At 44.6% G+C, this 121,896-nt stretch overlaps 5 protein-coding genes, 1 non-coding gene and 1 pseudogene across 7 annotated transcripts in view; 3 read left to right on the top strand and 4 right to left on the bottom strand.

Moving 5' to 3' along the window:
- The window catches only part of SARS1 (seryl-tRNA synthetase 1), a 21,031-nt gene extending 16,698 nt beyond the window's left edge, over window positions 1–4,333 (bottom strand). The window contains exon 1 of the mRNA XM_046021595.1: window positions 4,153–4,333. Coding sequence (XP_045877551.1) covers window positions 4,153–4,288 — 136 coding nt within the window. The 5' untranslated portion in view covers window positions 4,289–4,333. The remainder of the gene's footprint in view (window positions 1–4,152) is intronic.
- Window positions 4,334–10,408: 6,075 nt separating this feature from the next.
- On the bottom strand, window positions 10,409–80,011 carry ELAPOR1 (endosome-lysosome associated apoptosis and autophagy regulator 1). Of its 2 annotated transcripts, XM_046027102.1 has the most exons (24): window positions 79,947–80,011; window positions 79,523–79,728; window positions 47,456–47,576; window positions 45,192–45,384; window positions 39,114–39,261; window positions 38,552–38,632; window positions 37,876–37,981; window positions 37,589–37,738; window positions 30,824–30,912; window positions 27,202–27,379; window positions 26,887–27,015; window positions 26,396–26,486; window positions 24,342–24,447; window positions 23,894–24,031; window positions 23,115–23,378; window positions 20,986–21,159; window positions 17,667–17,847; window positions 17,278–17,374; window positions 16,703–16,804; window positions 15,289–15,415; window positions 15,033–15,211; window positions 14,342–14,507; window positions 14,038–14,093; window positions 10,409–13,251 (listed from the first exon to the last, which is right to left on the bottom strand). In XM_046027102.1, exons 2-24 carry the CDS (start codon window positions 79,673–79,675, stop codon window positions 13,152–13,154), a joined length of 3,129 nt encoding a protein of 1,042 aa, XP_045883058.1. In that variant the 5' UTR covers window positions 79,676–79,728; window positions 79,947–80,011; the 3' UTR covers window positions 10,409–13,151. The 2 variants fall into 2 exon arrangements, with proteins under 2 accessions (XP_045883058.1, XP_045883067.1); XM_046027111.1 differs by lacking the exon at window positions 14,038–14,093 and having other exon boundaries at window positions 10,409–13,220; window positions 79,947–80,007.
- An 803-nt stretch (window positions 80,012–80,814) lies between these two features.
- On the top strand, window positions 80,815–91,561 carry CFAP276 (cilia and flagella associated protein 276). Its single transcript, XM_046021673.1, has 5 exons — window positions 80,815–80,933; window positions 89,553–89,669; window positions 90,187–90,302; window positions 90,662–90,792; window positions 91,231–91,561. Exons 1-5 carry the CDS (start codon window positions 80,853–80,855, stop codon window positions 91,299–91,301), a joined length of 516 nt encoding a protein of 171 aa, XP_045877629.1. The 5' UTR covers window positions 80,815–80,852; the 3' UTR covers window positions 91,302–91,561.
- On the top strand, window positions 88,294–88,443 carry LOC123927682 (annotated as a pseudogene).
- Window positions 91,562–93,070: 1,509 nt separating the features above from the next.
- LOC123928909 lies at window positions 93,071–93,481 on the bottom strand. Its single transcript, XR_006815849.1, has one exon. It is a non-coding gene; the product is annotated as a small Cajal body-specific RNA 2 (non-coding RNA).
- A 1,241-nt stretch (window positions 93,482–94,722) lies between these two features.
- On the bottom strand, window positions 94,723–100,088 carry TMEM167B (transmembrane protein 167B). Its single transcript, XM_046021675.1, has 3 exons — window positions 99,956–100,088; window positions 97,870–98,001; window positions 94,723–97,177 (listed from the first exon to the last, which is right to left on the bottom strand). Exons 1-3 carry the CDS (start codon window positions 99,963–99,965, stop codon window positions 97,095–97,097), a joined length of 225 nt encoding a protein of 74 aa, XP_045877631.1. The 5' UTR covers window positions 99,966–100,088; the 3' UTR covers window positions 94,723–97,094.
- A 13,010-nt stretch (window positions 100,089–113,098) lies between these two features.
- TAF13 (TATA-box binding protein associated factor 13) lies at window positions 113,099–121,669 on the top strand. Its single transcript, XM_046021674.1, has 4 exons — window positions 113,099–113,161; window positions 114,021–114,099; window positions 117,281–117,378; window positions 120,413–121,669. Exons 1-4 carry the CDS (start codon window positions 113,135–113,137, stop codon window positions 120,581–120,583), a joined length of 375 nt encoding a protein of 124 aa, XP_045877630.1. The 5' UTR covers window positions 113,099–113,134; the 3' UTR covers window positions 120,584–121,669.
- Window positions 121,670–121,896: the final 227 nt, after the last annotated feature.

Genomic DNA, 121,896 nt, shown 5'->3' on the forward strand with positions numbered 1-121,896 from the left:
ATAACTGGTATATTGACATAATGCAATACTGTGCAGCAATGAAAAAGAACAAGCCACCGCTTCACATGAAAAGATGGAATAATCTTACAGACATAATTTTGAGAGAAGCCCAAATCAGGCAAATTAATTTTGCCTGATTTTGAACTCAATGTTAATGGGAAAATATATGCTTTATAAGTCCATTTACATTAATTTCAAAATCAGGCAAAATTAACTGATGGTGACAGAGGGCAGATAAGGGCATGAGGGAGCCTCTATTTGGGTGCTACAAATGTCTTTGATCTTGACCTGGGTGGTGGTTAGATAGGTATACAGCTTTGTAAAATCCATCAAGCTACACATTAAAATCTGTATACTTCGCTGAATACATCTCAGTAAAAAAATAAGTTTAAAAACTTTGTATATAGGGGCGCCTGGGTGGCTCAGTGGATTAAGCCGCTGCCTTCGGCTCGGGTCATGATCTCAGGGTCCTGGGATCGAGCCCCGCATCGGGCTCTCTGCTCCGCAGGGAGCCTGCTTCCTCCTCTCCCTCTGCCTGCCTCTCTGCCTACTTGTGATCCCTCTGTCTGTCAAATAAATAAATAAAATCTTTAAAAAAAAAAAACTTTGTATATAAAAATACTATAAGTGTCACAATTAGACATACAAGATAATATATGGAGAACACACAAATAAGGGAGTGCTATGGGAGCAGAGTTGGTCTGGCAAGGAAGGCTGATGGGAGCAGGGGAAGCAGACTGATAAGGAATATTCCAAGAAGCAGCAACAATCATGGATGTGTGAAAGACCGTACAGGTAGGGTAACACGGCTAGAACAAAGACTGGAGGGGATATGTGGGAGAGTGACAGGAGAAGAGGCTAGGAAGACATGTGGGGCTTTGTAAATTGTGTTAAGTAATTTGTATTTTCATGCTTTAGCGCACACTGTCTGATATGGTAGCCAATAGCTATGTGAGCCTATTGAGCATTTGAAACACGGCAAGCCCAAACTGAGATACACTGTACGTGTAAAATATACACCAAATTTTGAAGACTTGTAAAAAAGAAAAAGAATGTAGGGGTGCCTGGGTGGCTCAGTCAGGTAAGGGTCTGCCTTTGGCTCAGGTCACCATCCTGTGGCCCTGGGATCGAGCCCCATGTTGGGCTTTCTGCTCCATGGGGAGTCTGCTTCTGCCTATTCCCCTTCTTCCTGTTCACTCTCTGGCCCACTCTCTCTCTCTAGCTCTGTCTCTGTCAAAAAACAAAAAACAAACAAACAAAAAAACCCAATGTAAAATATCTCCATTTTTATACTGATCATATGTTGAACATACAATTTTTGATATACTGAGGTAGTTATAGTATCTTACTAAATGAACTTCTTGTTTTCCTTTCCCTAATTGGCCACCAGAAAGTTTACAAATTTATTTATTTGAGAAAGAGAGAGAGAGAGCATAGGTGCACGCATGAGCAGGGGGAAGGGGAAGGGGATAGGGAGAAGCAGACTCCCTGCTCAGTGTGATGCAGGGCTCCACACAACTCAGGGCTCGATCCAAGGACCCTGAAATCATGACCTGACCTGAAGTCAGAAGTCAGACACTTAACCAACTGAGCCAGGCAGGTGCCCTCAGACGGCACTGCTTTAAGGTAAGAATGTCACAGCAAGACTTAAATCCAGATATAAAATGATTCGATTTCCATTTGAAACAGATCACATGTCCTGGATGTGGCTCTGCACTAGGTGAGAATGAGGTAAAACTGAAAGCTGTTAGAAAATTCTCCCAAAGAGAAGGACCTGGCTTAAGGCATGTGCAGTAAGACGGTAAAGAGAAATTTCATTCAGTATAGCACAGGCTAGATAGAATTCCTGTAATTACCACAGATTTCAAGATACACTAGCAGTTTTGGAAACAGTTGAGAAATCTAGCAGCTTTGGAAATAGTTGAGACAAATCCTTATTGTATGTTCAAATGCACTATATCACTCTAAATTTAAAAAGAAGAAATCACAGTTTGAATCCTTGGAGTTAGAAGAGTTGTGGTAAACACTGATGTGATACTACAATCCCACGTTCTATCAGATACCTGTGTTCTGCACAGAGCCTTAGTGGCACCTTGAATGTTCATAGGCAGACAAATAGGTGTACATGTGGAGCCTACTAGGTCCTCAGTCAGGGAACATGATGTGAGTTGTTTTTTTTTTTAAAGATTTTATTTATTTATTTGACAGAGAGAGATCACAAGTAGATAGAGAGGCAGGCAGAGAGAGAGAGAGGGAAGCAGGCTCCCTGCGGAGCAGAGAGCCCGATGCGGGACTCGATCCCAGGACCCTGAGATCATGACCTGAGCCGAAGGCAGCGGCTTAACCCACTGAGCCATCCAGGCGCCCATGATGTGAGTTTTTAATGTGGCTCTGGGTTACACATCCTTGTTGCAGTCAATGACAGAAGAACGTTGATATAAAATATAAGATCGGTCAATGTCCAACTTGGGCTGCCAGTGACCTGGGAAAAATCATTAATTCCTTTTATCTGGCAAGAGAATATTGGGAAGGGATGTTAGGTAGAATAGAATCAAATCAACAGATGTGTTAAAAATGAACTACACATAAACGGTTTTTCATACAGAAGGGCAAAGTGCCCTGAACACAGAAGATATTCACGAATTCAGTAAACCTTTGTCAAGTCCTTACCAAGAACCAGGTGCAGGGATTATATGTAGGTAACCTGATAGATACTGGGATTATATGTATACATGTGTATATGCATATCCTGTGTGTGTATGTATACCCCAGCTACTGGGACATACACGTAAATAAAATACAAACTTGTCCCGGAAGAACTTATCCCCTCACCACATATCCACTCATCAAGTAAGGAACAGAACTTTCTGCGGAAGTGTACATTATACACAAAAGACTACCTAACACAGTCAAAGTCACTTAACAGTTGTACAATAACCAGACTGACACAAAATCTGATACTTCTGACTTCTAATTCAGTAAAGCAGCGTCTAGGCTAGTTTTTTTTCTTCCACTTAATTTAATTCCACTGCAACTCAAAAATTCAGATTTAGATTCACGAGGTGGGATCTCACAGTCAAGCAAATACCACATCCGAATGAATGAGAACGCAGAATCAGCAGACAACAGAAGTTAAACCAATACTCTTTTCCTATCCAATGCACTGATAAATTTAGGAAAATCAATTTTTCTAACAGAAATCCACCACACTTTTGGACAGAGAGGGCCTTTGCAGTGTGCTGTCATAAAACCTGCCTCTCAGCTGGTTACAGACCTATTGCATCAGACAAAAAAAAAAAAAAAAAAAAAAAAATCACGTGTGCTTGACAGCTTCCGGCCAATCAGTGACTACCCCAGTTAATCCAGGCACAAGTTGATAGGCAGACGGTCCTCTGGTTTTATTCAGCTTCATGAAAGATGTCCGGATCAGATCCTAGACCAACTCTGCTAATGTCTTTTCTCGGAAATTTGCACAAATCACAAACAGGCTCAATAATTACAAGCTTGTTCTTGCCTCACGGCACTCCTCTTCCCATGTTTGTTCTACTACGGTAAAGTCTTTCCTCGATTTTTAAAGATATGCCTGCAAGTCATGGGGATGACCTCTTCCAAAGCTTCGGGATCATTGCTTTTTAGTCATGAGCGGCTTCCGAAGTCCCCAAACACTTGCAATATGGGTGGACTGAACTATTACGCTGCAGATGTGACTCAGTCTCAGGCTGGAGCCTTTGGTCCTACCAAATTAGAGGGAGACCACTCGGGCCTTGCTGAAGATGAAAAGGGACCGAAGGAGACCAAAGATGAGTGTTCGGAAACTCCCGAACCTCCCGCCCTAGCTTTCTTTTGGCTACCCTTGCTGCAGGAAGACTTGACAGCTCTCGCTGCGCACGCGCCATTGCTCCTTCCCAGACAGCCCAGGGATCCGCACCGAGCACGCGTGGAAGGGAGCACCCAGGGCCCGGGCAGAGGGAAAAGGTAGGATGGTCCCGGTTCGCACAGTGCGTTTTAGGGGACAGTGAGAGCCTCGGAGTCACCGCAACCAGGGAGGGGACTGACGAGGGATGGAAGCTGTGGCCTCAGGAGCAGTAACGAGATCGGAGAGATGAAGTTGGGATTAGGACCCGGGGATACCCGGCGCGTCCCGGTACTTACATCGTCGCCACTCTCCGTCTGCCTTCACCAGCTGATCTACTAGTCCCGGGTCTTTGAAGCGCTTCTCCTGAGTCTCTCGGATGAGAGCTGGGTCCCCTCCTTTATCTACCCGAAACAAATCCAGATCCAGCACCATCTTCCCTTCTCCCCGACCAACGCTAAGGGACGTAAGGAACGTAGCACAGCGTCCAGTGACTACCGCACTGCGCCGGCGCGCTGACCCGCCCTCCCCGCGCAGGCGCAGCCAGAGTGCGCAGGCACCCCCGCTCGGCTGGAAGGAGTTGCGTCGGAGGCAGGGTTGCGGGGAGGAGGCACTTGGAGTGGTGGGGCGTGGGTTGTGTGCAGGTCTGGCCAGGCTAGTGGGTTGTCCCGGTCTTGTGCATCCTCCCCAGCCCTGGCCTCTCTGTAGCATCTCTGATTATCCTATAGAAGCGAGTGCCTCAGTTTTCTCCAGTTTTCTCCTTATGTTAAAGGGCATCTCTCGGGTTAGGCAGAGGCCTGCCGGTATGATCTCTGGCTTGGAAGCTAGGGCTTCCAATAGTTGCCAGGTGTTTTGTTTTGTTTTTTTTAAAGATTTTATTTATTTATTTGACAGAGAGAGAGATCACAAGCAGGCAGAGAGGCAGGCAGAGAGAGAGGAGGAAGCAGGCTCCCTGCCGAGCGGAGATGCGGATGCGGGGCTCGTTCCCAGGACCCTGAGATCATGATCTGAGCCGAAGGCAGAGGCTTTAACCCACTGAGCCACCCAGGCGCCCCAGTTGCCAGGTTTTGTCTTACAAGCATGGTTCCTAAGCCTGGACCCTCTCCCTGGACCTCTGTTCTCTCCATCATCTTGAGACGAGAATATATGGCTACATGTTTTAGTCCCTGCGTTACCTCAACTCAAGATTCCTGCTCTCCTGCCTCAGAGCTAGGATACCTTTCTTTTCTTTTCCTTTTTTTTTTTTTTTTTTAAGATTCTAATTATATATCTGACAGATCACAAGTAGGCAGAGAGGCAGGCAGAGAGAGAGGAGGAAGCGGGCTCCTGCTGAGCAGAGACCCCCCCCCCCCCCAGGACCCCGGGATCATGACCAGGGTGGAAGGCAGAGGCTTTAACCCACTGAGCCACCCAGGTGCCCCTAGGATACCGTTCTTATCTTTTTTTTTTTTTAAATATTTTATTTATTTGACAGAGAGAAATCACAACTAGGCAGAGAGGCAGGCAGAGAGAGAGGAGGAAGCAGGCTCCCTGCGGAGCAGAGAGCCTGATGGATCCCAGGACCCTGAGATCATGACCTGAGCTGAAGGCAGAGGCTTTAACCCTCTGAGCCACCCAGGCGCCCCTAGGATACCGTTCTTAACGTGATTACTGAGTAAATCAGGTTGTCCTATTACCAGCCTTTTGGATCACAGGATTGGAAAAGTGAGATTGAAATATTTTAGAGAGAGGCATGAGGAGACTTTCCCACGGGGTAAGTATTCAGCGGATTTGAAGGCAGTACAAGGTATTGAAGTCACTTCTTGGGTCTGTTTAAAACTCCTAGAAGGAAGACTTCACCATATTTTCATTTTATAATGTTCAGGCCCTTACAGTGAAATATTTTTATATGTAATTAAAAAAAAAGATTTTATTTATTTGACAGAGGTGACGAGTAGGCAGGGAGGCAGGCAGAGAGAGAGGAGGAAGCAGGCTCCCTGCTGAGCCTGATATGGCGCTCAATCCCAGGACCCTGGGATCATGACCTGAGCAGAAGGCAGAGCCTTAAACCCACTGAGCCACCCAGGCGCCCCTTACTGTGAAATATTATGGCTGTTGACTGGAGCCAAAGTTATCAAAAAGTACTGATGATAATGAGATTATTTAGAACCCCACCCTCAATGCCCCCTGCTAGCTGTGCTAAATCTGTCTTGGCTTACAGCTCTTGCATGGGCTCCTGTGATGAGGATATGGCATTGCTATCCCTGCTTTCCAACAATGTCTGCCAAGCCAACTTAGATGTAGTGTAGGGCAAAAGACAGTGGTGAAGCTGACAAGTAGAGATCCGGAGGGGGGCTTTGGTAAGGGAGTTGTCTGGGTTTGCCTCCATAGGTTCATTTTGCCTAGGATGCTAGACTTAAAACCAGTGGAAAGGACATGTAGGCAGCTGCAGTCTCCCGAGAAAACATGTAAGAAAACTGTCTTCATAATGTTAGGTTCCCTGAAACCTTCTGAGGGCGAGGTCTGATAGGAGATGACTCTTCCGTGTCAGTGAAGGAACAGCCAGAGTGTGTTCTTTGCTAAGTTTCAAGACAGTGATGGGTGTTCTTGAGGCTGCACTGGGGCCCAGGCCCAGTGGAGGAGGTCCACAGAGCTAATCCTATAAGGAGGTCATCAGTATAATTGGATGGATGGCCTTAAAATTCCAGCCTCTACAAATTTCCTTAGGGATTTTCACCATTAGTCTTATCATTATATTATAGTCATTTTCCTTTAAAATGCTCATGTTAGGGGGCGCCTGGGTGGCTCAGTGGATTGAGCCACTGCCTTCGGCTCAGGTCATGATCTCAGGGTCCTGGGATCGAGCCCCGCATCGGGCTCTCTGCTCCGCAGGGAGCCTGCTTCCTCCTCTCTCTCTGCCTGCCTCCCTGCCTACTTGTGATCTCTCTCTCTCTCAAATAAATAAATAAAATCTTAAAATAAAATAAAATGCTCATGTTAGGGGCGCCTGGATGGTTCAGTGGGTTAAAGCCTCTGCCTTCGGCTCAGGTCATGATCCCAGGGTCGATCCAGCCCCACATCGGGCTCTCTGCTCCGCGGGGAGCCTGCTTCCCCCTCTCTCTCTGCCTGCCTCTTGGCCTACTTGTGATCTCTGTCAAACAAATAAATAAAAATATTTTAAAAATACAATAAAATGCTCATGTTACCTGATAAATATAACAATTACCATAATGGCATACTTCATCAACTTAGGAATCATAGAATTTTTAGAGCTGGAGGTGAATCTTAGCTAATTGCTAGCCTAATAATTCCTAATCTTTTCATCACCTTGTCCCCCATGTTTTAAAATGTTTAACAAACGTGATTTTAAAAAATTCATTTTCCCTTCTTATTCATCAGATATATACAGCCACCAATTAGAATTTCCAATCAGCAGAAAATAAAGTGTTATTACACTGCCAGAAACTAACACAAAAACAAATCCACAATAATACTTCAGTTAGGGAGTGATACCACTTTTGGATGTGTGCTTTCCATTGGCGCTTAATACTGAGAACAGCTATTGGGTGCTGCATCTGAGGACCCAGGGATTCGAGGGTTCAAGGAAAACAGCTACGTCAACCCCTTCCTCTTCTATACAAGAACACTGAGGCCCAGGGAAATTAAGCAATAGAGCCAAACCTGAATACTGGTAAGTCTCTTAGTCTCATTTGAGCTTGTTTCTCTGTTAGCATTCCATAGCAGAAAACAGAGCCGTCAGGAACTTGGCTAGAAGATGTGGCTTTTTCTTATAGGGCCAGACCCTTTATTGCATCTTTATCCCCACAGGACCTAGCATAGTGGCCTTACACGTGGCCAGTGCTTATTATATCCTTACTGGGGATGTGAGTTGCAGGGAGTAGGCTGGGAGGTTAGAAGCTTTTTGCAGGTTCAGGGCCTTAGGGGTCCTGGGCAGCTGGTGGGCAGCCTACAGAGAATGACTACCTACAGGGAGAGAGCAAGAAAAGAGGGAGGATCATGCAGCCCCAGATGCCATTCTCAGTTTTTAACAGTTCAGTGCTGGCTAATGTAGGAGGGCTCTCCTGGGCCTTGTTTCAGTACCTCTTTGCATTCCTCTTTTTGTCTTGGATCTGAAGGAGGATTTCTCAGTGTTGGACAAGCAGGCTCTACCCTCTCACTCCCCTGCTAGAAACCCTCAGTGGCTACCTGTTACCCTTAGAATGTCCAGATATGCCTTGCAAAGCCCTTCATGATCCGTCTCTACCAAATTCTCTCAAATGTTCCCCTTATCTCTTGACATTCCTCCTCACATTCCCCATGCTGCACTACCTGTAGCACACCTTTTTGTCTCTGAACCTTTATACAAACCCTTTCTACCTGGAAACCCCCTTCCCTCCCCTGTTCCTCCAAACTGGCCAATTCCTTCATTCAGGAAGCTCTCTGTGCTACACTATTCACCCTTCCCCCCAGATCAATGCAGCACCCACCCTTCTAGGTCCCCAGAGTACAGTAACATTATCATACTGTTTCAGGAGAAACTGACAACCCAACTTCCAGCTGGAGGCTGCCCACTCCCTTCTATCAGAGAGAGACAGTAACAAAGGAAGTTAATGTTGCTATCCTTGGATGATGTAGGAGGAACCATCTAAAAATAACATGGGTCAGAGAAAGTTGCCAGGATTGGGGGGTGGGGAGGACTCTGATCCTGCCTCTCCCTGTTAGAGTTGGAAGGAGGTGTCCATTCTCCTACCACACTGTATGGTTTGGGCTATTACGTTTTATGTGGGATTGTTAGCTTCAGTGCTAATATGGAGTTAATATGCCAAATTCCCCTTGAAGAGCTCCTAAATTATCGATGAATTTTGTATATGCAACCTACATCAATTTCTTTGTCTCTTCAATAAGGCTTGTTGCTCTGTGGTTTTCAACTAATTGTCTTCTTTAAGATTTAGATCAGTATCTTCTTGCCTGGTCACCTGACAGTGTATTTCACTTCTTTGTCATTGATTGGGAAACCCTTAAAATCGTTCACATATCCATCCCACACACACATACCAGTTTCTTTTTTCTTTTTCTAAGATTTTATTTTTAAGTAATCTCTGCATCCAACCTGTTACCCTTAGATATAATAAATAAATATAAATAAATAAATATAAAACTCACAGCCCTAACTAAGATCAAGAGCTGCATGCTCCATTGTCTGACCCGACCAGGTGCCCCTCCCACAGTTTCAAGCTTGGTCATGTCTGCTGCTTGTTTGATGCACTGGGACACTGCACAGTGTATGATTGAATTCATGTAAATTAACTGTAGTACTCCCATGTCAGTGTTTCTTCACTATTGTGTCCCCTGTGGGTGAGCCAGGGAAAGATTTACAGTGGGGTGATTTTTTTTTTTAAAGATGTTTTTATTTGTCAGAGAGAGAGAATGTGCACACACAAGCAGGGGAGCAGCAGGCAGAGGGAGGACCAAACTCCCTGCTGATCAAGAAGCCGGATGTTGGACTGGATCCCAGGATCCTGAGATCATGACCTGAGCCGAAGGCAGATGCTTAACCAACTGAGCCACGAAGGCATCCCCATAGTGGGGTGATTTTGAAGGCTGGGTGGGGGTCAATCAGGTGAAAAGGAAGGGGAGGGGCAAAGGCAGAGGCATAGGCCAATGCTGGGAGGTGCAAAAGAGCTTGTGAGGGAGAGTCCAAAGTTGTGTGAATAGTGAGGTGTCTGGCTGGCTCAGTAGAACGTGTGACTCGATCTCAATCTTGTGAGTTCAAGCCCTACATTTAATGTGGAGATGACTTAAAAATAAAATCTTTTTTTTTTTTTAAAGTGTAGCTGGAGTAGAACCAATGTGGGCAGAGAGGGGGCACGTAGGCTGTTAGGGACCTTACACGCCACAACACTAACTGTGTTGCAGATGCACTTTCTTCATCCATTACAGTGGAGATAGTCCTTGCCTCTAGTTTAGATTTTATACCATAAACTGGACTGATATTTAGTTAACCATCAGTACAACCAGGTACAATTCAGTCTGAGGAAGACAACCAGCTGAGGAAGATCTTTCTGGGGGGTTAAATGCCTCAACCAGAGTGAAGGAAAGTACTGAGGCAGGAAAATCCAGCTAACCCTGGAAATGGTAGGTCCTGATGTCCTCTGTGATTTTCTCCGCATATAGTCTGTAAGAATCCACTTCGTATCCAAAGCAGCAAATTTTACTTGTCTTTGTAGATACTTTGTTCTGTGGCTGGCCTCAGTGACACACGAGAGAAAACTAAACTGGAAAGGAAGGGAGGGAAGATGCGAAGTGTTTTATGTATTCTCTCTCTGATCCTCACCTGATCTGGAGAAGTAAGGCATCATTAGATGCATTTTATTACCGTGGAAACAGGCTTTGGTTGTTGGCTGATTCAACAGGTGGTGAGAGGCTTTCCATCCTAGGTCCCTATTGCTCTGAAGCATGCTCTTTTCTCTGTCACTCTGGGGTTCCAATGCTCTTTGCCTTCAGCTTAAGCTTCAAGAACACTTCCATTTCTCACTCCCCCATCCAGCCACCCAACCCATGTTCAAGAAAAACAACTTGAAACATATGTTTTATTTCACAAAAAAAAAGAAAAGGGGAAAAATGTGATAAGCCATAGCCATCCCCTAATAAACTACAAACTCTTGGAATACAAAATAAAAAGGAAATCCAAGCAGTCTTGATGGGACAAAAATTTGGTTTCACAAAGCTGAAAAATCTGTCACACTCTGTTGTATAAATATAGTCAATCCTAGCTTTAATGCAGAGTCAGACCAAAAAAAAAAAAAAAAGCCTTGGCATAAGAAATTGCCTGGCCCTTGAATATACCACAATGTTTGTTTGTCTTCCCAGCCAAATCAGGTGATGCTTACATGATGAGAATTACTTGTGTCTTCCAGCACTCTAGGTGACCAAATGGGGTTTAAGTATTCTGTCCTCTGAGCCCACACTACCTCCTCCAGTAGCCAGTAGCACTATAGCCTCAATTTAAGAGTTAAAGGCTTTTCCCATATACAAGTCTAACATGTGTCTGTCCTAAAATTGAGCATGGTGATGACTGCACAGTTCTGTGAATATATTCAAATCCATTGACTTGTACATTTTCAATGAGCCAATTGTATGGTATGTGAATTATATCTCAATGCTGTTAAAAAAAATACTGAATATGTCTGAGCAACAGGTGACCCCAATACCACAACTCAGGAGCTCCTGGCAAGACGCAGGGAAGATCCGTAGAAGTTGATACACCAAGGGATAGATAAGGGAGATGCTTAAAACGTTGTGACTCAATCAGTGGAGTTTGAGGTTGCTCTGGGGGCACTGAGGTTCAAAATGTCAGAATAAAGAAGTCAACAGGGTAGATATTTTTTCCTACTGCTTCCAGGGTAGTAAGGACCATGTATGGCTCTTGCCACAAAGAAAGTTATTCAGTGGGAAAGCAGATGCTTTCTGGGTGTTGCTGAGGCCACAGAAAACTTTCCGCTGGAGTTCTGGAGCGAGGTATCTGCATCCGTCGGGAGAAATTCCAACATTGCTACAGGGTCTGAGAGCCTGACTCCCCCGAGAGGAGCATGTCCCCCACCCAGCAAAGCTCCTAGATTTATTGAACTAAAGGGATTACCTGCCTTCAGTGATCCTGCTGATGACCAGAAGTTCACAGTGGGGCCCAGTTCTCACTGACCCTTTTATAAGGGCACTTCTGGGGGAGCAGTGCCTAATCAGAACAGCAGACCATCTTGGTGGCAGACAAACCACTCTGAAAGACCATTCTCATTCTATACCTACCCTCTGGGGACCAGGTGGCCACTCAGAAAAAAAAAAAAATAGGCACAACCAAGGTTGAGTGGGCCCTCACCCAGGGATGGTCATGCCAGCCTGATAGCCAGGGAGGGAGAACCATCAGGACTAAGAGAACAAGAATTTAAACTCTTGCGCTGATTTTGCCATTGCAGTTACTTGAAGTCCATCAGTTACACGAGGTGCCAAAGTGGGGAGAAGGGGCACAGAGGACACTCACTTTACTCACCTTTCAGAAGGGGATCCACCAGAAATTGGGACCAGAAGTCTTTTTTGTTTTTAGCACATAGAAGAAATGAGAACAGGAAAAAGAGAAAGCTAGGGGCTTGGGAGGGTGAAGGGTGACAGTTTGCTAAATATCTTTTTCGATTCCCCTAGTCTTTCCTCCAAGAAGACTGATCTGGTCCTCTGGCTGGATTATGGGCTAGGAGTCAATTCCATTTTTGGCCAGCCCAGAAAATGTTTATTCTGGAGCTGAGCAGATGAGTTAAGCTTAGAAGCAGATATTCTGGCCACCTTGGGTCCATCCCATTGTGGGCCAGATCCCCCAGTACAGCCCCACTAAAACCTTGGCCTCCTTGTGTTCTTTCAAAATAAGATAGCCCTGGTCCATGATATGCTCAAGCCTGTACAAATGGGGACCTCAAGTGCAGGACATTCTCCTTGCTGGTAAGGTTTGTTGTGTCTGTGGGTAGAAGCAAGCAGAGAAGAAAGCAAGAACACCTGTGTTTGGGGCTTACCTGGTTCTCTTTAACATCATAGGGAGATGGTGGGACATTAAAAAACAAGCGGGGAGAATAGGTTCACTGGGGCTTTGGGCATTTTCTTGGTGCACTTTTTCCTTTGGCTCTTGTGAGAATATTCATCGCTTACTGAGAAAAAGGAAGTGAAGTACCTAGTTTCAAAAACAAAATGAAACTTTCCTTATTGCTTCTCTTTGTGCTTATCAAGACTTTTCTTCCCCAGACCTTACTCACCTTGCCCTCAGCCTAGCCATGAAACTCAGTCTGAGCTGGTTATCCAGGAGAGAAGAATCTAGACTACCATGACAGACCAGGAGAGAATACCAACACTCTCCTTACCCAGCCTTTCTCCTTAAGAGATCATAAGCTGAGGGCAGATCACCAGAAAAACTCCCATCTGCTTCTGCCCTTAGGACAGAGGAAGTTGTTTCTATACTTCAGAAGAGAAAAATATTTCCATTCCGAAGCTCTATGAATTAAGAGCAGACGAAGCTATGGCTCTGGCAGCTAGACCATTTTGGGAAACAAGATGCGAGCAAGGGAGTAATATACAAACAAAGTGTGGGTATATTTGACAGGTTTGAGGCAAGCAGAAAGGAGGTTTTGGGTACTCTATAAAAAAACCAGATATCCGAAATCCAAACTTCTTCTGATAAGGCCACAATGAAGAGATTCCCAGCAGGAAGCTGGCAGCCAAATCGCCACAGGCTTGCAAGGTGATGTGCCCAGGTGAGGAGGCAGGGGAGGCAGGGCAGTGCCTCTTACAGGTCCATGTCTGGGCCTCCTGATGATGTCTTCAGTGGCACGGAGTCAAATCCATCAGGAGTCCTCTGAAAGAGAGATGGTGACAGGAGCTGGCTGCTGCACGGCGGCAAGATCGGGGAACAAAGGAGAGAAACGGAAAAGAGGTGACAGAAGGAACCCTTATGGAATTCCTGCTTCCAGTGGCTTTGTGGAAACAGACAGAAGATACCCTCTATTCTTCTCGGTCCTTCCAGTCAGTCAGAGGGTAAGAAAAATCTTTAAAACCCCCTGCTTTGCATCTTTGCTGAATTCTAAAAACCCAGAAAGACTCAGGGGGCCCAGGGTGAATGGTTCTCCCATTAATCTTGCTCACACACACACACACACACACACACACACACATCACCCTGACGGGTTAGCACAAAGGGAATGAGATTCAGCAGTCTAAACTCTTCCCCGCCCTCCCCTGCCCATCCCGCCAGTCCTCTCCTCTCTGGTTACCACCCTCCCACCCACACCTGTTGGATGAACTGGTTCAGGACAGGAGGGAGGTGTGGGCTCTGGCAGGCTGGGGCTGCACAGGGCTGTGGCCCCGGAGGCGTTGCTCGGATGCTGTCTGCTGGACCCACACCTGGCGACAGTGCTGTCAGCATAGCATTTATGAGCTTCAGATCTGCTCACCCACCCACACACACACGGAGCCAACTCTCCCAGCTCCACAGTGCTCAGTGGTGAGCAGCGTGGCCTTAGCTATGACTCAGCCCCCACAGGACAGGGCCCAGACATCAGGGGACAGCACCCTCCACTGGTCAAAGGAGAGCCTCACTTCTATCAGAAGTTGATCCTAGGGATCGCCTCTTCCCCACCCTCCGGAAAAAAAAAAAAAAGGGAAATGATTCTTACAACGTGGATGGTTCAATACTCCTTCTGGAAGTTAAAAGGCCCAAACAGTCCATCAACTGGAGTGCATGTTGGGAGAGAAGGAGCCTGGTCAAGAGCAGCCTTGGGCCCCATGGGAGACAGTAATGGTGTGGAAATACAGAAGGCAGAAGCCAGGATTTTGAGGGTGGGGGGCTGGAACAGTAGGGAGGGTGGGGAGTAGAGTAGTGAAGTGGTCCCTGAACAATGTGGGACCATTCAATGTCCTAGGACTGGTGTCTTCTCCAGCCCTCCAGGCTGACCTCAGTGTGTTGGCCAGCCTCCCTACCTTGGAGGTAAATGATTTGATCTTCCCAAAGAGTGACTTCTTGCTGGTAAAGATGAGGTCATCCTCCACGTCCTCGCCTTCCATGATGGCACAGCTGTCAGCGGCTGGCAGGTCGCAGTCCTTGAGGGTAGCGTTCATCACCAGCTTGGAGTACTTGTATTCCAGTCTGTGAGGCAGGGCAATGCACAAGGTTAGACAAGGAAATGTGTAATAAGGGAGGGGAGAGGGAGAGAGGCTGGGCCCTAAACAGGGAACCGCAGATAAGGAAACTGAAGCCTAGCAAAATGGTGTGAGGCCTGGGCTTACAGCTAAGGAATCTTGACTTCCAGTTCAGTGATCTCCTTCCCTTAAGGCTAGCTGTGTCTGTGTTCTCAAAGCTTAATAGAAATACTGGAATCATGAAGTCACTATTTTAATTAGTAATAATAACAACAACAAACTAAGGATACTCTGCTTTTTCTTTGAGCATCTAACGGTCATTTATAGACCGCTACATGGTACTGTCCCTGTTCAGGAGACAGGACAGCCAAGGCAGCCGCTGGATAAGTGGCTCAACAAGTCTCTGGCTGGAGTCACAGGGTCCATGGCCAACTCCAGAGAAAAGCATCATGGATTGAATTCTCAGATGTTCTCCTCCCGGTACAGTGACCCAACCCTGCCCATCCCCAGACTCCAATACCCCATCGCATACTTTTGATTCTTTTTCCAAAAGTAACAGGTCAGGACGGTGAGCAGGATGGCGGTACAGGTGCCTGCAGAGATGCCCACTTTCAGCCAGAAGTCGATCGTTTTGCAGATGGTGACTCTCTGCTCAGGCAGGGAGATGCCACCCGCACACAGCTTTGGCTCGCGCCACACATAAGTGGTCTTCTGTTGGGGACAAAGACAAGGAACTCAGAGATCGCATTCCCTTCTCTCCCAGGCCGTCCCTGAGCAGAGAGACCCACCTGGATCCCGGCCACGCAGCTGCTGACGATAGCGTGGTAGTCGGCAGGGGAGCAGAGCGGACAAGCAGCCAGGCTCTCCCACAGGAAGTGGAAGTTACAGCCATCACAGGTCCCATCGGAACATGTGCTAGCAAAGCAGAAAGGAGACGTGAGGGCTTATTCGCTGGACAGTGGCAAGAGCTGGTGGGAGTCCCATCATCTCATAACTCTCCTCGCCGGACTGTTAGCCCCACCAGGATCCTTCCAACTAGTCCTTAATACAGGTTTTGCTCTCCAATGTCCCTGATGACAAGAGGCCTTCCAGTCTCCACCAGGTTCTCTACCCTCTGCCCGTTTGTTTCTGCTACATCAGATGAGAGCTAATGTCAGGTGTCTGAGCTGTACCATGGCTGCCCCAGCCAACCCCCTCAGAGGCTTCTGTTCTCCCCCATGGACCTGTGACATTTTGTAAAAGCCTCTTCGATGCAGCTTCCTGGGTACTGGGTTTCAGGAACAGACTTAGGTCATGGATATCTGTTAGTTACCTTACTGCAATTTTTACACCAGCAAGAACAATGGTCTTACATTTTGACACCACAGAGTCAAAATATCTTGCATTGGTCCCCATCTCCCCAAGCAGCTGCTATTTAGAAACAGCATTCCTCTGGGTGCCTGGGTGGCTCAGTCGGCTGGGCATGTGACTTCAGCTCAGGTCATGGTCCCAGGGTCCTGGGATCGAGCCCTGAGTTGGGCTCCCCACTGAGTAGGGAGCCTGCTTCTCCTTCTACCCTTCCCCCCTGTTTGTGCTCTCTCTCTTTAATAAATAAATCTTAAAAAAGAAAGAAAACAGCATTCTTCAAACAATCTTCCTCAAGACATTAGCACCCCTCAACGTGTTAGTTGGGAGAAAGAAGGAGGTGGGGGAAGGATACTGCAATCAAATTGGTTCCAGAATTCTCGATTCATTGCACTCAGCTATTAAACTCGTAATTGGGTCTTTTGATTGTGCAGAGATTGCTAAAAATGTTACTCCTCCTAATAATAGCAAGTACACACCAGACACCACAAGAAGTCCACAAGTCTCCTGGTCTCATTGAAGCCTCAAGATCACCCCCCGAGGGAAGTTCTTGTTATCCTCATTTTACAGATAAGGAACAAGAGGCCCAGAGGAGATAAGAAACGTATCCATGATAACATAGCTAGTAAGTGGAGGACAGGAATCCAATAGCTGTGCCTAGCTGTCCCCATAATGATATGGGATTGTGAGAATAGCTTGGACTCTTCCTTCTGCCCCAATCTTGACACCTGAAGATTGAGAATTTGAAGTCATGACTGTGTCCCCAATAGCCCACTAATGCCTCTCAAGCTGTTTTCTCTTTGACTCTTGGGATGAGACGAGTCCAAAGAAGGGAGACCTTGTTACACACCCCTTTACCTCGGCAGCGACAGACTTCCAGGGGCGGGTTTCAGTGGACTGCATCGGACACGGATGGTGGTCGATCTCCCAGAACTGCAGGACTGGGTCACGTCATTGGACCTGCAGAGCAAGCCAGCCCCCGGTGGGGGTAGAAGTCACTCACCTGTTTCATTGGAGAGTCACTAAGTGAGGTCAACACCGAACAGTTCCCTTGCTAGGGAAGTCAGGACTTGGGGGTGCACAGGCGTTAGTTTATACACTGAGAGAGTGGGGATCGGGGAGATCTGGTCAAGGGGAAAGGCACTGGTCCAAGAGAGGTTAGCATAGACATTACACCGGAGTCTCCTAAGGCAGGAAGGGAAGTCAGCCACAGATAAGTCCATATTTCTCCCTGCCTCCGGGGCAGACCTGCCCCAATAATACCCCAGAAGCTGGGACCAGTGAACTCCCAGCCTGTAGCTGTCATAGCTGGGTCAATCTGCTAGACATCGGACATGTTCTGGCTTGATAAGTAGGTGGCTGAAGAGAGGGATGCACCAGAAACGGTGGAGGGGCTAGGTTTCCCTTGCATTGGCCTGGTCTCTCATCTTCACCTATAAAAGAAGATCACGTCCGGTATTCCCAAGGACTCCGGGTGGAAAAGTTCAGCTGGGGAGGTGATTCCATCCAGAGTCATATCTGTTGTCACCCCTGCCAAATTAGAGCTCCTAATTAGTTGTCACTAGTAGCATGAGCCAGCAATCACTTCAATTCTTTCAGTACCTGTCAACATCCAACCTTCCTCCATCTCCTCACATTCCCGACTGGCTCATGAAAGGGTAAACCAAGGTTTGTCCGAGGCCCCAGGGTGGAATACAAAACAGAGATCAAGAGGGTGGGCCCCTCCTCTGGGGCCTTTTTACCTCAGAGCCCGGTAGCCTCACTCTCTCTTATACACACACACACACACACTCACAGAGGCTGGAGCTGCTGGGTCACTCACCGATAAGACGGTCGGCGAGGCTGACAGGCTGCGAGGACACTCCAGCCTTGTAGCCTGTCACCTCCGGGGGGATGATGACCGCCTGGCAGACGTAGGCTGTGATGGATTTGGAGAAACCCGACTCACCCTCAGGAATCCGGAGGTCAGTGACATTGTCGGCACACACGGACATTTTCTTACCCTGAGTAGGGGGACGTAGGGAAGAAGGAGTGGGAAGGAGTGAATGGTCACACAATTCCCAAAGGGGAAGAGGGCACATTGCTTTCACATCTGAAATTTCAGCCTTCCAGTGGTATGTTGCAGTGGAATGATTTCATCCTAGATCTAATTACAAGACACATTTTTTTTTAAAAAGCTAAAAATAAGGCCTCGGTGTCCTAGTTTCTGGAACTCTGGCCCAGAGGTCGCCAAGCCTTTTTGTTTCCTCAGAGTCACGTGGGAGCCTCATATAAGCAGGACTGTGATGGTGGCAAAGGACCTGGAGCTCTAATCTACCAGCCCACCAGTTTATAACAGTCTTCCTTCTCCTGGCCGGATTTCTAGATAGATACTGAAATATGTAACTGATTCTCTGAAGTTTTTGAACATCTGGCTTGGCTCACATTCCCTCTCTGTGTCTCCCTTAGTGCTTGTCGTGAAAGCACTTTCCAGACAGATTCCCAGCAGTTAAAACAGACCGCACAGGGGCGCCTGGGTGGCTCAGTGGATTAAGCCGCTGCCTTCGGCTCAGGTCATGATCTCAGGGTCCTGGGATCGAGCCCCGCATCGGGCTCTCTGCTCCGCAGGGAGCCTGCTTCCTCCTCTCTCTCTGCCTGCCTCTCTGCCTACTTGTGATCTCTCTCTCTGTCAAATAAATAAATAAATTAAATAAAATCTTAAAAAAAAAAAAAAAAAAAAAAAAAAACAGACCGCACAACTAGCCCCCTCCCTGCCTTGAGATAGGACATCTTAGAGATAATTAGAACCTAATCCACTTAAAAAAAAAAAAAAAAAAAAGTACCAAGTGAAGAAAGTCTGTGTTTACGTAGAGAACATGACAAGAAATAAAATGTTCTCTAACAACCCTCACTATAGAGAACTCTGGAAGATGGTAAGAATAAGACTCCTTCTTCCTGGAGATTTTGTAATAGAGGAAATACTGAGGTATTATTCCTTCAACAACATTACATTTATGGAACATCAGTATATAACGTGTTTGTCCGCATAAAATCATTTGTTCACTACTTTAAATTTGAGTGTACTAAACCCAAAGAATAAATACAAAAACACTTATCAAAAGGATATGTGCACCCCTAAGTTTATTGCAGCGTTATTTACAAAAGCCAAATTGTAGAAGCAGCCCAAGTACCCACTGATAAATTAATGGATAAAGAAGATGTGGCGTGTGTACACAATGGAGTATTATTCAGCCATAAAAAGGAATGAAATTCTGCCTTTTGCAACAACATGGCTGGAGCTAGAGTGTATTATGCTAAGTGAAATAAACCAGTCAGAGAAAGACAAATACTATATGATTTCACTCATATGTGGAATTTAAGAAACAAAATAAATGAACAAAGGAAAAAAGAGGGAGAGAGAGGGAGGCAAACCAGGAAAGAGACTCTAAACTATAGAGAACAAGCTGATGGCTACCAGAGGGGAGGCGGGTCGGGGGGTGGGTGAAACAGGTGATGGGGACTAAGGAATGTACTTGTGATGAGCACCAGGTGGTGTATGGAAGTGTCGAATCACTATATTGTACTCCTGATACTAAGGTAATACTATGTTACATTCTAGTAATGTATGTTAATTAACTACACTGGAATTAAAATTCAAAGCTTAATAAAATGTTTAAGAATGGAAGTGTCCTAAGCACTTACCCTGTCAGATTTCCAATATTCTAAATTTTATTACAAATGAAGTTATGTCAATTGCTAAATCTGGCTATTCTTAGTTTATTTTTTAGATTGTAAGAAATAAGGGACATGAGAACAGAAAGAAACCTTTGCATTACGGTAAAACAAAGACCCATTTTGTCTTTGAACCAACAGTAGTGTGACGGCACACAGGAGACATGTCTGAAAAGAATAAGGGGGAGAAAACCAAAAAGTCGATCTCTCCAAATTCCCTGTCTTCATCTCTCTCCCCACTCACTGAATGAAACTTTTGCTACATGGATCTTGCTCTCATCAGCCTCAGTTTCTGAGTTATCGCTAACTCCTTGGAAGCTTCATTTGAACTTCTTCAAAGGCTTGTACAAACAAGATAGAGACATGCATCTCTAATCTTCCATAAATTATTTCTTTTTTAAAATTAAGATATAATTGCCATAGAACATTGATTGGTTTATTTCTTGGCGTGGTCTCTATATAAACACAAATCAACTTTTTTCACATGTTCCAGAAGGTGGTAGAAGATGGACTGGGTGTGTGTTAAGTGAGGTCTCACTGCCACACAGGGTCACAGACTAAAGGCTCAAGATGCCCTTTATTTTGCAACATTTGAAACTATCTTTCCGATTGCTAATCCCGGCTTGTTTGTAATTTAGTTAAGTGCTGTAATGCTGGGATTACTCTTTACATTTCTGTCTTTGACTTGTGCATCCAACACATTTACAGCCCCGTGAAACGGCTAAAGGTAACATTCTTCTCATATCCTAGAAAGCCTTTCACATCCCTTTTAAAAAACTGCCCACAAAGGTTCTTAGAGATGAACTACATACAGTTTATCTTATCCAGTCTATAGAAAACAAATGTCAAATGCCTTGATTAGTGAAGACTGCTCAGACTGCTCTTTAAAGGGAAAAAACAATCTTCCTCTGGCATTGTTCTTTTATAATCATTTTGAAAGAATTAAAGTCAGGTAGGGGGGCACCTGAGTGGCTCAGTGGGTTAAACCCTCTGCCTTCAGCTCAGGTCATGATCCTGGAGTCCTGGGATCGAGCCCCACATCGGGCTCCCTGCTCGGAAGTGAGCCTGCTTCCCTGCCTCTCTCTCTGCCTGCCTCTCTGCCTACTTGTGATCTCTATCTGTCAAATAAATAATAAATAAAATCTAAAAAAAAATAAAATAAAATAAAATAAAATAAAATAAAAGATAAAGTCAGGTAGGAGTAAATGAGTATCTTAACTCAAACACCTTTATTTTCCTAAATGCTTATAATCCAAATGATTTAATTTTAGAGGAAAATGTCCTCCGGGAGAATTACCATCACTTAGAAACGCTGGCGTTTTCTCAGTCGCCCGCTGCCTGGTTTTTTGGCTTTGCGCCTGTGTCCATCTCTGGCTCTGACCCCCTGGTGTCCCGTTTCGATATGACGCCCCAGCACTCACACAGCTTACCTCGTTTCCACACAGACTGAGGGTAAAGTGGTGGAAATATTTCAGCCCTTTGGAAGTGAAGCTTGGCCCTCCAGCCAGAGAGACGGTGTTTGCCAAAGCCAAGAAGTTGTAGTCCAACACCCTGGTCGGAGTGCTGGTGGAGAAGGTGCAGTCATTGTAGCACAAAGAGTGGATCTGAGGGGAAAGGCTCGGTCAGGTGGGCTGTTCAGGTGGGCCTTAAGGGGACTGTGTGGAGAATGGCAGCTATTGTCCCCAGTCTGGTCCAGTCCAGGAGTGAGAGAAGCAGATGTAAGGACCGGGTGGGCATTAAAATAAAGGAAATGGGCCAGTGAGGGTTATGTACATCCCACAGTGCACTTGTTAGCATGTATATGGTATACAAACCCGAGTCTACTATTTTTCAGTAAGGAATTAGGTCAGATTTTATAGCCTTGTCCCTCTGAATAGATGGCTGAACTCTCTCAGGACACAAGGTAGCCCCTTCTTGCTTTTCAGCAGAAGACAAGGAGGTGCGAACCTGAAGAAGGGTTTCGGAATGGTGGAAGAGAAGCTACAAGTCTTGCCCATGCCCCATTTAAAAGTCACTGAAGCCTGCCTCCTCTCTCCCAGGTTCTCTGCAGGATGCTGAGCTTCAGAGGGGATTTAGGGGGTCTGGTTGGTTTTGGCTCAGGTCATGATCTTATGGGTCCTGATCACGTGGGTCATGAAATGGAGCCCCACAAGGGGCTCTGTGCCCAGCAGGAAGTCAGCTTCTCTCCTTCTCTCTCTGTCCTCTCCCTCTCTGGCATAAATAAATAATAATAATAATAATAAGTAATAAATAGATATTTAAAAGAGGGGATTACATCCCATAAACCCCATAAACACCTTACTCCTTTCTAGAATCTCCGTTCAGCAGCAGCCTTATGCAACTGTCATTCCCTCCCTCAGCGGCAGAGGGAGCCCCAGGGGAAGAAGTTTGAGGCAAAGGCCTGGGGTGCCTGGAAGAGGTTGCCCCAGGGTCTGCAGAACTGTGGCATTTACTGCACAGCTAAACGAAGCAGCATTGCAGAAGTATAAATAATGCCTCACAGATGTTTGTGTATCCATGTGGTTGTGATAAGTGAAATGTAAGTTCATTTAAAAAGGATTAATGATTCGTCTCCCTCCCGGTCCACAAGAGACTCTTAATCTCAGGAAACAAACTGAGGGTTGCTGGAGGGGAGGGGGGTGGGAAGGATGGAGTGGCTGCGTGATAGACACTGCAGAGGGTATGTGCTCTGGTGAGTGCTGTGAATTGTGAATGACTGATGATTCACAGACCTGTATCTCTGGGGCAAATAATACATTACATGTTAATAATAAATAAATAAATAAAGCGTTAATGAATACTTAAGAGCTTTCATCACAGTACTTTCTTAGCTTCAGAAAGTGCATGGGGGCAACAGCACTGTTATTTTACTTTAGAAAAAACCTCTAGGATAAAAGACAGCAATGCCAGTTAACTGTATGTCCCAGCGATGGTGGGTTGCCTTCCCAAAGGAGAGGGGGGCCAACTCCCATGACAATAGGCTGCATTGAAGTAGGCTGAATGTGAGCCCGAGCTCTCATTCCTTCCCTTTAGGTCTCTGCAGAGATGCCAAATAACCCTCTGGACCGGATGGTCACAGATCTCCCTAACCTACCCCATGAAGATGAGACTTGTCCATGGCTGACGCCTAGACCCTGAAAACCAACCTCTCTGCAGCTAAGAACTTGCTCTCCAGGGGCGCCTGGGTGGCTCAGTGGGTTAAAGCCTCTGCCTTCGGCTCAGGTCATGATCCCAGGGCCCTGGGATCGAGCCCCGCATCGGGCTCTCTGCTCCGTGGGGAGCCTGCTTCCTCCTCTCTCTCTGCCTGCCTCTCTGCCTAGTCGTGATTTCTCTCTGTCAAATAATTAAAATATTTAAAAAAAAAAAAAAAAAAAGAACTTGCTCTCCACACTCAAAGCCTGGGCAGATATCCTCAAGGACTCTAACCTGGGAGTCAGCTACAGAGAATGCTTGGCTGTCGACCTCTCAAGAGCCACCCCCCACTGCCCCAGGTCCTGGCACCCTCTGAGGGAGTCCATTCAGAGATCCAAGGTTAGGATGCATGATATACGGTTGGCACCTTGTTGCTCTTGGTCCCTGGACCGCAGGGCACACAGGCCTGGATGCCGTAAGGCTGGTGGGCCTTCAGGATTGTGTTCGGGGGGCAGGAGTGGCAGGTTCCTGAGTCCCGATCGATGTAGTAGCCAGGAGGACAAGAGGTGCAGGAGGAGCCCAGGTCAGAGGCTTCCAGGGCACAGGGACGGCAGTAGGAGGCCACCCCATCCATGACGTTGGTGATATTGATGGAGTAGATTTTGGCGACATCATTGGTGTACTTTCTGCCCTAGAAATGGGAGGAGAGAGGGCAGAGGCCTGAGATGTCAGCAGCAATTGGGTTCTCTAGAAATAGCAAATGACTACTTAACCCTCTTTACCCTACAGTACTTGAGAGAAAAATCTGAGAAGCATACTATTCTTCTTCACTAAAGAGTAGCCCTTTGTGAACATTTTGTGCCACATTAAACCAAGACGAGCCCATTCTAAATGTTGTATAAAAATATTAAGTGCCACAGGAGAAATATGCAGTAGATACCATTACATGAAAAAAGCAAGTCTCTTCCTTGTGAAAGGGGACAAAAAATGTATTTGAACTTTTAGTGCCATCTTCCTGGGAAGTCGTTTGGACAAGGCCGGATGCTTCTCAGGGGCGGGAATAGGCCGTTCCGTGCTTGACTCTTTCAGATCCTTCGAACCCTTGGGTTCTGAACCTCACACTCACACTTAAGCTACTGCCAGGAATTATCCTGGCTCAGAGGTCTCTTCTGGAAGCCAGGGGTCTGGAGAAGGGCAGCAGCTTACCATCTCATGAAAAGTGGTCCTCTGGAAGGCCCAGGTGAAGCTCATGGTAGCATTCTCCTCAATGATATAGGTGTAAGACTGTTTGCCTTTGGAACCTTTCCATGTCTCCACGGGAGTATTGGTCCTAGAATTCACACCCTGAATCCAAGATAGACAAGTGAAGAAGGCACAGTGGCTGGGTGGCTGGCTGGTGTGTGTGTGTGGGCGAGGGGCAGTGTTCCCATACTGCTGCCATCCCAGGGGCCAGGACAGTTGGTCAGACCCATGTTAAACTGTGAAGTCCCTGAAGGACAGTCTAGGCCCTTCTGTGAAGTTACTATAAACGGGGCCGTCAGTTACACTGGCACACCAGAGGAGGCCAGCGGTGAGTAATGTTGATGGCCAAAGGGGGCCAGCCCTCACAATAGTTCCCAGAAGCCCCACAGCAGACAAAGAAAGGGAAACGTACCACCATGAAGTAGAGCTCACAGTTCACAGAACAGATGGTCTCAAAGACAAATGTGATCCTGGCCACCTCTTTATTCTCTGTGTCTGCCGTCACTGACTGTGGAGGTCTGTGGGGCAGAAATGAAAAGTCAGCTCCCGAGACCAGGCAGTGCTTCCCAAAGAGCCCAGACAGCAGCAAAAGGTCTGCTGGGGGTTGGGATTAAGTTCTGAGGACTTTGGAAAGAGCATGAATTAAGTCCAATTCTGCCACCTGGCTATGTGATCAAATTGTAGTTTCCTCATCTGTAAAATGAAGGTGATTAATACCTTTCTTATTTACCTTCCATCACTGTGGTGAGATCCAAGGGCATAACAGAGGGAGGAGTGCTTTGTAACATGCTCTAGAATCTCACATGCTCTAGAATCTCACTAGAATCTGGGGGTCCTCAGACGAGCAGCATCGCCCTCACCCGAGCTTATCAGAGGCCCGGAACCTCAGGCCCCCCACCCAGACCCACTGAATCAGAATCCGCACGTTAACGTGATTCCCAGATGACGCAGAAGCACATCAATGTTCAAGAGTACCTATATGCACTTAGCAGCTCACTCTCTGGGGTGGTGGGAGATTTTCTCGGGTTGAATGAGCAGATATTTCAATTTGTCATCCCTTCAGCCAAGTTCTCAGGCTTGTCCTTCTTTTGGGAAGACAGAGCCAAGCCCCAGGGGGCAGGTGGGGAGGGATGGTGAGTGGAGGAGGTGAGGAACCACTTTACTGGAGCAGTCAGCTTTGCAAATTGAAATGTCCTTTTGGGAATGTTATCCCATCCCTCTGAAGCCTAAAAACCGAGCTCACCCTGCAAATGGGTTATAAATTAATTTACACTACTCAGCTCATCGCTGAGTAGTGTAAATTAAGAGAAGAGACATTATTCCTTTTGAGCAACTACCATGGGCTGAGCACTATGCCAGTGATGGAAAGGAGGGAGCTTGAAGAAGGTAATGGAGAAGCCAGACCGGCAGTAGGGAAACACACATTCAGCGGTCCTCCCTCATCTTGAAAGCTCATATGGGCAGAAGAATTCACTTTGGCTTTGGAAATCCATTTATGGCTTTTCTTTTGTCCTTGGCCATTTGCCTGTGTCCTAAGGACCACCAGCCCCAACTCCTATCTACACAGTTATGCTAACCACTGGGCTGGAAAAATCATCTCAACCTGAGTTAGTCCAAAGTCACAGACTATAAATCCCCCTGTTTTACCAACGAGGAGCCTGAAGCCTACAGGAGCATGGTGACTTCCCCAAGTTCACAAAGCCAGTAACTGGCGAAGTTCAAGTGCCTGTTTTCAGTAGAGTGTTCTTTTCACCACACCACATTGCCTGCAGTCTTTATTTTAATGGCAAACACATTGCTTAATGTCCTAGGTCTTCTTGGGATGTGGGGATCATTATGACAGCAAGAGCCATCCATTTCAGTCTTCTTGTCCCAAATGAAGACAAACTGTCTGTGGATACTTCTGGCCCTCTTTTTAAATTTTTAAAAATTTAATTATTTCTTTATTTATTTTGGGTTTATTTACTTATTTTATAGAGAGAGAAAGTACACAGTGGGGAGACGCAGAGGGAGAGAGAGGATCTCAAGCAGACTCCCTCCTGAGCTCAGAGCACAATGCGGGGCTCCATCCCACAACCATGCGATCAGGATGTGAGCCGAAATCCAGAATCGGATGCTTAACTGACTGAGCCACGCAGGCACCACTGGCCCTCTTTTTAAAAGTTGTGTGTTTGTTTGTAACATTTTATCTGATGGCGTGAAGAGGAAGAATTCAAGTAGCGTGTGGCCAATCCATGAGAGAAGCCAGGTGTGAGAGAGTGCCAGCGGGAGGTCCACCAGTGTGGGCAGCAACTAGGAAACCAAGTTAACATTCAGGTTAATGCTCTCATACCACTACCCTGCTCCCCTCTGTTCTGAACTCATGCTTCCACACGCCAGAACCCTCTCCTCTACAACATTCCAATCTATGTGGGACTTGGATGTGGTCAAGGTGGCGTGGGCTTCCCTTAGCTCTGTATCCCTCACCTGAATCCTGGCACAACCAGAGTGAGAATCATGAAGTCATTGTCTGAGGCTCCAACAGCCGTATATATGTGATCACCGGCCACCTCCCAGCCTGGAAAATGAGAGGGGAGAGTCAGTGCCCCAGGGGTCCCAGGTGCAGGGAAACGTGCACCCAGCTGACACTCTGAGATAGAGAGAGAAGACCGTCCTTTGAGGCATCCAGACCCACCACCAAAGCAAAACCATGTTATCTATCCTGCTACTTCGGTCAAAGACTCTGAAGATCTCAGAGCAAGCCCTTTGGAGTCTGTGCACATGGTTGCTAACTCTGGTTCTATCTATAAAACTAAGGTCTGGCAGAACGAACATCCGTAGGGAGTGAAACATTCCAGAGGATACATGGCGTGATTAGCTCATTTTTCTGCGGATATCACTGTTATGAAGAAATGTGAAGCAGGAGAGCTCCCGGTCAGCAGGGAGCTGACAGCTCACTGCAGTGAGGAGGTACTCACCAGTCATGCCCTTGTACTCAAAGTTGATCCCACTGAGGACGGTGGTTTCCATGTTCGAGGGCAGCGTGTTCCACCATTTGTATTCGAATCCCACGGCTGGCTCAGTCCCGGCTGGACAGTGGCTGCAATCTGGGGGAACCACAATACCCGTGCCTTCAGCAACGAGGCCGCAGCCACCCCGATGGGACCTGCTGTCCCTCAGACAAGGGACAACAGTGGTGGGCAGTGTGCACGTTCCGCTGACCGCTCTGAGTGTCACGCCGCCCACCCAGGTGGGGGACGTGGGGATGGACAGGACACAGACAAAGAGGTTACCAGAGCCGTTAGAGTAAGAGCCATAAGGGCAGGGCTCGCAGCTGCTGTTGTTGGTTTTGAAGAAGCCCGGGTTGCAGGGCGGGCAGCGGGTCTTCACCCCGGAGGCAGGCAGCTTCACGGCCCCCTCGAGATCCTCACCGCAGATCTTCGGCTGGGCCCATTTGTACATGAGCTGGGTCTGCAGAAACGGGTGAAGAATGGCTCAGCCTGTGTGGGATTTAGCACATCTTTAGAGTGGTGGTTGGGGTGGGGGGACTCTGGGCTATGATGAAAGTTTCATGAGGGCAGGGGACCCCCTTCTGGTCACCAATGTATTCCATGCTCCTGGCCCAGAGCCCGGCACATGGCCGTGCTCAGTAAATATCCGCTGAATGTTGCCTGGATGAAGAAGGGTATACTCAGCGAGGACATGTGTGACAGGGAGAAGGGAAGGACCATTTGTCTCCAGAGAAAGCTCTGGTTCCAAAGTAGCATCTATGACTACCAAGGTCACAGGAAAAGTAGCTAATGAAAATCCCAAAGCATAAAAAGGGATGTACCCATGTGTCTTCCAAGTTTTTTCCTTGCTTTTGCATTTATTCAGTAGACATGTATAGAAGCCTACTATACTTGTGTGCCATAACTGGGGGTTCAGCAATGAAAGAGACATGGCTCCTTCCCTTAAGGGGCTCACCATCTAGCAAGGACAACAATCGCGTAAGAACGATCTGTGTGGGTGGATGGATACTGTCTTGATGGGACATCAAGACAAAAGGGACAATGTTGGCCAAGGGCTACAAACTTCCAGTTATAAGACCAGTAAGTTCTGGGGCACTAAACTGCATCAAGGTGATTACAGTTAATAGTACTATACTACTGTATATACCCGGGAGCTGCTTAGAGAGTAGATCCTATCCACAAAAAGGATAATTATGTGGTATCGTGGAGGTGTTAATTAATGCTGTGGTGGTCAGCATTTCGCAATATATAAGTATATCAAATGAATACAGTGGACACCTTAAACTTACAAAAAGTTATGCATCAGTTACATCTCGATGAAGCTGGGGGTAATGGGAAGAGGAACGGCCAGCGACCAGATCAGTGGACAAGGAAAACATTGTATCTTTCACTCACTAGGGTCATCCCTACTCTTTTGATGGAGGTATGGGATACAGAAGAGGGGATGACTTGCGGGAGGCTCCGGGTTCGGCAGGGGAAAGCCACCTGTGTGACCCTTGGGCCAAGTCAGAGATAAAAGTGTAATCTACAAGAGCGGATTGCACTGAAGGGACGATGCTCTGGGCAGCACGGCAATGCATGTGAAAAGGTGGACCAAAAAGGCATCCGTCCACTTTACTCAGCCTAAGAAAGGACAAGTCTTAAGAGAAGCCTGTGCTGCCTTGCGTCCTGGGGCTCCTCTCCCGTCCTGACCCTTTCCGTTCCACCATGAAGAGACTCCTCCCTGTGAAGAGCAGCCAATGGCCAGAGCCCCAAACTTGGGCTCTAACCTGGGTGCTCTCTCCCGGCTTGTCCCCCGAGTCTGATGGAGAGAAGGGTCTGGGCAGCAGGAACACTGACTGGGGTCGTCTCCTGGAGCAGCACAGGCAGCAGACCTGGTGGACTGGTCAACCTGGTCCCTGGGGGAACCACCAAGGCACCGCAAAGACCATAAGGGCGATCGTGGGAGTAGACTCGAGTTATGGCCCTTGATTTAAAAATACAGTTTAGAAGACAAAATGGAAGCATGAGACTGAGCAGAGCCAGTGCAGGCGCGAGAGCTCTGCGAGGCAATCCTGATGACTGCATATTCATGTGCACTCATGCTGCAGGGCTCCTCCCCTGAGCCTTGGCTGGGCTGCCAGGCAGTGCACTGGCTCTGGCCCCACTGAGCATCCAGAGGCCCCAGGCTGTTCAGGCCAAGGCTGGCACCCCGGCTGGCACCCCGGCTGGCAGACAGCAGAGCTTGCTACAGCTCCAGAGGGCCTTGGCTGGAGGCCAGGAGGGAAGAGACTGGAGAAGAAGGAAGCAAAGACCACTACATTCAGCCACATGTTATGTCGAGGGGGGAGAAGAGCAGCAGGATTAAACGTCCCCATTTAATTCGTGAGTCAACTGATGCCAAGAAGATGAAAATGATTTTTACAAAGTCATACAGAATCCCAGACACTGCACAACGCAGGTAAAACTGATGAGATGTGCAGCCATTCTCCCTCGGCTGCTGGGGGAGAGAATGATGCTTGAAACACGAGGGCAGGTGTGGGGAGGGGTGGGGAGTAAGAGAGGATGATGAAAAGCAATCACTGCTAAGGACCAGACTTTATCCCATGCTTATCTGGCAAGAGGAGAATTCATCCAGCTGCCCAACCAGCAAACACTTAGGCACCCTAATAATAGCCAAGCCTATGCTTAACGCTGAATGCAAATTTCCCAACTTCTATCTTTCTGAGAGGCTGTGGTTTAGGGATACAGACAATTCATGTGGAACCTCTGATCTAAGACTAATCCTTGCACTTGTGCCCCTGAGCCATCCCAGCTCACTTTCTGCTGTTCCTCAAATTTGCTGGACACAAGTCGGCCTCCTCCACACCTGCTGTGTGCTCTGCTCGGAAACCACCGTGGCCACCCCTTGTCTCACTCAGGTCTCTGTTCAAATGTTACATCCTCAAACGCCATCCCAACCCTCTCTAAAACAGCATTGCCACCCTTTGTCATTCTCTGTCTCTTCATCTTTTCTTAATTTTTTGCTTCCACTCACTACCATCTGATATACTCTCACTTATGGTTTACCTGTTGTCTCTCTTTCCACTTGCTCCCCAGCAAGAATGAAGCCCCGTAAAAGTAGATGTTCTCCCACCCTGTTTGGTTAACTGCTGTATGGGAGGTACCAGGCATGGTAACTGACTTTTGAACACGTGACCTCTTCTGAAAGGTCTTCTCTGGTTCCCCAGTCCTGGTCACGGCTCTCCCAGCTGCCCCCAGGCCCTTGCACATCCTCCTCCTGTTCTCATCTCTCACCTTCCCTCCCAGAACAGTGAGCTCTGGGAGGGCAGGAGCCTTCCTCACGTCAGGGACCCCTAGCTGGGGCACAAGGCCTGGCAGACATTTGTACTCAAATCACGCCTGCTGACTCAGAGGTGACACAGACTACAAAGGAAAGTCTCTCTGAGGCAGAAAGCCTGGGGGAAAGAAGGAACCAGCAGAGACAGAACAGGCAGCCCATTCTCCAGTGAGACAGGAAATGGGAATGAATTCCCTTTGCCAGCCGACAAAAGCAGCAGTGCTGAGGGGACAGGTCTGATGACTTCCATGAGGAAATAAGAGCACGTGGCAGGCATGGCCCAGAGGCGCCAAGGGAATGGAAGAAACCAAGCAAAAGAAAATGCAATGGCTTTTTGCAACAGAGCATGTGTGAATAAACAGTGGAACAAATGGGGCAAAACCAGTTTCTGACCTGAAGATGAAAGGGGCCATCTCGCTTTGCCTCCCCACTCCCTCTCCCAGGCCCTGGGGTCCCCACAGAGGTCTGTGGGATTTTCTCCCATGCCAGCTCCACTGACTTCTGGAACCCCAAATGTAGTAAAGCCCAAGGAGCGGGCAAAGGAGCTATCTGAGGGCCAAGGGGCTCCAAGACCATGCTACCCACCTCTCCGTTGGCATCACAGGCTGTGTGAGTATAGAAGTAATCTTTGTCCGTGCAGGCCGGGCGCACTTTGCAGGAGGAGGATCCCTTCTCTAAATTGTAAAAGCAAGGACAAATAGGCGAAGTCACATAAGAAAGCAGAGCTCTTCATCACTCGCTCATGACCCTAGGACCTCCAAGCCCCTGGGGTACAGCACAACACAGGTATTGCAGGAAGCAGAAAATCCGGCCCACCCACCTTTCCTTCTGCTTCGCTTCCAGAACCTAAAGCCCTGCTCAGATACCCCCTTTGCACCTGTCCCTGGTGCTATGAGAAGGCACTGGTGGGCAGGACATCAGGAAGGGGACGCGCCAGCGGGCCAGTGAGGGGGGTGGGGAGCCGGACACAGCATCTTCCAGGCTAACCACAACTAACGTGGTTTTTTGAGACCTGCCATGTTCCACGTGCTTCATAATCCTGTGCAGGTGGTTTTTCTACTCCTGAAGGATTAAAGCAAAACTTAGGAAAGCTTAGGACAGTGCCTTCATACTCTTATTCCAATTCCTTCCTTGCATTTTCTCTGAATATCTCCCTCCAATGAATAGCTCCCTCCCTCCTTCCACATTCGGCATTTCCCTTTCTCCAGGCACCCACCCTCCACAAATAAGGTGGTAATTTCCTCCGACTCCACTGAAGACAGAGTTCTTTCCACTTTCCCCTCCCCCAAACATCCTGCCACTGTCTCTAACCCTTGACCTGTTCCTAATAAAAAAAGGTATCAACTATCACTTTATTTATTCTACTCTCTGTATGTTAGCTCTGCTTTAACCCTGTGAATGCTTGGATGGCAAGAACTATTTCAGCATATCCCTCTTTAAAGCAGTGGACTTCACCTTTTTGGAATTACAAACATTTTGAGAAATTGAAAAAAAAGACCTGTTTCGTTTTTCCAGATAAATATATGTAACTTATGCAAATGAATTTTTAAAACTTTCCAGGGAATTTATTTTCTCCAGAATGAAAACTACTGCTTGGGACACCTGGGTGGCTCAGTTATTGAGTGTCTGCTTTCCGCTTCAGGTCGTGATCCCAGAGTCTCTGACACGTAGAGCTCTCATCCGTAGAGCATGAATAATAATAGCTACCTTACATGAGCCAGTACGTTCTTGTGCATTGGAAGAAGGGGCTCACTAAATGCTGGTAACTATTACTCCCTGTGTTTGTGGGAATTATTTTTATTTGCTAACTGTCATGAGATTAAAAAAAAAAAAAAGATGTGTTTATTTGTTTGAGAGAGAGAGAGAGCCCAGGGGAAGGGGGCAGAGGGAGAGAGAGAATCTCAGGTAGACTGCTCGCTGAGCGCGGAGCCCAGCCTCATGACCCGGAGATCATGACCTGAGCCAAAGCCAAGAGTCTGATGCTCAGTCCTCTGAGCCACCCAGGCACTCCTTGTCATGGGATTTTATCTATCTGTCTATCTATCTATCTATCTGTCTATCTATCTATCTATCATCTAACTATTTGACAGAGAGAGATGGCGAGAGAGGGAACAAAGCAGGGGAAGTGGGAGAGGGAGAGTTGGCTTCCCACTGAGCAGGGAGCCCGATGCGGGGCTGGATCCCAGGATCCTGGGGTCATGGCCTGAGCTGAGGGCAGACGCCTAATGACTGAGCCACCCAGGGGTCTCTTGTCATGAGATTTTTAAATAAGGATTGAAAGTTTCTTTCTCTCCCTTCCAGTTAAGTCTTATTTCTCAACTGATCCTTTCTTCTTTCTGAGGCACCAAATGAGTTCCTAGATCAGAGAATCTCCTAGTTACACCCTTGTTGGCCTGCCCTGGGGAGCTCCCTCCACCGTGTGTTCCCACACCTCTTCTGTTCCTGTCTGATTAGCCTGGGCAAGAGGGAGCTACTGCTTGAGGAACAGCTGGAGTCTTCTCAGCTCATTGACTTGGTTAACAAGCAGAAGGCCCCATTCAGCACAGAGGGATCCAGGGATTCCTGCTTTTGATAAGCTGGGCCAGGAGGAATTCGGAAGGAGATGCTGAAAACACACCATTTCCCAGGATCCAGCATAGACGGTCTAGCAGGTTGCAAGTTGCACGTTAAAAAGTACATTTTACACAAGAACTTTTCCCTGCTTGTTCAAATATTTGCTCAACTTGATACCCTAGCTCCAGGTTTCAGCAAAAGTGGTCCAGCTGTTTATACACTTGACGACTGCTAACCTAGTTTTAATAAATGATTAACCCAAATGCTGAGCTGGACCTCACTTCCCTAGCTCAGGTTTCATCAAGGTGTTGAAGTTGGGTACTGGTCAAGTTTGAAAGATCTGCCTAGATGTTCGGACAAGGGAGCGAGAAGTGATTCTTCTAACGTTGGCCCAGGGAGCAAGACTGCGAGAAGATAAAGTTTATCATGGGGGCTTGGGTTTCTCTCTCCGAGCTTTCCTCTTCCTTTCAGGACTTCTCCCTACCCCCAGGAGTATAATGTCCTCTCATTCAGATCCATTTCATCAAAGGAAAACATTCCCCTTGATGACTGAATCATCTAATGAAGGCTTGGGCCAGCTCAGATACCCCCTCAGACTCAGCAAATCCCTCAACCTCTCTGAGCTGCCCTTTATTCTTTTATACACAGGGAGATCACTCCTGCACTCTGGTAAATTGTGAAGTACTATCCAAGTGACTTGTTATCGCTGTTACCTATGCTAAGAATACTTTCATGGAAAGAGAGGACAGCTGGAATAAGCCTTAATGGAAATGAACACAGTTGACCCTTGAACAACAAATGTTTGAACCGGGAGGGTCCATTTATATGTGGAACACACACACACACAGAGTACAGTATTGTAAATGTATTTTCTCTTCCTTATGATTTTCTTTTCTTTTTAAAGATTTTATTTATTTCACAGAGATCACAAGGAGGCAGAGAGGCAGGCAGAGAGAGAGAGGAGGAGGAAGCAGACTCCCTGTTGAGCAGAGAGCCCAATGTGGAGCTCGATCCCAGGACCCTGAGATCATGACCCGAGCTGAAGGCAGAGGCTTAACCCACTGAGCCACCCAGGCACCCCTCCTTATGATTTTCTTTTTTTTTTTTTAAGATTTTATTTATTTATTTGACAGAGAGAGATCATAAATAGGCAGAGAAGCAGACAGAGAGAATGAGAGGGAAGCAGGCTCCCCGCCAAGCAGAGAGCCCGATGTGGGACTCGATCCCAGGACCCTGAGATCATGACCCGAGCCGAAGGCAGAGGCTTAACCCACTGAGCCACCCAGGCGCCCCTCCTTATGATTTTCTTAATGACATTTTCTTCTCTCCGACTTCTTTTATTGTAAGAATACAGTATGTAATACATAAAACATACAAAATGTATATTGACGAATTGTTTATCAGTAAGGCTTCTGGTCATTAGTAGTTAAGTTTCTGGAGAGTCAGAAGTTACTGTCCCTGTACTGTTCAAGGTTAAGCTGTGATAAAATTAGTGCTTACTACAATGCCAGGCCCTGCTCTAAATCTTTTATCTGTAATAGTCAATTGATCCACACAATAACACTATGAGATAGAAGTGATTATTGCCATTCCCATTTTACGGATGAGGAAACTGCGGCACAGACAAGTGACTTGGCCAAGGTGGCAGAGCTAGTAGGTGACAGAGCAGAGATCTGAACCTTAGTAATTCAGTTCTGGAGTCCATGCTCTTAAACCCATGCTATTCTACTAGGAAATGAATCCCTAATATTGAACGTAACACAAAGGAATTCCTCTTAACGATCACATTTTGGGTATCAATAAGAAAGATGCTTTTAGTCATGCCTTTGTCCTTAACTTCTGCATTCCCATTAGCTCCATCTCAGTCTAGGTCCTAGATACCAGCAATGGCGCCTGCTGCAAAATCTCTGGACTGTGGCCTCTGCTTCAAACTCTTTCCTTCATCATCCATTTTCCCAATGGCAACTAGAGTGGTCCTTCAAAATCAAGAGCCAAATCACATCACTCCCTAGCTTAAAATTCTTGAACGGCCCCCACTGCTCGCAGAATCAAATCCCAAATGTTCAGCAATGGCACAGAAGGGCTGGTCTGTAGTCTGTTCCCTGCCCACCCCTTAGCCTTGGATGCTAGTTCTCTCCAAGTCAGCGCCTGCCCTGCTGAGTTTCTCCAAGACCCCCAAGCCTTCTGGCTTTGGCTACACTCCCCCCAGAACATCCGTCAAATCACTGACTCCTCGTTCAAGACCACTGCCACTGAAGCCTTTCCTTCCTTCCCACAGAGGACTGACCACGTCCCTTCTTTGCCTCTACTGTGCGTTACACGCAGAGCTCCTATCTGAGCAGCCGCTGCACAATGCACTTACCACGCTTAGGTGCTCCTATAACCACATTCCCATTTTTCAACCTAAGCTGGAAGGCAGGCACCAGCTCCAACCAAGCCCAGGCTTTGGCACCCGCAGGCCCTCGGGACTTATTCGTAAAGGGATGACTAAATGCTCTCAGGATCTCCTGTCCCTCCCTTTATGCACATTCCATCACAGGCTCTGATCAGATCTCTCTGCATTTCCCCCGCCTCCCACGGCCCCTATATTCTGGAAGAGTCAAGTCATGATAAAAACTCACTTTCCCTTCAAAGAGGTGGATTGAGAAATGGGTAGCAGAAGGAGAACAGACTCCAAAGGACTCAGACTCCCAACCCAACACTTTCATAACAGCTCTCTGGATAACAATTAATTTACATAGAGAGTTGATCAAAACATCCCCAGATGGGTTTTCTAGAGCCACCTTGCCATTCAAACCCTTGAACAACTGCTGGCCTGGCAAGACAGCTGGAGACGAAGACAAACAAGGGCACCATTGATAGAGCACGGAAGGAGAATAAGAAATTCAAGTGGAAAAACAGGAATGTAGACTTACAGATTAAAAACTTCCCTCAAGATCTAAACATTCCTGTTCTTGCTGAAAACTACACTCATTTGGCAAGATCTGTGTCGATAAATAGGACTTTTGTTTTAGAAGTAGCGTAGAAATAAGCAGTTCACAGGGTCAGTGGCTGGTCTCGGCTGGGCAAACACGTCATGCAATGCCTGTGTGAAGGACGGGTGTGTCTGTGGACAGATTTGAGGGTCTGCTTGAGGGAGAGCCTTGAGCTGGGGGTGTGTGTGTGGCTCCATGTAAGAAAGGAAAAATGGAATAGTTATGGGCTGCCTGGGAAGAGGGTCCTCTGGGGGGACTGCCCACCTTACACCAGAGCCCTGTGGCCCTGGGACTCCCTCACATGCTCAGGTTCTCTTTCTTAAATTGGGATACTTCAGGAAGCTATTCAGAGACTGTAGCCACAGGCTGCTACACCTGTCCCCATATTTGCCCTCAGAACGCTGGTTTGTTTGTTTTGTTTGTTTGTTTGTTTAGAGAAAGAGAGGGAGAGCATAAGAGCATGCAAGCGGGTCCTGAGTTGGGGTGGGAGTGTGGGGGAGGGGCAGGGGGAGAGGGAGAGAGAATCCCAAGCAGACTATGCTGAGTGCCAAGCCAGTGGCATTGTGGGGCTCAATCCCACGACCTGAGGTCATGACCTGAGCTGAAACCAAGAGTCAGATGCTCAGTGGACCGTGCTACCAGGAGCCCCCAAACACTGGTTTTTAAACTATGTTCTAAGGAAGCCTTGATTTCCTGAGAAGGCCTTTGAACTCAGTGGATCATCACGCTGACAAAAGATTGTAACTTCCAGCTTTAATCTTTGCTATCAAAACATTTTGCTCATCGGGGCACCTGGTGGTCCAGTCGGTTAAACGTCTGCCTTTTGGTTTCGGCTCGGGTCATTATCTCAGGGTGGTGGGATCGAGCCTGGCTTCTGGCTCTGCACTGCAGAGGAGTGTTCTTGTCTTCCTCCTCTGCTCTCCCACCCACCCACCCTAGCACCAACTTGCTCTCAAATAATAAATAAATAAAATCTTTTAAAAAAATATTTTTCTTGGGGCGCCCGGGTGGCTCAGTCGTTAAGCATCTGCCTTTGGCTCAGGTCATGATCCCAGGATTCTGGGATCGAGTTCCGCATTGTGCTCCCTGCTCAGTGGGAAGACTGCTTCTCCCTCTCCCACTCCCCTGCTTGTGTTTCCCCTCTTGCTGTGTCTCTCTCTGTCAAATAAATGAAACCTTTAAAAGAAAAATTTTGCTCATCAATGCAGCCTCATGGCTCTTCTAACCTAACTTTGATAATAGCTGTTATGAATTAAAATATATAAATATATAACTTTACTTACTGTATCTATTATTTATAATTATAATCTTATATAAGATTTCATTTATACAAATTTCACTGCTTAGGGGGAAAAAAAAAAAAAGATTGCAACCCCTTTCCCTAACTTTCCTAATCCCTCTAGCCCTGACCTGCTTTTCCTTTTTGCCACAGCACCCTGCACAGTTTACTGTCTACCATACTATAATTTATTATATATTTATTATCATTCTTGTTTATTGTCTGTCTCCCCCTCCCCCCAACAGAATGTAAATTCCATGAAGATAGGGAACTTTGTCTATTTTGTTTGCTGATGTAGTCCAGGCACCTAGAATAGGACCTGGCAGATAGTAGAGGCTCACCAAATACTTGCTGAATGATTTCACTTTTGCTTCCGGAGTGATCAGTGGAGTATGGATCAGCATGGTTCTTTAGGGTCCAGAAAGCAGGGGCTCACGAAAAGTCATCTTCAGCATGGCCAGAGGATGGTTCTCTTTCCTGTTTCTCCCCTTGGTCGTTGGTACCCGCCCCTCCCCCAACTCTACCCACCCTCGGGAACCTCACCTGAGTATTTGTCGGGGTCACACTGGTGGCAGGAAGTTTCCCCCTTATTTGAATAGGAGTTGGCTGGGCAAAGTTCGCAAAAAGAAGAGCCCTGCTTGTTTGCATATGTGCCAGGTTTGCAGGGAAAACACTCTGAAGTGTAGGCCACCCCTAGGGAGGAAGAACAGCAAGGAGAAGCAAGGCTTGAGCCCCGAGACTGAGCCCTCTGGGGGTTGACACCCAGCGCCCCCACCCACCCCCAGAGTCAAGAAGTTCACAGACCCCAGGCTCTGCTCCCCTCTCGGTACCTGTTATGGCGATGTTTCTCACCAGCACGGGCTTGGAGATTTTGGACCACACTGAGAAGGCTGTGGTTCTCCAATAGAGGACATTATTGCCTCGATTTAGCTCGACCTAAGCCACAAACAGGAAGACAGATATCCCTAATCCATCGGATTAGCCTCTGGCAAGGACCTGATTGCTGTCTTCGGGGTGGCACCGTTTCTGATCCCCTCCCTGAACTTCTTCAGCTTTGCCTTTCCACCCAGCTTAGCTTAGCTCCCCTTCGCTTTGAAGCCTCCTCTTACTACCCTCTCGTAGCCTCTCCCTCACCCACATATACCGTGACTATCTCCAAGGTGAGACCTATGAAGGGGCCTAAAAGAACTGACAGGAGTGGTGAGTGGAGTTCCTGCATTCTTCTCTGGTTCTGTGTCCACACCCCATCCCCAGAAGACCTGGCCCTTAGAGCTGACAAGCTGCTGATCCTTGGGATCAGGCCACGAGTGCAAGTCATCTTCCACCCATACTCTGTCAACTCAAGAGGACAGAAACTACAACGTCCTCATCGGGTCAGACTCCTGTCCTCTAGGGACGGAGAGGTAGGAGCCCAGACTGGGAAGAACTACCCCTTGGAGGAAAAGCCCACAGCCCCTTTGCTGGTATCCCCAGGGAAGGCTCCAGGGAGGCTGGCAGGATACTCACACTGTGGAACTCCCATCCTTTCTCTGTGGTTTTCATCCACCTGGAGTCATCTACATTGGGCTGGCATTGGTCATTCTGAACCTGAGAAGGCAGGAGTTTGGGAAGAGAGTCTCAGCTTTCCAAGAAAATGTGTTCCTTACCCTCCCTGCTATCATAGCCTTCCAGAGGGACCTTCTTATGGGAGAAGAACTGCCAGTTTCCTTTAGGGACTGAGGTCGGAACACATGAGCCTTGAAGCAAGGTGGGAGCTAGCTACACACACAAAACATCAGGGCATCAATGCCAAAGAAGTAACTTGGAACTCAGAAGCCTTTACACACTGTTTTCATGTCTGCATGGGCAGAATGCCTAGAGTCTCCAGGCCCCTACTCTTTCCCTTCAGAGGCCCCCAGCTTCTTTCTCCTCGCCTCTCGAAGTCTCAGCTCATTTTGTCCACAGTTCTCTCCAGAGGGAAGACCACTGTGGAAAATCCCCAACCAGAAATATGCTTGCGATTCCTGTCAGTGAATCTGAGCCCTGGACAGTCTTTACCTCCCATCCTCTCCCGGGGATGGGAGCTTACAAAAAACTCAAAGATGATGCTGGAGTCTGGGTAGTAGTACTCAAAGTTGACCGTGCCAGACTGCTTTAGGTTGACGGCATACATCAGCGTGGCTGTGCATTCGTCCGTGTTGGAGGAGATGTAGTCACCGAGGGGAACCCACTTGGACCTGTGAGGAAACAGAAGCCATGTTCATCGGCGGGGGCACAGCCCTCCGTGCTTTGTGTGAAGTGCAGGTCTCACGTCCTGCTGGGTCTCTGAGGAACTCCAGACTTGTGATTCACAGATGGGAATTTAGACATGAACAAGAATGACCTCCAGATCAAGGAGCTTGGGCATACAGCGGACACATGGAAGACAGGTGGGTGTGCCCCCACAGTCTACAGAACTATCCAGAAGATAGATGGCAGGTGTTGTGAGGGGAAGAGGGGGAACATTTATTGGTTGCTTCTTATCTCCTGGGTACTGAACTACAGTGTTTTGTATTCATGACTTCTTTTCTTTCCCATTTAATGGATGCTGAAACTAAAGCTCAGTGGAGGCCTTGCCCGATGTCATGCAGCCAGCAAGTGGCAGCGCTCAGATTCAAACCCAGGTTTGCCCAACTCCAAAATCAGGGAAAGTCAGCAGACACATCCAGTCTAGCTGTTTTTCTGGAAATGCCCACTTTTAAAGGTTTGGGTTTTTTTAAGATTTTATTTATTTATTCAACACAGAGAGAGAGAGATTACAAGTAGGCAGAGAGGCAGGCAGAGAAGGCGGGGAGCAGGCTCTCTGCTGTGCAGAATGCCTGATGTGGGGCTCAATCCCAGGACCCCGAGATCATGACCTGAGCTGAAGGTAGAGGCTTAACCCCCTGAGCCACCCAGGCACCCCTGGAAATGCCCACTTTTAGATGCTGCATATAACTGGTAACTGGGAAGAAGGAAGGCCAGAGAACATCAGAGACAATCAATCTAGTCTTGCAATTTCATTTTCTACATATCTCTCAACTTGGCCCAACCCTACCCCAGGGCTCTCCCTCTTCCTTGCACCCCCCACCCCCAGCTCTGAACCAGCTCCTATCTCACCTCCCTGTATCCAGTCCTGCCTCCTCCAATCCCTTCTCCACACTGTGGCGGCAGAGGTCCTCCAGAACAAAAATCTAACCATGCCACTTCCCTGCTGCCCTTAGAATGGGCACAAATCCATACCTACTCTCTAGACTCCAGCTTGCCAGCATTTGTTTGTTTGTTTAGAGGAGGGGGAGAGGGAGAGAGAAAATCTTAAGCAGTTTCCATGGCCAGGAACCCCTCATGGAGCTCCATCTCACTACCCTGAGATCATGACCTGAGCTGAAAACAAGAGTCTGACACTTAACCGACTGAGCCACCCAGGAAGCCCCTCCCTCCCTCTGTTTAATTCCTGTGTAATCCCGAGTCCCTCGTGTGTACCAGGCATCTTAGAATAAATGTCACCTCATTTGAGAAGTCCTCCTTGACTCTACTGGCATCCGCTATGTGCACTCTGAGCTCTCACCGATTCTCTTCCCGTAGCCACAGCTCTCTTCCACTTCACTTACACATATTATGAAAGATTTAAGGCCACCACTGTGCTTGAGAAATACAATACAGAGGCTCCCTCGGTGGCTCAGCCAGTTAAGCAACTGCCTTTGGCTCAGGTCATGATCTCAGGGGCCTGGGTTTGAGCTCTGGGTTGGGCTCCCTGATCAGCGGGGAGCCTACTTCTCCCCTCCCTCTCCTTCTGCTCCTCCCCCCTGCTTATGCTCTCCCTTTCTGTCAAATAAATAAATAAAATCTTTGAAGGAAAAAAAAGAAAAGAAATACAATACAGCAAAAGCCTTGGTGTATACCCAGCAAATCTCCAGCCCTTGACTACCACCTACTCCTTTCAGCCAAGTAACCCCTTTCTGGAATACGGTGCTTATCATCTTATCATATGGTTCTTTACCCTTTACTAATTATACAGTTATTTCTTCTTTTTTTTTAAAGATTTTATTTATTTATTTGACAGAGAGAGAGATCACAAGTAGGCAGAGAGGCAGGCAGAGAGAGAGGAAGAAGCAGGCTCCCTGCAGAGCAGAGAACGCGATGCGGGGCTCGATCCCAGGACCCTGAGATCATGACCCGAGCCGAAGGCAGCGGTTTAATCCACTGAGCCATCCAGGCGCCCCTATACAGTTATTTCTAAACAATATGTCCTATGATCATGCTTTTTCTTGTTTTTAAACCTCACATAAATGGCATCATACGTCTGTGTTCTGAAACTTGCTTTTTTTGTTAGTTTCAATATGATTGTGGGATTCATCCATACCCACACACAAAGCTCCTTCTTCATTTTTGCTACTATCTAATTGTGCCTTGCATGGCTCTGACATATTTACTTACCTATTACTTGCTAATGGACTTTGTTTCCTTTTTTTTTTTTTTTTTTGCTATTGTACATACTCTGTTTGAGACATTCTTATACCTCTCCTTGTGTGCATGTCTGAGGGGGACGCTGGGTGAGAAGGCATGTGAACCTCCAGCTTTACCAGCTCCTGCCACAGTGTTCTCCAAAGTGGTTCCTACGAATGTACCCCTCTTGGCATGCGAGAATGTTCCTGTTGCTCCACAGGCTCCCCAAGTTTGGAATGGTCAGACTATAAAGTTGTTGCCAATGTGATATGGTAGGAGATAACGGTTTCTTGAGCTTTAAACCTCTTTTCCTTGATTATTATCGAAGTTCACCATCTCTTCTTTGGTTTATTTGCCATTTGGCTTTCTCCTCTGGCCATATTCTAATTCCTCTTTAATTTATTTAAGTCTTCTTTAATTGTCTGTCCTCCTGGCTGACTGACAGATTCGGTGAGGGCAGAGGTCACCCTTGTTTTGCTCACATTGTTGCTCGGGCACCAAGCCTGGGCCTGGCAAACAGGAGGGACTCGGGATTACACAGGTGGGTGTGGAAAAGGGTGACCAAAGATAAGTCCATTATATCATTGTTTGGCCTGAGACCAGCGGAGGCAATTATTAACAGTGGCCAGTGAAGTGGACCTCCAATAGTCCACTGGATTCCCCCTGAGTTTGTTAGAATAATAACAGTTCTTTGACGATGTTATTCTCAAATGGAAGCTTATCCAAAATACCTAAGCTGAGCTCATCCCAGACATACCTAATAGTATTGATTTCTCCTGTTAAGAGACAACCCTTAGTGCTGATGGGCTCCATGGCGTTATCTATAAATAACTCCCGAAGTGAGATGAATAATTAAAAGGATGCCATCAGTGGGCTACATTTGCACGAGGCACCACGATTCTGGGTTTTGTCAGAGCTGTCTCTGGTGAAGATCATTTCCTGTTCAATAACAACACGTGTTGATTGATTTCTAGTGCCAGGCATTGCTCTAAATTCTTCACACGGATCATTCCATTTAATCCTCACCACAGCCTATTAGAAGAAGACCATGTTCATCACTGGTTTTTTTGTTTTGTTTTGTTTTGTTTTGTTTTAGGATGAGGAAATTGAGGCACTGAAGTGATTAGGACACTTACCTAATCACACAACTAATCACATAGTAATCAGTCTGATAAGTGCCGTAAAGAGAAATAGAAGATGAACAGTGTGTATGTAATGGGAATCTATGGGGCCAGGGATGGCAGCTCCCAGGAAGTGACTTTTAGGAAGAGACCTGAGGGTAAAGCAGGAATCAGCCGAAAGAGCTGGAGGAGAGTGTGTCCAAAGACCTGGGTGGGGAACACCTGGGTGGCTCAGTTGGTTGAGCGTCTGACTCTTGATTTTGGCTCAGGTCATGATCTCAGGATTGTGAGATGGAGCCCCGGGTCAGGCTCCTCGCTGGGTGTGGAGTCGGCTTGAGATTCTCTCCGCCCCTCCCCTTACTCATGCATGCTGCAAGCTTTCTCTCTCTCTCAAATAAATAAATAAATAAATAACATCTTAAAACAAAACAAAACAAAACCCACACACAAAATAAAGACCCATGAGGGAAGGAGCATGGTTGCCAGCGTGGCTGGATCCCGGCGAAATGGGCTGAAGGCAGAGGCTACATCAAGGCAGGGCCATGCAGGATGTGGCAAGGTATGGATTTTATTCCCAGAAAACAGGAATCTGTGGAATATGGAGTTTTGAGCAGGGAAGTACTGCGGTTGGCTCTATGTTTTAAGTAGATGGGTCTGGCCACTGATGGTGAGGGGCCCCGCAGAGGCTGGAGTGGAAGCCAAGACCAGCTGGGGGCGCCCAGAACAGGCAGGAGGTGGGCTCTGGTCAGGGTGGAGGCAGTGGGCATGGATTCAGGTAAATACACAGGTGAGCAGGAAAGCCAGGCACTCGGTTTCTTGGTACTAGTTCCATGACTGCCGTTCTGAGGGCAGTGTGGAAATCACAAAGCCTCTCTAGGTGCCCATTTCCTCTCTGTTTCTACAGAGGAGAAACATCCTCCCCCGCCCCCTTCCCGGGGATGTCTCGGGCTCCCTGAAGATCCAGGCCCTGAAGCCTTCTGTGCTATGGAAACACAAGTTGTTATTAACCGGCCCACATCCTGTCTTGCTGAGCGGTAATGATTTCTGGACTCTCAGTGAGGTCCCCAGAGAGAGAGAAACCCTTTCTTCGTGCGGGTAAGAATTGATTGAGTGAGCGAGGCCTGCACCTTGTTTGGGGTCAATCACATTCTCTATTAAGGCACAAATGGGTCTCCTTTCAGCTTTAACCCTCTCTGGCTCTATCTCTGCTGCCAACCTTGTCATGCAATGATTTTGACACAAATATTAAATTCTAATGACATTAAAATTGGACCATAAAATGCCTGCTGCCTGGCTCTGATAATGGTGCTTCCGTATATATTTCTTACTGAGAGAATAGGAGACATTGGTCCCAGTTTTAGAAATGGGAGGGGTTTTGGTCCCAGTTTTAGGAATGGGAGACATTGGTCCCAGTTTTAGAAATCCAAGTATAACACAAGTGTAAGCAATTATTAACTTCTTTTTATCCTTTTGATTGCTTGGGTATAAGAGAAACTTTCATGTACTTTTCTCCCATCTTCTTTTATTTTTCCGGTGCGGGGCGGGGGGGGGGGAGGGCGAGAGAGAATCTTAAGCAGGCTCCATGCTGAGTGCAGAGCCTGAAGAAGACTTGGGCTCCTCTCACAACCCTGGGATCATGACCTGAGCCAAAATCAAGAGTCAGACGCTTAACTGACTCAGCCACCCAGGTGGCCTTTCTCCCATCTTCTTTGTCAATATTGAACAAGGAGCAGTGGGTGACTGTCTTTCACATCTGTATATCCCTCCACAATTCTCCCGTAAGAACCCAACATTGCCCGGCGTACACTACATCTTCCTTGAGAATGTCTGCATGGGGCAGTAGAAAGCTTGGGACTGGGTCTGAATTCTAATGTCACAGGTTTGAAGCTGGGTAAAAAAGCACAAGTCACTTAACCTCTCTGAGCCTCCTGTTCCTCATGTGTGTGAAGGGAACAATAATACCAATTTCAGAGGGTTCTTGCGAGGATTATAGAAAGTAATAAAGGGAAAGCATTCAGAACAGTACCTGGCACGTAAAAGCCACATCATTTAATTCTTGTTCCTGGGATTAAATATCCACAGCTATGAGAAGGATAGCTCACCAGTTCCCGAGGAACCTGGGGCTGGTCCCCGGGATCTTAAGGGGTTTGGACCGCCACTGACCAAAGCTCTGGTCCTATCCTATCCCCCCCCAACCCATAAACCCCAGTTGGGATGGCACACTTTAGGAGTTAGCACTAAAGCCAGGGAGATACCTAAGGCTTTGCACATTGTGTTGCACTCCAGTTGAGGAAGTTTACTCCCGATCCAAAATCCCATGAAGGAACTCCAATTAGGTTTTGTTTTAAGTGGACTGGCCACTTAACCTTTGCCCACCTTATCCCCTTATTGCCTCCAGTTCTCCACCTTTCACAAGTGCCTGTCAGTCACCAGTAAGTTTGGATCGGTAAGAGTGTGCTGAGATGGGCGTCATGTCCAACAGTCCTGTGAGAAGCGGCTCTGGCCTCCCCTTGGCTACATGGATCCCTCATTTCCAACCTCCCCAGCCCAGCACAGAGGAAGGGAGAGGAGGAGGCACTCACGCAGTGCAGTTCTCCATGGACTCAGTAGTGCTGTCCTCTATCTCCATGTTGGTTGAGAGGCTGGCAAAGCCATGGGGCAGCTCATCCCACTCGTCGAACCGGATGCCCGTGCCGAGGGAGTAGCGGCCCTCGGCGCACGGCTTACAGGACTGGTCCTTCATATCCAGAAACTCCCCTGCTTTGCAGGAGAAGGCTGGAACACAGAGCAGGGATAAGGGCAGGGTGGTGAGACTCCTGCCGCCCCAGGAGAACTGGGCAGCTTGTGGGCACCTGAAAAGGGGGAACAGAAGATCGAGATCTAGGAGTTTGCCCCACGAAGATTTAGAACCATGGCACATCTTGTATGATTCCATGTATATGGAATGTCCAAAATAGGCAAATCCACAGAGACAGAAAGCAGATTTGTGATGCCTGGGACTTTGTGGGGACAGCATGGGGAGAGATTGCTTGTGGATGTGATGTTTCTTTTGAAGAAGAACTGGACAAAAACTACTGGACTTTACACGTCCGAGGGGTGAATTTTATGACATACAAATTATATCTCAATAAAGCTGTAACTAAAAAAAAAAGAAAAAAAGATTTAGGGCTGTGGGAACTCTGCCTTGCTGAGGGAAGTTGGGCATGTCCATGACATTTCCTAAGGGAAAGCCTCAGCTATTCTAAGAACTCTCCAGTAGAAGATACCATGGCCTCTCGTGCTGATCCCTCTGAATGGTGCCCAGGCCTGTAGCCATGAATTTCCCCCTTGAGTCTTTGGCCTCTGTCTCCTTTCTGGTTCCACTGCCGCCATGTTGGTTGGGATTCTCATGCCTATTACCTCAACTACTGCAGTGTCCTCCTACCTGGTTCCCTATTTCCTGTTTTTTGCTCATTCTGTGGTCAGAGGTATCTTTCTAACACACTGATATGTACTATTATTCCTGTTATTTAAAAAAATCATCAGGCACTCCCCCTTTGGTTATAGAATTAAGCTCTCAGCCAAGCATTCCAAGTCTTCCATAATTTTCCCTCAACTTAACTTTCCAGCTTGATCTCCCCCTATAGGATTTTCTCCACCTCAGCCTCCTCCATTACCCTCCCTGTGTTGCCTCTGCCCCAGACCACGTGTTCTTCCCTGGATGTGTCTGGTGTTTTTCCACCTGCAAACTTTTTGCCCAGGTGGTCCCCCCAGCTCTTCCTGATCCCCAAGCATCCATGAGTAACTCCTGTTCTTCTTCACCCCACATTAACACATTGTATTGGTGTGGGCCTTCCACAAGACTTTGGGCTCCAGGGACAGTGGCTCAGTGACAGGCATAGGCATGGCAGGGGCTCCGCTAAGTTTTGCTGAAAAAAATGAACGGAGAAGTGAATGTCTGCTTCTTCTACCAGACTATAGGCATCCAAAGGCAGAGACTGGGCCGTAGGTCTCTTCGTGGTTTATAGCGTGTGCCCATAGGAGGAACTCAACCTGAGTTACCTGAAGATGGCTCATTTGTTAGCATTAGTCACACCTTGGTCCTGCTCAGACCTTAGCAATATCCACTCATTAGTTTAACAGGTACTTGCTTGCCAACTGAACCAGGCATGAGGCAAGCTTTTTCTTTTTTTAGAATTTAAATGTCCCCAGTCTCCTTTACAAATCTTCAAGTGTTCCTTGACTGTAGTCCCTATTGTTACCCCCTTACACTTCTAGAAAGAACAGTGGAGGGGAAAGAGCTGCCAGCTGTGGAAAAGTTGGGACAACAGAGTCACATAGGTGGGGACAGAGCTGCAGACAAGTCACCACCTTCCCCACTGCACAGGAAGCTCCACGGCTGGGGAAGATTCTCTTCCCTGAAACCATGCCCAGTGCATTTTAAAGATCTGTCTCTGCAGAAATTCATCTTCTCTGGTTTCCTTTCAAGAACAAAAGCAAATCACAGTCTTTCCTAGGGGCTGATTGTGGCTGGTGAGTGTAGATTGGAGAGACCCGCCAGGCACAAAAGCAAATGGATGCGAACCCAAAAAAAAAAAAAAAAAAAAAGATCTGCGTGTCACACAGCTGGAGTTGCTCATTCTTTATCCCCTGATGGGATTTCAATGAAAATAAAGGCAAATTTAGATGCCCAGTTTGTAGCCATGAAATAACATTTCTGCGCCAAATCTCAAAGGGGTGGGGAGTTAACCAAGGGAAAAATCTGATTCCTTAAGTCAGCGGCACTGTCGGCACTGTCGGGAAGGTCCTAGCTCGGATGCCCGGAGGTTTGGGGCAAAAGCCAAGGGCGAGAAGCAGGGCTGCTTACAGCACTCGGTGCCCTTGACTGGGTCAGGGAGGCTGGTGCACAGGCCCGGGGTGTGCGGCACGGCGACCCTCCACCTGGATCCTGTGCTGTCACACGCGGTGTACTCGTAGTGGTACTCGGACTGCAGGGGAGACAACAAAGGGCAAGATGTGCATTAGCAGGGATCAAACATTAATAGCTTTCCACCCACTGCTCACCCAGCGTGACGGCTACTGACACTCGCCAACGTGGTACCACACCAGCCAAACACCCCCGTACCCCCACCTCTTCCCAGGCAGCGAGCAGGGATCGTGCCCAAATGTTTGCTAGGAAGCCTACAGGAGCTACAATGACTTGGATTCTTCCTCTCTACCTGGCCACTGTCTAGTCCTTAGAATTCCTTTCTGTGTGGTGACTCTCTTGGCTGTTGTATATATGGAATGATCTGATAGGCAAGAGTAAGGTGAGAAGGGAAGTTCAGGATGGGCTAGAAACAGGTGCAGTTTTTCTTGTCCCCAACGATAGAATTATGAGCAAGTTCTGGTCCCTGGAACATGTGCAAAGGATTGTCACAGAGCTGTATTTACTTGTTCTTCATACTCTCTTCTGCCCAGAAAGACTCTAAATCCCTCCTTGCATTTTATGAAAATGTCATTATTTTCACTCAGGCAGCTCTCATCACTGGAACCTGTTCATACCTAATTTCTCTGTATACTGGGAAACTCAACAGTTCAGTCGCTTTCCTGAACTAAGACTAACCTAAATAACAGCCACTACAGACTAATCAGGCATTTCACAGAATAATAGTAACAACAAAAATAATAAAAAGCACTATGTGGGAGGGAAAAAAGGCCACCATAGATGCATCCCACGCCCTTAAACGTTTCTTCCTCTTTTAAATCTTATAATAAGTGACAGACCACAGGATTAATGTAATTTTGGCTCTGACAAGTATTTTATAAGCCGCCTTTACCTAACTCTATATTCAAGTGCCAAAGTACTTGGTACTATAGTATCCATAAGAAAAATAGGTTTACTGTCCCCCATCTAAAAGAATGACAGCATACACGTGTAAATGCAAGGAGCAGAGACTAAAAAGGAAACAGTTTTTAAGTTTGCTAATCTAAGAATGCATCAGAACCAAAAGGAGAAAACTTAACCTTTTGGAAGAGGTAAACACACTGCATTTCATCTGTTCTAAGATGCATATTTCACATTTTAACATCTGTGAAATCACAGCTGACATAATGAGAAAGCACTGTGTCATTTTTTTTTAAAGATTTTATTCATTTATTTGATACAGAGAGAGATCACAAGTAGACAGATAGGCCGGCAGAGAGAGGGGGAAGCAGGCTCCCTGCCAAGCAGAGAGCCCGATGTGGGGCTCGATCCCAGGACCCTGAGATCATGACCTGAGCCGAAGGCAGAGGCTTAACCCACAGAGCCACCCAGGCGCCCCCACATATTTTAACTGATAAAACTCTCCTCTCTGCGATACATAAAAATAGTGGATCTTAGAAGCAATGGCATCTCAGATTTGTGGAAACACGGTGAACGTGTTTTCTTTTTTTTTTTTTTTTTTTTTAAAGATTTTATTTATTTATTTGACAGAGAGAGATCACAAGTAGACAGAGAGGCAGGCAGAGAGAGAGAGAGGAAAGCAGGCCCCCTGTTGAGCAGAGAGCCTGATGTGGGACTCGATCCCAGGACCCTGAGATCATGACCTGAGCCGAAGGCAGCGGCTTAACCCACTGAGCCACCCAGGCGCCCCGGTGAACGTGTTTTCTTGAGCTGTCATTTCAGAAACTTAAGATGTAAGAGAACAACTTTATTTCTCTCTATTATACATATTTACCACATACATATTTTATGTCCAGCCATTAGAGTTACTAAGTGTTGTGTCCAGTAGGGCTCAAGATAGCAACACAAACTCAGAAGATGTAGAGAAGGGGGAAACTGTGAGCGTAACTTTTTTTTTTAAGATTTTATTTATTTATTTGACAGAGAGAAATCACAAGAGAGGCAGGCAGAGAGAGAGGAAGGGAAGCAGGCTCTCCGCTGAGCGGAGAGTCCGATGTGGGACTCGATCCCAGGACCCTGAGATCATGACCTAAGCTGAAGGCAGCGGCTTAACCCACTGAGCCACGCAGGCGCCCTGTGAGCGTAACTTTTGATGAGAATCTTTGGCTTTGGGCTTAGATGTCAGTGTCATCCAGGAAAGAAAGAACAGCAGGGTGGCAAATCCTTTGTGCCCTTGGGTATTGTCTCTCTGGGTCTATTTTTCCCCATAATTCCAGTCTTTTCCTTATCTCAGAGGGTGCTGAGATTAGCAATTCCAGGTCTAAAAACGATACTCCCTGAAGGGTTTTCCTGCAAGAATGAGAGTTAAAATCCACAGCATGTAAATTAAATGCAGAATTGAGTGAACTGGGCAGAAAAGGATTCGATGTTCTGCCTGTAAGCATAATTACGCTGGTCATCTGCATAGTAATTTTAGAGTTCCCAAACATGGTATCATTTGATCTTCAAATTCCCCGTAAGGCAAGCAGAGCAGGAATGTTTCCCTCATTGTACAGATGAGAAAAAACTCTCAACGAGGTGAAAGGGCCAGTCCCAGCTCACACAGCAGGTCAGTCACTGAGCTAGAACCCAGGCCTTCCCACCCGAAATCCACCACCTTCATACGTCCAATCAAACACAATTTCCCACTGGGCCAAATTTAAAGCCAAATCTAAAAATTAAATAAGGCAGTGTTGGCTGTCTGCCAGCAGCCAGACTTACTTCTGAGGCCTGAGAATTGGTGTTAAAATACCTAATCTGTTCGGGCCAATTGTTTCAGTTCACTCGGACTGCATTTGGCTTTCGGAGACACATGGGCCAAGTCTGTTTCTCTTCGCTGCCTTTCATTTGGTGTCCCCTGGGTCTCACTTGGGTGGGAGGTTTGCTGGGAAAATGGTTGATTCCAAGCCTTAGAAAACTCCCTTTTCAATATGTGCTAATTGACTTTGTGTCACTTGGAGATATTTTCACCATCCAAGGTGGGTCTGCTGTAGCTGTTTCAAATCTGAACTAGGAGGCTTCACCATTCAGGACACAAGCTTAGACAGGCAGTTGAACACAGCACTCCTCGACTGCAGTCAGCGTTCCGTAAACAAATCAAGTTTACCCAGCGATCTGTCCTTGGAAGTGTACAGTCTGTGTAACATACAAATGGACAAAGGAGACATACAAATATATTTGGTATGTGTGTCCAGCACACAATTCCTTGCTCTCCATGCACAGTGATATGACACATATCCAAATTACAGGTTGTTTTTTTTTTTTTAAGATTTATGTTTATTTATTTGAGGGTGGAGGGGCAGAAAGAGAGAGAGAGAATCTCCAGCACATTCTTCACAGAGCATGGAGCCAGACACAGGGCTTGATCCCACAGCCCTGAGATCATGACTTGAGCCAAACCAAGGGTTGGATGTTTAACCAACTGAGCCAGCAAGGTGCCAACTCCCCCGCCCCCAGGGCAAGTCACAATTTTAAATGGGCCACGGTACGCAGTGGCTTCAGGAGAAGGGTAGGGTTTGGAAATGAGGGGTGGGCACCTTAGTTTATCTGCCCTCTCCTAAGTCATCCAGCCACATGGCGTACTCCTGGGGAATATGAGAAAGAAGAAGAAAAGAATCCCAAAGCTGGAATTTCCTTGCTCAAATACTGAGCTATCTTTTGGTAAATGAAAATGATGCCAAGTCATTTAGGCTAGTCACGAAAGGACAAACACTATGTGATTCCACTTGGATGAGGTACCCATACCGGTCAGATTCACAGAGAGAAAAAGTAGAATAGTGGTTGCTGGGGGTTGGGCCCCTGAGTAGAATTTTGGTTTTGCAGGATGAAAAGAATTCTGTCATGGATGGTGGCGACGGCTGCCCGTGGGAATGGACTTAATGCCTGACCTGTACACTAACATTGGTCAAGATAATTTTATTTCAAAGATTTTATTTATTTATTTGAGAGAGAGAATGGGAGGGAGAGGGAGAAAGAATCTGAGGCAGACTCCATGCTGAGCACAGAGCCTCACACGGGGCTCAATCCTACGGCCCTGAGATCATGACCTGAGCCGAAACCAAGAGTAAGATGCTTAACCGACTGAGCCACCCAGGTGCCCCCAAAGTGGTCAAGATGATTTTATGCTATGTGTATTTCAAGAAAATTTTTCTAGTTTAAAAAAAAAAGATTATGCTAAAAGATTAGTTTAAAAAAAATAAATAAAGTCTCTGACTTAACCTTTTAAGTACACCACAGAGTAGAAGCCTATGATCTGGTAGTCTGTGTTTAAGAAATATCCCTAAAAGAGAAGCGTATATATTGGCCAAGTTAAAAAGACACCAAGGAGGAGGAGGGACGGAAGGGGCGGAAGACAACAGACAGAGTGGCCATGATGACCGTCTCACTGGATACGCCCCCCCACCATGGCGGTCCCCTGGTGCTTATGTGCTTCCTACCGACATCTGTTTGAAAGCAGCGTGCTGCAATTCTGAAAATAAAGAATAAGTGCCAAAAAATATTGTTTTTCGAACATTCTGCTCTTTTGGAATCAAAATGTTTAAACTCTGGAAATACTATTCACTTGGAACACGTTAGGTCGTCCCCATTCTAGGAATGTGGTGTTCACTCATTGCTCATTCAACATGTAGTTCCTGAGGGCCTCTTCTGTGCTAAGTTCTGAGGAAGCAGTGATGTCCAAGACAGTCTCAGCTCTCAAGGAGTGTAGATGCATCCGTGGTGGGGAGTGAGCTGGCAGGGATGGGGCAGGGAGGAGACAGGTCATAAACACGTACATTGGTAGGCCAACTTCTGCCCTTCCACCACTCTCTACAATTGATTATCCTTGCACGTTGTTGCTTGCCCCCACTTTCTCCAGAGAAGGTTTTTATATCTGTTATGAACTGCTTATTTGTATCCCCTGGTGAAGCCCTGGTATGATAGTATTTGGAGGTGAGGCCTTTGGGAGGTAATTAGGACATGAGGTTGGAGCCCCCACGAAGGGATCAGTGTCCTTATACGAAGGGGAACAGATTCTCGTGTAAGAGAGCATACAGTGAGAAGAAGGTTATCTTCTCAGGCAGAGTGTTCTCCCCTGAACACTACTCCCCTACACTTTGATCTTGGACTTCCTAGTCTCCAGAACCATGAGTAAGAAATGTTTGCCTTTGAAGCTACCCAGTCTACAGTATTCTGTTAGCGCCGCCCAAATGGACTAAGACTGTGTCTAAGGACTCTGGCAAAGGCTGTAACACATCTCTGACTCCAACTTGACACTAACCATGCAACCACACTGTTTCTTTTTCAACTCACAGTGGTTCGAAAGCCATGACAAGGCCAGACACCACAAACGTGAACCTCACTCCTTACTTAGAAGTAACTAACCTCTGTGACAGCAGAGCCGAGACAGAGAGAGAGGTTCGGGCAGGACTGTCAGAGGGACAGGCGCTGGGTGATAGGGTGGCTGTGAGGCCCATTGCTCCTCCAACCTTCTTCCTGCCAGGGCATTTCCCCAGGCCAGCTGGCCACACACGCCGGCAGCAGGCGACCCAGACTGGCTAGAAAGTCAAATGGCTGGTCCCTGAGCGGGGCCTGCTAGGATTAACACCATGTGTCCAGGAGTCCCCAGGATCCGGAGTTGCAGAGGTCCCTGGAGAGAAGTGAGGGCTCAGGGCGGTGCTAAGCAAGAGGTCCGAGCGAGGGACTGACTCGTCTGGGCCTCCGTCTTTGCATTTCTCAACTGAGAAAAATGAGTTTAGGCCTTTTCTAAGGTTCCGGTACCCTATTCTTCTATGGCTGGAACCCGCATGGTAATCAGTTCTCTCTTCCACTGTTGCCCCCTACTTCCTTCAAAATGGCTCTGCTCAGTTTTTAATTATCAAAGTAATCCGTGTTCATTGCAGAAGAGATGAAAATACAGGCTACCATTAAAATGATGGTAAAAAAAAATTTTATTTTAAATAATAAAATAAAATGATCGTAAAAATCGACCACAAGCCCAAGCAAGTAGAGATCACTACTTTAAACGTGCGATTACATTTCTTTCCAGAGCCTTTTCCTATATGTGCGCGTGCATTTCTAAAAACAAAATGAAGATAGTACAGTTTGGAGTTTCGTGCTGTGGCTATTTTGTTTTGTTTTTTGTTTTTTTGGTGGTATTGTTTTTTATAATTTTGGTCGCAAGCACTTTCCCCTGTCTTTAATGGCTGCACCACAGTTCCTTTAACACTGAGTTTTATCCAGCTTTTTGCTTATTTTAAATAGCACTACTATGAAGCCTTCTGTGTATCTCTCATTATTTGATTTGGATACATTCCCAGAAGTGGAATTTACTAGGGTAAAGCCTATGAGTTTCTTTAAGGTTTTTGATCAGGGAAGGAGATTTCTAAGCGAAAACAGACATCTCTAAGTCCTTTTTATTTATTTTTTTCTTTTTATTGTCAAAATGTCACCTATTTACTTTTTAAAAACGGAATATAATGACCCCATCCCCCAGTTTCAATACTTAATTTCTGCCATTCTCGTTCATCTACTTGGACCCACTCCACATTTTTTTCCACCTACTCCACCCTTTTGAAACTTGTTGCTATTTTTTTACTTTTAGGTAAAACTTATACACATTGGACTGCACAAATCGTCACTGTTTGATTTGGATAAAGGGCTACACCCAAGTAAAACACTGTCAGGCGGAAGAACCACAGCAACCATGGTGGGTGGGGGGTGGATACCTCCCCTCCCCAGGCAGGATAAGACAGAGCCCAGCAGGGGATCTCACCCCTAAATCTGAGTATCACCAAGTCACTGGTGCATAAAGCCACAACCACCCAAAGAAGCAGGAGAGAAACACGACTTGCATTTGTCTTGGCTGGGATAGGACCTGCGTCAAGAAACAGGTTCTTAAGTAAACCCGGATTTTGACTATAGGCCCTGGGTTCTGGAGGAGGTCGCCTCCTGCTCTTCCCTTCCCTGCAGGCTCATCCCCTTCTCTCACCATCCTTGAAAAAGCAGATCCTCTGGAGAGAGTCTCAGGACGGGAGCAGAATAGGCCAGGCAAACACCCTAAGCTTGATACAGTGGGATCTATAGTTATTTGTTGACTCAGTAGCAAATGCTTCTTTGCTTGGAAAGCACCTGACTCCTATGGGAACAGATCCCATTAAACAATCCTGACTAGCAAGAGGACACTAACCTTTTCTGGTAGGGACAGCATACAGAACATGGGAAACCACAGAGAAATATCAGAATTTGAGGCGCCTGGGTGGCTCAGTGGGTTAAAGCCTCTGCCTTCCGCTCAGGTCATGATCTCTGGGTCCTGGGATGGAGCCCCACATCGGGCTCTCTGCTCTGTGGGGAGCCTGCTTCCCCCCCCCTCTCTCTGCCTGCCTCTCTGCCTACTTGGGATCTCTGTCAAATAAATAAACAAAATCTTAAAAAAAAAAAAGAAAGAAAGAAAGAAAGAAATATCAGAATTTGAACATCAGTGTCCCAAATGAGACTTTCTCTTAGGCCCAGGCTTAGTAGGATGAACTCCTGCTCTTTGTTCTTTTTGCTTTGGGTGAATGGTCTGGCTGAGGCTTAGGGGCACAGTGACCTCAGTTTCCCATTGTGAACACAGGCTCTTTCTTATTGTTCTCCAGCCTGTCAGACTGGGGAGGGCAGCAGGACTTCTCCCTCTCTCCTCCTCACCCTCAGGAGGACTGTTAACTCAGTAGCAATGTCTCCTCGGCCCCAGGACCCCAGACTGACCACCTCCAGGCCTCTGGTGCTCACATCTGTTTGATCTTCACAACTACCTGGAGATCGTGTTAAAAATACAGATTCCTGGGCTCCATCCCTAAGATTCTGATTTTTGTCTAGATCTGTTTCCCACTTGCTCCCTCCCTCCTTCAAAACTCACTCTTCGATACCTCGAGACTGAAGTATTTGTCTCATTTGGAAGCAAATCAGGTAAACAAATGTCCCACAGGACAGAGATCCTTAACCTACAGCCCATGGACCACTTCCCCAATACAACGAGTTGCAGAATTGTACGTATGTGCATTTCCTGGGCAGAGGGTCTACGGACTTCATCAGATCCTCAAAGGAGTCTGTGATCCACCACCCCTCCCCCAGCAGAAAACCGGTCATAAAATTAGTAATTTTAAAATAACTATTTCGTGGAGTAAAGGCTGTTCACTTTTTAACAGGGGGCTAAAATACTTTAAAGTCAAGGATTTTCAAATTATGGTCCAGAGTCTAGGGGTTTAGAAATCTCCTTTGGAGGGGAGTGAGGATTCCCCCCGCTTGAATGAAGCAACCCTGTGTTGTTGACTTTTCCTAAAATCTTACAGATCTGTTCTCCTCAGTGAAGATTTTGTTTTAACCAAAGTTTCACACCCCAGACTCGGCTTGAAGGAGCAAATGGCTCAAGGTAGAACTGCAGGCACCGAAGCAGACTCAGAGTCAAGGATGTCTTTGTGGTCTTCTTTTAATCATGCTTCTAGTCAGGTGGTTCCTCTCCTTGCAAGTGACACAGGCTCTCCCCAGAACAGACACCAGACCCAGCAGCAGCCAAAGCAAACAGACCCCAGGCAGGCTGGCCCCCGATGGCTGTCCTCAATCTGTGTGCTGTTGCCTAGCAACATGGTGTCAGGAGCCCTGGGGTTCCCAGTCTGAAGGAGTATGGGGGAGCCCTGGACTTAACGCTGCCCCTTCTTTCAGCATTTTCTATTCTACTTTGGATTTTCAGCTTCCATGTTGGTCAAAAACAACAGGGATGTTGCTCGTTCACCTTGCAGGACCTGCCCTACTGGTCTGCCCATGGACACATTGGATCCTGGATCTTTACAGGATCCTGGGTCTTTACACCTGCCTAGCAGGGAGCCCAATGCGGGACTCGAACCCAGGACCCTGAGATCATGACCTAAGCTGAAGGCAGAGGTTTAACCCACTGAGCTACCCAGGCGCCCCTATTATCTATTTTTTAAGTAGGCTCCACACTGGGCCCAAACCCACAACCCTGTGATCAAGACCTGAGCTGAGATCAACAGTCAGTCGTTCAGCTGACTGAGCCCCCTGGGGGACCCACATTTTATTTTATTTATTTGTTTCTTTATAAGATGATTAAGTAGCTCTCACCCACCCACCCAAACTGAATAACAGCAAATTCTCAGGACAGTTAGGAGATGATGTTCAGGAAAGCTCTTTGTAAACTGGCTAACAAAAGTGAGAAGAAAACAAAGCCAGCGGCTGCCATGACCCTGCCTGGAAAGAGCTCATGGAGGGGTTGCCCTGGCTCGTCCCTCCTCTTCCTGGCAATAGGGCTGTGAGGAGGAGACATTTGTGGCCTAACAGCAATGATGACAGCAGGAGGTAGACCCCCCTCCTTGGTTCCCCTTGCTGTTTACTGCCTGTCCCGACTCACCCTCTGATCCCAGTCTGCTCATACATATGAAATAACATCTGTCCTTTTCCCACTTTTTCTTCCCCAGCAACAACCCTCCCCACCCAAAGCTAATCTCTCCAGGAGAAAGGCTGGTCGTTGACATTTAGACACTTGGTACCTCCAACCAGCCTGTCAGGTGCAGAGAGCTTTTCCGTATTGCTTATAAACATCCCTAGGATTGAAATGGCTTTGTCGCCAGGAAACAAAATGTCCCTTTATAAATTCCAATCCCTCTCTGATAGCGGAGAGCTCTGTACACACATCTGTCTACAAGGTACGGCTTGATGAGATTATGTTTCAAAGATGCGCTTTTCTTGGTTTTTCTAATGAGATCAAAATGTTCCGTTAAATTAATCCACCTGAGCTTCTAATCACGCATGAAAAAAACAGGCAGCGAGGTACTGGCCTGTGCAAAACTCTCCAAGGACACCGTAGCATTCAAATGTGTTAGCTGTTGATGACAGAGAATTCGAACCCGGAGGACAGACTTCCAGCCTGGAGAGCCAGGTCAACAGACAGGGCTTCTGGAACGCCAATGGAGCAAACATATCTGAATGGCTGTGACACCGCAGTCTTCTAGAACACCGTTTCTCAATCTGGGGCTTAAGAGTCCTCAAACTCTTACCCAGCAGCAGTCACTCTGCGTCTTCCCCTCCCCAAGCCCCTGGGACCCACCAGCCTACTTTGTATGTGTGTGTTGATTTACCTGTTCCTGACATTTCATATAAATGTAATTATACACCTGGTGGCCCTCTGTGGTTTTGAGTTTTGTTTTGTTTTAATTTTATCTAAGCAATCTCTATATCCAATGTGGGGCTTGAAGTCATGACCCCGAGATCAAGAGTCTCACACTCTACCAACTGAGCCAGCCAGACAACCCTAATAGGCAGTTCTGCATCTGGCTTCTCTTAATCAGCCTAGTGTTTTCGAGGTTCTTCCGTGTGGTAGCACGTATCAGTACGTAATTCCTTTCTATGGCCCAATAACATTCCATTGTATGGATATACCACATTTTATTTACGCATTCCTCGCTGGGACATTTGGGATGTTTCCACTTTTCGGGTATGGTGAATAATGCTGCTATGACCATCCGTGTCCAAGTTCTGGTGTGAATGTCTGTTTTCAGTTCTCTTGGAAATATACTTGGGAGTGGAATTGCTCAGTCCTACGGTACCTCTGTGTTTGACTTCTCGAGAACGGCCCAACCACCTCCCATAGTGGCTGCACCGTTTTTTATTCCCAGAAGCATGAAGGTTTCGGTGACTCTGCACCCTCGTCAACACTTGCTTGTTCTCTGTCTTCTAGCCACCCTAGCCGTCCATGTTACCTCTTAACCGTATCCAGCACTACTCCCAGCAGAACTCTCCCTCCACATTAGGACTGTGTCTAGATTTGGGCTACGTTCACTTTCTCCCAGCAGGAGCTCCCCACAGCTGACTGCACTCATCTGTCCCCGACTCCACGCTCAGGGACACTGATAGCTGGACACCGACTTGGATGGGAGCATTTATACCCTGGAAATCAGCAAGCACGATAAACCAGGGTTTCCCTTCACCTCTGAAGAGCAGGTTGTTAGACCTTGACCAACACACCGCCAACAGTATCTGTGTATCCCTAATGCCACAGCGTTCTTGGCTTTGCTCTTTCTCTCCACTTGTAAATCCTTCCCTCTGTGTTTACATTTTCTAGTTCAAATAAAATCCTAGCCTTTCCTAAAGCTCAGTTCAAATCTCTTACACAAAGCTATTTCTGAAGTTTCAATTGTCTTCATGGACTGATGATTCAAAGTTTACACCTTGAGCTCAGCCTTTACCCTGGAGCTCCTAATCCGTATCTTTAACGGCCTCTGAGGGTGTTCTCAAGCACGTCAGTTCCAACATTTAAAAACAGTTTTCAACTCCTCGCACCCACTGGTGCTCCTCACCGTCCTCCACCTGTGGTGGCAATACTGGTCTTCAGGGTTTATAGGATTTCTTTTCCTTAATTTTATCTGCTAACAATTTATACTAGAATGATAATAATGTTTATATTTTTATAAATGTATATTTTACTTGATGTGCATTTGAAATGTTTAAATATTTAGCTTTACTTATTTCTTTAAAATATTTACTAAATTCCAAACACTTGGGGATGCCTAGATGCCTCGGTTGGTTAAGCAGCTGCCTTTGGCTCAGGTCATGGTCTCAAGGTCCTGGGATCGAGTCCTGCATCAGGCTCCTTGCTTCTCTCTCTGCCTCTGTCTGCTGCTCTCCTTGCTTGTGCTCTCTCTCTGACAGATAAATAAAATCTTTTTAAAAACAAACAAACAAAGAAAAATTCCGAACACTTGAAAAAATAAAATAACCAGCTTTGGCATTGCCTTTTTGCTCTCATATTGGTTAAACTATATTCAGCACCTGTTCAAGTCAGGAAGGGTGTTTTCTACCTTCACAATATCTCTCGAATCAGTCCACCTCTCTCCATCCACACTACTACCACTGAAGTAAAAACACAGTCATTTCTCACCTAGAGGAGCCTCCTCACCTGTCTCCCAGGCTTTGCTCCCTTCTTGCCTTCAAGCCACTCTCCAGGCCACAGCCAGCATGACCCATCGAACAGCAGAACAGAATGTACCACTGCCCCACTGTTGCCCTCAGAGCAAGCACCAGACACCTCGCAAGGTTCACTCTGCTCCATGGCCCCTACTTACTTCTACACACACTCTCTCTCTCTATTCCGACCCTATGCCCTCACCATAACACTTTGAAATGTTTTCCTGCTTCACCTCAGAGTAACTCAGCTAAAAATACTCAAGACAGATAAGGGAAGGATATATAAATATGATCAAGGCTGTTGTAGCATATACAGGCACTGGTACAGTTTTCATTTTATGGGACAAGAAGGGAAGAATCTGTTCCATGCTTCTCTCTTAGCTTCTGGTGATGGCCAACAATCCTGGGATTTCCTTGGTTTGTGGCAGCATAACCCCATTCTTCACATGACACTTCCCGTGTGCATGTGTGCGTTTGTGTCTGTGTCCAAATTTCCTCTTTAGATAAGGACATCAGTCATATAGGGGTAGGGCCCATCCTAACGACCTCATCTTAACTTGACTACAATCTGCAAAGACCCTATTTCCAAATATGGTCATATTCAGAGGTGCTGGAGGACATAGGATGTACACTAATGTACATACCTCAATTTTTTCTTTTTCTTTCTTTCTTTTTTTTTGGACTTTTGAAGTTTTGGGTTTTTTGTTTGTTTGTTTGTTTGGGGGATTTTTTTTGAGAGAGAGTGTGAGTGGGGGAAGGGGCAGAGGGAGAGGCAGAGAGAGGATCTTAAGCAACCTCCATACTCAGTGCAAACCCCAATGAGGGGCTTGTTCATATTCACCTCAGACCATGACATGAGCTGAAATCAAGAGTTGGATGCTTAACCAATTAAGCTACCCAGGGGCCCCTTTACCTCAAATTTTCTATCTTATCAAAGAGAATTATTGCTCTAGGTCTCATGCTATAAAATTTGAAAATGACTTATTGGATCCCCCACCCTCCTCTAAAAAAGAACAAAAACCAAACAAACCCAAAAAGTAGAATCACGTTCTCTCCTATGAAGGAAATGAAGTGAATATTTATTAGGCATCTCTCAGGGTCCTCGACCTTTGCAAGTTTTATCTTTTTAATCTTCACAACCACCCCAAGTCCTTCACATCAAAGACCGTCTCGTCCATTGTCATGTCCCCACCACCCAGCTGAGAACACGGAATTGAAATACTCATACACAAATACGTGTTCAGATCAATGACCTGTGGGGTAGATATTATTTACCCCATTTTAAGAATGAAGACGTTAGTTCGGAGATGCGCAGGCACATGCCCCAAAGTCACACGGCTGGTGAGTAAGCAGCAGGTTTGGGGCTCAAGGCCGGACCCACCTGTCTTCAAAGCTCTTATCCTTCCCATTACATTTAAACCAGTGGTTCTCAAAGTGTGGTCCCAAGACCCAAAAGGCCCAATCAGTTTGTATTAGAAATGCAAATTCTTAGGGCTCTTCACTGACCGGCTGAATCAGAACCGCTAGGGTGGGGCCATCAATCTGGGCTCTAGGAAGTCCTCCCCATCAGTGAACACCAGCTACAGCCGGGAGCCCCCGCCCCACACTAAACCAGGAAGCTGGCCAGGAGCGATGGGGAGGTCACCTATGTAGTTGCAGGATTTCCAGAAACCTGGCCTTCCAGGTCCAATCACTGTTACTATTTTTGATGTTAAGAAATTACATTACCCCAGTAATTCTAAAAAGGAGGGAGGAGAGAGAGTGCCTGGAGGTTATTACTTAAATCTGAACCCTTTCTTCCTGTTTCTTTCCTCTGCTGGAAATGTTGGGACATCCCTGGGAGAAGCTCTGACAACACACCCCCAAGGACCTTCCACCTGGAAAGGCAAACAGACAGTCCTCTCTGGGATGAGGTGGGCAAGATGCTTTGAAAGTTGCCAGAGGGCTTCCAAGTTGCATGAAGTAAGGATAAAGATGGAATCGACTAGCTCTGCAGAACTTCGTCTACACGCTCATGAAGAAAAGACCAGAGCAGGAGATGCAGCAGCTGAACAGATAGCTGTTTCTTATCCAGAAACCGAGGAGGCCGTCATAGAGGCCACCCGTTCACAGGCCAGAGGGCCAGGTCTCAGCAACCCTTTCCTGGATGACCTGGTTCTCAAAGGAAGTCACTTTTCTTTCTGAGGATCTTGGTGGTAGATGAGGGTGGCAGCCAGATGATGCCAGCCCCCAGGGGAGAGGCCTGGAGCCCTGGGAGGTGGTGAAGGCCTGCGTGGGGCCCAAACCAACTTTCTACCACCAGGCTTTGGTGCTCGCTTCGGCAGCACATATACTACCACCAGGCTTTGCCTGGAGGAGGTGTGAGACTTTGTAGCAGAAAATCAGCAAACACCTGAAGCTAAAGCAAGAGGAGGGAACAGTGCCACTGACCCGCCTGCAATGTTTTCCTTTGGGAAACTGCAATACTGTCCATTGTGAGAAAGAGAGGTGGGGCTGGAGGGTGGGTGGGAAGGGGAACTGGAAGAAAGAACAGGGCCCAAGGCAGAATGCTCAACTCCAAGCCATTTGCCTGAATTCACTTTTGCAGATGGCTTCTGCTACAAAGTAGAAAATGAAAGCCTTCTTTATGTGGTACTAAAATTGGTATCAGGGTTCCTCTGCCCCCTCCCACATCCCCCCACCCACGGCCAGGCACCTGACAGTGCCTAGGGCTCTGGCAGCCACTGCATACAGCAATCTCAAAAGGTTCCCTGGGGACCAGCCTGGGGCTCCATCACTGGGAACTCGGTTCACATCAGCACCTCTTGCTTTGCCAAAGCAGAAGTGGCCTGGGTCCAAGAGTGAAATTTGGTGGAAGAAATTAAAGCAGGATGCTGTTCTCTCTAATTTCCAGGAAGGCCTTAGATGATCCTCCTGCTTTTTAGCAGTCACAGGAGGAATCAGTACAGATCTCCTACTTCTTTATTTTTATACTCACTGATCAAAAAGCCATCTTGTTTTTTTCCTCCCACTCCGATACTACCAACCTCAATAATGGTTAACAGATAGGAATTAAACATCAATTTGACACCAAAGGAAATTATCCTGGCTTAAAAAGAAGCTACACTCCATATCTACTTCATATACACATACATATATGAGACAACTCGTAATCAGTGGTCCCTTAATAGTCTCCACAGATACTATAGAGTTTCAGCAATTAACTAATCAATGAATCTCTCTGCAATGTCTTACTCTGATGTTCCTAATCCTTTATTCTCATGCCATCATGCCACAGTTTGCCGATCCGTACATTGTTCTGTTGCATCTGCCTGCTAAATAATCTTCTCATGTGTTTTCTTAATGGGCTCGGAGCACTACATGTCCTATAATGTTTTCATTTTTTACCTTGGCCACCAGGGAGCTCAGGGTCAATTTTCCAGTTCATTTGCTTCCTATAGTATTTATATATTCATTCAATTATTCTTTCTGTATTTGTCATTCTAAATTGTATTTTTTCCTGCCATAATATTCATCTTATGTTTGGATTCTATTATTTTTATGGACTATTTCCTGAAAAGTGAAGTCCTTATAGGTGGAGGCACTATTAATTACTTAATTAAAATAAGACCATTCACGGTTTGATTACCTTCCTCTCCTACCTCATTACTCATCATGTTCTCCTTCCCTCCTTTTCAGCTCCTCACAATACACTGGCCTTCTTTCAGCCCTTTGTATTCACTTCAGGGCCTTTGCTTGTGCTCATTCTTGCCCCTCATGGCTGCCTATTCCTGGACATCCTTCAGACCCCAGCTGGGTTATGGCTACCCTAAGAGTTCCCTGAACATTCTGCTCAAGTCAAATCCCCTAATATGTGTACTTTCCTTTTGTAGCACTTGTCACAGTTGTAATTTTATCTCTGTGATGATTTCATTCATATATATATATATAGCCCACTAGACTACAAACAATGTCTGGCACGTAATGGGTCTATGATAAAGTTTATTGAATGAATGAATGAGTGAATGAATGAGTTCATACATACAGATACATTCGCTTCTCTGGTCCAGCTTTTTTCCTATTCTCCAAAACATCTATCTAAGCATTCACTACTCTCTAGAAAAAACTTCTGTAATGTATTCATAATCAGGTTCAATCTTTCTCCCTAACACTATCTATTCTATAAGGCTTGCCTCAATCCACCTTCCCATTCCCTTTTTTACCCCTTCCATGAAAGCCATCCTGGACAACCTGAAATTCTCCCATACGTAGCCCTGCACATTCCCATCTCCTGGTCTAGAATGTCCCACCCCAGTGACCTGTCCAGCATCTACTGGGAGGAGGCTAAACTTAGGATGGTACCCTAGGTGCTCAGATGCCACCTACCCCTACAGCTGTCTCTGATTTCTGCAGTTTCCCTCTTATAGTACAAACCCAAAGCCTTTTGTTTATGTTAAATTTATCTCTTATGTGAGTGCATTATACTTATAACACATTCCCCTTCCCACTGTAAACTCCTTTAAGGCAAGCATCAGGCCAATCCATCCCAAACTCCCAGCTGCAAGCACAGTGTCAGGCACACTGTGAGAGGCCAAAGTGATTACTGTATTAATACATAGGAATAATAACAACATGGAGATATAGGAACATCAAATTTAGGAAACTAGTCCAACAGTAAAAAGAATGGATGATTTCATGATATGCTGTGATGTGGTGGTTTTAAAATATGCCCACATATTCTTGGATGTTCCTCCCTCCAAGAGGAAGAGAGAGTTTAATCCTCTCCCCCTCCACCCGCCGGAGTGTGGGCTGGATTCACCCAGCAACTTGCTCCTAACGAACAGAAAGAACATGGCGAAAGTGATGGTGTGTGACTTTTGAGAGTAGGTCATAAAGGGGGCTGAGGCTTCCTCCTCGCTCTCTGTCTCTGACTACGCTCTCTGGAGGAAGCTGGTTGGCATGTCATGAGGGCACTCAGGCAGCTCCAGAGAGAGACCCAGAAGGCGAGGAACTCATTCCTGCTAACAGCCACGTGAGTGGATCATCTTGGAAGCAGATCTAAACAAGCTTCTGAGGACTGCGACCCTGACTGACCTCTTGACCGAACCCTCATGAGAGACTCTGAGCCAGACTCGGCCAGCTTAGCCAGGCCTGAATTCCTGACCCACAGAAACTGAGATCATGAATGTTTGGTTTTTTTAAACCACTAAGTTTTAGGGCAATTTGTTATAAAGAAGTAGATAATAGATAAAAATAGATAACATATGGGCTTATCAACTCAGAAAAAGATTATAGTTTTTAATTCCTATTGGACCAGAGGACATCTCTGTCTCATTAAGAGCTTATTTTACAAGGTTAGTAACCTTGGTGTTAAAATATTCATACTCCGTTCTCCCTGCCCGATAGACCCTCCTTCACCTTCAGTTCTTATCTAAATATTACCACTTCTCTAGCAGCACCTGGGTGGCTCAGTCGGTTAAGTATCTAACTCTAGATTTTGGCAGGTCATGATCTCAGAGTGGTGGGATGGGGCTCCCCACTGAGTGGGGAGTGTGCTTGAGATTCTCTCTCCCTCTCACTTGGGCTCTTCCCCACCCGACCCCCCACCACTCATGTGTGTGCTCTCTCTAAAATAAATGAATCTTCAAATCAATCAATCAATCAGTCAACGTTACCTTTTCCCTAAGGCCCTGCTTGACTTTCTCACGTCTTTTGAGAAGCTCTCTTAACCATTCCAGCCCATACTGAAATAACTTTTCTCTGTTCATTTGCACTTTGGCTTCTGATAACCATAATCATTTTGACTTACTGAGAACTTACTACGTCATGTTGTCATGGTTGAATAGTGTCTCTCCAAAATTCATGTCCACTCAGAACCTCAGAAGGTATAACCTTACTTGGAAATTGGGTCTTTGCTGATATAATCAGTTAAGACAAGGTCACCCTGGAGTAGGGATGGACCCTAACTTCAGTAACCGATGTCCTTAATAAGAAGGCCATGTGGAGACATGGAGACACAGGAGAAGAAGGCCATGGGACAACAGAGCAGAGATTGAAGTGATGTAGCCACAAAGCCAGGACTGCCAAGGATTACCAGAAACCACCAGAAGCTAAGAAGAGAAAAGAAGATTCCTCCCTAGAACCATCAGACAGAGCATGGCACCACGACACCTGGAACTTGAACTTCTTGCCTCCAGAACTGTGAGAGAATAGATTTCTATTGCTTTAGGACCTCCAGCCCTAGCAAACAAATACAAAGAGTCATACTGTGCACATCTTATTTCTCATTTCTACATTCACAAAAATGCTTCAAATTAAATATGACTAGCTCCTTTGATAAATGAGTCTGACAGCCGGTGAAGCTGCACCCAGGGTACAAAGCCAGTCTCCAGAGACTGTGCTCAGCCTGCTGCTCCTCCCTCTCTGGCCTCATTCTATCCTGCACTGATCTCTGTTTGTAACTGCTTGTTCCTTGAAATGCTGTAAGTGCCCTCAGTGTCGGTTTCATGTCCTACAATTCTCCTGTGTCTCTTTTTCAGTCCATGCTGTTCAAAAAATACCTGGTGGATGAATTATTTCAAATTTCAGAGGATTAAAAATATAAGAGAAAAAAATAAGTACAGAGAAAACTTGACAATGGCCCATGATCTCTAGAGGAAATCTGTCATTAATGTTTTCAAACTGGGAGTACTCTGATGATCACTGTTCTCTGGGACCAGGTACTAATATGAACAGTATCTGTCACCAGAGGAAATGAGTATTGGAGACAATGGGGCCGTCAGGTTGCTTCACAGTTACAAAGTTTAAAAAAGAATACTTTTTACCCCAATTGTAGGGGTCTGCTCCATAAATAGTGAGCCTCTCATTCTCTGGGGTAAAAGTATTTTTTAAAACATTGGTAATTATGGGGCACCTGGGTGGCTCAGTGGGTTGAGCTGCTGCCTTCAGTTCAGCTCATGATCTCAGGGTCCTGGGATCAAGCCCCGCATCAGGCTCTCTGCTCAGCGGGGAAGCCTGCTCCCCCCCACCCCCACCTGCCTCTCTGCCTACTTGTGACCTCTGTCTGTCAAATAAATAAATAAATAAATAAATCTTTAAAACGTTGGTAATTGTTAAGCAATAAAACCCACTTGAGGGTAAGCGCTCACCGGGCTGTCTAAGGTGGCCAGTGAGGTTGCCTTTGTCTGGGTGGCCACTGAAATCTACCCTGACACCAGCTTTTGGTGAGGTCACAGTTTTATATCTAAACGACACTCCCCAGAGTGAACCAACCTGTTGATCTCCTTGGTCCTCAGTTTCTGCAAGTATAAAATAGGGATTTTAATGGCGTATCAATCATAATTGGAAACAAAAACCTGAGATTTCTAAGTTATCTAAAAATCAAGAGAATGTCTCATCTTTCAGAGAAGCTCCTGACAATTTGTGGCATATTCCCAGCGACATCACCTTTATCTGCTCATCTTCATTCATGCCCACCCCCATTGTTTGCTCATCATCTGACTAAAATGATAATTACATCAAAGACAATAAAGCACACTGGCCATGATCACCCATTCTTCTGAAATGTTACCCGAATCTATCTCCATCCGAGAAAAACGAGCTGGTGAATATAAAAATCAGGACTCATCTTTTGGATAATCCAGGACTAAAAACTCTATGTATTCTTTTAAAAATATGCCTTCTCCCCCTCCCCATAGTTCTTTGTTTCCTTCTGACTTCCTGCTACCTTGTTTCTTACTCTGTGCTTGGTCATAGCCCTTTCCTTTCTTGTATGGATGATTTATATAGCTCTATATTTGCAAAGGGAAGCTCTAGCCCTCATCTTTAAAAAAAATGTTTTACAAGAAAAATAAATTGAGCCATTAATTCAAGATTTATAGAGCATCTAGCCTGTGTTTAGCACAGGGCTGGGTGCACCTGACTTCTCTGACGTGCTGTCCTGAGCCAGCACCACCCTTAGGAGAATCTGAACCAAGTCAAACGAATGGATACACTTGATGCTTCCTTTTATCTCTTCTCTTGGTGGCTTACTTGCCACTCTTTTATCTTCATGTGATTGAGGTTGGAGGGCAAAGTAATCAATTTCAAGCAGAAAATTAGCCAATTTCAGTTTCCTTTCTAATTGAGAAACAGCTTTCCTTGACTGTTGTGCATGGGGTAAGAAGAGGGGCGTTCCAATAAGGACGCAGGCTTATTACATTAAAATCCAATTATTATTACTGGTTTTTGCATTTTATTGTATCATCAGCACAATTCCGATTTAGAAAATCATGTCCTAGGCCTGTGAAAACCACTTTATTTATTTTTTTCACCCTGCAGAGTTCTGTGGGTCTTTTTAAAAATGCTTTTAATAACACGTGTCAAATCAAAGGAGAAGAATGGGTGATAACCTCACATTAGGGTTCTCAGACTTAAAAAGATTTTGAAAGCACAGAGCTAGGAAGTATGAAAAATACATTTTCTTTCGGCAGCTGTCAAGCACTAACTATAATTATCTGTTCTGTGCTTTATCTGGTATGACATAGAAGGAGAGCTTAGGAAGAAATGTGACAAACGGCACAGTTTTTATCACTTTACTAGAGGAATGATACAGACTGAGGAAGAGCTCTGAGTTGAACCAAATTATTTTCTGAAAATCTGGCAAAATTAGCCATCAGGCCCATCTGTGCTGACTGGGAAAACCTGGCAGCCTGATAGAGCCGACAGGCTCTGCAGCCCGGCCCTCCGGGTCTCCGTGATTCCTGGGAGTGAAGAGAGTGGCGGCGGCCCTCCCAGACAAGGCCTCCCTCCTCCATCTGACTGCAGATGGAGAAGGCTGATGCGGTCTTTAAAAAACCATGCTCCCAACCTGGCACACCTCTATCAAAATGCTAAACACTTGGACTCTTTGACAGACTCAGACAAGTTGCCTCAGTACACATAGGAGGACAGTCACTGCAGCTCTGTTTCCATACAAATGACTGGAATTGACCTAGTCATCAAATTTGCTTTAGCAAATCACGGCACATGTTTATCACGAACCGCCATGGGAGCTGTTAAAAATAAAGATGTGGATCTGTAGTAAGGAAAACAATAAAATGCAGAACAGGACACATATTCTGATCTGATTTGTATAAAAGGCAAAAAAATAGATGGGCTTGTAGAGGTATAAGATATTTCAAGAAGAATATCGAAGCAGGAGCTGACAGAGGTTAGCCTTTGGGGACTTGTGAGGGGTAGGGAGGGGAAACTTTTACTTCTAAGCTTCTACCCTTTGCACAATTGGGGCTGACGAAAACAGCATGGTGGGGAAGAGCCCAGCTGCTTGAGTTCAAGCTCTCTTTCCAGCCAAGTAAACTCTGGCAGGCTAATCTCTCTGTGGCAGGCACTGGGAAATTAGAAATGATTAAAATGTACAAGAATACCAGCCCTCACAGAGTTTACATTCTAGTCAGAAAATATAGACAAGTATAAAAAAATGTTGTGTGTGTGTGCGCACACAGATGTATGTACATAAACTACATGCCAGAGGGCCGAGAGGGCTGTGGGAGAGAGTGGAGCAAGCAAGAGGAGAGGGATGGGGTGGAATGGAGGTGGGGTGCCTACTTCACAGAGTTCTTATAAGGACCAAATGGGTTCCTGCCTGTAGGTCACTTGGGGAACTCAATAAATGTGAGCTATTACTATGGGCATATATTACCTTATGATGGAAAAATAAATAACAATTTTTAAACAAACAATGCCCTCCAGGACTTTTGCTTAAGATATCTTCTTTTCATAGCTTTGAAACTCCAAAATGGGGATATACATTTCTCATTTTGCAAGTGTAAATTGATGTTGCCCAGCCACACTGGCCTTCTCTCTGTCTCCTAGGCACAGACTCTTTCTTGCTTGCAAGCTTGTCCACCCCTTTTCACCTGCTAAACTTCTCCACAGCCTTCATTCAGCTCGCTGCTTAAACCCACTCCTCAGAGAGGCCAGCTGTCACTTTCCCCATCCATCAACTAGGGTAGATCCATGATCTACAGTTAGGTCTCCTTGTCATATCTTCTGCTTTTCCTTCATATCATTTAACCGAATTTGCAAGTCAATTGCAAAGTCAATTGTTATTTGGGTGTATCAAGTCTGCTTTCCAAGCCCAGTTCCTCCCCAGGGCCATTTACACGGGGAAACGGGAAAGGGGGGAGAAGGGAGTTGGGGGCAACATGGCCAACAGCACTGCCCACTGGTGGAGGGAGAAGAAGCTGAGAAGCAATTTAGAACAAGACTGATGTATAGGGATTTGTTTGTATTGCTTGCTATAGAATGAGTAAGAGTCTGTCCCTCAGTTGCAGTAATAGCTTTGAGAAACACTCTGAAGTCTCTTAGGAGCTCTAGGTTGAGTCCTTCTTGAAACAGGAGGGGTCCTTCAGCTATGGGCCAAGCAAAAACAAAGGGGTGTGTGTGTTGCCTACCGCCCCATTTGTCAAGTTTGAAAGGACTGACAATATTGCCAGAGATATGAGAAAATGTGAGGATAGGCAGAGTTCATGGAAAATAAAATTGGTGCAATTTCCCAAAAGAGAAATTGGATAATAGGGAGCAGTATAAAATATATGTGCTCTTTGTGGGGAGCCTGGATGGCTCAGTGGGTTAAAGCCTCTGCCTTCGGCTCAGGTCATGATCCCAGGATCCTGGGATTGAGCCCCGCATTGGGTTCTCTGTGCAGCGGGGAGTCTGCTTCCTCCTCTCTCTCTCTGTCTCTCTCCACCTGCCTCTCTGCCTACTTGTGATCTCTGTCTGTCAAATAAATAAATAAAATCTTTAAAAAAAAATATGTGCTCTTTGATCAAAGAATCTTCATGTATGGAATGAACCTAAGGAGTTAACAGGATAACAACTGAGCAAATGTTTACAAATGTATATGTAAAAGCATTCATTTCAGTATTGTTGACAGCAATAGGATTTAGAAGCTATCTGAATTCGTTGGTTAAATAGATTATATGCTATACATGCTACAGAACTCTATGTAGCCTTTAAAATGATGAAGTTAAACCTATATTTATGATAGAGATGTCTTTTGCAAATTCTTGCATGAAAAAAAGGGTCATGACACAGCATGTATGATATGATCCCATTTATGGAAAATCATATATTTATATCTCTACATTTAAGTGTAGAAGTATAGAAAGTCTACAAGTAAAGAAGGAAGTCTGGAAATATGCAACAAAGTGTTTATAGTGATGTTAGCCAGTTATGAAATTTTGGGTAAGTTTTGCATCCCTGTTCACATTCTATACTTCCTGATATTTTAGAATAAGAATGTACCATTGTTACAAAAATAATAAAGCTATTTAAAAATAGTATTTAATAGGCCAAAAGGGAAAAAGGCAATCTGGAACTCAGTCCCATTCCTCAGTTTTCAAAAAGCAGATCATAAAACAGTAACAAGAACAACATTAAGCCCTGACTCTACGCTATGCATTTTGCAAAACACTGTAAGCATTATTTTGCTTAATCCTCCCACCAATCCATAAAAGATATAAATTATCCCCATTTTCCAAATGAAAAAATTGAGAAGACAGGTGAGTATCTTGCCCAAGACAATGCAGTTGAAATGGTCAGCTGTCACCGCCAAGTCAACACTGACCACAGAAACATCATGCGAGCCACATACAAGGTTTTAAAATTACCAGTAAGCACATTTGAAAAGTATAGAGACACAGGCAAAATTAAATTTTTCGGGTGAAATTAATTTTAACACTATATTTCAACATGTCATCAGCATGCAATATTACTGAGATGTTTTGCATTCATTTTTTCTGCACCAAGTTCCGTTAGAAACTTAGGGAGCAATATAAAGTTCCGTTAGAAAATTGGTTTCTTTTTTTTTAAGATCTTATTTATTTATTTGACAGAGATCACAAGTAGGCAGAGAGGCAGGCACAGAGAGAGGAGGAAGCAGGCTTCCCGCCGAACAGAGAGCCCGCTGCTCGATCCCAGGATTCCGGGATCATGACCTGAGCAGAAGGCAGACACTAAACTGACTGAGTCACTCAGGCACTCCAATGAAATGGATTTTTCATTTTATTTAATTTTAATTAAAAGTTAAAGTTAGGGGCGCCTGGGTGGCTCAGTAGGTTAAAGTCTCTGCCTTCGGCTCAGGTCATGATCCTAGGGTCCTGGGATCGAGCCCTGCATCGGGCTCTCTGCTTGGTGGGGAGCCTGCTTCCTCCTCTCTCTCTCTCTCTGCCTACTTGTGATCTCTATCAAATAAATAAATAAAATCTTAAAAAAAAAAAGTTAAAGTTAAAATGCACACTCAACTCAGTCATTTAAAATTTGTCAGCTGTGCTTGGAACTACTTGGGTATGTGCATCTACTTTCTTTCTTTCTTTTTTTAGATTTATTTATTTTAGAGACAGAGGGTGCAAGTAGGGGGAGGGGAAGAGAGAGAGAGGGAGAGATGAAGATTCCCTGTTGAGAGCAGAGCTCTCCGGGCTTATTCTCACCACCCTGAGATCACAGCCTAAGCAGAAATCCAGAGTCGGTTGCTTAACCAACTGAGCCATCCAGGGGTCCCCATCTACTTTCTTAACCAGAAATTTAATGAAATCTAAATAGAGATCCAGTATTTCTCATGAAAATGTAGCATCTGATTTGAGTCATGCTGTAAAGTGTAACACACATACTGGACTTGGAACAGAAACTTAATTTCTTAGTTAGGAACTAAGTTTCTGGGGCACCTGGGTGGCTCAGTGCGTTAAAGCCTCTGCCTTCAGCTCAGGTCATGATCCCAGGGTCCTGGGATCGAGCCCCGCATCAGGCTCCCTGCTCAATGTGGAGTTTGCTTCTCCCTCTCCCACTCCCCCTGCTTGTATAGCCTCTCTCTCTCAAATAAGTAAATAAAATCTTTATTTAAAAAAAATCCATTTCCTCAGCTATACTAGCTGCATTTTCATTGCTTGGTAGCCACACTAGGCTAGTGGCTACCATATCTGGATAGCACTCCTCCAGACCCTTACCTGTTATGCTCTCTTCCTTCTCTTTGCCAAATTTTACCAACTTTGTCTTCAGAATAGCTTTCACATCTACTCTTTTTCCCTTTCTAACACTCTTACCCCTGTTAAACCCCTGTTAAATTCTTTTTTTTTTTAGATTTTATTTATTTATTTGACAGACAGATCACAAGTAGGCAGAGAAGCAGGCAGAGAGAGAGGAGGAAGCAGGGTCCCTGCTGAGCAGAGAGCCCGATGCGGGGCTCGATCCCAGGACCCTGGGATCATGACCCAAGCTGAAGGCAGAGGCTTTAACCCACTGAGCCACCCAGGCGCCCCTACCCCTGTTAAATTCTTATTAATTATTTACTACTATAAGACCATGTTAATTATACTTCCACTAAAAATCTAGAACAGCTAATGTTTATTGAGTACTTACTATGCACCAGGAACTAGTCTAAGCACTTTATATGTATGAATTCACTTGACTGTCATAATATAGTAATCAATTAAGTGGACTTTATTAATATTCCCATGGCAATGATGAAGAAGCTGAGGTGTGAGATTAAATAGCTTCCCCAAGGTCATGCCATTACTGAGCGAAGGAGCTGGAAATTGAACCCACCCCACTCCATATATCCAGATCCCACACGCTGTGCCACTACTCTGCCTCCCTCTCACAAAAACATACATAAAATTCATAGTTTGAATGCTAGGAGTAGAGGTGATTTTTACTCTCTTCTTATTTATCTATTTTTTTCCCCAGTTTTCTGCAAAGGAAATGTGACACTTTTATAATCTTTAAAGTTTTTCTTTTTTTTTAAGATTTTTATTTATTTATTTGAGAGAGAGAAAGAGAGAGAGAGTGCATACATGCAGGGGGAGGGGCTGAAGGAGAGGGAGAAGCAGACTCCCCACTGAGCACAGAGCCTGACATGGGGCTCAACCCCGATGACCCCAAGATCATGATGTGAGCCAAAGTCAGACGCCCCACTGACTGAGCCACCCAGGTGACCCTAAAGTTTTTCTTTGAAAGTAAGGCAGATTGGGGTGCTTGAGGAGCTCAGTCAGTTGAGCAACTGACTCTTGATTTCGGCTCAGGATATGATCTTGGAGTTGTGAGATTGAGCCCCGCACTGGGCTCCACACTCAGCTTGGAGTCTACTTGAGATTCTTCCCTTCTCTTTCTGTCCCAGCCCCCATTCTCTCTCTCTCTCTCAAATAAATAAATAAAACTTTTTAAAAAATAAAATAAAGTGGGGTGCCTGGGTGGCTCAGTCGTTAAGCTCTGCCTTTGGCTTGGGTCATGATCCCAGGGTTTTGGGATCCAGCCCCGCATCTGGCTTTCTCCTCCGAGGGAAGCCTGCTTCTCCCTCACCCACTCCCCCTGCTTGTGCTCCCTCTCTCGCTGTGTCTCTCTATCAAATAAATAAATAAATAAAATCTTTTAAAAAAATGTATTTAAACTTAAAAAAAAAAAAAAGATTTGAAGTTACTCCTTTGGTTGGGAGTCACCAAGCTTGAATGTTTAAAACATCCTGCCATATTTGGTGGAGAGGGGAAACTGAAAGGCTCCTTTTGTCAAGAAGTACTCTTTTTTGCCCCCAAAGATTTTATTCATTTATTTCACAGAGAAAGAGAGAGCGGGCAAGCAGGCAGGAGGAGCCAAGGGAGAGGGAGAAGCAGGCTCCCTGCTGAGCAAGGAGCCCAATGTGGGACTCAATCCCAGGACCCTGGAATCATGACCTGAGCTGAAGGCAGAGGCTTAAGCGACTGAGCCACCCAGGCGTCCCTCACTAGGTACTTTTGTAAGGTTGTGAGATGTAATGATTTTGGTTGCTATCAGAGAGGTCTAATGAGTAATAGATATTTGAGATCTGAAGGCTTTTAGGGAGTCATTTTGTCTATTCTTCCATCTCAAGGTAGGAGTATACTAAAAGTGGACCAATCTGATCATTATCTACCTTACTTTATTTTATTTTTATTTTTATTTATTTATTTATTTATTTTTAATATTTTATTTATTTGACAGAGAGAAATCACAACTAGGCAGAGAGGCAGGCAGAGAGAGAGGAGGAAGCCCCTAAGTTTTAAAATTTTTATTTAAGCAAGCTTTATACCCAATGTGAGGCTCAAACTCACAACCCCAATATCAAGAATTGCACGCCCCTCAAACTGAGTAGCCAGGTGCCCCAAGAGTCACTTTGTTTTTTAATTTTTTTAAAAGATGTATTTATTTATTTTAGAGAGAGATTGAGAGAGCAGGGGGAGGGAGAGAATCTCAAGCAGACTCTCTGTTGAATGTGGGTCCAGATGGGGAGCTTGATCCCCCAACTCTGATATCATGACCGACCAGAACCAAGAGCCGGAAGTTCAACCAACTGAGCCACCCAGGTGCCCCCCAGGAGTCACTTTAAATCTTAGGCTCCCAGTGAAATATTTCCTGAAATCTCAGGGGTCCTGAATGTTTTCTAGATCTACTCATTTCCCTGTGGAATCCAAACCTTGAATAATGAGTTAGAAGCAAATACAGGAGGAAACATAAAAGGTCCGAAGCTATGATCATGCAGTGAAATACCATGCCGGGATCTCAGGACTTTCTCCCTCCTGGTAGAGGGGCTAATCCGGGGGAGTCAAAACTGTGAAAGTCCATCACTCTGCTCCTAAAGCTGTTCTTTCTACATCTCCCGCACCCACTCAAAAACCCTGACCAAAACCCATGGCTTGCCCCTCTCCTTCACCCTACACTTAAAGTCAGTTGCCAAACCCTCTAACCTCTACCTTCAGCATGTTTTTCCTATCTACACCTCTCCATGTGTCCCACTGCCACCTGCCAGCACAGTCCTGCTAGCCTCCTCCTTGACTGATCTCCTTGCTCCCACCACCCTCTCTTACCTTCTGGCCTTCTCCAACCATGTTTACTTTTCATTCCTATTAATCCACACTGAGAAGGCTACTATCTCTGCCAGAAATCCCTCAGGGATTCTCCACTTCAGATTTCTACATTTCCAGGCTGGATTTCTATTGTCCCCCACACCCACTCCACATTCCAATCTTATCTCCTATTGCACTCACACGTACTTCACATTTCTGCCACCTGATCTACTGGCAATTCCCATTGCATTTTCCTTGTGGACCTTTCTGCAGGCTCCCCCCCTCTATCTAATCCATCTCTGCCCATTGCAGTCCTACTGATTATTCCAAAACTAAGTCAAGTGCCAACTGTTCAAATGTTTTCTTCTTCTCCTATTCAACTCTGTATTGCCACTCCTGCATCGCTTACCATATGTTAACTCTACGTTATCATTTATATCCTTATTTGTGCACTTACCTTTTCTGCCTACCAGTATTTCTTAAGCACCTGTGACATATCAAAGGTATGCACCGGGCCCTTTGCATGCGTTATCTAACCTAATTTAATCCTCACAGCAGCCTTGTTAGAGTAAGAATCATAGTGTGTATTACCATTCCCATTTTACAGATCAGGAAACCGAGGCTGCAAGAAGTGAATTAACTTGTTCGATGTAGTATCCTTACTAAGTGGCAGAGTCATCCCTCACTCATCCAATTTTATTACAATCCAGGTATACCAGATTCCCAGATGTCCATAGGACATCCCAGTATAGATTGGGAAGTCCCTTTGGGGTCAATTAGCACTGGAGCCTCAGGACAAGGCAGATCTGTTAAAGAGGGTTTCCTGCTCCTCTCTCATTTGATGTATATTCATTGTGTTATGGGAAGTGCTCCTTTGGCTCTCAGTCAGTACTCTGCCCAGGCTAGCACAGGGCTAAAGAAATGATTCATGAAAACAAATACCATACAGGATGCTTAGTTCCACTGGTGACCTTGATTATTGTAAAATTGTGTAAGCAAAGGCTCACCACACCCCAGCACAGCTTTAGCAATCCATAACTCCTGGTTCTCTGCCACCTCAGTTTAGGCCTCCTGCTAAATCTCTCTGTTTCCTAGGGTGCCTGGGTGGCTCAGTGGGTTAAAGCCTCTGCCTTCGGCTCCGGTCATGATCTCAGGGTTCTGGGTTCAAGCCCCACATCGGGCTCTCTGCTCAGCGGGGAGCCTGCTTCCTCCTCTCTCTCTGCCTGCCTCTCTTCCTATTTGTGATCTCTGTCAAATAAATAAATAAAATCTTTTAAAAAATGATTAAATTTCTCCGTTTCCTGATTAGATCCAGAGGGGTACCTCAGATTTCAGAAACAAAGCTGAAACAGCACTGTTGTCATATCAGGTTGGCCTGAAAGGAGTCCCCGCCAGTAATACCCAACATAGACTCACAAGAAATTCATATGAAGATTAAGAATAGAGAAGGGTTAGTCTACCCTGAATTGATTTTTTACCATTTGGGTTGGAAGCCCCCAAACTTGTTGAGTCAGTTCATATTGCCAAATGAAGACTGTTGTAACAATGCGTTTATTCTCTTCCTTATTATTTGGAGTCAAGGGTGTCCAGCAGCCACTGTTTGCTCAAGGAGAGTCTAAACAGAACTTGCAGGGACGCCTGAGTGGCTCTGTTGCTTAAGCGTCTGCCTTTGGCTCAGGTCATGATCCCAGGGTCTGTGTATCGAGTCCCACTTCAGGGTCCTTGCTCGATGGGGAGCCTGCTTCTCCCTCTGCCTGCCTTTCCCCTTGCTCGTGTTCCCTCTCTCTCTCCCTGACAAATAAATAAATAAAATCTTAAGAAAAAAAATAAATAAACGGGACTTGCTGACGCCTGTGGCCAACTCCTAAGTCACTTTGACTCTAGCATGAGGTATGGATTGAATGGAAATGAAGCTGAAAAGGAAAGGGGGTTAGGTAACTCTAATTTGTGTTTGATTTTTATGGTTTTGGGAGTTTTTTGTGTATGTATTTTCTCTTTCAATACTCAAAGCAATCCTTTTTGAGGTAGGTGTTATTGAAACACCCATTGTACAGATCCGAAAACTGTGTGGTAAATAACAGGTGGAGACTAGACCCCTGGTATGTTGAGTTGCACAGATAACACTGGCCCGAGCTCAGGCTCTGCAGTAAGACCTTTTGCTCAGGCAAATGGCAGACATTTAAAAAGGAGTAAATGCAAAAATCTGTGCCCAAGTTAGAGGTCTCAAGCATCAGTATTCTTCCTTCCCTCCAAAGCAAGATGATACAAAGTGTTTAATTTCTCAAATGTCTCACATTTTCCAGAGTTGACAAGATCTCACCAAGAAGCAATAGTGGAACTATAAGATTCTTACCTTCCACGGAGAGGAGACTCCCGTACTGGATTCTTAGGCAAGGGTGCTTGGTTGAACTAGGTATCTCAGTTGGTTAGGCCACACACCACCAAGCCCAGTCAGCCACAGTCACTGAGAAGATCATCCTGTTCCTAGCCATCTTTAAAACAGGTCATAAAGGGTCGCTGGGAAGGCTCAATTGGTTAAGCATCTGATTTCGACTCAGATCATGATCTCAAGGTTCTGGGATGGAGCCCACAGGGACAGGCTCCCTGCTCAGCAGGGAGTCTCCTTCTCCATTTCCCTCTGCCCCTCCCCCTGCTCATTTTTATGCTCTCTCTCTCTCTCTCTCAAATAAATGAATAAAATCTTAAAAAAAAGAAAAAACAGGGCGCCTGGGTGGCTCAGTGGGTTAAAGCCTCTGACTTTGGCTCAGGTCATGATCTCAGGGTCCTGGGATCGAGCCCCACATTGGGCTCTCTGCTCAGGAGGGAGCCTGCTTCCCTTCCTCTCTCTCTGCCTGCCTCTATGCCTGCTTGTGATCTCTGTCTGTCAAATAAATAAATAAATAATCTTTAAAAAAAAAAAAGAAAAAGAAAAAAACAGTTCATAAAGTGGCTGAGTGAAAATGTAGACAGTCCAGGGAAGGTCATCATTGGAACTGATAAAAAGTTATTAAAAGTGCCACTGACTGGGATCACTTGTGCCATACTCACGAATGAAGTACAAAATTCTCTCTCCTTCCTCACCCTTCAGTTCTTCGTGATCTGTTATGTTGTAGACAGTCTAATGGATCAAGCACCTTCATAATAATATATTTCCATATGAGAGGTGGTTGCTTTTACTAATCAGTGAACACTGACCACTTATAAAAAGTATTTCACTCTCTCAAAACCCTAGCTAAGTATGACAATGGCGATTCTTTTTACAGGGCTAAACTCTTGGTGTATTATGAAATCTTTCACACCTCACAGAGATAACAGAACAACTCTTATTTTACCTTCCCCAGTGCAGTTCTTGTTGCCGTCTCTGCCATATGGTTAAAAAAAGCTTACCCAGAGAACAACCAAATAATGGTATTTCAAACCTATAGAAACTACTGAATTTTGTTACTCCTTAATACCTTTGTGTATTCCTCCAAAAAGAATGCTCAAAGGATTTTCGGTGGGAAGACATTCACTGCCTATCATCTGAATTGTGCTGGCAACCTTTTAGAAACACCTTGAAAAAGACTTGTGACATATGTCAGCAGAAGTCCAGAGAAGGAAAGTAGAGACTGGCGGAAAGCGAGATATTACAGACTCAAAGTCTGGTCAGAGGGGTTGGTGGGCTGTCAGGTACACTAAACAAAGCACACTGGGGGAGGCAAAGCACTTAGCAGCCCGCAAGGTAACTGAATGTTTAAGAAGGAGGGGAGGGGGAGAGAGGTGATGGGTTCCTTCAGTCCCCCTGTCACATCTCCCACCTTCACACTTATTTGAAACCATAATAAAACCACAAGGATGCCCGTTTTTCTCCCCTACTTTCCTCCGCCTTCCTAACTCCTTTCTAACCCCGCTCTTCCCTCTCACTTTCCAATTTGCCCCTCTGTACATAATCTTTTGTTTTCAACTACTTTAAGGTATTTCATTGCAGCTGGAAAACCATCCATGTCTTCTTCCTTCATTTCCGAGCCCAGGAACCCAGGTCCTTCCTGGGCTCCTTGGAGCTGGGACCGTCTCCTCTGAGCTCAGCAGCCCAGGCTGTGAGGATGATCTATTTCATGAGTCCTCCAGTGGGCTGGCCTCTCCATGACGGCAGTCCACTCCTCTCCGCCCCCCCCCCCCGCCCCGCCTCATCCTCAAAGAAACCTAAACTCCATGGCCTCTGAAACTGTCTGTGCCTGGGTCCCCAAGGTCTCCGCCAGGATCCAAGATTTGTCTGATCAAAGTGGGGTCAGGTCGGGGAAGACAGTACCTCTTTACAGGCGTGAAGCTCGGGTCCCGCTCCCTGGGTCACCTGGAAGGCGGTCCCAACCCAGAGCAGCAGCCGCAGAAGCCGGAGTGTGCGCCGCTCCATTCTTCCCCTGCCTCCGGCAGAGGGATGGAGGCTGCGCCCCGGCTCAGCCATAGCGTTGTCCTGCGCGAGCGGCAGCAGCGGCTCAGGTGCTGCAGCTGCTGCTACTGCTGGCAGAAGGCGGAAAAAACCGGGAGGGAGGTTCACAGGGGGAGGATGCAAGGGGCTGGGCTCGCTTCAGTCACCTCCCTGCCGCTACGCCGAGGCCGCCCATCCTTCCTCCTCCCTCCTTCCTCTTCTCCTCCTACCCACGTCGCCTTGGCAACCGCCTCCTCTTTCCCTCCGCGCGGGTGGGTCAGGGACCACGCGCTCCTCTGCCGCTCACCTGCCGGTCGCCATGGCAGCCGCCGCCGCTGGCACGCGCTGCGTGGGAGTGCGCGCGCCCGGGGTCTGCAACCGGCCCAACAGGCGGACGGGGTCGTGTAAAAAACGCAGTAGAAACATCCTCCAAGCCAGCGCCACCAAATTCACGTTTTCCATTGCTCATTCGGGTTATGGGCCATTTATGAGCATCTCTAATCTTGCAGACGTGGCGTTCGACAATACTTATTGTGCACCTCCTTTGTGTGCAGCGATAGAAGGAAGATTGAGGCGCCGTCTCACCTCCAGAAGTTACAGCCCGGAAGAGTGACCCCGGTAGATGTTACCTACTGCAACAGCCGCTTCTGGAGATCTTACTTCCATCCCACCAAATCCACCCGTGCCTTTACAACCGGCTCTATGCGAAGCCTTAAGACTTGCTTAACTGAGGTTAAGCAAGGAGGGTTTGCGTTAGCCTGAAATTTTCCAAGCACGACACTTGGGCTCTTCAGTCTCTTAACATCATCATTCTCTCGTTGCTTTGAAAAATTCTTTCGTTAGATGTGAGGGAGAAGGAAATTCCTGGGTCATCTTTCAGGACTTCTTTACTTAACTGAAGTCTTTTGCACGGCGGGAGGCCGACGTTTTTCAACTAAGGCTGCCAAGTGCAAATGCAGGGTTCCCCCGTACGCTCGGTGGCGCTTTCCCCTCTGCGTTCCCGCAAGCTTCCTCCGGAGGGGTCTCCCGCACCGCACCGCCAGGTGGCGCCCTTCTCGAAGGGAATGCACCACAGTCACAGATAGCGGGAGAGTTGCCTGGCAACCGAAAGTGGGCGTTCCAAACAATTGGGACCCGGGATCCTCCGCGTGCGTTGTGTGCGGCTGCGCGGGCTTTCCATCCCTCACACCAGCTTCTCACTCCGCATTTTACCATGCCTTTCACCCGAGACCCTTTCCAGCACCCTACGTTGGATAACGATGAGACCTACCTGGGAAAACTCCGGGCTTCCAAGGTACTGTGGTTTCTTGCGTAGATTCCCACCAAGGGCGATGGCACTCTTCTTTCTGTTGGCGTGATGGGCAGGGATGGTAACTTAAAGCACTCTGGTGAGGACACTGAGTAAGGTACCGGAGAAGTTTGTTTTCTGCTTGCCTCTTGGCTCCACGTTCAGATCTGCTAGCGTTTCAGAGATGCTTTTGAGGAGAGGGAAATAGAGCTCTAGCCCAGAGGAACAAGGGGCTCTCGTTGCCCAAAGCGGTGCTTGGTATAATGAGGATTAAACAGGCCCAGGACCCACCAAGCCACCCCTTGCCCTGTTTGGAAACCTGTTCTCTGAAGAGATATGAGATATGGAATGGGAGAGAATGCTCTAGAAGCCACCATGCCATGCTTTGTACATCTGCCCTCACACCATCTCTGTCTTTTGGTTAATGCTGGAATGTGTTTTTGTATGTGTGTCAGGAATTTAAATTATCTTTTTCTGGCAGAAGTATTTGGGAAGCTTGAAATCGTGCAAAGTAAGGTTAATTCACTAGTAATTGTGGCTTGATAACAGAATCAAGGAGCTTCCTTTCATTTATTCAACATTTATCATTTACTATATGCCAGCATTCTGCTCAACACTGAGGATGTGTAGATGAGTTAGATATGGCTCCTGCTTTAGAGAAACTCTAGTAGAAAAGCTGACAACAGCAGTAGCGAAAATGCTTGCACAACAGCACATGAGTTGTAACAGTTATACTCTGTGTCATATTGCGTGTCAGGAGAACTGGGAGCTTAAAGAAAGCTGCTCAGAACAGGTGAGTTTTCATACCCAAATTTGAGTGAGCTGGACTAGGTGAGGGAGGAGGTGGAATGTGAGTTAGAAAAAAGGAAACAAGAAACAGACATTAAAGGCATGGGGGCACCAGGTGCACGTCCATTGAAAGGAGAGAAAGAGTGGCCTGCTTGGGGCCAAAGAGTCCAGAGTGGCTGGAGCATCAATGTGAGATGGAGGAGGGGAGAGAGCAGGAGCTGGAGTCACCTTTTTGGGCTGGTTGTGCTGTGTACACCATGCTTGTGAGCTAGGATTCCATCCTGGAGGCTCTGGGGAATCACGTCAGGATTTTAAGCACTAGAGTGACACGATCAATGGGTGTTTTAGAAAGCAACGTGGCGTAGATTGGATAGAATGGGAGTGGGGACAAGAAGAATTAGCAAGGAGGCAGGGGCCTCAGAAGGCAGCAGTCTCTAGGAGGAATAACAGGTCTAAATCAGGGGATGACAATGAGGTGCAGATGTGAAAAAGTTGCCAAGGGTAGGACTGATGTACCTTTGTGACTAGATATGGGCCACAAGAAGGGACAAGTCTAGGATAGCTCCTAGGTGCCCGAGGGCTTAATTGATACCATTTACTGAATGAGGCATCCAGGGGAAGCTGGTTTGGGGGGAAAGATGTGCAGATCAGTTATATAGATGTTGCTTTTGTGGTGCCCGTGGGACATTTAAGTGAAGATGAATAGTGGGCACATGGTTGAGAATTCTAGGTTGAAGATATATATCTAGAAGACGCAGTACCCATGTGGTGGTTTAACCCATAGGACGGAATGAGCTCATCCAGTGAAGGTGAGAATATGAAAAACAGAAATGAGACCCCTGAAGAAGGCACTGTCTAAGGGGCAGAGGGAGAAAGTAGAGCTGACAAGGGGGTTGAGCAGTAACAGGTAGAGAGGTAGGAGGACAGCCAGGAAGAGCTGGACCCACAGAGCATGGAGGGAACATTTGAGAGAATCAGAATCATGGTGCCAGAAAAATGCAGTCGTCTGGAAAGGACCCACCTAACCTAGCTAAAGATAAAGAGCATTGGTCACCAGTAAGAGTAGTTTCAGGGGGGCGCCTGGGTGGCTCAGTGGGTTAAAGCCTCTGCCTTCGGCTCAGGTCATGATCCCAGGGTCCTGGGATCGAGCCCCGCATCGGGCTCTCTGCTGGGCAGGGAGCCTGCTTCCTCCTCTCTCTGCCTGCCTCTCTGCCTACTTGTGATTCTGTCTGTCAAATAAATAAATAAAATCTTTAAAAAAAAAAATTAAAAATAAATAAATAAATAAATAAAAGAGTAGTTTCAGGGCTTGCTTGAGAAGGAGGCCAGGCTGCGGTGGCTAAAGAGGGCATGGAAAGTGGGAGGAAGTGAAGATAGTAAATGTTGACTCCTGAAGAAAGTCTAGTTCTGCAGGCAAGGTGAAAGAGTGGTAGCTAGACAGTGATAAAGAAATGAGAGAGAAGCTGGGTATAGGGGATGGACGCCAGGATGGTGCCAGTCTCTGAAGCTCAGGGAAAGGCTAGGTTCAAGGAAGAAAGGTTATTCTTTTTTATTATTAGTTTGGAAGTATAGTTGACTTTCAGTGTTCTCTTCATTTCAGGTGTACAACATAGCGATCTGACAATCCTATAAATTACTCAGTGTTCACCACAGTAAGTGTAGTCAACACCTGTCACCATATGACATTATGACAATAGCATTGACACTCTCCCCGATGCTGCACCTTTCATGCCCACGACTTACTGGAAGTTTGTATCTCTTAATTTCTTCACCTATTTCACCCATATCTCCACCCACCTTCCCTCTGGCAACTGTTAGTTTGTTTTCTGCATTTATGGGTCTGTTTCTGCTTTTGTTTGTTTTGCTTTGCTTTTCAGGCTCCACATATAAGTGAAATAATATGGTATCGGACTCTCTTTGCGTTATTTCACTTAGCTAAATACCCTCTAGCTCCATCCATGTTGTTGAAAATGGCAAGATTTTTCTTCTTTTTATGGCTGAGTAATATTCCATTGGTATAGATAGGTAGATAAACAGATAAAGAATGAAGCTATACATAGATATCACATTTTCTTAATCCATTCATCTATCAGTGGGTACTTTTGTTGCTTCCATATCTCGGCTATTGTAAATAATGCTGCAGTAAATATAGTGCATATATCTTTTTGAATTAGTGTTTTCATTTTCTTTAGGCAAATACCTAGTAGTGGAATTACTGGGTCATGCGGCATTTCTATTTTTAATTTTTTCAGGAGCCTCTATACTGTTTCCCCAATGGCTGCACCAACTTGCATGTTCCCTTTTCTCCACATCTTCACCAACACTTGTTATTTCTTATCTTTTTGACACTAGCCATTCTGACTGGTGTGAAGTGATATTTCATTGTGGTTTTGGTTTGCATTTCCCTGATGATCAGTGATGTTGAGCATCTTTTCATGTGTCTGTCGGCCATTTCTATGTCCTCTTTGGAAAAATGTCTACGTAGGTCCTCTGCCCATTTTTTTAAAATTTTTATTTATTTATTTTTTCAGCATAACAGTATTTATTGTTTTTGCACAACACCCACTGCTCCATGCAATACGTGCCCTCCCTATTACCCACCACCTGGTTCCCCCAACCTCCCACCCCCCGCCCCTTCAAAACCCTCAGGTTCTTTTTCAGAGTCCATAGTCTCTCATGGTTCACCTCCCCTTCCAATTTCCCTCAACTTCCTTCTCCTCTCCATCTCCCCATGTCCTCCATGCCATTTGTTATGTTCCACAAATAAGTGAAACCATATGATACTCGACTCTCTCTGTTTGACTTATTTCACTCAGCATAATCTCTTCCAGTCCCGTCCATGTTGCTACAAAAGTTGGGTATTCATCCTTTCTGATGGAGGCATAATACTCCATAGTATATATGGACCACATCTTACTTATCCATTCGTCCGTTGAAGGGCATCTTGGTTCTTTCCACAGTTTGGCAACCGTGGCCATTGCTGCTATGAACATTGGGGTATAGATGACTCTTCTTTTCACTACGTCTGTATCTTTGGGGTAAATACCCAGTTGTCTCTGCCCATTTTTTAATCAGATTGGGGTTTTTGGTGTTGAGTTGTATGAGTTCTTGATATATTTTGGATATTAATTCCTTACCAGATATAGCACTTGCAAATATCTTCTTCCATTCACTAGGTTGTCTTTTCATTTTGTTGATGGCTTTCTTGGTGCGAGAGCTTTTTATTTTGGTGTAATCCCAATAGTTTATTTTTGCTTTTGTTTCCCTTCCCTGAGGAGATATATCCATAAATATGTTGATAAGGCTAACATCTTAAGAAATTACTGCCTGTTTTCTTTTAGAATCTTTATGGTTTCAGTTCTCACATTTAGGTTTTTAATCCACTTTCATTTTATTTTTGTGTATAGTGTAAGATAGTGGCTAGTTTCATTGTTTTGTATGTAGCTGCCAAGTTTTCCCAGCACCATTTATCAAAGAAGCTGTCTTTTCCTCATTGTATATTCTTGCATCCTTTTTCATAGATTAATTGACCATATAAGTAAGCATGGGTTTATTTCTTGGCTCTCTCTCCTACTCCACTGTTCTGTGTTTCTCATTTTGTGCCAGTACTGTGTTGGTTTTTTTTTTTTTTTTTAAGTTTATGTATTTGTTTTAGCAATCTCTACACCCAGCTTAAGGGTCAAGCTCATGACCCCCAAATCAAGAGATGCATGTTTTTCCAAGCAAGCCAGCCAGATGCCCCACGTAATATATTGTTTTGATTATTATAGTTTTGTAGTTTATCTTGAAATCTAGGATTGTGGTACCTTCAGCTTTGTTCTTTCTCAAGATTGCTTTGATATTCAGAATCTTTTGTGGTTCCATAAATTTTAGGATTATTTTTTTCTAGTCCTGTGAAAAATGCTATTGGCATTTTGATGGGGATTGCACTGAATCTGTAGATTGCTTCCAGTAGTATGGACATTTTTTTTTCCTTCCCCATTTTATTTATTTTTTCAGCATAACAGTATTCATTCTTTTTGCACAACACCCAGCGCTCCATGCAAAACGTGCCACCACCTGTTCCCCCAACCTCCCACCCCTGACCCTTCAAAACCCTCAGGTTGTTTTTCAGAGTCCATAGTCTCTTATGGTTCGCCTCCCCTTCCAATTTTTTTTTTTTTAATAAACATATAATGTATTTTTATCCCCAGGGGTACAGGTCTGTGAATCGCCAGGTTTACACACTTCACAGCACTCACGATAGCACTTACCCTCCCCAATGTCCATAGCCCCCTCCCCCCTCCCAATCCCACCCCCCCCCCCAGCAACCCCCAGTTTGTTTTGTGAGATTAAGAGTCATTTATGGTTTGTCAGTATGGACATTTTAACAACATTAATTTTTCCAATCCATGAGCATGATATATCTTTCCATTTGTGCTGTCTTCAATTTCTTTCATCAGTGTCTTATAATTTTCAGGTCTTTCACTGCCTTGGTTAAATTTATTCCTAGATTTTTTATTATTTTTGGCGCAATCATAAATGCGATCCTGAGATCATGACCTGAGCCAAAGGCAGAGGCTTACCCACTGAGCCACCCTGGCGCCCCAACAGAATTCTTTAATTTTGTATTCTGTAACTTTAGGGAATTCATTTATTAATTCTAACAGTTTTTTGGTATTTTATGGGGTTTTCTATATATAATATTGTGTCATGTGCAAATAGTGAGGGTTTTACTTCTTTCTTAACAATTTGGATGCCTTTTACTCCTTTTTCTTGTCTGGTTTCTGTAGCTTAGACTTCCAATACTATGTTGAATAAAAGTGGTGATTGTGGGCATCCTTGTTTTGTTCCTGAACTTGGAAGAAAATCTTTCAGTTGTCACCATTGAAATTGATGTTAACTATGGATTTTCATATTTACCTTTATCATGTTGAGATACATTCCCTCTAAACCTACTTGTTGTGATTTTTAATAATAAACAGGTGTTGTGTTTTGTCAAATACTTTTTCTGCATCTATTGAGATGATCATATGGTTTTTATCCTTCCTCTTGTTAATGTGATATATCACATTGATTTGTGAATACTGGCCCTATCCCTGCATTGCTGGAAAAAAAACCCCACTTGATCATAGTGAATGATCCTTCAAATGTATTATTGAATTTAGTGTACTAATATTTTGTTGAAGATAGTGTACTAATATTTTGTTCATCAGGAATATTGGCTTACAGTTTTCTTTCATTCATAGTGGCGTCTGTCTGATTTTGGTATAAGGGTAATGCTGGCCATGTAGAATGAATTTGGAAGTTTTCCTTCCTCTTCTATTTTTTGGAATAGTTTGAAAACAATAGGTATTAACTCTTCCTTAAATGTTTGGTAGAATTTGTTTGTGAAGCTATCTGGTCCTGCACTTTTGTTTGTTGGGAGTTTTTTGAATTACCATTTCAATTTTGTTACTAGTAATTGGTCTGTTCAAATTTTCTATCTCTTCTTGATTTAGTTTTGGAAGATTCTATGTTTCCAGGAATTTATCCATTTTTCTAGATTGTCCAATTTGTTGGCATATAATTTTCATAGTATTTTGTTATAATTCTTTGTGTTTCTGTGATGTTGGTTTATTATTTCTTCTTCTTCATTTCTAATTTTATTTAATTCCTTGCTCTCTCTCTCTCTCTCTTTTTTCTGATAAATCTAGCTAAAGGTTTATCAGTTTTATGTTTTCCAAGAACCAGCTCTTGGTTTCATTTGGTTTCCTGGATCTTTGTATATATGTGTTTGTGTGTTTGAGTCTCATTTATTTCTGCTCAGATCTTTATTATCTCCTTCCTTCTACTGACTTTGTTGGCTCTTCGTTAGGCTTTGTTTGTTCTTTTTTTCTATTTTCTTTAGATATAAGATTAGATTGAGATTTTTCTTGTTTCTTGAGGTAGGCCTGTGTCACTATAAAATTTCCTCCTAGAACTCTAAGACTTTGGACAGACAGTTGTGTTTTCATTTTCATTTTCTCTATATTTCTCTATTTCCTGATTTCTTGGTTGACCCATTGGTTGCTCAGTAGCATGTTGTCTAACCTCCGTGTTTTTGTTTTCCAGGGTTTTTTTCTCCTAATTGATTTCTAGTTTCATACCATTGTGGTTGGAAAAGTTGCTTGATGTGATTTCAGTCTTCTTAAATTAATTGAGACTTGTTTTGTGGTCTGACATGTGATCTTTCCTAGACAATGCTCCACGTACTCTGGAAAAGAATGTGTATTCTGGTGCTTTGGATGGAATGTATATATCTATTGTGTCCATCTGATCTAATGCATTGTTCAAAGCAATCAATTCCTTCTTGATTTTCTGTCTGGATGGTTTATCCATTGATGTAAGTGGGTATTAAAGTCCCCTAGTATTGGTGTATTACTGTCAGTTCTTCCTTTATGTCTATTTATATTTGCTTTATGTATTTAGGTGCTTCTATTTTGGGTACATAGCTATTCACAATTATGATATCTTCTTATTGGATTGATGCCTCTATCACCATGTAATGCCCTTATTTGACTCTTGCTACAGTCTTTGTTCTAAAGTTTATTTTGTCTAATATGAGTATTGCTACCCAATTGCTTCTCGGCCTTTTGGCTAAGATCAAGTGTAGTATGAGTATTGCTACCTAGCTCTTTTTTTTTTTTTTTTTTGGCTTCCATTTGAATAGATTATCTTTTTCCATTCATAAGGGTTATCCCTGAGTTAAAGGTATACCCCTTTCTTTGAGATGGAAGGACACTGGATGTGAGGATGGTATTCATACTTGACAGTCTTGACTTTCTCAATGAAAGACAGTCTCATTCTTCTGCTAAATGAGGGCATGTGAGGCTTATGTAGTCTTTAAGGAATGGGAGGAGAACTGCCTATGCCTGCATCATATATTTGTAGTTTTCTTGTTTCATTTGTCATTTTTTTTGGTGATAGCGCATTGTCTGATACATACTATCCAATTAATGTCTAACTGACCTGAGTTACACAGCACTGCCGTATGTAGAAGGGAAGGGCGTTCCAACACTGGATAGGTTGAATTTGATCTCTACTAGGTTGAAACTGTACTCACAGTCATTATTCAAACAGTATTTAGTTTTTGAACACCAAGTGTTGGGTTGCAGTACTAGGTATAGAGTATAGTGAACAATATGTCATTTTTACATTAAATGGCAAAATCAGTTACATGCTTTTCCCATTCATGCTTATCCGGTTCTATTTAGAAGACTGACTCTTCAGTGTACTTTTTCTATGACACTTCTGCAGCCACATGACCCTTCCCTGCTTACTGCAATCTTTTTCTCTTCCTGCTTGGACACTGCACTCTCCCGATTCTTTTGACTCTGACTACCTTAGCGTCCTCTCTTCTCCTCTCTCCCCATTATAATATTGTGCAATCATGAGCCCTTTTGGCCACCCCCCTTTTGTAGGCATCAGCCACTACTTCATGTGGATGACCTCCAGACCCCTATACTTGTTCCGAGCTCTCCTCCAAGTTTCACACTTCCCATTTTCCACCTGTTGACCGCATTTGGACAATGTATCTTTTCTTCAAACTCAGTATATCTAAACCTGAGATCATCATCTTTCTTATCTTCTCCACGCTCTTCACCCCGTCCCACTCCACCCCTTTTTCTGTATTCCTGGCCTACTTCTGTCAGTTCTAAGATTGAAAACAGGAGCATCAAAAGCCTGGGAGTTTTGCTTCGTGTCGTTCTTCCCTTTGAAGATATCCCCCTGAGGTTCAGTTAAAATAGGCTGGAATAAGGAGATGGATGTCACCGAAGCTATCACATCAGCAAGGCCTCCTATAACCAGGTCCTGCGTGTGGTTTCTCTTTTGCAGAAACTGCCATATAAGAACCCAGCTCACCTTGCTCAGCAACAGGAACCCTGGAGTCGGCTCAGCTCAACTCCCACAATCACCTCCATGAGGCGGGATGTTTATTTTTTTGATCCTGAGGTACCTATAGCATTGAAATGCTATTTCTCTTTACATCTGCGTAAGACTCATGAATCTCATTTTTGAAAGGTCATCTGTCCTTCATGGCGTCAGCATCTTTACTTTGTCCCCAGTCCAAGGTCCTACCAAATCTAAAACCTAACACTAATTTATTTGGCCTCTGGGAAGTTGGAAGGCTTGTGTTTTGTCCAGTTGATTATCTGGAGCAAATAATTTTCTCACCAGACTTTTTACTCTTCTGATTATAACCAGAAACGAGGTAAGGCCCAGTAACCCCAAGTGAAGGACAATATGATGTCCATAGCTCCTGTGAGAGCTCACCCCTCATTAGACCTAAGCCTGACACAATTCTATATTGAGAAGAGTTAAAATGTCCTTGGTATGTAAGGAGTTGGTGGACTTCAGGCCCAAAAGGGGTTCATTCTGCTTTTGGGGAAAAAGCAGAACCCAACAGAACATGACTAGAGTTGGCGTGGAGGTAGCACGCTAACCCTGGGGGGACTGACTTCCTCTGTAGATACCAAAGGATGACCTGGATTTCCGCTTAGCAGCCTTGTACAACCACCACACAGGGACATTCAAGAACAAAAGTGAGATACTCTTGCACCAGGAGACTACCCAGGATACCCATGGGTAAGTGGTGGAGGCAGAGCCTCTCCACCCTAAGGACAATGCCATCTAGTCATGTAAGTTAAATTGTCACCTGGGAAATAAAAATTATCAGTAGGTACTCATTTGTAGACCCATTCCTGTGCTTTTTACATCTGTATCTATAATGCAATTTCTGTATTTTTATTTACTAAAAGGAATAAAGATCCTCCAGCATTGTGCTCATGTGTATGAACAAACAAAATCTTCAGTTAATTCCTAGAGGGCAAAAAGGGCCTTTGGCTGCACTATTTTTGAGGCTGCATGCAACTCTCATTCCCTCCTCACCTTTCTTCTTCTGATTGATTTCACTCTTCCCTGTTCTTCCCCATACCATCTTCTAGAATCATCAAGACCCAAATCCCTGGAGAACTTTTACCCCCTCCTCCACCACCTTCCATCACTTCCCGGTCTAACATCAGATACTGGATCAACCCTAAGAAGGAGTCTATCCACAGCATCCAGGGATCCATAGGTAAGGGTTAGAAGACTGGAGGGGCAGATGGGTGGTACCAGAGTTTTTTTAAATTGACCCAGGAATCAGGGAGTTGAGGTGATTGGTCATTAGGGAACTTCAGGGATAACTGAAGGTCTTGGAGTAGTAGTGGCTAAGCTGGCACATTATTAGACTAATACCAGAGGACATACTGCCTAAAAGCTAGGAAATGAAATCCATTTTTCAGAGCTTTTAACTCAGGCTTAGGTCTAAGGGACAAAATGTGTAGCAAAGGGCAGAAACCTGGGAATGGAAGACCTACAGCTGTCTCCATCAGTCCTCTCTATAGGTCAGTTTCCCCAGCTATTAAAAGAACCTTCTCCACAGCACCCATAAATGTGTGGGTGATTACAGGTTCCCAGAAAAGGCAAAGGATTTGAAATTCACAGCCTACCCCCTGTTCTCTTTTCTCCACAGTGTCCCCTCACACTGCAGCCACCAATGGAGGCTACTCCCGAAAGAAAGATGGTGGCTTCTTCTCTACCTAATGTTGACAGGCCCCTGGACTAATTAATCATAGTGGAACATCAGCTGCCCACCTCCATTAAATAGATTTGTGCTGGATGAAGCCTGAAGTGTGTTACCCATGGCCTAAGAGTTGCCACTTGACGCTCTTAAAATGTGGGAGGGAAGTTTCCCAACTTTAGAAACTAGTCCTATTGGACATTTTTGCCATTTGTTAAGTCATCTTGCTGAAAAGCTAAGGATCTAGAACAAAACAGCATATGGGGCACCTTCAAGGCTCAGGTGATTAACTATCTCTGTTAATCTCAGCTCGGGTCTTGGGGTCATGAGTTCAGGCCCCACATAAGGCTGGGTATGGAGTCTACTTTAAAAAAAAGAAAAAGAAAAAAAGGTTTTGGCAGGGGACAGGTATTTATATTTCGTAAATTGGGCTCATTCCAAACATAGATATATCAACATTTCTTGCAAACTTGTATGTCAGCCACTGAGCTAAGTGTCAGGGACATAGCCTATTCTCTTAATGAGCTTACCACACCATGATTCTTTTAACATTTACGCTGACGTCACACTTAACGTATTTCAGACCTTCCGGATTTAGTCATCGCCCGGGCTCTACTTTTCGGTAAGGGTTCCATCTTCCTGGACCTGGCTCCTTGCTACTGTTCATTCTCTAATTCTGCTGTCTTTTTGCCTGGGAGTCAGTTCCCTTTTGTCAGTTTATGCTGTGAAATACAGTCCTTGCTTATTATAAATGTGGTTCAACAACCTGGTGCTTGGGTTTGAAGGTATCAAAAAACATGCATTAATGTGGTTTCTAAAATTTTTTTTTTTTTAAGATTTTTATTTATTTATTTGACAGAGAGAGATCACAAGTAGGCAGAGAGGCAGGCAGAGAGAGTGAGAGAGAAGCAGGCTGCCTGCCGAGCAGAGAGCCCGATGCGGGACTCGATCCCAGGACCCCGAGATCACGACCCGAGCCAAAGGCAGCGGCTTAAACCACTGAGCCACCCAGGCGCCCTGGTTTCTAAAATTTTAAGTCACTCAGGGGAACCTGCTGTTAGATTGGACAAGAAATGGCAGAATTTTCAGAATATTGTAGGGTAAATTCCCATTTCTAAGTTTGGACAACATATGCATTGTTGAATAATTCAGATATGAAAGAGTTTCTTCCTGTTACTCAGGTACAAGGTCCTTAAATTCCATTGAAGTATCGCGGATCCTCTTCCAGAGATACTCCAACCTATTCAGAACATCTGCTGCCAAGTGGCAATAACAAGTTTCACTTCACATTATTTAGAATAGCTGAAAGTGGCAGAGAGGGGTGACTCTCTAGCTAATCATCTCATACAAGTTGATACTGAGTATTAAAAAATGTATTACCGTGACCCGTAAATCGAATCTTAAAAATATAGACTCGTGGACCTCCCTAATAATTCTAATTCAGTAAATCGGGGGCGGAGGGGGGTGTCCCCGGAATCTGACTTTTTATAAGCTCTCCAAGTTCCCTTATGGAGATATATATATGTATAACCTTCAGCGGCATATACTGTACAGGGGGTCACCAGTGTTAGTACCATACAAAGAGTCATCACACGTCGGGCCTAAAGTAAAAGCGGAAAGGGACTAGGGTAAAGCACTGCAGCACCCAACAAGGCGTCCGTGCCCTTCCCGCTCCCGCAGGTCGGGCGGTAGCTCCTTCACCCCCGCCTCAGCACCCAGCGCCGGGCCCCGCCGCCGCCGCCTTTTAACGTTTAGCCCCAATGCCACGGGCGATCACGCTCCGGGGCCGGGCTCAGATCAGAATCGCCTCGATAATCAGCGGCCCGAGACAAGCCCGGCCTCGTCTATCTGATCAATTCATCACTTCTGAGCGCCGGGCCCCGTTAAGACCAGCTCCGGGACCGCGGCGTTGCCGCCGCCCAAAGGGCCTCGCTGCACATAGCCCCGAAGAGGGGGCTTCGCAGGAGGGGAGCTTTTCATCTCGGGTCGGCCCGGCGGGGCTACGGTCGCAACCCGATCAAATAAGATCAAGGTGTAGGCGGGGGGAGGGGCTCAGGGAAGGGCGCTCACACTCGTCTTGCACGCCTCATGCGCACACTCACACATTCGCGCGTCCATTCACTCAGCACACACGCGCCATCCACGCAGCACCGTAGCAACTCACAACACAACCGATCCCCAAGCCGTGCTCCCTCCGGGAAGGGACCGGAACTCTCACCCTCTTTTAAATCTCTCCGCCCCCCCCCGCCTCGGAGGATTATGGGAGGAACCACTGAGCTCAGCTTCTCCCTCGGTGTGCGCTTTGCTGCCCCCGCGTGGCCCGGAGGGGAACCCGGGTCCCAAAGAAAAGCAGGACACGTTCCCACAATACTAAACTGTGATTGTCTTAAGATCTTTGTGCAGGTACATGCTTATATCCGTATATATAGCTTTCCTTTGGTCTTTGACCCAAGTCTTTGATTCATCTTCTGAATATAAGATGATTCAGTGTAGGGGGTTTATAGGTGACCTACTGCTTTCCCATGGAAAGGCAAATCTTGGTCACTAACCCGTATCAGCTTCTCCAAGACCTCCTTCCCCCAGGGGAGAAGGAAAATACCATTTTAGCAAAAAGAAAGGTGGGAATAGATTATTTAAATCCAATGTCTTGGTAGTCAGGATACTGTGAAATGAGTAAAAGTAGGAAGGCACATCCCTGGCATTTACAAGAGCCCCCTTGTTACCGGGAACTTGACGCGATCTATGGCATTCATATTGCTGAACCTTCACTTAACTTTCACATCCATTACAGCATGTCTAACTTTCAAACTCCAGAATAAGTAGTGAAAAAAAAAGTAGTGTTTATATAATGCAAATTAGCTCAATTCATACCGAGGAACACACTTTTAATGTCTCAGTTCCTTCTTTCTCCTTCTTCAATGAAAAAGGTATGTGTGTGGGTAGGATAAATCAGAATTTTGTGAATTTATAATTGGTAACTGTGCCAGTTCCACCATACACTTGGAATAAACAAATAGGGGGATACTATCCATTTATGTGCCATGGCTGGTTAACCTGATAACCTCATTTGAATGAAGTTTATGGCTGGTAATAACATATTTGTCTTCTAATAGCAGTGGTAGATAAAATGTATTATTGTCTGCCTTATTTAACATGCTTCAAAACTTATTCATATATATATATATATACATGTACATATATATATATATATATATATATATATATATATATAAGCTGATACATGTATCAGCTCCCTCAAAGGAAAAAACCGCACCTTCACAAATTCTAAACTATATCATATATTTGGTGACCATCACAAGGGGTCAACTGGAATAATGATATTCACTAATGTAAATTAAAAAGGTATACTTCGGTAGAACCAAGGGGAGTATTGAACAACGTTCAATGAATTCATCATGTGACAAATAAAATGGACAAAAATGGTAGGGAAAGAAATTTTATTTTCAAGGATTTGTGCAGACAATGGTGAATAAAAATTTGTATTTTAACTATAAAAGGCTGACTTCATTCCATCCTGGCATTCAGAGCTTATGGTAATGCCAGTTTGAATCTGAGGCAATATCGCTATCCCCATTCTTCCACCCCAAAAGACTCCCTCAGAGGAACAACTTCCTACAGTTTTCACTCAAAAAACATATGACACATCAACCAAAGCAATGACTTAAACAGCCTTCTGCTTCTCTGCTTGCATAAAGGCAAGAAATGAAATAAGCTGTGTATTTGTTTCTTGCTGCAAATTGCCTTCATCCTGTGTACTTTTTGGTACATTCTCTTAGGAAAACATCTCAAAATATAACAATTTAGGTCAAGATGACCCACCCGGGAGGCTGTAAAAATTGGTTTCAACGCCTAGAACTGTGAAATGAAATGGGTTTAAAATCCGAAGCAGCCCCTCACTGAGCTTACAGACATTAGCCCTATTGGAAAACAAGTCATTAAAGCTACAAAATAATAAGTGCAAAACATGCTGAACCTGTATTTCCAGGGAGTAGCCTTCCTGCTGGCCAACAGGTCCCAAACACACCTACAAGGTGTAACTCTTCTTTTCTGTTCCAATAGATGTCCTTTCCCTCGTGTGAAAGATCCTCAGAAGTGTCAATGGAAAACATATTAATCATTGAAATTGATTTACCCTGTGGGCCAATTCTTGAAGAGACAAAAAAGCCACAATTCTGAGACGATTAAACGAGTAGTGTTTACTTGAGGACTTTTTACACCTCTAGAAACTCTCAAACCACTAAACTGGCTTATTTCAGAACCTAAACTTCCTAGCAGCTTTTCTTTGGAGAAAAGACAAAAGACAATTTCCTGCCACACAGGGGTCAACCACAACTGATTTGTCCACAGTCAAGTTTTACTGGAATGGACAATTCAATTGGTTCCTATTTTGATGCCTGCTTTTTACAATAATGAGACTCTTTTTTTAAATGGAGAAGTCTTCCCTTCAAATGTTGAGTCATCTAAAATGATCTGTGTAAGAGTTGCCATATCCATGGAAAAGCCCATTAATCCCCATTGCAAACATGTTTTACTTTAGAAAACACCCTCATTTTATTTGTGTATTCTGTGCCTTTCCAAACATGCCCATGAATAGCAGCAACTTCTCTCACTCATTTCAATTTATCATGTTCTTATAATACAAAGAACTTCCAAGAGATAGGTAGAGAGTACTCCAATATGAGGGAAACTAAGAGTTGCCCAAGAAAAACAAGTGATCAATTAAAAATTGCCATAATAACCCAGACTCAAACAAAGTAAGGTTGTGTCTTGGATAACATGACAAAACATTCATCTAACATCACAATAAATTCTTAAACTAGATGACCTTACTAGTGTATTAATTATATACTAGACTTCTTTTACCCTAACTGCAAATATATTAAAAATTGTTTCTTCAATACTTTCTCTTTCCCCTAGTGGTGGCATTTAAGACTGAGTAACACTATTTAGCACTCAGTAATTCAGAGCACATAAAAAGGCTTTAGGAAAATTGCAACGGTGGATTCATTTTCCATATACCATTTGATAGGATCAAGTCTCCTTTGGGGGATATCGGTAAACAGAACATTTTTCCTTATCAAGTTACCGCTTTCTGGTCTCATTATGGACAGTTAATTCCCAAATCTTATGTAGGGCCGGATTTTCTTGGCAAACTCTTGAGCTACCAACACACAGTACATTTATTTCATCTGTCCTCTTTTTGCAGTGAGGACCATGTCTCTCTCTCTCATATTCCCAGATGGGTATATGAAAGAGAAATTTCCAAAGCCAAAAAATTTTCTTGGCATTGTGTAACTCCTGTTCCCCACCCCCCTCCACCCCACCAACTCACCCCCTCCCATCCTCACCAATTTGCCAAATCCAAATCAAACAGTGAAGGAAAAAAAAAAAAAAAGTCTTGAAAATTCTCTCTCTTCTCAAGAGGTGTGAATACTGAGCCTCAGTTTGAAAAGATCCTGATGATGGGCTGAAGAACAGAATAGGTGACAGGTTTTTATGCAGGAGGTATGTAATCTTATCACTGTGGGGTGTAATTTATCTGGACATCATATGCTCTCTGCTGAGGACTGATTCACACAGATCCAAGGAAGTTGGCCTTCTGGAGTCCCCGAAGCATAAATAATGTTTGTAACCATGAGGAATTCCCCCCCCATATGGTAGGGGCAAATGCTGTGGTGTCATCTTGGGGACTTTGATGATTTCAGCTGAGCTCTCTTATGCTGGGCCCAGGCCCCGGACAGTTTCTTCACCCTCATCCTCTTGGTTGGCAGCTGAAGAGATGGATGCTTTGGAATTCATTTTACAAACAGGACATAAAAGGCCATTACAACACAGGCGATTGCCACAGCAGCGTGCAGCCTGGTTCCAATCACAGCGGCTGGCAGACAAAAGTAAAAAGAGAAAAGAAATCACACCCTGCCTTTCATGTAAGTCCTCATTTTCAAGGTGGTATTTTGAAATCTCTAGTCACGATGAAGAGACCTATCAAGGTTCTCAAGAACCCACCCGGGGATGCATTTAAATACTAGCCATAAGCCATAGGTTCTAGGTGAATACACTATTTGTATTTTGTATTTTTTGTAGTTTGTATTTTGTTCTATTTTGAAAAAAGATTTAGGTAGGTAGGATATACCCTTAATAAAAAGTAAAAAAAAGCATCTGAGTTAATGAACTCGGTCTTTTTTTTTTTTTTAAAAGATTTTATTTATTTATTTGATAGAGACACGAGAGAGAGAGGGAAAAGAAGCAGGGGGTTTGGGAGAGGAAGAAGCAGGCTTCCTGCCAAGCAGGGAGCCCGATGCAGGGCTCGATCCCAGGAGGCTGGGATCATGGCCTGAGCCAAAGGCAGATGCCCAACGACTGAGCCACCCAGGCGCCCCAATGAACTCAGTCTTAAAAGAGACTCCAATATATTCTTTTCCGAAAGTCAGAAAAACTTTTCATTGGGAGAATATTAAAATTACCTTGATGCTAAAATAAACTTATGTAAAAGTGGAACCAAACACACTGCAGGCCAATCCCCCTCCCCCGTACACTTAGTAGCACCCCACTGTCCAGGAATGATCATACCTTTGTAAAACACACCCCAAACTCCCTTCTTCTCTGATAGCAGCCAGGTTTTGAGACGAGGTACCTTCTTGAAGTAAGCACAGGTGCAAACAAAGAGCAAACCAAACACCAGAATCCCGTCCAAGGAGTACACTGTTACAGAAAGAAAAAAAAACACAAATACACCTTTGGTACAAGTCTAGCTTGCGATAGGTGATCCCATTTGGGAACTCCAAAGAGAACAGAATGATATAATATCAAGATGCTAAAATCAAAAAAAAAAAAAAAAGATGCTAAAATCAACTAGCAATGCCAACTCTTGACAAGATTGAGCCAAAATCCTGGGACTAACAAGGTTACTTCATTGTTCCCCAAATTGCTTGTAGACAACCCCCTTAGGAAGATTTCACTGCACCCTCTCTTCCCCTTTCAAGAGCTATAAGTCCTGAGAAGAGTGCATCACAAATCAGTCTCCCAGGAATGGCCAGTGTTGGTAAAAATTTGAGAGAGGCGTAAGAATCCTTGAAGCCTGAGCTGAGGAAAGTACCCATGTTGCTATTATCAGTCACTCATGTGATAAAGGAGAGCCAGATGTTTAGCCAAGTCTCTCAAATCTGCCTTGGTTGAAGAATATGTTAAGGCAAAAACTAAAGCTTAATTGGAAAGAGCAAGAGTTAGAGTTCATAAAACTATAATTTTCCTATGCTTATCTTACACCTCATGCACAATACTCTACTTACAAACCAAATTTCAGCTAGAATAACATATTCTTGTTAAAAAGTATTTGAGGTATAACATAGAACAATTGTGGAAAAGAGCGTTGAACAATTAGTTCTTTTTCTTGCATATGTAAAACAAGCTATTTCTTGTACATGTAAGCACAATGAAGCACCTAACTGCAAAAAAAAAAAAAAAAAAAAAAAAAAAATTCAGACCATAAAAGGAGGGAAGGTAACTAAAATTTACTCAGTGATTATTACATATCAGACTGCTCTTTTATTTCCTGGCTTGGATGATTTCTTCCTCCAGTGATGTTCCTTCTGGTACTGTGCTTAGTAACTTCAGACCTGTGACTTGCCCAGGAAGCTTTAAAAGGGTATTTTACATCATCAGTAGCTGCCAGTTCCACACCACTCTATATCCCTCTCTCCAGTAAAGCTATCTCATAGCCAGCTGTCACATGAGAAAGCGTCCAGTAAATTAACACATACATGCAATTCTTATGATGAATGATAGTTTAATATATTCTTTTACTTTCATAAGTTCTTGCAGACAATGCCAAAATTTACAAGGAGGTGAAATCTGAGTCCCCACTGCCAGGCTTCTAAGAAATGCCTTCCTGTGCCCCTCAAATCTTACTAGGAGGCCTTCCCTTCTTTCCTGTAAAGCTGACTCGAAAGACCATGAAAGTCCTGCTTCCTGCACCTCCCTGGAATTCGGCAATCATGTCTATAAAGTGTTTGAAGGCGTCTGGAAAATTAGGTCGGATAAACAGGGTTGCAACTGCCACATCGTTTAGAAGAGGCAGTGTCTAAACCCAACCCCTGCAACACTAGCCAGGATCTCCAGATTACTCTCAAGCAGGACTTCAGAATCAAACGAGAAAGCTTTCTGACATTTTTTTCAAAACAGGAACTTTGTTTAAAGGTCTACATTCGCCTCCAAAAAGTGTGAGGCTTGACACTCTGTGATTTTTTGGTCCTCCCGACGAAGCTACGGTCCGAAAGTATGAAAACGTAGGGGCTGAGAGGAGGATCCTCTCTCTTCCCTGGTGCAAAACCAATAGTTCAACTGTGACTGGCCTGCCCAGAAGTCTTGCAAGGGCTAGAACGAACTTTTTAGGAAGGGAGAAGAGAAAGCACAGACTTTCTCTTCCTAAGGACTGAGGACTCGGGGTGTGGAGACGAAAGGCACTGGTATTTCTAGATGGGCACTGGACGGGGGAACCGCGGAAGGGTTTGGGGAACAAGAGTTCGGGGCACTGAAAGGCCACGGTGGGGCTGGGCTGGGAGGGGGCGGGGAGAATGGCCACGTCAGTCCCGGCCCCGCCCGCCACGTTTCCCCTCGTCCTTTACTCTCATTCTCCACTCTGGGTATTGGCTCTCACCGTTCGTCATGGCGGCTGGGCCCGGGCCTGGCTAGGGGGTCCGGGATCAGCTGTGAGTGGTATCAGTGAAGACTGGAGAACCGAGCTCCGTGTTGACACTTCCCGATCGGGGCCGCAGCGACGGGAGTAGGCGTTGTACGCAGGCGCAAGGGCAGAGAGGCGAGCGCCGAATGCACTCAGGAGTGGCTAGCAGATTGCGGAGCTAGGGGACTCGTATGGGCGGTGCTTGCTGTGTACATACGCGTGAGAAGAGGGCCTTCCGGGAGGCTTCTGAAGTGGCCATGGTAGCCACATTTTTCTGGGTGTCTTTGCGGCAGTAGCGCGGGAGCCTAACCTGACCTGTTCATGTCGGTGAATTTGGATAGGTAAAGGCTTGCAGCTTTGCACTTTTTTCTGCGCTGTGACAGCTGGTGTGTGTGTGTGTAAGCCGCAACCTTCCTGCGACGGAAAGGTCTCGGTCCTGGGATTCCAATTTAGAGACACCCTTGACAGGGCGCCTGGGTGGTTCAGTGGGTGAAAGCCCCTGCCTTCGGCTCACGTCATGATCCCAGAGTCCTGGGTTCGAGTCCCACTTCGGGCTCTCTGCTCCGCGGGGAGCCTGCTTTCTCCTCTCTCTCTCTCTGCCTACTTGTGATCTGTCTGTCAAATAAATAAAATCTTAAAAAATTAAGAAAATTGAGAACTCTTGACAAGAGGCCTCCAGACTTGCTTTTGGTGCGCTGCCCTTTCTTACCTTTACTTTTTTTATTTTCCTTCTTTCTTTTTTTCTCTTTCTTTCTTCCCTTTTGTTACCGGGTATGCCAGAATTTTTTCTCCAGTTTTATCGAGAAATAATTGACCTACATTACTTTATCACTTCTTTCTTACTCCTTATGGAAATCAGAATAGTTAGGCTCTGAACTCTCGGAATGAAGTAAGAAACATTATAACAGAAACAAGTCACATATTTCAGACCCTAAAGCTCCAATCTATCGGGAAACATACAGATAAGTGCCTGTTTCTGTGGGTTTTCCTTTAAACTTTCAGGAGAGGCTCAATACTCTGTTGTATTTATTTATTTTTTTTTTTAAGATTTTATCTATTTATTCGACAGAGAGAGATCACAAGTAGGCAGAGAGGCAGGCAAAGAAAGAGAGGAGGAAGCAGGCTCCCCACCAAGGAGAGAGCCCGATGCGGGGCTCGATCCCAGCACCCTGGGATCATGACCTGAACCAAAGGCAGAGGCTTTAACCCTCTGAGCCACCCAGGTGCCCCAATACTCTGTTGTATTTAGTTAAATGCTGGGTCACCTTGGACAGTTTAACCAGAAATCGGGGATATCAAGACAGCACTTTTTTTTTTTTAAGATTTTATTTTATTTATTTGACAGAGAGAAATCACAAGTAGACAGAGAGGCAGGCAGAGAGAGAGAGAGAGAGGGAAGCAGGCTCCCTGCTGAGCAGAGAGTCCGATGCGGGACTTGATCCCAGGACCCTGAGATCATGACCTGAGCCGAAGGCAGCAGCTTAACCCACTGAGCCACCCAGGCGCCCCGAGACAGCACTTTTCACAAAACTTTCACAAGCTGAGGAAAGGTATCTACAGCCTAATGATGGGGGTAGAATGGAGGAGACAAAGCCGCAGGTTGCATTTTGTAATTAAAAATCTTTAATTGGGTGGGGGGCGCCTGGTTGGCTCAGTGGGTTAAGGCCTCTGCCTTTGGCTCACGTCATGATCCCGGGATCTTGGGATTGAGCCCCGCGTCGGGCTCTCAGCTCAGCGGGGAGCCTGCTTCCTCCGCGCTCTCTCTCTCTCTCTCTGCCTGCCTCTCTGCCTGCTTGTGGTCTCTATCTGTCAAATAGATAAAATCTTTAAAAAAAAAATCTTTAATTGGGCACAACTCGACCTGCTTTATTTTTTTTTTCAGTATTTAAATTTATTTATTTTTTCAGCGTAACTATTCATTGTTTTTGCACAACACCCAGTGCTCCATGCAATACGCGCCCTCCCTATTACCCACCACCTGTTCCCCCAACCTCCCACCCCCGACCCTTCAAAACCCTCAGGTTGTTTTTCAGAGTCCACAGTCTCCCATGGTTCGCCTCCCCTTCCATTTTTTTTTTTTTTTTATAAACATATAATGTATTTTTATCCCCAGGGGTACAGGTCTGTGAATCGCCAGGTTTACACACACTTCACAGCACTCACGATAGCACATACCCTCCCCAATGTCCATAACCCCCTCCCCCTCTCCCAACCCCACCTCATCGACCTGCTTTATTAAAATGTAAGGCGCGCCTGGGTGGCTCAGTCGCTGAAGTCTCCGATTCTTGGTTTGGGCTCAGGTCACAGTCTGGGATCCTGGGATGGAGCCTAGGTGGGGCTCCTGCTCACTGGGGAGTCGGCTTGTCTCCCTTTCCCTCTGCCCCCCACCCCCCATGCTTGCTCGCGGGCTCTCTCTCAAATAAAATAATAAAATGTGGCGAGAGTGCAACTCAATCTTCCGAGGCCGAAATTTTAAGTAAGGTTACCAGTGATTTGACAAGGTCCTAAAAGAACTAAATGCCCCTCTTGTTGCAGTGCCATCTGCTGACTGCAGCCCGTTTAGTTACAGGAAAAAAAAGCTCCCAAAATGTCTCCTTCTAAGAACTGAAGTGGAGAGGCAAGCCACAAGAAGTCTGATGCAAGACAGACTCCTTTCAAAAATACACAGAAATGCGGGGGCGGGGGGGGGGGGCGGTGAGGAGGAAGACACAAAGGACAAAACGTAAGACAAGGCCAGATATATTTATGCATATACACATACAAATCCCCCTGCCCAAATGAACTGCTCACAACCCTTCAAAAACAACATAAAAATCCGTAATTGTCTTGGCCTTTGAGTTTTTCATTAATTGTTATCTGAATCAGCATCAACATTAATAATATCACTAGCAACTGACTGTTGATTCCCTTCTCCCATAGAGTCCAAACCAAGTCCTAAATAAATTCATGTTTACTAATTTGCATTGATCATGTAGCTCACCTTCAACTAAAAAATTTCTCCTCTTTTTTGGTTACTATTGAACGGTGCTAGCCTCACTGATCTAATTGTTGTCTTTACTCAGGTTTTTCCACCTAAATACAGATGTTCTTAAGAAACCTACACCCTCTTTTTCTCGTTTATTTACTCTCACTTGGTGACCTATTCTGTTCATGGTTTCAACTACTAGCTCTTTGCAGAGTTCTTAAGTTGATGTCCTAGCCAACCTCCAATCTTAATTTCTAATAGATGTTCTGCTGAAATCTGAAATGTTAAAAGCCAAATGCAATTCCCCTCCGATTTCCCAGTGTCTATGATTAATATTTTTCCCCAATCACTAAAGTTTAAATTTTTCAGCTATCTTTGAGTCAATTAACTTTTTTCGAGATGTCATTCAGATTTTTCCCTTTTTTTTTTTTTTAAGATTTTTACTTATTTATTTGACAGAGAGAGAGATCACAAGTAGGCAGAGAGGCAGGCAGAGAGAGAGGCAGAGAGAGAGGAGGAAGCAGGCTCCCCGCGGAGCAGAGAGCCCTATGCGGGGCTCGATCCAGAACCCTGAGATCATGACCCGAGCCGAAGGCAGTGGCTTAATCCACTGAGCCACCCAGGCGCCCCAGATTTTTCCCTTTTTTTTAAAAAAAAAAAAGAGATTTTACTTATTTATTTGACAGAGAGAGAGAGATCACAAGTAGGCAGAGAGGCAGACAGAGAGAGAGAGGGAGAAGCAAGCTTCCTGCTGAGCAGAGAGCCCAATGAGGGATTCAATCCCAGGACCCTGAGATCATGGCCTGAGCCGAAGGCAGAGGCTTAAACCACTGAGCTGCCTAGGTACCCCCAGATTTTTCCCTTTTTAATCTCACAGCCATCATGTTAGTAATTTTACTATGTCAGTCTTCTTTAAACATCAGTTTTATCCTCCAGTAGTGAAAACTTACATTCATATAATGTTTTGACATTTCCAAAGCTACCACACCTTGTATGATCCTATTTAATCCTCACAAGTGCCTTATTACCCTGTTTTGGAGATAAACTGAGGTTTAGGGTTAACTACCCAGTGTCACACTCAAGCAATAGTTCTGGTCTTCTAAACTGAGGACTAGAAAATTTTGCTCAAAATCACAATTGTTGTTTCCCGTAACAGCAAGCACTGGATGCTAAATATTGTTTAACTCCTTACCCTGCTATTCATGGCCTTCCGGTTGCACTTTCCACTGTTCTCCCAGTGGTAGACTTTAAGCTTCAGCTTTGAAAAGACTTCGGTGTTCTTCAAATGTACTGTTTGCTTTCACAGTTTATGCTCATGCCATTTGCTGTTTTAGTGATAACTTTATCTCCTCATTTTGTACTAGAAGGAAACCACTCCTTTTTTTTTTTTTTAAGATTTATTTATTATTTTAGAGAACGAGAGAAGACACAAGCAGGGGGAGGGACAGAAGGAGAGGGGAGACTCTCAAGCTGACTCTGACTCCCCACTGAGCACGGAGCCTGATTCAAGGCTCCATCCCACCACCCTGAGACCATGACCTGAGCTGAAATCAAGAGTTGGTCACTTCACTGACTGAGCCACCCAGGTGCCTCAAAACCATTCCAATTTTTGTCACTCTCTGAAAGATAAGTCTCCCCCCCCCCCCCCCGCCCCGGTCATTCTCAGAATTTACGAATAAAAATTTTTGTTTTGTTTTGTTTTGTTTTGTTTACGAATAAAGTTTAAGGACAAAGACATGAGAGTTAAGAGCTGAGAAGAGTGATTGATTAGTTGGCTGGTTACTATTTCAAAGGACAGTGATAGACCACAGTAACTTATTTTGATTAAGTAGTTATTTTATACTTTGCTCAGAATTTGCCCATTTCTGTTTCTCTTTTCTACGTGTCTTTCTTCTTCCTACTTCTTCTTCCTACTCTTATATTTATGTCCTTCTTTCTCTCTCTACCACATTTTTTCTTTTCCAGGTTCTATAAAGTAGTTTATCTTTTGATTGAATAAAACGAATCTCACCAGACTTTTGTTCCAAAATCTGTTATACCAAGAATTTTATATTTAAAAAATTAAATTCAAGTTTTCTTTCTGTAAAATTGGGTTGTATTGGTTGCTCCTTTCTAGGGTCATTGAAGGATTAAATGAACTGTTTACAACAATACCTGGCATGAAGTAAGCATTCCATAAAGGCTAGTTATTACTGTTGCTCTTAATCATTTGTTTAAAAAATATTAACCAGTGTCTACTGTGTCTTGAGCACTTTGCTAGATTTTGCGGGAATAAAGGCAACAATGAGTCCCTGCCCTCGAGAACAAACTGTATTGGAGAAGATAGATGAATGAACACATTTAATAGAGCACAGGCATTATGTATATAATGACATTAGCTTTGACCTTCATAACTGTTTTGCAGAATATTTTTCAAATGAGAAATCTGAAACTCAAAGAAGTCACGTGGGTCACATCACATGGCTAGTTAGGATCCAAACCCAGGTCTGTCTGACTTAAGAGCTCCTTCCCCTTGTTTTCATACTGCTTCATATTGGCGTGCTTTCCACTGATACTAATCTTTGATGGTTTTGTTCCAAGCATTAGTGTCTCTGTCACCCTGGAAAGCACCATGTAGCCTTCCATCAGGCCAAAGCCTGGGCCTCGGGCTTTTGCAGCCAAACTGCAAGGAATAAATAGAGCCCCACTGACTGGGGACTCAGTTCAGACAGTCCCTTCTCAGTTCATTTCAGCCTCTGCTGGAAGACAGGCAGTTGTTGCCAAACACCTGTCAGTCAAGAACAGTAGCCTATTTGTTTGGGTTATTGTGGTCACTGTGGTGAACATTAATCAGTCATGGGGACCATGACAATGGCATTCTGGTTTAACCAAAGAGTAAGTTCAGTCCCAAAGAGCCAGCTTGCAACAATAGCTTCATTTGAATTACAACATATTTGAAAAAGGATGTTAAACAGGCATTAATTTATGCTACAAATATTTATTCCGGGACTTCAGAGCCTAAGGAATGTACTAGCCTTTGGGAGCTCAAAGATGAATGAGAAACAGACTCTGTTTTTAATAAGATTTAGTAGACAAGATAAGCTGTGTGTATAAATCACCAGAAAATACAGTAGAAAGTGAGAAGTGTTGAAAGAAAATGAAAATTAAGTGCTGTGGGAAAGCAAAGGAAAAAGTGCTTTCAGCTGGAGAGCCCAGGGGAGGCTTAGTGGAGGTGCAAAGATTTTAGCTGGGCTGGAAAGGCACACGTAGCGTTCCAATAAGAAGGTATTCTAGTGGGAGAGGAGTAGAGTGATCAAAGGCATGGAGATGGGAAGGCACAGGATAAATTTGGGGGTACAGCGTGCTCTTGCCTTTCTCCTTCACTGGCTAACTCCGTTTATCCCTCAGGTCTCAGCTCAAACCCTGCCTGCTCAAGGAAGGCATCTCTGACCTTCTTGGGTTGCCTTCCCCATCATAAACTATCAGAGCATACAATAATCTATTCAGTTCATGTCCCCCTGCTACACTGTAAGGTTCATGAGCGTGGGACTGTGTATTTTCAGTGTTTGCCATTTTTCCCACAGTCCATTACCAGTGCTGCACATTTTACAGGTGCTTGTGAAATACTTGTTGTGTGAATAATTGAATGTGGTCTTGTGGAACTGGAATGTAGGGTTCATGAAGGAGAACAGCAGAAGATGCTGCTGAAAGATAGGTTCTGGAATAAAAACAGCTGACACAGAATGTTGACTACATGCCAGGTACAGCTCAAAGCACCTTCTGGGTGTTAACGCATCCAAGTGTCCTAATAACCTTAGAAGGTTAGTAAATTATCTCCATCTCACAGGTAAGGAAGGAATGTATTTTTTTTTAAAGATTTTATTTATTTATTTGACAGAGATGACAAGCAGGCAGAGAGAGAGAGGGGGAAGCAGGCTCCCCGCTGAGCAGAGAGCCCGATGCGGGGCTCGATACTAGGACCCTGGGATCATGACCTGAGCCGAAAGCAGAGGCCTCAACCCACTGCCACCCAGGTGCCCCTTGAGCAGATTTTGTGCTGAGTACTGAGCCCAACTCGGGACTCCATCCCACGACCTTGTGATCATGACCTGAGCAGAAAGCAAGAGTGGGACGCTCAACTGACTGAACTGCCCAGGTGCCCCAAGTACAGCTAGGATTTTAAAACCGACTCATCTGACCCCAGAGCCTGCAAGTTTAACCAAAGGGTACAGGCAGTCTTTGGTAAAGAAGCAGATGGTTAAGACCGCACAAGATTATTGTGGAAAGTCTTAAAAAAAAAATGGCACTCTCTCACTCAGCCCCAAACAGGGAGTGGCACTGTAGAAGTCTGTATACTAGGATGGAGGGGAAGGAGTGGGGTGGGGTGGAGGGTGGGAGCAGAGTGAGGGTGAGACTGCTTAGCTTCTCCTGGATTTGGGGTATTTGGGACTACCTGCCTGCCTTCTCCTATGCCATCTTAATACATGCCTCAAGCCCACCACCCAGCCTCCTGTTTTCCTCAATTCTGATAGTCCCTCCCACTGCCTTTCTATCCAAATTTTTCTCCCACAACTCAGCTCTACTGCTCCCTCCTATCAGCTACTGCTGTCTGCCTCTGGGCTGAATCCATTCTTTTGGGAACAAATCTCTTCTGTCATTAACCTTTCCTTTAGAAGCTCATTCCACTTTTTTTTCCCCACCATAATGAAAACCTTATTTTTTCTAGCAGTTAGCTAAGCGTCCAGCACAAATTCACAGTTTTACTCATTTGGTAATCATTTATTCAAAGACCACTTTCCTTGATCCTACTGCCCTTTAAGGCTATTTTCATCTCTTTGCTTTTCTACCCTTCACTGTCCAAGTATACGCTCATTCCTTAACCTCTTATAATCTGGTTTCTGTCTTCACTATTGTCCTGGAACTATTTTGTCCAGATTATTCTACCACTTCCTAATTGTCAGACCCAAGGTCTCATCTTAAATCTCTTAAACTCTTAATCTCTGTGGCATAGAGCATTCCTGACCACTTGCTTCTTTTTGAAAAATTTTCTCTTTTAGCTCTCAAAATATGTTCTTTTACTCCTCATCTTTCTTCTTTATCTTTTCCTACTGTTAAAAATGATTAAAGAGATTTAGGAAAAGGCCTAGGATTTGAACACTTCATGAAGCAGACAGTCTTGGAGAACTGCAAAATGGGGTGGAAGGCAGAATGCTTTTATAGGATAAAGAATAAAGAAAAAGAAAGAGAAAAATGAATATATCGGATTAGCTGGCTGATAGTCAACCTTGTTGGGAGTAAGAAAGCCCAGAATTGGCCTGGCATTTGAGGATTGGCTAAGGAATATGCTGCATTTCTGGTCAAACAGAGCAATTGAGTTTCCACTTGCTAATATGGCATCTGGGGCAGGAAAGGCTCCATTGTGCGTCTAAAAATTTCTTTCAACACTACCTCTTAGCCCATTCTGTCTGTCTTTTCTGTTTCTTTTTTTTGTTTTTAAGATTTTATTTTTTTATTTATTTGACAGAGAGAGAGATCACAAGTAGGCAGAGAGGCAGGCATGGGGGGTGCAGGGAAGCAGGCTCCCCGCTGAGCAGAGAGCCCGATGCAGCACTCAGTCCCAGGACCCTGAGATCATGACCTGAGCCGAAGGCAGAGGCTTAACCCACTGAGCCACCCAGGCGCCCATGTCTTTTCTGTTTCTTGATGTACCCTTTCTAAGGATCTGTTCTGTGCCCTCCTTCTCTCTTGCCTTAGTTGCTAGGCAGTCTTTAAACTGTCACCTTTGTGTTGATGTCTTCCACACCGTTTTCTTTGGTCCTAATTTCTCTGTGGATTTCCAGGTCTACATGTCCATCTGTCTATAGGACATCTCTAGACTCTTAAAACTGAGCCCATTTTCTTCCCCACCCCAATAGCTTTCCCAGTTTACTTTCCGATTTATATTAATAACATTCCATCCATCTGGATGTAAACCTCTCTCTCCATAGCTCTCAGATTGATTCAGACATAAAGTCCTGTAAATTCTACCTCCTAAATTTCCTTCTTTTTAATTCAGGTTCTAATCATCTCTCATCCTAGGTCTCCCTGATGAAGTGATTTTTTTTTTTTTTCTGCCGAAAGACCTCCCAGGAACTCTGCAATGTGAAATTCAGTCTCTGAAGAGAAAATGCCAGTCCTTTCACACTTTAACTGCAGCTTCATTCCAGCCTCAATTCCTGCATCCACACCTAACAAACTGGGCTCTGGTGGCTCTGGTAATTCACCTGAAACAATTCATTGAAGCATACAATGACTTTTCACTCTCTGTGCTTTATTTCTGCTCTGCTCATAACTGCATTTTTTTATCTTTTATATTTTGGATCTCAGGTTCTGAAGGCTGAATTATTGATGCTCTGCAGTTCATGACATCCTAATGTAATTGGCCTTCCAGAGTCCTTCACGTGTTACTTATCTGTGGATTGCCCCACGACCTTTCAATGTATTTTATGTCTATGTTTTTTTAATTTGTTCCTGTAAAATATCTACTTTTTGTGTGTCTCTATATTTAATTTACATTATAGATCTCATTGTGTTTCTTTTTAAATTTAGCGCTGTGTTGGTTTTTTTTTTTTAAAGATTTTATTTATTTATTTGACAGAGAGAGAGATCACAAGTAGGCAGAGAGGCAGGCAGAGAGAGAGGAGGAAGCAGGCTCGCTGCGGAGCAGAGAACCCGATGCGGGGCTCGATCCCAGGACCCTGAGATCATGACGTGAGCCGAAGGCAGCCGCTTAATCCACTGAGCCAGCCAGGCGCCCCTAGCGCTGTGTTTCTAAGCTCCATCCACATTGTCAATCTACTACTTCTTCTTCTTCTTCTTTTTTTTTTTTTTTTTTTTTTTTTGACAGAGAGAAATCACAACTAGGCAGAGAGGCAGGCAGAGAGAGAGGAGGAAGCAGGCTCGCTGCGGAGCAGAGAGCCTGATGTGGGGCTCGATCCCAGGACTCTGGGATCATAACCTGAGCCGAAGGCAGAGGCTTTAACCCACTGAGCCACCCAGGCGCCCCTCAATCTACTACTTCTGATTGCTGCATAATACTTCTTGGTGTACACCCAGCACATTTTATCTGTGCATTGATAACGGACACTCTGAATGTTTTTTACCTGAACTCCCAGACAAGGCCAGAGTTTCATCACTATCTAACATAGCAATTCTCAACCCTATCAGATTCAACAATATTCCTTAAATAACAAAAGTATTATGTCTCCTTTATTATTCTGAAATGACATTTACAGATCATATGACCTACTGTGGTAGGCAGCCTCTCAGAGAACCCCAATGATATCTGCCTCCTGATATACTCATCCTTGTGTAATCCGCTCTCCTTGACTATAGGCTGCACTTAATTGAATTCTCTTAAATAGAATAGGACAGAAGTGATGGGATGCCACTTATAGTGTTAGGTTACCAAAAAACAAAATAAAACAACAACAACAACAAAAAAACCTTGGGTGTTCCTAATTCTCTCCTTCATCTGTGCTGAGAGAAGCAGCTGCCATGTTGTAAGCTGCCATTTGGAGAGGACCACGTAGCAAGAAACTGAGGGAGGCCTCTGGCAATAGCCAGTGAAGAACTGAGGCCCTTAGTCTAAAAACCTGAAGAGACTGAATCCTGTGGCCAACCATATAAGTGATTTGGGAGGTGGATCTTTCCCCATTAATACCTCAGACAAGACTGCAGCCCCAGCCAAACACCCTGCCAGCAACATAAGCAACCTTGAGCTAGATGAACTTCACCCAGCTAACCTGCACCCAAACTCCTGACCCACAGAAAATGTGTCATAAATGTTTGTTTTAAACCACTAAATTTAGGGCTAATTTATTACAGAACAAGAAATAACAAATATACCTAACTATCCAATAATTTAAAAATAATATATAATGCCCTATAGTAATATAAACACAAAATATATGTAGTGAATTATAATATGTGTTCAAGATATGAATGCTCAGGAATGACTGCACTAGAGGGTATAATGATTTCAGATGCTTGCACCTATCTGTAGAATGACTATGAATGCAGGAGCTACAAATGCAGAAGGACTCCAGTCCTTGGTCTACTCAAATTATTACAAGTGATGGTGATATTATTTCCTGAAATGGTTCACAGTTCTTGGTAAGTTCTAAACAAAAGAAATACAATATCCCTTCAGTTTTAGGGTACTCACTATTTTGGGAAAAACTGTCAATTCATTCCTCCCTGTGTCTTTCTTCTTTACGTTCACAAAGAACATTCCACTTCTGGTCACCAAATGTGGGTTTCTTTTCCCACACCAACATTCTGTGACGCCAGCCGGGTGTCCTACAATCTAACTCAATTCTGACACTACCTACCTGGAGATAGTGTTAGATCCCATGAGCTAAGGGCTCAGTCCCACAAGACTGCCTCCCACTTTTTTTTTTTTTTAAAGATTTTATTTATTTATTTGACAGAGAGAGATCACAAGTAGGCAAAGAGGCAGGCAGAGAGAGTGAGAGGGAAGCAGGCTCCCTGCCGAGCAGAGAGCCTGATCTGATGCGGGACTCGATCCCAGGACCCTGAGATCATGACCCAAGCCGAAGGCAGCGGCTTAAACCACTGAGCCACCCAGGCGCCCCTGCCTCCCACTTTAGAAGCCAATCACAAGTAGTAGGTCCCAGGTTACCCATATGTCTGTCCAACTTGGCTACAAACCAGAGGTTCCCATGACCCCCCCCCCTTGGATTTATTTGCTGTAACAGGTCACAGAACTCAGGGAACTATTACTTAGATGAACAGCCAGATGATGAGAGGGAGGTCTGGCAGGGTGCTAAGTGAAGAGCTTCTGTCCCTGTGGATCTGGGGGTGTGTCATTCTCTCCACAGGTGGATGTGTTCCCCAACCTGTTAGCTCTCCAAACCCCCTACTACTGGCATTTTTTTTTTTTAAATCAGCTCGAAACTCATCTTCCTAAATGACTCCACCTGATTCTTTTTTTTTAGGTTTATTTATTTATTTCACAGACAGATCACAAGTAGGCAGAGAGGTAGGCAGAGAGAGAGAGAGAGAGAGGAGGAAGCAGGCTCCCTGCCGAGCAGAAAGGCCAATGAGGGGCTCGATCCCAGGACCCTGAGATCATGACCTGAGCGGAAGGCAAAGGCTTTAACCCACTGAGCCACCCAGGCGCCCCTGGAATTTTTTTTTTATGCATCGTATAGGCATGATCAATTATTAACTACATTTTCAGCCTCCCTCCACTCTGGAGAATGGGAGCTGGGACTGAAAACTACAACCTCCTGATCATGGCTTGGTCTTTCTGGTGACCAGCCTCATCCCTGAATTACCTCATGAGAACAAAAGATATCCCTATGCTCTTATCACTTAGGAAATTTCAAGGGTTTTAGGAGTTCTTTGCTAAGAACGGGCACCAGAGACCACTGTATGTATTTTATATTATCTCACAGTTGCATTCCTAGAAAATTAAATGTAAACTAAGAGCATAGGACATGCTTTGTGTCTATATGTTAACAAAGTTAAGTTCTAGGCTCAGATAATGAAAAATTTTTCATTCGCATGGATGTTTAGCAGGACATTCATTGTGGGACTTTTCCTTGTGTGGCATCATGTCTTGCATGCAGAACATCTGATATCCCTAGCTTCAGCCTTCTAACGCCAGTGGTTTTCCTCATTGTTCTGAACACAAAGCTCCTCACAAATACCTAATCCTCAGTCTAAGGGGTGGTGTTTTCCTCTTAAAAACTAGTAGCGAAGAAAAACATACCCAATAACCCGTATAGTACTTGTCAATTAATAACAGTGTAACTATAAATTGTTAAAATTGTGTAAATACACTCTTGGGGCAGCCCAAGGACCGCCGGCACCCCCAATGACGCAGAGCTTCACAGCCCCGTAACAGGAACCGGTGATTCGAGATGTAGAGTCCAATTCAGGGCCACAACAAGATACACACCGTTCAGCCCACGATTTCATTTTCTCTGCTAATGTTTATTAAATAGTGATCTTGATCACAAAGCCTAGAGCTCACGCCGCTCTCCCTAAACTCCAAAGGCATCCGCTATTAGTCCGCTTGCATGCCCCCGCCCCGCGGGCCGATTAGGCCCCGCCCCTCCCGGCGCGTCACCGGAAGTGAGGCAGAGGAAATAGTAAAACCCGCTGGGAGCGAGGCGGCGGAGCCTTGCAGGCTGGCTGGGGGCATGGCAGACGAAGAGGAAGACCCTACTGTGAGTGACCACCACCATTCCAACCCACTCTTTCTTCACTCCCTGGGGTACAGAAGCGGAGCCTGAGTTCAGAATCACTCGAGATTTTCCTTAGCGAATTCACTCGAGAGAGTTCGGGGACTTCACGCCGTACTAGCCTTTCCCTTCGGATTCATCTCTTAGTACGTGGGGCAGGACGTTAAGAAGAGTAGAGAGGTGGCTCGTTGTTCTTTGCTTTGGGTCTGTATTTGCTAGACACTCCGTGAATCGCCTGAACAGTCATCAGGGGACAAAGCTAGTATTTGTTAGCTCTCATTAGCAACGAACACTGCCGCTGGTAACAAAACTATATGCTCACTGTAAAGTTGGAGGAAAATAATGGACCGAAAGTTAGGGAATCTGGATTCCAAAATTTCTGTTTCTGTGAGCAGGTTCCTTGACTTTAAGCCTGGTTTTTGTCATAAAATGGGGTTAAGGCTTATTTGAGGAAAGTTCCTAGATCTGTATAAGCAGTGCTTAGTAAATACTACTTTTGCTTACTTTGATTCAATACCAACCCCTTTGTTTTAAATACCAACTCTTAATAGTAAAACTGTAGTAAGAGGCTACCTAGTTGATTAAAAAATAAATAAAGTTTGGTCATTGGAACTCTACCAGGAGAGACAGTAGGATTATTTGTTAGGGGCATTGTAGAAGCCATTCCTGTGTGAGTGGGAAGTCGGACTGGATAGTCTTTAAGCTGCCAAAATGCTCAGATTTCATGATTTTTTTAGGCTTTCTGGCATGATATCAGTGTTGAAAAATGGAAAAAAATTAATGTTAATTATTTAAAAATCAAATGCAGTGCTTGACATTTCTGTATATACATTCTAATTTATAGTTTGAGGAAGAAAATGAAGAAATTGGAGGAGGTGCAGAAGGCGGACAGGGTAAAAGGAAGAGACTTTTTTCTAAAGAATGTAAGTAATATTTGACAACGATATAATTACAGACAATAAAAACTTTCGGACACGTCTGTTCAAAGTAGATTAATGTTCTGGATGTGTTTCTCTGTGGGGACAGTGTTCTCCGATTTGCTTATAAAATTCTCTTTAACTTCTGAATCATAGATACTAGTGATCCTAACCCCAAGTTATATATATGTAAGTGGATGGGTGGGTGTATACACTTTTTTCTTTCCTTTTTTTTTTTTTTAAGTGAGGAAATGTGATCAGTGTTTCAATTCAGGGCCTTAGAATATTACCTCCATTACTTTTTTTGTCCCTTACTATTGCAGCAGAACTCCTTTGACTATAAGTCAAAGGTTTTAATGGATCCTGGGACAGGTGCCAAGGGTAAGGAATTAAGTTGGGGCTTTGGACTAAGGCATTGGACAAGACAGAAAGGTGATGAACAGTGTAATACATGACAGTGGAATAGAGATTATAATGTATTTGTTCTGTAGTGCATTCCCTCAGTAGACATGTTTGACTCTTTTTGGCAGCAGCAAGAGGGAGCGCTGCTGTTCCTAGTGATGGTTAAAGTCACCCCCTGAAAGGCACTGTGACAACGTGCTCGCCATCCTATGTCCTTTATGCATAGTTGTGGCTGAGTATTGACAGATGAGACAACAGTGAATATATGGTTTATTTATGCTGGATCAGACAAGTAGTTCCCAAATGCTCTTGAATCTGCAGTTAGTAGGTTATATTTTTATTTTTTTAACGACTCAGATCCTCCATATGTCAATTTCTCATGTAAAGCTGACCACTCCTTAATCCATCTTTGATACTGTTTACTACATTTGTATGTGTTTTTACTTCTTACATCAGCCTAAGAAGGAGATTTCCACACCAGAGCATCCCAGAGTGATGTTTGCATTGTCAGTTCTTAGTAGAAACCTTTGTTCTACTTTGGATTGCTTTATTTTTGTGATGATAAGAATTCGGGATTTTCACAACCTTCTCCTTGTCTTACCTAAATCTTGATAGACCTTACTGGCTAAAATCTGTTCTCCTAAACCTTCTTGCTACTATAACACAAAGTTTCAAAGCATTCATTGGTGTCTTTACAAACCCTTTAACCAAATCTAATTTACATACATACTAGTGAATTACATCCACCAAAATGGTAATGTAAAGTATCTTCCTTAAATATTTAAGGTAGAAGAGCAAGCTTACAATGAAGAATCCTGGCAGACAAGTGATGTCTAAAGTATTACCCAAATGATCAAAGTCAGTATCACCAGTAATATGTATTAACATCATGTACCTCTGATCTGATGCATTAAGAGGGCTCATCACCTCTATGGTACCCTCTCTGGTAATGCGTAACCACAGTCAAATCATGAGAAAACACCAGACAAACCCATATTGGAGAACATTCTACCAGATCACTAACCAGTATTCTTCCAGAGTGTCAAGGTCATGAAAGATGAGAAAAGTCTGAGGAACTGTCACTGCTTAGTAGAAATTAAGAAGGCATGATAGCTAAATAGTGTGGGATCCTGACATAGGAAAAGGACATTAGTTGAGAAACTGGTACAATCTGAGTAACTTCTGTACTTGTATCAGTGTTAATATCTTAGTTTTGATAAATATCTGTGGCTCTGTAAGATGTTAACATCAGGGTATGGTGGATATAGGGTATTTGGGAGCTCTGTACTATTTTTGCAACTCTTGTTAAGTCTGAAATTACCTCAAAAAAGAAAAGGCAAAAAAGTTGTCAGAACCCAAGAGGGAGAAAAAATGTTGGCTCTTGTGTTTGCTTAGTACCCCTGTATCTGGACCTATAGGCTCTTGCCAGTTTAAATCCTAGGGATATCTCTGTCCCAGCCTGACTTCCAAAGCACCCCTTTCTTTTCCTCCCTAGGCTGGTGTACCTAATACTCCTTTCAGTTTGACCAGCTTTTGCTTCTCCTAAATAAGAATTACTCTTAATGTACTCATTTCTTCCTTTAGAAGTCTTCTAGGGTTTTGTTGTTATTGTTTTGCTGTACTTAATTTGTACTAGTCTTAAATGAACAGCTTGATGAATTTTATGTATTTACATATACTTAATAGCCACCACTCAGATCAAGATACAAAACATTTCCAACCTATGACTGGTTTTTTGTTGTTGTTATTGTTGTTGTTTTAACATTTATATACCCCTTTCAGAATCTGGTAAGAGTGGATTATTCTTTGCAGAACAATCCACACACACAAACAATATATAAAATTTTTGCATATAATTTCAGCAGGGTTCAAGGATTTCTCAAAGCCTGTCCATAGACTAACTGGGGATTCATAGACTATAGGATGATAATCCATCTGGATCCCATCTGTCGTAAGCCCAAGAAGTATAATACTGTTGAGGGTAGGACTATAGACTCTGGAGCCAGATCAGCTGTGTTCAAAAATGGGCTTTATCTCTTACTATCTGTGTGACCTTGGGTAAATCAACTTAGCTCAGTGCCTCAGTTTTCTCACCTAAATGGAATAGGGGTAATAAAAGTATCTACTGGAAAGGGTTGTTGTAAGGATTAAATGAGGTGGGTTTTTTTTTTATTACTCTGTATTGAATTTTTTTCTCTTTTGCATTTTCTATGGTTCTTTCAGATGTTAGCTGTGCATTGATCTGGAGAATGAAATATGAAATATCAAGATTCTACATAGTTTGCTTTCTCCATTTGATTCCCCTTTTCTTCATATAAGAAGAAATTGGAGCACTTTCTCTCATGTCGTTTTCCCTATGTTGGTATCAGAAAGATTTTACCTTCTCCTTTCCAGTGCCCCCACTGCCCTCCCCTCACCCTACACCATCTATGCACAGAACACTCCCAGTGAGGACTAAGTCATTGGTACTCATCCTTTCACTGCCATGGAGTTTCCTAATTCAAGTTATTCCAGGGTTGTTGGCGAATAGGTAATAGAGGTTAGGGAAAGAATATTGATGTCAGGGTTTTGTAGCTGGGAGGGAACAGGAGTTCTACTAGGGAAGGACAGGTAGTGGTTATGAGATTGTGGTTAAAATCCCTTACATCTAAGTCCATACTTGTAGACACAATGTAAATATGTTCATACAGGTATCTTCTCTATCTTGGTCCATTTATAATTTGAGAAAAGTATTGGTAAATTGTTAAATTTGTTCAAGTAAACAAAAATGATTGTTCTTTTACAGTGCGATGTATGATGTATGGGTTTGGGGATGACCAGAATCCTTATACTGAGTCAGTGGATATACTTGAAGACCTTGTCATAGAGTTCATCACTGAAATGGTAAGATTGTTTTGTAATTGGTCTTAGTTAACTGAGTAATAGATCTGAAATTCTAACTTTGAGTTAAGACTAGAACTATGCCATCCTTTTGAAATAATCTTACCCATTTGAGTGCCTTTTTGTGGAAGTTACCAATTACTAGTTATCATTAAAAATACCTAGAAGGGACGCCTGGGTGGCTCAGTGGGTTAAAGCCTCTGCCTTTGGCTCAGGTCATGATCCCAGGGTTCTGGGTTGAGCCCTGCGTCTCGCTCTCTGCTCGGCAGGGAGCCTGCTTCCTTTCCTCTCTCTCTGCCTGCCTCTCTGCCTATTTGTGATCTCTGTCTGTCAAATAAATAAAATCTTTAAAAAAAGAAAAAGATATATAGATATGTAAAGATATACATGTGTACATATGTACACATACTATATTCTACTCTCTTCTGAATTTTATAAGAACATAAGATCCTTGAATAAAATTTAAAAATAATAACCATAATGCAATTATTTAATGTAAGTTTCCTCCTTCCACTATTTATTTAAATGTATATAGTGCTAAGGCACCTGCGTGGCTCAGTCAGTTAAGCCTCTGCCTTCAACAAACCATAAGAGACTCTTAATCTCAGGAAAGAAACTGAGAGTTGCTGGGAGGCGGGGGGAGAGGGGGGGATAGTGTGATTGGGTTATGGACATTGGGGAGGGTATGTGCTATGGTGAGTGCTGTGAATTGTGTAAGACTGATGATTCACAGACCTGTGCCCCTGAAGCAAATAATACATTATATGTTAATAGAAAATTAAAAAAAAAAAAAAAGCCTCTGTCTTCAGCTCAGGTCATGCTCTCAGGATCCTGGAAGTTCCACATTGGGGTCCCTGCTTAGCAGGGAGTCTGCTTCTCCGTCTCTCCTCTCATGCTCTCTCTCAAATAAGTAAATAAAGTCTTTAGAAAAAAGTATGCAATGCTTACATAGTGGTAATCATGGTAAACATTTTTTACTTAAAATTTTACAGTACATACTTTATATTCTAATCACAGTTATTTTAGTAGTTAAATGAAGTTCAGTTACTTATGGATTATTAAGTGAATAGATACTTTTGAATGACCATATTCATGAAATTTCCTCCCATCTCCTTGGATATATTCACAGGGATGGAAATACTGAGTTTGGTTGTGTTCCTGTGAATTTTTACCGTGTTATGGATTATTTCCTTTGTACAGAATAATAGAAGTAAACTTCCTGTGTATGCATTTTTAAACATTCTTTTCCATTTATAAAAATAATATTTATTAAATTTAGGAAGTATAAAAACGTTCAGGAAAGGGGCACCTGGGTGGGTCAGTCAGTTGGGCATCTGCCTTCCGTCCAGGTCATGATCTCAGGGTCCTGGGATTGAACCCCACATCAGGCTCTCAGTTCATCGGGGAGTCTGCTACTCCCTCTCACTCTCCCTCTATGCGCTCTCTCTCTCTCTCTCTCTCAAATAAATAAATAAAATCTTAAAAAAAAAACATGCAAGAAAGGAAATAAAAATCTGTAATCCTTCCACCTAGAGACAACTAATGCTGAGATTTTGGTGAGTATTTTCTTGTTTTTTTTACACTTTTTTTAAAAAAGATTATTTATTTATTTATTTGGCAGAGATCATAAGTAGGCAGAGAGGCTGGCGGTGGGGGGGGGGGGGGTAGGGAAGCAGGCTCCATGCTGAGCAGAGAGCCAGATGAGGGGCTCAATCCCAGGACCCTGGGATCATGACCTAGCCGAAGGCAGGCTTTAACCCACTGAGCCACACCCAGACGCCCCTGCACATATTTTTAAACTTCATTAAATTGAAGTCATACAGTATATTTTGTCATAGAGCCTGCTTTTTCTTTTTTTTTTTTTTTTTTAAAGACTTTATTTATTTGACAGAGATCACAGGTAGACAAGAGAGGCAGGCAGAGAGAGAGAGGAGGAAGCAGGCTCCCTGCTGAGCAGAGAGCCCGATGCGGGGCTTGATCCCAGGACCCTGAGACCATGACCTGAGCTGAAGGCAGAGGCTTTAACCCACTGAGCCACTCAGGTGCCCCAGAGCCTGCTTTTTCACTTAAGTAGAACTCTATCCCCCATGTCTTTGCATAACACTCTATAATTTTTTTTTTTTTTAAGATTTTATTTATTTATTTGCCAGAGAGAGAGATCACAAGTAGGCAGAGAGGCAGGCAGAGAGAGAGGAGGAAGCAGGCTCCCTGCCGAGCAGAGAGCCCGATGCGGGACTCGATCCCAGGACCCTGAGATCGTGACCCGAGCCGAAGGCAGCGGCTTAACCCACTGAGCCACCCAGGCTCCCCGCATAACACTCTATAATTTTAATGGCTTCATAACATTAATTGATTGGATGAGCCCAAATTTATTTAATGCCTTACTACTTAGATTCCCCTTTTTTAGTCATTAGGAATATTGCTATGATGAACCTTTGTTTTTTAAAGTATTTATTTGAGAGAGAGAGAGAGCAGGAGAAAGAATGAACAGGGGGAGGGGCAGAGAGAGAAGCAGATTCCCCCCTGAGCAGGGAGCTGAGCAGGGAGCCTGACCTGGGGCTCCATCCTGGGACTCCAGGATCATGACCTGAGCCAAAGGCAGATGCTTAACTGACTGAGCCACCCAGGCACCCCAGACTTTTGTTTTTGTACAGGATGAATATATGATAGGAGATGAGACTTTCTTGAATTTAAGAAAACCTACCACTCTTAACTACTGAGACAATGAAGTGTGCGGTTACAAAGAAATTATAGAATTATTTTACAAAAATGAAGACAAAAGCTACATAGACCAAAAAAGAAACCTCAATAGATTTGATAGTTTTAATGTCTTTAGTATTAAAAAATGTCTATGAACCATTAAGAGAAACATTCCTATAACACAGTAGAAAGTGGACAAAGGACCCAAATAGAAAGACAATTCACAAATGAATAGCTATAATAGAAGAGAAAATCTTCAAACTCATCGGTATTAAATAAATGCAAATTAAGAGTAAAATACTAGATTTGTTTAATTTAATTTATTTCTTTGTAATAGACTCACAAGGCAATGTCAATTGGAAGACAAGGTCGGGTACAAGTTGAAGATATCGTCTTCTTGATTCGAAAGGACCCAAGGAAGTTTGCTAGGGTTAAAGACTTGCTTACAATGAATGAAGAATTGAAACGAGCTAGAAAAGCATTTGATGAAGCAAACTATGGATCTTGACACCTGTACTTTCTGAAGCTTCATTATCTTCTGGGGAAACCATATATAATAACTGTGTATTTTCCACAGTGAGGTTCCAGTTTCTAGCCATGTATATATGCAAAATGTAGAAACACAGATTTTTCAGCTTTTATTTTCATGTCTTCATTTTTAGTATGATATTTGAGCCTTGAATTCCTGCCCTTATGTGACTATACTTGAATTACTTACTGGGTTTTTAATGGCCACATATAAGTTGAAGTACCTTGTAAACCAGGCGGTTCCTTCTGACTGACTGTTTAAATGATGAAGTAGTATTTATGTATTGGGTGTATTTGTGCCATTGTAGGCTAAACCATAGCTGTTAATATATGAAATCTATAGGGCCCCTTTGACTATGATTACTAAGACATGTTTCATGTATTCTAAAGTTTTTAGACTACAGTGATCTAATTATTAAAAGATAGTGAACTGGTTTGCTTTTTTTTTTTTTTAAAGGAGAAGATGATACAGGAAAATAACAGTCTTTTGTAGGAATGTTTATCTAAGATATTTGTTTTTTAGTATTCTTTACAAGAAGGTTTTTTTTTTTTTAAACTAAAAGTTTCATGTGAATTCTTCCGTATTGGAAGGCTTTTGATTTAAAACCTTTTGGGCTTATAATGTACTAGTTGTCAAATTTTAAGGGAACTCATTTTCCCAGGTCACAATAAAGCTTCTAAAAATAAATACTTTCAGTAGTAGGAATGGTATTGCTTAAAAGCTGATGGCAGGATAAGCTCTTGGGATAGTGTTTTATTAACCTATTTGTTAGTACTTGTTGTTTGTGGAAATGTGTACTCGACTAAACCATATATGGCTATGGAAACCACTTTTGTAGTTCAGCATATACAGGTTTTGTGTGTGTTTAGCTTATTGTATTAACTTATTACACTTAGTTTAAAATAAAGATTAAAACTGCATTTAAAGGGATTAATGAATATTACTCTTTGTAAAACAGTGTTTGTGTCGTGTTTATAAACATCTATAAGTCAGCATGTAGGAGAATTTCACTTTCTTAATCTGTCGATACAAGGAATAAAGTGGAAAATTAGATTAATAATTGAATTTGTCTGACTGTGATTTATCAGCTTTTTCTCCCCATTACTAGTAATATGGTTCTGGCTGCTTAATCTCACTAAAGACTTTTTTTTTCTATATTCTTATAATCCCCCTGAATTGATACTGAGATTCAGGATAGCTGGGCTGATTTTTTTGTTACTTAAAAAAGATAAAAACCTGGGGCACCTGGGTGGCTCAGTGGGTTAAAGTCTCTGCCTTTGGCTCCTGTCATG

Source organism: Meles meles, chromosome 1 (genome assembly GCF_922984935.1).
Source record: "Meles meles chromosome 1, mMelMel3.1 paternal haplotype, whole genome shotgun sequence".
Taxonomy (NCBI): domain Eukaryota; kingdom Metazoa; phylum Chordata; class Mammalia; order Carnivora; family Mustelidae; genus Meles; species Meles meles.

Coding starts and splice junctions, on each gene's coding strand:
- ELAPOR1 (XM_046027102.1), bottom strand. CDS start 79,675: ATGGCTGAGCCGGGGCGCAGCCTCCATCCCTCTGCCGGAGGCAGGGGA. Junction 24,032..24,341: donor GTGAGCTCTACTTCATGGTG/GTACGTTTCCCT, acceptor TCTTGGATTCAG/GGTGTGAATTCTAGGACCAA. Junction 17,848..20,985: donor TCAGTCTGTGTGGAAACGAG/GTAAGCTGTGTG, acceptor CCCCCTACTCAG/GGTAAGAAAATGTCCGTGTG.
- CFAP276 (XM_046021673.1), top strand. CDS start 80,853: ATGCCTTTCACCCGAGACCCTTTCCAGCACCCTACGTTGGATAACGAT. Junction 90,303..90,661: donor ACTACCCAGGATACCCATGG/GTAAGTGGTGGA, acceptor ACCATCTTCTAG/AATCATCAAGACCCAAATCC. Junction 90,793..91,230: donor CAGCATCCAGGGATCCATAG/GTAAGGGTTAGA, acceptor TTTTCTCCACAG/TGTCCCCTCACACTGCAGCC.
- TMEM167B (XM_046021675.1), bottom strand. Junction 97,178..97,869: donor TTGGGGTGTGTTTTACAAAG/GTATGATCATTC, acceptor TTTGTCTGCCAG/CCGCTGTGATTGGAACCAGG.
- TAF13 (XM_046021674.1), top strand. CDS start 113,135: ATGGCAGACGAAGAGGAAGACCCTACT. Junction 114,100..117,280: donor GAGACTTTTTTCTAAAGAAT/GTAAGTAATATT, acceptor GTTCTTTTACAG/TGCGATGTATGATGTATGGG. Junction 117,379..120,412: donor TAGAGTTCATCACTGAAATG/GTAAGATTGTTT, acceptor TCTTTGTAATAG/ACTCACAAGGCAATGTCAAT.